The sequence below is a fragment of the Artibeus jamaicensis genome, unplaced genomic scaffold (genome assembly GCF_021234435.1).
Source record: "Artibeus jamaicensis isolate MK-2021 breed Jamaican fruit bat unplaced genomic scaffold, CSHL_Jam_final contig_391, whole genome shotgun sequence".
NCBI lineage: Eukaryota > Metazoa > Chordata > Mammalia > Chiroptera > Phyllostomidae > Artibeus > Artibeus jamaicensis.
The window spans coordinates 4,903,360-5,036,902 of NW_026521814.1; the positions used below are offsets into that span (position 1 = coordinate 4,903,360).

General features: G+C 35.9%; 1 protein-coding gene across 1 annotated transcript; it reads right to left on the reverse strand.

Moving 5' to 3' along the window:
* Positions 1 to 8,252: 8,252 nt before the first annotated feature.
* LOC119047640 (sodium channel protein type 1 subunit alpha) lies at positions 8,253 to 115,497 on the reverse strand. The gene is made up of 27 exons (XM_037143082.2): positions 115,283 to 115,497; positions 75,436 to 75,748; positions 62,226 to 62,344; positions 60,072 to 60,161; positions 58,303 to 58,431; positions 55,757 to 55,848; positions 54,360 to 54,629; positions 51,348 to 51,411; positions 50,440 to 50,581; positions 49,596 to 49,802; positions 47,837 to 48,121; positions 46,551 to 46,931; positions 44,896 to 45,028; positions 43,515 to 43,753; positions 42,035 to 42,208; positions 40,726 to 41,082; positions 38,466 to 38,948; positions 35,231 to 35,351; positions 33,174 to 33,328; positions 31,148 to 31,321; positions 28,867 to 28,989; positions 20,842 to 21,123; positions 18,335 to 18,388; positions 16,659 to 16,796; positions 14,362 to 14,466; positions 12,575 to 12,845; positions 8,253 to 10,072 (listed from the first exon to the last, which is right to left on the reverse strand). The coding sequence occupies exons 2-27, from the start codon at positions 75,697 to 75,699 to the stop codon at positions 8,895 to 8,897; spliced, it is 6,030 nt and encodes a 2,009-aa protein (XP_036998977.2). The 5' UTR covers positions 75,700 to 75,748; positions 115,283 to 115,497; the 3' UTR covers positions 8,253 to 8,894.
* Between the last annotated feature and the right edge of the window lie 18,046 nt (positions 115,498 to 133,543).

Consider the following 133,543-nt stretch of genomic DNA (forward strand, 5'->3'; position numbering starts at 1 on the left):
CCGAATTTGGGTGGCAGGGGGGCTGAGTGACCTGGGTGATGTGATGTTTTGCCAAAAACACTCTGCATGAACATGATGCATGAGCAGGTGCTTTGTTGTGATAAAGCTGACAGTCCCCAATTGCCCATAGCTGTCGCCTTCTGAATCATCTGGATAGTTTCTGTGGAGGAATGTTCAAGCTTAACACAAAATTGAATGCAGATTCCTTGCTTTCCTCACTCAATCATTTTGAATGTGACAGCCACACAGTACATGTGCTCACTCAATGGCCTATACTAGCCCCTCTGACTGGGAAGTCATCATCCTTCGTGCATGTGCATTCCAGTCCTCTCCCCTTGGCTGCCAGGTTACATCAGTGTTACACAAACCATTCTTCTCATAGTAATAATGGCTAGATTTTTTTCTGGACAGATCTAGTGCATGCCTATATGCATATATCACTATAGTATAGTAAGGCCAAATTTTATCTGTAACTTTTGTGATATGTTACTACTTTATACATTTTACATATAATGACAGCCCTGCGATATAGTATACAAGAAGAAAAAATGTTAGGGGAGTACATAACTTTAAAAAAATAACAATTTAAAGCAATGCTAAAAATTAATTAACTAATCGCTCATTTACTAACTACCTACCCAGCACCTTCCGTGCACAAAGCACTGTAAAAGATACAAAGTATTCAAGGCTAGTTTCTGCTTATCAGACATTATCTGGTGTGTGTGTTCTTGTGGCAGAATTGGAGGAGAAGTGTGGTAAGAGGAAGAAACACATATTCCAAACACTGCATCAAGGCAGTTTGAGTGCCCTACACATGGCATATGTGAGGTCCTGGTTTTCCTAGAAGAATCCTTGCTTATGCCCACTGTTTTAGAGTAGTTAGTAATAGTCCCCCTCTTTCACTCCCAAAAGTGTCCAAGTGTGCTTGTGAACATCAAAGTCCCATGGGGTTCATAGGAGATGAAATTCTCTTCCAGTGATAAGAAACAAGGAAGCTGTCACTGAATCCAAAGGGTGGGTTTGGTTTTCAGAAGGTAGAAAAGGAGATGAGGAAGGTAGTCAAAGCTTATGTCTCATCTTTGCTTGCTTGTTCTCCCCAGTAGCTTCCTAAATTATGTCCTTACTTTCTGTTTTCTTTTTTTAAAGTCAAAATATGCTCTAACTAGCACCTTCCTTCTACCTTTGCTTTTTTACAAATGCCTTAATGATTCTTCATCATTGTACATTAAGGTTTAATCCCTGACATGCATTTAAGATTCTTCAGTGTCTGGCCCCAGCTTGCCTCTTGCTCATTGTCAATGCTCACTTTTCACTTCAGCAATATTGAAGTTCTGTGATGTTCTGAACATTGCCATCCTGTTTCTCCTCTTATGTATGTCTTTGGTCATCACCATCAGGGCAAATACATATAGTAATTACTGTATGCTTGGAACTGTTGATCTGAAAGCTTTGCTTGTATGAACTCATTTAATCCTCACATGAATTATTACCATTTACAGATGAAAATGGAGGCAAAGAGGGGTTAAGAAAATTTCAAAGTTATTTAGCTGGTAATTTAGTTGCTATTTGAACCCAGATAAATCTGGCTTAAGAGTCCATACTTTGTACCATAATTCTGTAATATTTCTGGTGTTGGCACTGCCCTTGCCCTCTGATTCTTTCACCCCACATCAGAATTTACCATTATAATCATCCCCACTTTCTCCCATAGAGTAAATGTGTACTTGCTTCTTTTGCTGATCTAGAAGTATAACCAAACAATACCACACTGGGGAAATAGATTAGTGCTATTGGTGGCTGAGAGGAATAGAATGCAGTCAGTTCAGTTATGGACATATTTAGTTGATGGTGATAGCTGAATAGTCAAGTATAAGTGACCAACAGCTGGAATTGTAGCACAAGCTCAGCAACAAAGTCAGTGCAACCATATAAATCTAAAAGGAGAGGAAAATTAAGAAACAGTAAAGGCAAAGAATCTAAAATGCAAGAGGCCCAGAACAGTTATTTAGTTTTATGGAAGGCAAATGAAGATATGATTTAATGAAGGAGGTAATGGTAATGAAGGAGCATCACCATCAAATTCTAAAAATCCATGAAATATGATGATGACTGAGAAAAGAACATTGGATTTGGCTAATTATAGGCTGATGGTAGTTAAGAGCCTGACTTGAAAGCATTAAAGAGAGAAAGAAGGTGCTTTGAAAGAATTAAATCCGGCATTGATTTGATATTTGAACCTGTCAGTTGACATTTATTTCACACAGCTTGAAAAAAGAAAGAAAAACCTGTATCTTGATACTGTCCCATGAAATACACACATACTGTGGCAAGTTTAACACAGAGTAAGGAAGTCATTAATAGATTAGTGGGCAAATTAAATTTCCTATGAGGATACATTTTTTTCACAAAAAATTACACAACATGTAATTTCCTACAAGTTTATTTTAGTAAATTTCTGGTCTTCATGCCCTCATAAATAAGGGTTACATTCCTGGTAAACAAACAGACAAACAAAAAATGATGCAGTTGATATTGAATAACTCTATGAACATCCTGCTTTTCTAAATAAACATTAAACAGAGGAGAGGTAACTCATGATAACCAGGAAGAGAGTAGGTACAGCCTTGTTCCAGATGGGTAACATTCTTTGTTCTTGTATCCACCTTATGTATTTTCCAGTCATTTCCTCCTTAATGGTATTGAGAATGATAAGAGCCAGCATAGCATTCTGCTGAAAACTCAACGTGCTATGTCAACAAGATTATTCACAGCCCAATTTTCTCATAAATATCATTGGGACCCATATTTACTTAGATTTCAAGTAACAGGTGATGGTAAGTATAGAACCCTGATTTTAGAAGATAATTTTTTTAAAGGAGTGAGATAATTGGCCAATTTTTTTTAAAGGAGTAAGATAATTGGCCAGTGGGTAAAAATCCATCAGGGTTGAGCAAAGTTATTTTTTGAGATTCCAAAAAATTTTGAAAGTGCAAATTTAGGCAGAAAGGACCGATCAAGAGACAGGGAATAGGTACAATAGAGGAGAATATCTCGTGGAGCAAGCTATCAGTGTTTGTAGGAACAAATGGGAAAAAATGATCTCTGGGATTATATGAGGGAAAGGAAAGAGGGAGGGGGAAGGAGAGAAGGAAAGGAAGGAATGGTGGGGGAAAAGGAAGACAGGACAGCAAATAGAGGAGCAAGGAAGGGAAGAGAAGGAAGACATATTCCACTGGAGAGGAAGGAAGTTGAAGTTCATGACAATGTCCTCATGTTTCTTGATGAAGTAAAAGCCAGAGTCATCTGCTAATTTGGGTGTTCCGAGGTGATGATGTGGAACTTGAGCAACATTGATTTGATGTTGCAGATTATCCACTTGTGATGTTAAGAATTTCTTAGTGATGCCACTTCCCCAGCAATATTTAGTCGCCTGGAATATTTTCTTCCTCTAGTGCCTTCTCTGCCACAACTGATTGGATCAATGTTAATTGACAGCTCCATAGACTACTCCTATATGCCAGGAAGAAATGTACTCTCAGCTGCACCTGACTGAACTCATATTTTTTATTATGAACATTTTAATAAATTCACAGTGATTCAGAAACATTAATTTTCTTATATAATAACTTGAAATTTCAGTGCATATGTGAGAGAATATACAATTATAGGACATGTTTTCTGTCTTTAATACAGTTTGTGGTACACACACACAATCATATGAACCTAAGAGGTTCAGTAGATGTCTAACCCAGCAGTTTCTAGACCCTTGACTGTGTGCATCAGTAAAATACAAATAGGAGGACCAACACAAAATTGCCAGTTTTTAATTTGGCCAAATAAAATATTAAAACAACCTGCTATAACATATAAATAATTTTAATCTTTAACAAATAATTTAAAAGATGCACTTTTACAATATACATCTTTAAATCAAAATATTCAGCTTTATAAATATTTATAACATTATTCTTAATATCCTGGATCAACCGTAGGCTTATAAAAATCTTCACATGGGGTGCTGGTCTATGGAACTATGTTTGGGGTGATTAGTCTACACCCAAACAATGTCTGGGGCCCAGCTCTGACAGCTAGTAAGCCCCCTCCCTTCATTAGAACATGGGCGGAAACACCAGAATTCAGATGATATGGCTCCTACTTACATCTCTCCAGATTTAAATACTGAGGTGTTAACCACAGATTTCTCCTAAAATGGTCTTATTTTGGGCAATATAAAAATTATCAGGAAGGGTTGAGAATGCAAACATTTGAGTGATCTTCAGAAGGATGACTTCTAGGAAACAAGAATAATAGTTAAAATAGTGTTCTTTAAGGTAATTGGAAAATTATATCTAATTCTGAGGGTAGAAATCATGAATCCTAGGACACCAAAACACACATGTTGTATAGAGTGAACACAAATACATACACTACTTCAATGACACAACAGCAACAAAAAATCATTCCTTCCCTAAAGATACACATATTTATATCTATATCTATGTATCTGTATTTACACACACACAGGCAGTAATTTCCTTTGAGCCCATGCAAGAATGAGTTGCAGACATCATCCCATTCACCCCTAAATACTTTAGTGTGCATTTTCCAAGAGCAAGGATATTACCTACAGTGATGTAATAGCCAATCTACATTTAATAAAGTTAGGAAAATTAACTCTTTTAGAAGGTTAATAATTAATCAGTAGGCTATACTCACACTTAGTCAGTTTTCTCAGTGATGTCCATAATCACTGTTATGTTTCCCTGTAGTATCCAATCCAAAATCAAACATTGTGCTTACTTTTCATGGTTCTTTAACTTCAAGCAGTTCCTTACCCTTTTTTAAATTTGTTTTTTTATGACATTACATTTTTAAAGAGCTCAGTCATTATTTTATAGAATGTCCTCAATTTAATTTTCCTCATGGTTAAATTCTGTTTATGCAATTTTGACTGGATACCAAGAAATTATATGTCTTTTTCAGTACAGTTAGTCCCATAATTGATGGTATTACCTATAAAGGTAGTGTCTGCTAGATTTCTCCATTGTACACTTTCTTCTTTTTAAGAAATTTTAAATTAGTTCAGAAGAGGTACTTTGAGACAATGTACATTTCTTATTCTTCACTGAAATCACTCATGAGTTTTAGTATTCATTGATTATTGTTCCATGAATAGATTGTCATGATGATGGCCAAATAGTGACTTTCTAACTCCATTAATTTTACTACGTTTGTTAGCTAACGTTCAACTGTGAGGGAGAGAGATTTTCTTTTCTCCATTTATTTATGTCAGTACGTACTGGTGGATTCTTATTTTATGCAACTGGTTACAACCTATTACCATTGCTACTTATTTTGATGTCAAATTACCCATTTTGGTCAGTCAGATTCCCCTTCAAGCTGTTTACTATGTCTCACTAACATCACTCCTTTCCATGAGCATTAAACTACTTTTTAGCACAAAAAATATTATGCAAAATAATACCAAAAAAGAATGTAGTGATTTATGCAATTATGTTTTATCAGTTCTCTTTGTATTTCATGAGTACTGGTATGAAGATGGAATATAAAAAGTCTGTAGAAATTATTCTATAATCCTTACTTATGTTGGTTGAAAACAGGAAATTCTTTTCAGTGATTGATAAATCAGAAGTGAGTGTCACGTTGTTTTAGGGCCACGAGGTTATGAGGAGACAATGTCGGGAGGTTGTAGAAGGATGACAAGTGCTCTGCAGAGCAGCCTGGTTTCTCATCAAGGCCGTGTTCTCCTGTCCGGCTTGGTGACTGAGACTGTGCTGCTGTGATAACTCATAACTCCGGAATCTAGATTATGACTCCAACTTAGATAAGCTTCTTTAGACTGTCATTTTATTGTTCGGACCACTCCAGCAACCTGCCATGATCTCTGTGAATTCTGCATTCCACTCCATTGTAGTTTCCCAGTCACTGTTCCGCTGTACAAAGCCAGTTAGATTAGGCCTCCAAGTTGACTGAAGGCAAATCTTTGCCTCTTGCTCGCTTTCAAACACTATTTCATTGCCATATTGTCAGGAGACAGATGGGATCTCAAATGAGGCAACAGAGAAAATATTCATTTTATAAGGTGATGGCAAAGTTAGGGAAAAGTTACAAGAAACAAGGAAGTCCTGCCACAGGTCTCAGAGAGCAAGGGAGGGATGAACAACCAGATCCCCAAGGAAGTAGCTCTCATCATAAGGCAGTGCTCTCCAACCCAAAGTACGACTGCTGTTGATCAAATGCAGCCACTGCCAGCCAAGAGTAACCCAGGAAAGAAGAATCTGGGGAGTAAGTACCCAATTATCTCTTCTCTCATGGGTGCTTTCCTGTGGGAGCTTATTATTGACCAAAGCAGTTGGGAGCTAGAGAGAAAGAGATTGATTGATGAGACTGATATAATGCATCTAATTACCTTCACCCAGAGCAGGGTGGAGAAGCATATGGAAGCATAGCTCCAGAGGTGCGAACACAAGAGCCAACTCACACACAGTAACTTTTACTTTTGGAATACAGATTTAAGGTCTTCTTATTGTGCCTCAGGTGGCCATCCACCATGACTTGGGTTTCCATGCTTTTTCTTTGGAGCTACCAGCTTATGCTCTGACATTAGTTCCTTCTTCTAACAGAGACACACCTTACTGTCAGCCCGGGTGGACCCATTTGTGCATATACGTATGTGTGTTAGTGTACGTTCAGCACCCCTTTTCCCCTGTTTGTAGACTAAAAGTATCTGCATCTTGTGATAAAACACTAACAAAAAGTAACTGGGCAAACAATAAAATAAAAAGTGTAATCTTTATTAGTTTTGCACATTTTTCATGTTGGTTAGCATTTTTAGGGTAATAATAGCATTTTCCAGCATGCAGTTCACGAATACAGTTTATCTAAGTAGTTTTAAGAAAAAGAGGAGCCTATGATTTGCTTCTTCTGCTAGAAACACAAAATGTCCTGATGTAATTGACTATATAAGTTCACTACTCTCTGTTTTCATGGGGAAAATGTGAAACCCACATCATATTTAGAGCAATCTAAAGCAGCATGACTCCAAAGAAATGGAAAAATAAACAGAAGTTAAAAAAAAAGAACAAAAATGAAAAAAAAACCCACTACTTTAGTGCAGGCACTGCCAAAACTATAAATAAAATTTTATACCCTTTTCTAATCTCAAAGCATAATTGGAATGTGAGTTATGAAGCTTTTATGCCCTTTAAAATTATGAAATAATTTAAATTTAGCAAATGTAATAAAAAAGCCAAAATACACAACTACCCATTCTTGTTTTCATTTCTTTTTTAGTAAATTTCTCCCTTTAAAAAGTACTATTATGGACGGAAAGTAAGAAAAGTGATTGTGATATCAACCTGAAGATAATTTCCTCTTCACATTTATGTACATAATGCTGAAAAATAAAATAAAATGACTTTTTTTACAGTATTTATATTTGCTTATAAAATTCTAAACACATTTTTAACAGCTTAAGCAGTGATTTTTTTTTAAACATGTCTGTACAGTTGGGCTATACACTGTAGGTTACCCGCTTAAAATTTAAAAAGAACCAAAAGGCTATTTAACTGCTGCAAACTATTGCTTAATGACTTGAACAAATGAAGTCTGTTGAAAAATTTCCTTGACTTTACCACTGACTTATAGTTTCTCATAAATGAGATTCTGAGCAGTGGGAGAAAACAGATACAGCAGCATGGTAATATAAACATGCATTGATAGCATCCGAACTATCTATAATGGTACAGAATACATTATATTACCTGTGTAAAGCTTGCACTCTACATTTCTTGTGGTACATATTTGATGCAATAAATACTGTGCTTCGGTCATTATTTGTTTGCTCAAACGTGCACCACAGGGTAAAATGACTATTTACATAATAAATAGCATTTCATTAACATATACAGTGTTGACCTTGCTGAGCTGAAGATGGATAAACAAAGTGCAGGATTAAGCAGAAATTTATAAAGGGTTCTTTTGGTCAATTCAATCTTCAGGGGAGAAGCAATGCTCATCATTCAGTTTTTTAATACAACAAACAGAAACATAATATCTATGATTCCAGACATTTGAATGAAGTTTGCACCTGCTAAGATTTAATGGCCAACCCCCAACCCCCAAAATGATCTACTTGGTCTAGGGGCTGGATTTGAAAAAAAAAAGAAGAGGAAGAAAAAAAACAAGATGAGCAAAGCACCTCCAATGATCAACTAATTACCCCTCCCAGAAACATGGATGGAATTTACGAACTCATTGTTTTCCTTGTGACTTATTTTCCATGCGTGATCTCTAGGTGTAGCATGCCCTCATGCAAACCATGTCTTTGTTCAGATGGGAGGGCCACATGATTGCCATTAGTCCCAGTGGCATACCTGTTAAAGAGGTCCTTTGATCTGTTTCCCAACAGAAACCCCATTTACAAAAATAGTCACATTAATAAACAACATATGGATTAAAAAAAAGATGAATCCACTAACAGATTTTGTAAAAATGTGACAAATGTGGCAGTTGAAATGCAAAGAGTGGATACAATTACTACACTAACGTGTCTCGTGTTAAACAACCCAAACCCTAGGTTTGCACCCCTTAGAACTGGTCCCTACGGTCTGAGTAGCCATTTTGTCCCTTGTCTTCAGCAGTGTCAGCTGGTAATGAGAACAGTAACCTCCTGTCAAGGTTGTCTCCCCTTTATACCAAATCACAGTTTCTGACAAGGGGTCACTGTCTTATTGTAGGCACTGACCTTAAGTAGATTTGTGTAAAAACAGTCAGTTTGGCATTGACCTCCTAAAGGAGTCCTGTTGACAAAGACACATCACCTTCACAGGCTGTAAACAAATAGTACCCCAATTATTTGTATTTGTTTTTGTTTATTTCCCTTTGGCTTTTTCATCTTTGCCTTCTTGCTCATGTTTTTCCACAATTGGCTTTGTTACCCGGTCATAGGAGGGTGGACAAACTGCAGTGGACATGGTCAGATCAGTTTTTTCTGTAATAGAATTTTCATTTATTCGGTCAATTATCATGTCTTCTTTTACAAGAAGATTAGCCCCACCTTTGATTTTATTTTTATTATATGTAAAGGAAGCTTGTTTTAAAGTTCGCTTTAAAAGGTGGCGCCTGTAAGCACGCTGAATAATAACAGCGGACACCTCCTCTTGTTTTCGTTTTAAAGTCGTGGTAATTGGCTGGTAGGAGGCCTTTGATGGATTGGAAGCCATGAATCTCTCTTCCATCTGTATTCGGAGAGCATCCATCTCTCCACTCTCCCCCAGTACCCGCTTAGTAAAAGCAAACAGGATGTCAAGACAGTGGATCCGGTCACCACTCACCATGGGCAAATCCATGGCAATGAGCTGGAGTTTGTTTGGTTGTGGCAAATGGAGAGGGGGTTCAAGAGCAGCTGCAAACTGAGATAGTTTTTCAAATTCCATGAACTGGGTGGCATCAGGATCAAACTTCTCCCAAACCTCATAGAACATCTCAAAGTCATCCTCACTCAGGGGCTCTGCACTCTCTTCAGTAGCAACACTGAAGTTCTCCAGGATGACAGCGATGTACATGTTCACCACGACCAGAAATGAGATGATGATGTAACTGACAAAAAAGAAAATCCCAACAGACGGGTTCCCACAGTCTCCTTTAACTGAGCTTCCAGGGTGATCTTTTTCAGGGTCACAGTCCGGAGGGCCACTGTTAAGGATAGGCGCTAACAGTCCGTCCCAGCCGGCAGAGGTGGTAATCTGGAACAGGCAAATCATGCTGTTGCCAAAGGTTTCAAAGTTGAACATGTCATCAATCCCAACTTCCCTCTTAACGTAGGCAAAGTTGGACATTCCGAAGATGGCGTAGATGAACATGACCAGGAAGAGCAGGAGGCCGATGTTAAACAAGGCCGGAAGGGACATCATCAGAGCAAAGAGCAGCGTGCGGATGCCCTTTGCCCCTTTGATCAGCCGTAGGATTCGGCCAATCCTGGCAAGACGGATCACTCGGAACAGGGTAGGGGACACGAAATATTTTTCTATCAGCTCAGCCAGAAACATGCCTATGGATACAAAGAAAATGAGAATGCCAATCAGGGAAGAAGTTACAATGAAAAGAATTAATTTTTTGTCAAGGCTCCAAGGTAATGTTCAGAGCACTGAAATTCAGTTACATAATCTCAGAATTGCTGTACATATAACATACACTATATGTTATGAATAAACCATAATTTTGACATTCAACATTAAATTAACTCAATATTTGCTAGACACAATTTTTTTCAATCTTAAATTCATATGTTAGAGCCCTAACCCCCCTTGTGATAGTATTTGGAGATAAGCCCTTTGGGAAATAATTAGGTATAGATGAGGTCATGAGGGCAGGGCCATCAAGGTATATTAGTGCCTTAATTAGAGGAGACACCACAGAGCTGCTGTCTCTTTCCAAGCCCCGCCCTCTCCCCAGCCCTGAGTGGACATAGTGAGAAGGTGGTCATCTACAAGCCAGGAAGAGAAAAGCCCACCATGCTGGCGCCTTGATCTTGGACTTTTAACCTCAGAACTTTGAAAAAATACATTTCTGTTGTTCAGGCCACCTATTCTGTGGTAACTGGTAATTGCAGTCTGAGCTAAGACTATATTCAGTTCAACAAACATTTTTACAGTACTTTGTGCCTTTGAGGGGTATTTATAAACTATTTTTAGCTTATTTCAATCCCAAAACCGAATCTAAAAAAAAAATAAAAAGTTAAAAATGTTCAATTCTGGCCGAATCAGCATTAGTTAAAAATGTAAGAACAAGTTTATATGTAGACAATTATTTTTCTGAAAATGCCAAATCACATGTCCTCTTTTCAGTCCTTAACCATCTAAAAGTATCTGCAGTTTTTGATGCTATTTTTGTCCCTCCATGAACTTAATACTTTCCTAGATTTCATCTATAATATTCTTATATATTTATTTATATATGCTCTGGTGATTCTCTAAAAGAATCCAAGGCTCATGCTCTCTCTGATCTCTTGTATCTGAAATTAGTCTCCTGGTCCTCTTCTTTTAAATTTCTTTCTCCATTTGCTTTTTAAAATATTTTTATTGTTCTTCAGGTATAGTTGTCCTGCCTTTTTCCCCATTGCTCTCCCCTGCCCTGTCTCCCGCACCTCCCAGAGTCAATCCTCCCCACATTGTCCATGCCCTTGAGTCCTATACTCACATTTCTTGACTTGCCCCTTCTTCTTCTTTCCCTTGTTAACCCCCTCCCCCTGCCATTCTGGTCACTGTTACTTTGTACTTTATTCCCATGTCTTTGGTTCTCTTTTGCTCATTTCTTTGTTTTGTTGATTAGGTTCTACTTATAAGCAGGATCATATGGTATTTATCTTTTACCACCTGACTTATTTCACTTAGCATAATGTTCTTCAGTTCCATCCATGCTGTTGCAAAGGGTAGGAGCTCCTTCTTTCATGGGCATATGAAAAAACACTCCATTTGCCTTTTAAACCATGAAATAATAGTTGTACTGAAGGGAAGCTCAAGAAACCAAGTGCCTTTGAGTTAGAGTGTCTTAGTCTGTAAAGAATAAGTAATCCTACATAAGTATATGTATTGTGTATGTATTGTGTGTGTGAGAGAGAGAGAAAGAGAAATTGAGAAAAGAGGTGCATACAACCTTATTACCCCATTCAAAACTGATCATACCATGGATTAGTGTAGAAATCAAAAGCTACATACAACCTAAGAATTGGATATAGGGCCAACATCTTCAGAGAGGGGAATGACATAAATATTTGCCCCCAAAAGAATGGATAAATGTTAACCCACTCATATCATCTGCTTTAGGAAAGAATGAACACATCATGCCCACAGACAAAGTTCATTTCACTGGAGCTAGAATTGTACCTGCAATGAGGTTAGCTCTTGCTCATGTGACCTGTTGCACATTCTGGGCTTTGAAATATATGACTGATGAAACACTATTCTATGCCACCTCACCTCTCTTGTGCATCATCACTATAAGCACATTTCAGGGGAATCTAGAAAATCTCTACCCGACACCCTTAAATAACCTACTATATGCATTTGCTAACATTTTATTCTCTTCTTACTCTATGCTTTTCCTTATCTTGCCATCAGCTTCCACTTCTATCTACATGTTGATAATTCTATGCCCATTATCTCTGATGCAATGTATTTCCTAAATATCAGACTAAATTTCTACTCCCCCTCTAAACAGAGCTATCTGGAATCTAGGTACTGTACAGCCTGTTTGATTTCAACATGTCAAAACATTTTAATCTTAGTGAATAGTATATTTCTAATTCAGATTAATGAATCTTTAGTATATTGACAAATAATACACATAGTGTCTAAAATGGATAGAATAGGATACAATACTGCATATACAGCAGGAACTTCATTTTCTAAGAAAAACAAACACACCTGGATGAAATACATTAAGATACTCACAGTGGTTATCTGTGAGTACTGGGATGACCTCTAATTTAAACTTGAGTATTCCCACTTTTACTTTTATTGAGCTGACTTAAGAAACTTTAAATACTTCTTACCTACAATGGAGAGAATGACAACCACAAAATCAAAAATATTCCAGCCTATGGTAAAATAATAATGGCGGAGGGAGATTAGCTTCAGAACACACTCTCCAGTGAACAGCACAATGAACACCAGGTTGATGCGTGACAAAATGCTAGTGACATATTCACTTTGATCATCTGTTTCTACCATCATGGTGACCATGTTGAGACAGATGAGAATCATGATGCTGATGTCAAAAACTTGTCTGGTTACAAAGTCAAAGACCATTCCTTGAAATTTGTTCTGTAGAGAAACAGAAATGCTTTTAGCAACAGAAGGATTTTTTTCTGTATGCATTAACATCTATATAAGTACTTTTCTCCATTGACTCTAATATTGTACTGAGTAACCACTGGTCCTGAATTTTTAAGAGATAGTCTGACTTCAGTTATCTAAATTGCTATTTACCATGTGTGCTACATAGAATAACAATCCCTGTCAAAAGCAGACTTCTCATAAGGAACATTGCATACTAATACACTTCTCTCAGAGACACAAAATGCATATTAACATAGTGAGATTATGAGAAGTTAAGAAACCTGCTTTATTTTGTTCTACCAATATGTTCCATGATCAGCTGCACCATGCATCTATTTCAAAATGCAGTATCTATTAACATTTCAGTTGTCTTATTCTCAAAGAACTGTTTAAGAGAACTTGGAAATTTCAGGACACCTATACCATTATCATTCAAAGCGCCTATATGACCGTACAGATGTTCTTCCCCCACATGGTCTTTGCTGACATTGTCAGACACAGAATTCTGATGGAGCCTACACAGTGATAGACCAGAAGAGTGCTCCTTATGCTTTGATGTCAAAAATTCAGATCTCTTGTCACTGATCTGTGGTTCTGCTCCCCAGTTCTGCCACTGTCAGTCATGCGGGCTATTGTCTGGTCATTTCCCTAGGCCACCAAGGAACTCTGAGGATATCTTCTATCTTATATTTTTCCTATACACAGTTGACTCATGTCTACTTCCACTGTTAAGGCCTAACTAAGGAAAGTATATATTATTCATCATTCTAAGGAGGTAACTGTTGGCTAGCATATTATGAATGTCCTAATATTTTGTTCCCCAGTACATCCCAGGAATTACTTTAACCTCACAGATCATCATCATAAAAATCAATACAGTGTGGGAGAAGGCACATTTCACAACAGTTATTTGGTTGGTTTGCCATGGAAACATATGAATGTCATTGGTGAGTATGAATTGTATTTATTGACTGACTTGTATAGACATCAGTAATTTCTAACTTTATAGCCATATATTTGAATGATAGATACTAAAATTCTTTCTTTCTCTAAAACACTCAGTACCTCTAATGAAAAATAAAATGGAAATAACATGCTATTTCACTCAACACATCATCACCTTGATGATCTAGCAGAGACCTGCATTTACTGTATCCACATCCGAAATTTACTCCTCTCCTTCACATTATTTGGCAAATACTCTTGAATTTTATGAGCAACTCTATCATGTGTCCACCACATTGTTTTGTGTCCTTTGTCATTTAGTTTGGATTCTAGTGTGTAATTCTAAATCCCTTGAAATTAAGGCTACATTTTCTGTTTCTTCTTTTATTTTTTTGTGTCTCTCTTTTTAAACAATTTTTACCATTGCCATAAAAGATATGAATTAAGGATGCTCTAAAAATTGGAGAAATCTTTGCAACTAGAAACATTAGCTGCTCTCTGTAAAAACCCATGCAAGTTTTTGTATATTTTTCCCATATCATTTGATATTTCTTACTCCAGGTCGAGGTATAGGCTTCTGTGGCTTTTTTGATCCTAATTTTTTCATTGCATTATAGTATTTCTTCTGTTCTTCTGTCATAAAGATGTCTTGACCTCCAAAGTATAGAAAAGAAAAATCAAAACTGGTTAAAACTATGTCCCTTTGCACATAATTTTTCAATGTTATTGAAAATAACACTATTAAGTGTTAAACTTAAAATAGGAAAAGGGCAGTTAAAAAAGTAATGAATAATTATACCTGGAATTTTAAATTTGAAAAATTAAAAGTATTTTAGGGTCTATAATCTTATGTAATTCTCACAATTGTCCAAAATTTACTTAATTATTATTTTCATTATTATTTTATGGAGCAAAAATATCCCAGAAACTGAGAGATTAACTATTTATTCCAGACCATATACTACATGAATGGAAAAATTTGGTTTTGAGAAAGTAAATACTTGGCTCATTACACTATACATACTGCTTTCTGAAGTTAAAGATAATGATTTAAATTCAAATGTAGTAACGAGTTGGAGTCTGTATATTGTAAGATGATTTAGAGCACTCATAAAAAGGCACTTCACTCTTCCAAGAATTGGTACAAAAAGATAGAAGGAAAATTGGACAAGTTGGTAGAAGAGTTATAGGTAAGTCAGAGATCTTAAGTATGGCAGGTATGTGATAGACCAGTAGGAAAAGAGGACTTGGAACTCAGCCTAATAAGTGAATTAAAGTAGCCTGATATTGACTACTGAATAATATTAGTAATAGTAAGAGGGAATGGGCAGAGATTTTTGAATAGGGAAAGAGTCTAATAACATGAAAGCATTCATTATATAGTAAGAAAACATACTGAGCAAATGAGATGAGAAAGCAATACACAAAGAAAGAAAAAGGGCAAAAAAGCTCTTGATACAAATTTAACTTATCAAATATCAAGAATTAAAAACAAAGAGAATGTTGGATGCCAGAGAATGAGCACTGACCTGGGCACATCCATACACTGTTATTGGAAGTATCAGTGGGAATATTATTTTGGAAAGCAAACTACTTTCCTGTGGGAATTTATCTTAACAAATAATTAAAAATTCATTTTCTGGCACAAAGTCTTTTGATAAGGCAATATTTAAATCACTTAAGATTAGAAACAACCTAAATCATCAATATATTGGGAAATGGTTATGTAAGTTATGATAATATATATATGAATACTTAACAAAATATGTACAGTCAAAAATAAAATGTATAATTATAGATAAAATAATCTCAGTAACAAGAATATGTGTAGAGAAAGTTTGAATGGAAAACACACGATGTGAATAGTGGTTTCTCATGAGTAATGATATTTCTTTACTTTCCATATTTTCTTTTTTTAAAAATATTTATTTATTTATTTTTAGAGGGGAAGGGAAGAAGAGAGGGAGAGAAATATCAATGTATGGTTGCCTCTCGTGCATCCCCTGCTGGGAACTGGCCTGCAACCCAGGAATGTGCCCTGACTGAAAATGGAACCATGATCCTCTGGTTCTCAGGCCCGTGCTCAATCCACTGAGCTACACAGCCAGGGCTTCCATGTTTTCTCTAATATACATTTATATTTGGAATGATGATACTTCATAATATAAAGAGCTGTTTAATTCAAGACTGGAACTGGTAGTTTATAAGTGAGTATCAGGAAGAATGAAGTGGAATTATATAAAAGGAACCAATGAAGGTATATATATCTTTAGCTGGACGACATATTTTCAGTAGAGGAGTTGTGGGGATAAAACAAGTGGACTTTGGCAAAGGGGCATACTCCTGGGTTCTTTTCTAGTTCTTTTCTAATTATTCTCTCTCAAAAGATAGAAAATATAGTCTCTGACTAAAAAAAAAAAGAACAGAAGTGAGAGAGGTTTGCAAGCCTATATCCAGGAATACGGGACACATTCTTGGCTTTCTATAACCTAAAAGAGATGGGCAGTGGATGGCAGAGGGGTAGAGCACAAAAAGGGATTTTAATATACAGGATCTGGCACAAAAATGCCCTTTTTATTGTAAAATATTTTATTACAAAATCACAAACATGTAGTACTGTAACATAACAATAGCACACTCAAGCACATCATAAGACATTTTAGGTGAAATGTTCAAATTGTGTCCATCTTGTGTGAGACATTCATGCACCCTACCAACCATGCTCAAGCAGGCCTTACTTCAACCAGACTCTGTATACACCCATTGGCTTCTGAATTAAAGTGCCAATTGTTGGTGAGAACACTTCAAATACTTTTACTATCTTTAGTGGGAGAGAGAATTAGAAATACTTATCTTCTTTTTTTGCTGGTTGAAATTATCTATGATGACACCAATAAACAGGTTCAAGGTAAAGAAGGACCCAAAGATGATGAAAATAACAAAGTAAAGATACATGTACAAACTTTCCTCATACTTAGGCTGGAGTTCCACCTACCAAAGGAAAATATTTTGTAAAATATCACAATACATTTTGATGCCAGAAGTTACTGGTTCTTTTTCATGATAATAGAAAAGAAAATTCCTAGTAATACTTAAGCATACTTTCCCTTCAACTCCCCAAATACACTACCTCTAAAAAAAACACCTGAAAATAGCCTTTAAGGATGTCTTCATGTAAAAACTATGGTTATGAGGAAACTTAAGAATCCATATCTATTTTTATGACCATAAAGATAACTAACATCTTGATATTTGAAAAGTGGTATGCGAAATTTGGGAAAAACTTTAATGTACTAAATTTTAATAATTTAAAAATTAGTGAAAAGTTTTTACCTGAGTAAATATGCATAGACTATCTAAAAACAACCATTTGTACACACATGAATTTATTCAATGAACATGAATTGAATCATTCATTTAGGTTTTCAGCATTATATTTTTAACATTATAACATTCATTGAAATTTTCAGATTGAGTAGATATAACTAGCATTACATCTTGTAAATCATCAGTTGATAATTTAGTATCTAAATTGTATTTATTGTAAATTAGCATTGAACTATCATCTATCACTTGGAAAAGGTATGAAGGAGTCATTATGGGCAGTTGACTAATAGGTTTATGTCCTTCTAAAGATAATAGTTTTAAAAGCCAACCAAACACATGAAATGAAATAAGTAACCAAAATAACCCACTCGGCAGGATATCAGGAAAGTAATTAATATAAAGCTAAAGCCACTTATGGGAAGTGCATATCAAGAAATAGAAAAGTGAGCTTTATCGGTAGTTTAAAGATTACAGGGACAGTCTAGGATCATAGCTTGAAAGAATTGAGCTTCAGAATGGGAAGATCAAGACTAATAGTAAATAATTTTTAAAAATTTGAGGAGAACAGTTGAAATGAGCATGGATATAAGTTATTTTCTTGAAGCCTGAAAGAAGCTGTTATAGGAGAAATCAAATAAAGTGGGTCTTTACTATGGTGATATGCTCAGAAATTTAAAAGAATCTGTTGGCCATAGAAGTGACAGCAGCATTAGTAAAGGCTTCAATAAATTTTTGGATACTAAAAGTATATAAAAGAATGAATTCGAAATAAACTGTTATAGAAATTGAAGGCTGCCTGGCTAACATCCCTAAGTTTCATACTGTTCAATATGGGGAGTAACTCTATATTTCAACTACAAATGGCAATCACATATATTTTCACGCTTGCTCCTGCACATCAAAAATATTATTGATTATAATTAGTAGATAAGGCCAAACAAAACAGTAGACATTTAATAGAAGGATATTTGTTAGTTATTAAATATATGAGTGTGTTACTTTGGTTTGACTTGCAAAATAGTTTTGATTTATCTTTGTAAGATGTTTTTTATAAACATTGATATACTTGAATACTAATTTGAGTCATATTTTTTCTTTATTTTTAATATTATAGAATCATTCCCCTTGGCTACTAGGCTCTGCTGAATTAAATTTAGCACCCAACCAATATCATAAAAAGACAGGATACATGAAATACTTACATTTCTGGAATCAACTGCTGCATACATTATATCCATCCATCCCTTGAATGTGGCCTATTAAGAAAAACATGCATGCTTTACTTTGGCATAAAAATAATTGATACCTAACTTTTAAGAAATATTCTTCCTTATTTATTTTTTAAAAAGGAACATAAGACTTTCAAAACAACTTTTGTAGGGATTTTGGACCAACACAATATCTCTTAACAAGTCTTTTAATTTCTAGAACACACAGTGAACAGAATGGTCATTTCATATATTTTCCTGCTTGATAACAAGTCACAAATACTTCTCAGTTCTTTAGAGTAAATGAAATCATGCAATTTAAAGTGCTATAAAAATCTGGTAGAATACTTTTAGAAAGATTTACAAATACCAACATATTTAGCAATATCTATAGCACCCAAAGAATCACAATGATCTGATCATCTGCTGAACTCTATCTGCAGGGTGGTCAAAGTGCTTGAAAGTTTAAGATTTCTCTTGCTTTGTAGCACTATAAAGATCACACAGAGATAAAGGGGTGGGCAAAAGTAGGTTTACAGTTGTGAGTACATGAAAGTTTATTCTTGTATTACTTATTACTTATTGCATCATTTATTTGTATTACAACTGTCAACCTACTTTTGGACTCCCCTTCATATAAAGTGACACTTGCAACTATCCTTTTAAGAATTTCAAAATATAACATCCAGAAATAATTCTATATTCCATTCTTTATGGTTTCTTATCAGAGTGAGTTAATATGGGTAAGAAAGGTAGACACTTGGCATTCACAAATTCAAGAAGGGTCCAAAGACTAATCACTCACAGTAATTTATTTGTCCTGGGACACGAATTTTAAGCCCTATGAGCCTGAGAGGATTGTTCCTTAGCTGGTAAGCAAGTCTAACAAAGCTTTCAGCATCTGTATTGTAACACACACACACATTTTCATAACACTAACACTTGCGAGGTGGAGGATATTGAGGGTAAAAAGCCACGTAAGGGTGCACATGATAGCAGAGAAGAGAAAGTAATGATTGTTAGCTAGAAAATATAAGTTATTTGTATATCAAAGAAAAATTTTGAATGTGTCAATGGCTGGGGTTAATGATAGAACAAGTCCCTAAAAACATTAGGTACAGAAACAAATAAAGGTGATTCAAAGAACCATTTCAGTGAATAATTCTGAATAAAGCCAAAGATGAAGCTTAGCATTTCCTTAGTAGCAGAATTTATTTAATGGCTTTGTGCTGGATCACTACTCTAAATTTTCAGAATTGTTTAGTAATTGAAGTAATTCCTTGACATTTTCAAATTTTATTTTCTCAATTTTATGAAGTGGGACACTTTGGTGATATTTATAAGTGTAATTATTAGTTAAACCTTAGGATAAGCGCTCAAGAAAATACCATGTGTCTACTATAATATTTAAAGATGTTATACTCGCCAGATTGTTTAAATCCCCATTTTAATTGCATGAGCATGCAGAGTAAGTCAGTAATATCCATAAGAGAAATAAGAATTTCAAACAAGAAGCTGGTAAGAATGTGTAAAAATAGTACAGGCGTCTCAGAAAGAGAGGCAAGAGGGTTTGACCAGTGCAGGCTTGTTTGCTTGGCTAGTCTCCTGGTGGGACAACTGAAATCATAACCTTAGTGAAAAGAAACAAAATTTGTGCCCTAAGAACTCTGTAGAACCACAAGGGAGGCACTCATTCAGCTTTTAAAGTTGTTAAGTGAAGTTTCAATGGCCAAAACAGAGCAGCTTTGTTTACAGTGCTTTTCCCACACTCCAGGTTCTGTCTTCATCCACTGCTTTGCTGTGATGCGGCTGGAGCTAAAAGCAGCATCATATGAAAATGTTTAAAGGGCCACCATCTTTTGCATTTTTATAAGTTGCGAATTATTTTTCTTTTGTATTAATCAGTTTTAGAGACTCAGGAGTGAAAACATTGCTATTAAGATAAAACAGGCTTAAGTCGTTATATTGAAAGTTCATTTGAGGTGAAACAACAACCGCTGCTTATGTTTCATCTCTGTATCCAGAATTACTTCCATTTCACTGTGAGAATCTGATCCTGAAACCTAAATATCATTTCCCAATCTTCAGTCTAAATAAAACAACTCAGCAGCAGTTAATTCTCACCATTTAGGAATAATTCAAACAGTTACGTTAAGTCCATGTGCTTTGGGGATGGGGGGGTGTGATCCCTCAGTGAAACAAACTTATCAATTGCAATAGAAAAAATAATAAACTTATTGATGTATTAGTCAACTTTTTCATGTAGGAAGAGAAAGCAATATGAAAAGAAAGAACAAAAACCTTTGGAAAGAGCTGGCCATTACCTACTATATCTCTGTTAGACCCATCTGGGCTCAGAAACTGGTACTGGTAATAAATCAAAGGTCAGAAGATATATGTTATAAACTTTATTTTCAGTAACTAAGTAATGGACGTATGTCATTACTTTGTTATTATTCTAAACAATAAACAAATTTCAGAGAAAAAGAGTTTTCACTTACAACTTGAAGCAAAGAGAGATACCCAAATCCTACATTATCAAAGTTTACTTTCACATTTTTCCATCGGGCAGTTTCATTTCTTTCTATTAGTTTTAGGCAATCAGTATGATTATTCACTTCTTCGATTTCAAACATATCACCAGTTGTGGTGTTAACACAGTGGTAGAATTTGCCAGCAAACAAATTTACGCCCATGATGCTGAAAATTAGCCAGAATATAAGACAAACCAGAAGCACATTCATGATGGATGGAATTGCTCCTAAAAGGGCATTCACAACCACCTAGTACACAAATGGAAAAAAAGAAAAGTCAGAATTCTTTTTGGTTAAGAAATATAAGACATTCCCCTACTAATCCTTAGTTTCTCTGAATTTTTTCATTATTGAGACTATACTAGGACATGTAAATACAGAGTAAAAAGAATGTTACAGTGAGATCCATTCTTTCTTAAGCAACACATTTAGGAAAACAAATATAGACAATATGACAAAGAAAGAAAAAAATTTAAAAATCGAGAAATGGAAGTAGGAGAACAAAATTAGAGGCATTTGCTGCCAGAAGAAATCAGAATATGTGTTGTTTATTAGAAAAAGAGAAGAAGAAAATCCTAATTACAGGCTAACTCATTTAAAAAAAGGCAATATATTAAAGAACAAAACTAAAATATCTGGACTAGTTAATTTGATTAATATACTTTAATAAATTAAAAATTAAGATGTATAAATATAAAAATATTAAATACCTAATATAATTTGTCCTTAATTATTCATGCATTGCTATGACTAATAATTTTTGCATAAGAAGCAAGACAATTTAGCATTATGTATTTCATTAGATCATCACATCTTTATTTCAAGCTCCAGTCATGTCAGTTGTTTCATTTACTGAGTTTAATTCAATAAACTTATTTTAAATGAAACAGAATAGTAATTGGTTTCTTAGGAAAATAAGAAAAGGAGGGATGCCATATAAAGTTCCCAAATCTGATGTGATTGCATCAAATTCTGTATTAAATAATGATCTACTCTTAGTTTCTTAGAAGTATTTTCCCACTTTTGCCTTTATTGCTGAATCATAAATTAAAAATGTGAGGTTCCATATTTGGCAACATTGTAGGGATGACTGTCCTTTCTTCCTCCTCCACAGTTCCCACTGGAGCTGCATGTGAGTATGTAAAAGGGAAGATAAAACAGGCCCCAAAATGCTCCTAAGTGGGAGATGATGCCTCAGACTTGAAAATTGACAGCTGACGTAGTTCTACCTAGGTATCTTTATTATTCTTGTCAATCTGATTCAAAGGAAACAACAGGCATCAAAATATCTTCTTTATGTCATTCGATGTCAGTACAGTTTTAGAACAAAGTCTTGTGACTGCCTGTCTGAAAAATCAAATACACGAGTGAATTCCATTTGTTTCTTGAGTCCTGATTAATGTCTGTAAAAAACTGTAGGCTTTCTGGGGTTACAAAACAGCATGTAAGTGGGCCAAGAGAAATAATAAAACCACTAATGACAAAGGTGGAGAAATGAGCATGAAAAAATTAAGTCAGTTGAGTTAACCAGGAGGATCCAAATGATGTGGCCTGTGTAGCTGACCACACTGACACATGGCACCTTGCCTTACCTCTCTTATCTGTCTGCGTTAATGCAACTGATTGGAGAAACATTTATTTATACTTAATTTTAAATGTGCAGATACACTTAGATATTCCTGGAATTCAAAATTTGAAAGCTGAAGTCAAGTTTTTATTTATTTGCCTCCTTTTCTAGATATTTTGCCTACCATCTGGATAAAAAAGCTATTTCTATTGTGTATACATAAGAGTACACGTTGAAAAATGTGTATTTTTTTACCCCAAACAGCCAATTTAGAGCATGAGCAAAGTACTGGTTACCTTACCTATTTCGTGAATTTTTTCACATCAATTTGTAGGTCTCACACTTCTTTCTTCAAAGCCCTTCTCATCTCTGTCACTTCTCTTCCATTTTCACCTTCGCCATTCTAGTTTTGGTTTCTGATTGCTCATACTTGCACTATCGTTGGAGCCTTCTAACTTTCTCCTTCCTTTGATCCACATTAGATGAATTAATCTTCTCCAAGTCTCACTTTAAAATAATTTAATGGCTCCCCAGTCATTATCAAATGTTTTCCTTACCTTGGTATTCAAAACACACTACAATTTACATTTCTAGTTTTAACTTCCCTTACCACCTACTCTTCTTTCCAATCCAACTAATATAATTACCTTAGAATTGAGATGCCATTTCCTTTGAAGTGGCTTGTTCAAAATCACCTTTTCTGACATACTTTTTCTTCTCACAAGCTTTATTGCAAGCAGCACTTTCTTTTATGGAACCTAACTTTACCCCCCCCCCCCACCGCAGTTTAGCTTCCCAGATAAAAACGAATGTATCTTTTTTTGAATTCAAGAATCAGAATTCCAGTTCTAGTCAGAACCATGGAGATAATTTAGTATTGTGTTCTCATTTGGCAAATGAGAAGAATGAGGCTAATAGAGGTCAAGTTCAGAAAGCAGACAAAAGTAGCATCTAGTGCTCTTTGCACTCAATTTCTCTAATATTCCTTAGAGTTATTTGTACTTATTTGGTATCCATAGATCTCTGTATTAGAGTTAATTGCATTCCTGTAATCCTTAAAGATGATAGGCTTTGGTTTTTGAAATTTAAGGTGCAAAAATGTATTTGTGAATTCTCTAAGAGGTTGAGTGCCTTGAATATAGAAGTACAACACAGTGCTTTGAACAGAAGAATACAAAAAAATGGTTCATTGAATGAATGAATGAAGTTTAGCTTAGCATTTATTGATTGAAGAATAATTGTTAAATGTTAATTCTGGGTATGGAATGAGAATAAAGAGCTGGGCACAACGAAAAATTGGAGGTTAGTCTATATGTCTGAGGTTTACTTTGAAATGGGGGATTTGTTTGGCATTAAAATTAACCCTATGAAATCCATGATGCAAGTCCTCGGCAGCAGTACCTTTTAGGTAGGATTGAAATGTTGGCATCCATTTGACTCACAGAAAGGTTTATTTTTATGAAGGTAAAATAATTATATTTTGGAAAAACTTTGACATGGTATTAGGGAATTTACTATATAAAGGCCCATTCATATTTAAAATTTTATTAAATTAGGCAATGGTGGGTCAAGGAAAGAACTGTCTTTTCCCACGAGCCCAAGACTGTTCTTAGTTCAGCACAGAGGAAGGTGTATTAACTCTTTTTTTTCTCTAGGGAACTGTGGTAATTGGTTCCCGTGTGGTGAAGGCGCCAGGCAGAACTAGCCTGACTATATTGGAAAGAACAATTTGAAGTGTCAGGCTACATAAAATGAGATATCTAAGATAGGCATTATTTTAATGACTAAGACTAGAGGTTCCTCCCATAAATGTTTTGTAAAACATCATCAAATAGAATGTCCCTATTCTAGCACAACACATTCTTATGAAAACTGCTTCTAGTTCATTAACTGCATTTTTTATTAAATCAATGTGGAGTGAGGAAGAGACAAATATTCAAATTAATGTGAGGGATTTTGATAGATGCAGAAATGTCTTCAGAACAATTTGTCTTTGAACTTCAAATCAATACTACCCATGGATTCTAATGTTTCTGTATTTGAAATATAAAAAAATACTTTATGAGTAAAAAGCAGAAGTAGGCAAAGTATAAATTACACATTAAGTATTAAGAAGAGTAAGAGAAACTTATAAAAATCTAATGATTACATTTGTTGTGGAGTTTATTTAAGGTAATTATTTTGGAAAGATATGACACATCAATTATCCATATAAATATTTTAAACTTTTTCTGCCTCAAAAATAAAAACTCTCCTTCTTGTACATCATTCCTAAACTTCAAGAATACATAAAATATAGAGTTACTTTCATTTATGTTTTCACTGTGATATCTTCTAAGATCTTAAGTCATAAGTTGGGAGTGATTTACTCTAAGAGTGAGTTTATGCATTAAGTTCATTTAATTAATGAATTTATATTAAATTTAATGAATCATTGATTTAAGAAATTTAATTTAAATTCATTAGCTAAAACATCTTATTAATACATATGATAAAATGCTTTTCTTTTATATCTAGGTCCATAATTCTAATAAATCCTTGATTTAAAAAATTTAATTTAAATTCATTAGCTAAATCATCTTATTAATACATATGATAAAATGTTTTTGTTTTATATCTAGGTCCATAATTCTAATAAATCCTTGGATATCAATGTACTTTTATGAAAATACAAACCACATGTGCTTACTCAACCTCTCTTAATATACTTTGTCTTGTTACACTTTGAAAATAACCCTTATAAATTTATACTTAATAAAAAATAGAATAGTCACATAGTCAATACTAATCTTATGAAACCAGAAATATTGTACCCTACCATTTGCTCACCTATGTCAACAAAGCAAAAAATTGACTGCTGGTATCTTTTTGGCAATTTTCAGACTCAGACCAATGCAGAAATGGCAAAGTTTTTATGCCTCAAAGAGCATCATCAACTTGACAAGCTAACAGTTTCACCCAACCATTCTAAACCAAAGTTTCCCATTATCACCATCAGTCAATCTCCCCGTCAATCAATAACTCAACATACACATAACTAAATCAGAATGAGTGAAACTTAATAAAGATATCAACAGCTGGGGTTCAAATCCACAGAGGGTAAATACTCAAAGGTATTTTTCTCAAAAGAAAATTCAAGACAGTTGAAAATAGGGGAATAGTATATAAATACTGTATTTTCCCTACAGTGGTACATTAGTACCCTTCCCAATCCCTCCCTCATCCCACTACACAAAGTCACAGTGAAAGGATGAAAGGTAGCAAAAGGGGTAATACAGTACCCATAATAAAGGGCTGAGGGGAGGAACCAGCGCTCCACCCCATCCAAGTTGGAGCAAGATTATCCTATATAAAATAGAAATATATAGTTTGTTATTAGTTAGAAATCTGATATGACAGAACATTTGGTGTTACTTTTTGTATATGTTGCTCTCTGTCTGTTTCCCTATCAATCAAAACTTGAGTTCTTTTGAAAAAAGAAGGTCTTTACGATTTCCTAGATTAGGAAATTAAAAACACAAATTTAAGTACTTTTTTTTTACTCTAGATAGTCAATGACATCAATTCATTCAGTTCAATTTTACAAGTTGAAAAATTTGGACTGGAAATTTGAAATACAATACATGTTTAAAAGCTCTCAGCCAGAATGTGCATGAAACATGCAAAACATAAAGGGCAACATGATGATAATTTGTTTATCACTTTCTAACTTCTTATCAAGCATTGTACAACATGCTTTATTTGGAAATGTTCCATAAAAGCACATGCTTTGAAAATGTGACAAACAGCAAAACTAAAATGAATGCCTGATTTATGTTTTTACACAGCTATTGTGATTTTATGCTGCCAGGGAAAAGAATAAAATGAGAGTTCCTGAATATATTTAAATCTCACTTCCCAATTATAACCATTATTATTATCTTCACCCTCACAATCAACCATGATTACATTTTTTTTTGCAAAGTCAAAAAATTAAAACACTTAAAACGTGAAAAATAGAACCCATAATCAGGTTATTTTGTCTCTACAATGCCAAATATGCATTGGATGATCAACATCTTAGGGTTGTGTATGTGCTGCATTATGAGGTAAGGAGCCATATCCATAAATCTATTCATTTAAACAATTAGCCCATCTCTTACCAGCATTTAGAAGGAGGTTCCACTTTTAAAACTCCAAGTTTCAAAAATTAATCTCTCCTTACAATATAAAAAGAGCATTACTGATCGGTAATTATAGATAAGGTTGTTTTGTAAAAACTGCAGGTAAACCCATGGGACCAGCATTGTGATGAAATTATGTGTTCACTATGGTCGTATCTGGCCATTTGATTCATGGCCAACTTTGAAATGTGGGTAACAGCTTCAAATGCTTAGGAGTGTTCAGATTTCAGGAGACTTTGAAAATGTGTAACAGTAGTCCCTTCTTATCTGAGGAGGGTATATTCCAAGACCCCTAGTGGATTCCTGAAATCATGGATAGTACCGAACCCTATATTTACTGTATTTTTTCTATACAGACAAACCTATGATAAAGATTAATTTATCAACCAGGCACAATAGGAGATTAATAACAATAATTAATAATAAAACGGAACAATTATAACAATACATTATAATAAAAGTTATGTGAATGTGGTCTCTTTCTTTCCAAATATTTTACTGTACTGTACTCCTCTTTGCACTTAAAGGAAGCCCTCGCTGTAAGGCACTCTTTGGCATATCCCAGCATCACTATTCTTGCACTTAATAATGATTGAGTAAAATCAGGGTCATTGAACAGAAGCACTGTGGTACTATGACAGAGACAGTCTGATATCCAAGATGCTACCGAGTGCCTATCTCACTGTTCAAAGAGATGGTTCAGGTCTTGCCTGAGACAGAGCAGAACGGTGTGAGATTTTCGTACCCTACTCAGAATGGCACACAATTTAAAAGTTATGAACTGTTTATTTCTGGAATTTTCCATTAATATTTTTGGATCATGGTTGACTGTGGATAACTGAACAATGGAGTGAAAACTTGAAGAAGGGGGAACCGCTATACTTTGATTCAGGTGACAAGTTTTCAATAGAATGCATTAAAATGATATTTTTCTCCAGAACTGAAACTGGAAATCTGAAATAACAAAAGGTGACATTTTAATCACAAAATAATCTTAATTTCACATACCCTGGAGAAAATGTAGTTTAATATTTTTGTAAAAATATAAGAATGTGAGAAATAAAATAAGACTATGTTATATTATGTTAAATTATTTCTAATGACAAAATTCTTTATATATGTTAGGGAAACTGAAGACAAGTCAGATATTCTTAAAAAGTGACATTTAAAATAATTTTTATTTTAGAAGAATACATAATATAGCTATTCAACAACTTAGAAAATGCAAATGGAACTCTATAATATAGTTTAGTTTCTATAAACATAACTACATCTTGGGCAGCAAAAGAGCAATATTTTCTTTTTGAATCACAATTTGGCATCTTTGTTTTGGTAAAAAAAAATTGATTTTTAAAAAACAATTACTTTTTATGTTGTACATCTCATCTATAAATGTTTTGTGCTTTTAAAACAGGCATGGAAAATAAGTAAGTAATGACAAAATTTCTAATCGGTTATGAATCATAGGGAATGGTTTAATATTTTCTTGGAAGAAGTAATATAAAATGTGGTGTAATTTTGATAAATGAAATTTAAGTTATGGTTAATTTATGAACCATCTATATATTAAGTCAAAATTACATCTTGTGTTATTATATTATGGATGTTTTACTTCATTGTCATGAAATATTGTGTGGACTTATATATAAAAAATCTTGAGTTACTATTTGTATAAATTAAAAATAATACAAAAATCCAATTGCAAATTGAGGCTATTTAAATATAACTTTTAAAATGTTTAAATTTAGTCATTGTTTAATATCTACCTTGAATATATTAAATTATGCAAATTTTGGCATTATACAAACAAAATTCTGACAAGTTAAAAATTTTTTTCTTTACACTTATCCTCAGGTACATGTGTGATTCCTGTCATTTTCAATAAAATTTGTAAAGTACAGTTTAGATCATCACAATTGAAAAGCACATGTCAAATTCACTTTAGTTCATTATTATCATATATTATTACATATAGTACTTTAATAGTGCACTTGCTTTTTTTTGTATACAGGTTTGTAAGGAAACTCCCAAGATAGATTAGGAATAAAGTCATTTTAATAAGCACAGCAGATAAATGATATTGTATCATTTCAAGGGAGGCCTAAATTCTCTTGCATATCACCTAGAAGTAAATATGCAAAAGATAAAGTAGCAATTTTGCAAGGATTTGCCATTCCTGTGCATGCATGTTTTTTTTTTCTTTTTAAAACTTAATTTAATTTAGGCTATAGGCAATACTTCCAGTTCTTTCAGTTTTCTTACCCTCATCCCTTCAAATCGTGATAAAGCTCTTAGAGGTCTCAGAGCCCTTAGTGTCCTGAGAGATTTGATGGCACCAAGTTCTGAGTAACCCAAGGCATTCGCTGTTAAACTGACCAATGAAACCTGCACCAATAAATAAATAACGAATAAACAGAATTGTCATTCAATTTGTAGTTACTATGACATACAACAAATATGATTTTTGCTTATACTACTCAGAAGGTAAATGGTTGTATATTTTCAGGAAACCTTTTAAAATTTGAAGAAAATATTTTCAGTTTAAAGCAAATAACTTTTAAAATATTAATTAAAATTACTTGAATAAAAACCTCAAATGTCACGTAATTTCTTAGTTGTGCAATTAATTTATTAAGACCAATTAGTTTTTTAAAAAACTAAATAAAATTTAAATTAAAAAGAAAAAATCCAACTGTACAAAAATGTCATTATTCTTTCTTTATTTTATTAGGTTGCTGCTGAATGTAGGGCTTTGCCTGTGGCTAAATAAAATACAAAAACTGCTACTGTATTGGAAAAAACAAGAAATCTCTATCCTGCAATGGTATGTTCAACTAATTATAAGTGACACTCTTAGAAATTAATGTGCTATATCACATTAATTTTGCAGTTGAATTTCCAGAGGGATTCATTGTCTTGTTAATCCCTGGTGTTTTCACTTGTCTAACATGTATGACTATGTAAGTAAATAAAAGTTAAAACATTATTTCATCATAAAACTCTCATTTTTTCTATACTAATTTACAGCTTTTGTCATAGTACCTGGTCCAAAATTGTCAATCAGTAGTTACAAATAAATAAGTTTATTTCATTTGTATGAAATATGCATTGACTAAGAAATGAAAATCTCAGATATTTAATTCTCTAAACAAATAATTTACGAAAACTTCTTATATAAACAGTTACAACTTCATTCATTTGAAAGTGGCTACTATTGGCAAGTTCCAAATACTTGATATAATTTTTGCAAAATATCCTATTTTAAGTGTATGTCACCTTATATTTATTATTATTTTGCTTTACTTTAGATGTGCTATAACTCCTTTTGTCTTTTTTAGAGTGATTTACTAATCCTTATGAAATAATTAAAATAAAACATTAAAAACTAAAAAATATTACTATTGAAAAACTACAAAATACTATATAGAATTACTTTCATAAAATATTTCAGAGATGATTATTAAACACTAACTTGTTAATAATAATGAAGTATTAAAATATAACTTCTAATTTTTGCAACCTCAATAGTAGAAACTATTTCTCTTAATGATATGATGAAACAATTCTTTTGAGGTTTTCTCTAAATTCACTTCCATCATTGTAACATCATTAAGCTTTTCAAATAGCTCTGGCTTTGTCTTTGTTTAGAATTACAAAGATATAATGTATGCAGGACTCTTAGCTCCAGAAATACATTCCACAAGAAGCCTGCATAGACCCACTAGATTATTATCTTTGGGAGGATAAAACTGTTGCCTATGAAATCTGTGATAATTTGGATACACTCTTCTGAAGCTGAAATTATGCCAAATTCATAACATGAAACATGATGTTGAACTTTAACAAATTTCAGGGCAATCACTTGTTTTAGTGCAAATGAAGTATTAATCATTTGGTATACAAATCTGTGAAGGTATGGTATATTACTAGTCACCATTCTGGGAAAACTCTCACCACTTCATAAAATAGTTTTCCCTTACACTCTGTATACCTTACCTCCTATAATGAAGTTATAATCTATACTATATGCCCTTTAAACTTATCCTTTAAAAACTTTGAGTAGGTCAAAGGGAATTTCAAAAATTGACAGGAGCTCCCACCGTCATGACCGTTTATTGAGTGCCTTTAAAAACTGATGTACTAATATCTCCATTTATAAGGGTCAGGAGCCAAGTAACCTGCTCAGTGGCAGAGAACCAATCAGTGGTGGGGCTGGGATTCAAACTCATCTGTCTGATTCACAATACGTAAAAGGAATTTAAGCAAAATACCCAATTTTGCCACTTTACCTACACACTGTTGGTTTTTGTTTTCATTCAGCTTTTGCCTAGATAATGACCATAAATCTCATCCCTCCAATGCTAAATCATTACTAAATTAGTCTGTTCTTACAAAAACTCCAGTTCATTCAGTGAATCAGTTTAGGTATTATTAGCATATCCTGTCAACACAACACAGTGGTCAGAGTTTCCGTAGTTGAGAATTAGCATATAGATAAGACAAACCACCTTGAATGGAAGAGAAAGATACGGAGGATACATACATCAACAATTAAGAAGTCCAGCCAACACCAAGCATTGGTGAAATATGTTTGATAGCCATATGCCACCCATTTTAGAAGCATTTCCAAAATGAAAATGTAAGTGAAAACCTTGTCAGCATATTCCAACATTGTCTTAATTGTCTTTCGCTGGTCAATATATATATCTTCAAAGGCCTATAAAGAAAAGTTATACATTTTAGATTTCTAAAACCATTATATTCTGTAGGCTATTTTTTTCTGATTATATATGTATGTAAATATATGATAATCAATTAGAATAGGAGGACAGAGGAAGAGTAGTGATTGCTACTTTTTTTTTCTCTTAGAGACCTTTTAATAGGCCCTGGCTGGTGTAGGTCAGTGGATTGAGTACCAGCCTGCAAACCAAAGAGTTGCTGGTTTGATTCCCACTCAGGGCACATGCCTGGGTTGCAGGCCAGTTCCCCAGTAGAGAGTGCATGAAAGGCAACCACACATTGATGTCTCCTTCCCTTCTCCTCTCTCTAAAAATAAATAAATAAAGCCTTAAAAAAAAGATCTTTTAGTGAAACAAGGGGAAAGTTCAATGCTCCATTTATATTATAGCTGAAAGAAAAAAGTAACAGCATAATTTTAATGTATTCATTTGATCTATTAGGAAATAGTTATTGATGTCATATTGTGATGGTGCTACCCCAAGTTGAAGTTATTTATTTCTTCTGTTTAATTTATTTTGCTTCCTCTCGTTGGCTTTTTGCCAGACAAAGGAGGTTGAAAAAATTAAAAGTGAAGCTTATATTTTTCATAAAGCAGAAACTGATCATCACACTTTCCAAATTTAAGGGGTTCATTCATCCCCTTTCCCTTTCATTTTGTTGATAGTTTACATTTCTCAGCAGAGACAGTGATGGTAAGATAGAATTACTTCTCATTTAGACCACAATAAGTATTCTTCTAATATGAACCTTTCTTGATACTTGATATCTAAGTCCCACATTCATTTCAAAGGTAAAGGGTTATTTTTTGTCTTAAGTAGCATGGAGAGAAATTTATTTCATCAGAGAAATAGCCAGGAAAATATAAGCCTATATTCTAATTATGAATTTAAATTAAAGAAACTAGTTTTGTTTCAATCAGGGATGATCTATCTATCTATCTATCTATCTATCTATTATCTGCATCTATATTGCAGCTCAAGTATTCCATTTGTGTCAATGTTTTCTGAAATGCTATCTATATGTTGCAGTTTATATTTTTATAAATGATTTTTATGTAAACATAAATTGATTCTGATGTAAAGAAAACCTTCATATAAAAAGAAACCAATCCTTAAATAAGTCACTTAGGCACACTGCCCAATATTTGTTACCAATGTTCACTGTTTATTGAGTAGCATAAAATTAGTTACACAATTCAAAAAGGGCAGAGAAGTGGTTCCTAAGGACTTAATGACTGTCTGTAAAGAGATAATAATAATACCATTTAGAAACAAAACTCATCAGAGTTTAGAAGTTACAGAGTCCCAATCACAGGACTACCATTAATGTCACTGTATTTGCCATGCTTACTTTATTGTTAAAATACAAATAATTGAATATTCATATTTGGGTTATAATGAATAAACTGAAAGGAGAAATTTTGTGGGTTACTGAATAAGCAAAAATTAATAAATATCTTGCTGGAAATGCATGCATACATAGTAAGTTCAGAAATGAATAGTTATACATTATGTGTATAGTCTGAAAGGTATGAAGTGGGGTAATTAACCTGTACTGGAAATGGGAAGAAGGGTGGGATGGTGGGTAGATGGGTGGTGGATGGAAATGAAGACATATGTATGTGTGAGGAAGAAGTCATGAGTAGAGATAACGGTTTGGGATTTATCAAACAGGGGTGATGGCTGATGTTGTGGAAATGGATGCACAATGAGCATTCAGAGGGAAAAGTGCATTTCCTAAAGCAATGCAACAGAAAGGATTAATAAGTCATCAATACTAGATTATTCTAAAACTTAATATTTTACCACTTTTGCTTCACATTCACTCACCAGAGCACCACTACTAAGGAGAATCATAAAAACAATGAAGGTTTCAAACCAGTTATGTTCAACTATGCGGAAACACGTTCGTCTCAGGTTCCACCACTGCTTTCCTCTCCCTTCTTCCACACTGATTTGGCAGCATTTGAATCTTTGTACACAGCCTGAAAGTATAATGTGTAAATAGATCAAATAACTTCTACAGCTTCAACAGCAACTTCTGGCATGTCCCTGATCCATCTTCTCTTTCCTATTGTCATCTCTCTCTTGCTAGGATAAATCTCTAGTCCTGGAGTAGCAAGAGCACATTTGTTAGCTGTGTGAAGTTGCAAAAATTATTCAGGATCTTTAAATGGTTCCCTGGCTAATAACACCTGCTTTTTCTGAGTAAACTGTTACTTTCCAAGTACTTGGAAAGTACTTTACAACTTCGTAAAGTACAACTTCGTAAAGTACAAATCAATATGAAGTAGTTTGCCTTGTCCTCCATCATCCCATTGCACTCAAAGTCACTATAGAAAAGGACTTCAAACTACAAATTAATAATAAACAGAAAACATCTCTTTTAAACAGGATATAGAGTAAAAACATAGATCTCTCCCAACAATACTGGTGTGTTACTTTAAGGTTTTCTTGTAGTGCTCCTAGAAGAGCTTACTTAATTTCCAAAATTAACTTTGTCTACCAAAATTTGATTAGCAGGATCCTGCTTTGATTTGTCATTCCCTTTCTACACTGTTTTTCCTCACTTCGACATAACAATTAAATCAAAGGTATCTGTGAATACCTTAGTAAGCACCATGAACAACTGAAAGGAAGAAAGAAAGAAGAGAAAGGAAGGAAAGGGAAGGAAAAGGAAGGAAGGAAGGAAGGAAGGAAGGAAGGAAGGAAGGAAGGAAGGAAGGAAGGAAGGAAGGAAGGAAGGAAGGAAGGAAGGAAGGAAGGAGGAAAGGGGGAAAGAAAAAGTAATAAAGAAAGAGATGGAAAGAAAGAAGGAAGGAAGGAAGAAAAGAAGGAAAAGGGGAAAGAAAGGAAAGGAAGAAAGGAAGGAAGAAATGATGAAACAGGGGAAGAAAAAGAAAAAAGGAAGGAAGGAAAGAAAGAAGGGAAGGAAGGGAGGGAGGGAAAGAATATGGACCTTGCCTCTAAGAACATTGCATCCTGGTTTTCAAGAAAAGATAAAAGCACAGGAACTCTGCCTCAAAGGGAGGAAAACGCAAGTATTCTGTAGAGGAAAGGGAAGGGAAGGAAGAGAGAAAGGGAGGAAGAGAGGAAGAAAAACTGGGATGATATATATAACATTTCAAAAGAGAGAAGAGGTCCCATGAAAGAATATAGGGCTAGTTTTCAGGAGAATTAAATGGATATATTATAGCTGTTGAGCTCTTTTTCACTATGGTCAGATAGAGGTAGTTTGAGAAGGACTTTGACTGTTGTGTACAATTTATATAGAAAATAGAGGGAGACATTATATATCAAGCCTTTGAAGAAGAGATCATTAAGTAAAGAATATGCAAATATATTCATCTCTTCAAACCTTAAATTCCTCAGAAAATCTGACCATGGGAAATACTACTCATGGGTAAAACAAAGCTTTTAGGCCTATTTTCCATATTGTAGCAGGTTCACCTAGATACTGTTCAGTTACCAGGTATTGGGCAAAGCTTATTTTCTGCTTCATCTAACAGCATTGTAAAATGATTTCACGAAAAATTCCAGGTTAGTCTTTGCAACTCATTTAATTAAAGTTATTTTAAAGATAAATTCTGCATATGAAAAATTTGACGAGTCTTTAAGATGCTAACTTGTGAAATCATTTTAGTTATTAAAATGATAAATTAGTCACTATTTTTGTTTATATTAAAATATTTTCCTCCATGTTTATGGTCCCTTCCACAGAATGGGTAGAGATAATCAAAACCTAACAATAGATCACAAATCTCTTAGCATATTGGAGGTAATTGAATTAGATCTACAACAAAGTTGTATTCTGTTATATGTGATCCAAAACTAAAAATAACTTCACTCCATAAATGGAAGATTATCAGGAGGGTCATTTTCTTTACCTTCAGTGAAACAGGCTTCAGGTTCAAGGGTTTCCTCGGGTTCCACTACAGGCTGTTCTTCTGCAGGTGCCCCGATGTCTACAGTGCTGCCTTCAGATGAGCTACTGCTTTCATTAAGTTTCTGTGCGTAAGATGGAATTAAAGAGTAAATAATTTTAATTTGGGTAACTAATAAGTACCCTAGCAAGAAAGGATTAGTTTTCTCAACTGATTTTGAATTCTCTTTGAAATAGATTTTAAGTTTAGAGCCGAAGTGAAATTGAGTAAGAAAAGGAAAAAGGAAATCATCTATATTAACTCTTTCACCATAATTCACAATGGATATGAAGTTGGATTGCTAATGAAGTTACAAATGGCCATCAGAAAAATGTACTAAGCCAACTACTGTTCTATAAATTAGAAAAGTTCCAATATTTGCTTAGGAGGAAATCTCTTAATTTTCAAATATGTAAAATTTTTTCCATTATTCCACTATTAATTTTTGTTACTGTATTGTGATTAGATAATGAGCTACATGATCTCTTCTCTTTCAAATTTATGAAGATAATAACCTTATACAGTGTCTGCTGTTCCAAATTTATTGAGGTTTACTTTGAGATCCAATGTATTATTAATGTATATAAATGTATCATGCATACTTGAAAATAATAATTCTCTATAAACATAATTTTGAAATAATATATAGTTATAGCATATTTACTTCTATTATTTATATCATTTGAATTATCAGAGTCCTTTTTGAATTTTTCTTCATTTTATCACAGGCTAACTGAATGTTATTAAGGCCCATATAACTCATATGTTTTATTAATGTATTGTTATATTTCTCATTGTTGAAATCACAGATAATTTGGCCCTGAGTAGGTTGTCTAATTGGAGAATAACACTATTATTCAAAAATGGAAGGGAAAGAATTTTACATGTGTGGAGTCTGTTTCTACATTAGTACATTAGATATAAATTCAGATAAAATACTAAAGTAATTGGATAACAGCAAAACTAAAACACTTTCAAATAAGTATTTTATTACTTTAAAAATCAACATGGTCACTTAACTTTTCCTTTTTTTGTTCTTAAATTAAAATTCAATTTTATTTTGTAATTCACTTATAAACTCAATGCTTTTCATAATTTTTGAAATTAATAGGCTATTTTAAAATCTATTTTAATTTTTACTAAACCATTAATCAACCTTTAATTTACTAACTTCCAAAATGAGTTAGTTCATTTGAAAATATGCATATTTTCATACATGACTCTCAACAACTAACTCTACACTGACTTGTATTATCCACGTACTTTTGGCAGGATGACTTAACCAGTGAGCCTAGAGTGTGCAGGGACCACATTGCACCTGAGGCATCTAATTTGCCTCATGCATAACTACTTACTAACTACAACCCCAATGGCTTTATGCAACATCTTTTCTTTTTAAAAATGTTCTTTACTAAAGCAAATGACTTTGACCCTGAGTGTGAAAACAAAGCAAAGCACATAAAATACTCCATGCTATTTTTTTAAGGGTAAGAAATTAAATGGTATTTTCTTGTTCTCTAACTTGATTTCATGATGTTTCTGCTTTTATTTTAGACTGGGTTTGTTACAGAGACCATAGTTTATAGGGTAATAAGAGTTCAAAATATACTAAAAGCTACAATATATTAAAAATAACTTGGAATGCAAGGGTCAAAAGGGAACAAAATATGAATGTGTGCATATACTATGTATGTCCAGAAAGTATCCAGCCATGTAATATGAAAAATAAAGACATTTGTTGAAGAAGATACAAGATACAAGAAACATCGTGCATAGGACAATGGTGCCTCAATCCCCTTTAAAGTAGGCACCTTAGCACCTCACACAGTTCTCCCAATGACCATCAGCTGCCCAGCTGTATTTTCCTGAATCTCATCAGCAGTCTGAAATATCTTCCTTTTCAAAGTTGATTTTAGTTTTGGGAAAAGTCAGAAGTGGCAGGGTGCCAAGTCTGGGCTGTAGTGGGACTGAGTCACCTGGGTGATTTGATGTTTCACCAAAAAACTCTGCATGAAATGTGATGCATGAGCAGGTGTATTGTGATGATGAAGCTGCCAGTCACCAGTTGCCCATAGCTGTGGCCTTCTGAATCATCTGAATGGTTTCCATGGAGAAATCATGGAATCATTTCATGCTTAATGCAAAATCTGATGCAGATTTGTTGCTCTAGTTGCTCAGTCATTTTGAATGCAACAGCCACTCAGTGTACATGCTCACTCTGTGCCATCTACTGCCCCCACTAACTAGTACAGTGAAGTTGTCATAGTTTATGCATGCACATTTCGGTCCACTCTCCTTAACTTCCAGATTACAACGATGTCGTACATACCATTACTCATTAAATAACAATGGCTGGACTTTTTCCAGACAGACCTTGTATATTATTTTTGAAAACAATTCTTATCTTTAAAGCTACGTATGTACAATTTTAAAATTGAACTACTATTGTTATATATGTAAGATATATTTATGTGTTAAGTCATACATAAATGAAATGCTCTATAATCTTAAAATATTAATACTTAATCATGCACATTGTACATTAGTAAATATTTCTAATGTACACTAAGCATATTAAAAAATTAAATGACCTTGATTAAAGACTTGCAACAAAACACTCTCATAATATCAAAGAAAAAGACATTGTACTGAGATTTAGCATTTTCACAAAGCACTGGAAGAGTTAAATATTAACTCAATTCCTACATCATCCCTAAACCCAGATGATTCCTTCATCAGTCTGCATGTTAGAATGACACTCTATAGTGAATTACTCATAGTTACTAAATATTAAATTGTTCTTATTAATTGTGATATTCAGTGCTAGTCAAGGTATATAGAACTGTAAACAATGGCTCTCAGTTCAATCAGGCTCTTAGCTATACCCTTCATTGGTTATATGATTTTAAGCTCCCTAAGCAAATGTTTTTATCTAAAAAGTTATATACATTCCTCTTAAGATTATTATAATTATTAAACCAGATGATGTTTATTCATTTCTTGGATTATTCATTCATTCACCACAGGAATGAATGAAGTCATATCTTCCTGTGCCTAAATGTTTGATTTTTCAGTGAAATAAAACTTTATATAATGGCAAAAAAATTCTAAATTAAATAATATATAATAATAAATACAAGCAATATAATGTATGTATATACATACAAATCCATACCTACCAACAACTATAAAATCTTACCTCCTTGCTTTCTTCCAGATCCGATTCACTACTGAAGTCCTCTGTGTTTAAATTTTCAAAGTCAGACTCTCCTACAGCAATTGGTACAGTCACAGTAAGACTGGGGTTGTTTATGAATGACATGTAATCACTTTCATCAATAATGTATTTCTCAACACTGCTGCCAGTTCCTATTCCACTTGTGGTTCCATTTACATCTTTAAGATAGTCAAGATCTTTCCCCATTTCTGTTATATGATTGGACATACAACTGTCTTTCTTATTGTTTAGATCATCAAGTGGTTTAATTTCATCTAAAATCTTTTTTTTTCTAACGAAGGCTTGTTGAATGAATTCATACATCTTTCTCTTCACATAAGCAATTCCCTTATGCATCCTGTCCACTGCAATTTGGAGATTGTTCATTTCATTATCATCATCAGTGGCTGCAAGGTTGTCTGCACTGAATGAACTCAGAAGCAAGGCCAGGAAGAGGTTCAGGACCTTAAAAATAATGCAAACATGATTATAATTTCACCCCAATGTAAAGAAGAGCAGATTGAGTTCACTTATTCCTCTCAGTGTATAGGGAACTATAACTTCTAGCAACTAGATAAGAAAGGAACACCATACCATAGTGAGTAGAAATTGGCAATCTGAATTTGTGATCTTGCTCAATAGCTACTTCACTATACATATGTCCTTGTGCAGAGAGGATTTCTGTTGATCACAAGTTCTCTCACAAAATGAGGAAGTTGAATGAAATGCCCTAAGGTTTAGCTAAGTTTAAAATTGCATGATTATAAGAAAACAGATTGAGTATGTATGTATATTAATCCTAAATTTAAAAAATTTTAGTATTTAAAATTATGAATTTAAATGTATCCTATAGTTTCTTTTTTGTATATTATTTATTTATTTATTTATTCTTTTTTTAAATTTAATTATTGTTCAAGTACAGTTTTCTGTCTTTTACTCCCATCCAAGCCCACCCCCAGTGCTCCCCACCTCCCTCCCCTTTCCACCCCCCTTAGTTGTTGTCCATGTGTCCTTTATACTAGTTCCTGTAATCCTTCCCCTTTTTCCCCTGAAATTCCCTCCCCTCTCCTCTCTGGTCACTGTCCCCCTATTCTCCATTTCTGTGTCTTTGGTTACATTTTGCTTGTATGTTTGTTGTTGTTGTTTAGCTTCCTGTTAAAGGTGAGATCATATGGTATTTGTCTTTCACTGCCTGGCTTATTTCACTCAGCATAATACTTTTCACTTCCATCCATGCTGTTGCAAAGGGTAGGAGCTCCTTCTTTCTTTCTGCTGCATAGAATTCCATTGTGTATATGTACCATAATTTTTTGATCCATTCATTTACTGATGGGTACCTAGGTTGTTTCCTGCTCTTGGCTATTGTAAATTGTGCTGCTATGAACATTGGGGTGCATAGGTTCTTTTGGATTGGTTTCATTTTGATAAAGAGCAATACTGAACTGAACATTAATTGAAAAATGACCATATGTCCCAAGATACAAATTAGGGGTTTAACATAGGCATTGCCACTTGTTTTCTTAATTTATTGTATTTTTCATACTCCACTAATTGGATTAATTGACTAATTAGGAGAACTACTTATAAAAATCCCTAATATTTCCATAATACTGGCATATTACTATATATGTATATATATACATTTTATATATTATATATTTCTATACTATAAAAATTAATTAATTTTCCAAACTTAAGAGAGAGAGAGAAGAATTGATCAGTTATTTCATTTACATAATCTCAGGTTTGATTAGCTAACCCTTGTTTTGACTGAGAGTCATTAGAGAAATGGCCAACCCAGGTTGGCTAATGCATCTGCCATATGGCAGAGAGCAACTGAACACTACTGCTACAAAGGGACAAGGAAATAGCAAAATCACTATGAACACTTAAAGGCACCACATTTTAGTCCTAAACTAGCACGTTAGATTGGGCTATTCTAAATTGATTTTAGATTTCTTCTCTTGTCTCTGAATGTACCCAAGCATATCCTATTAGGACTGTATGATACTATATTGGAATTCACATAGTAAATGTGATGAAATAGTTGATAAAGTGGTGCTGAGTATAATTACTATAGGGTCCCTGCTATATTGCTATATTGTCAAAATGAGCCAATAACACATCAAAAGTAAGAGACTTTTGAAATTATTAATCATACTTTTTGTTTTGGGTAAAGTGGTCACCATTCTCTTCTGCTCTTAATCTATTTCTGAAATACATATCTTAAATGGACACATACCACCAGGTTTCCAATGACCATGACCATCATGAAGACAGTAAGGCACATGGCTTGACCAGCGACCTCCATGCAGTCCCACATGGTCTCTATCCACTCTCCACACAGCACGCGGAACACAATCAGGAAGGAGTGGAAGAAGTCGTGCATGTGCCAACGTGGGAGCTCACAGTCACTGGCAATCTTGCAGACACAATCCTTGTAGCTTTTACCAAAAAGCTGCATGCCGACCACAGCAAAAATGAAGACGATGATGGCCAACACCAAGGTGAGGTTTCCCAGGGCCCCCACTGAATTGCCGATGATCTTTATTAACATATTTAATGTTGGCCAAGATTTTGCCAATTTAAAAACTCGGAGCTGGTAAATAAGAAATATATATAATCATGATCATTAAAAGTATTGCATATATTATTATCTACCAAAAATGATGATTAATATTGAATCTGCTATATCTACCCTGCCTTTGAACCCTAGCAAGCTCATGAATAATTTTGGACTACATAATAAGAATCTTGTTCTTCCATATTTTAACCATGTAGATTATTTTCCCTGAGAGTAAATGTTTAATGATAACTTGGGGCCCAACTGTCCTTAATTTGTTTTGTGAAAGTGGTTATAAGGCATACCAAACCTGACACTAATATTAACACCTGAATTGCAATGACCTCTACTAATATTTATTTGTTAACAGCATACGAAGTAATATATTGGACCCCAAGTGGGGAAAAGTGTTTAATATTTATTAATACTCTTTTTGAGCATTGACATAGCTACATGTGCTTGCATTTTAAAAGTTAGAATGTTTATCATGGTTACGATTTTTTCTCTGATGTGCAAGAACATACACATGAATCAATGGGCAGGTTAAGTAATCCTACAGATTTTTCTCTTGTGAGATTTTTGGCAAGGAATGTATTTTTCAGAGGTAGAATTAGGAAAAATTTTTGCAGGCACATCTAGTATCTGATGATAATCCATTACAACAAAGGGCTGTTTATATTTTCAAGTTACTACTAAAATGTGATATATTTTCATTAAAAATACTTCTTAGATCCAGAAATATTAACTGTAGTCATCTCTAGAAAAAATAATTAGTCAAAATAGTAACTTTTCATCACTATGTTTTTTGCAATAAAGTTTTTTTAATAAATGGGGACATTTCATCTATTTAGGAACAGTTTTTGACAATGCAAATATTACAAAAAACTTAAAATGTTAATTGTATGTTCAAACCTATGACAATATTATGCCCAAACCCTTATTATTGGACAGATTTTTTGTTGTTGTTACTGTTCTGTTTGTTTTTTACCAATCGAAATGAACGGAGAACTGATAATCCTTCCACATTGGCAAGGCCAAGTTCTACCAGGCTAAGTGTCACAATAAAACCATCAAAGATATTCCAGCCTTCTTGAAAATAATAGTACGGATCCATGGCAATGATTTTCAGAAACATTTCTGCTGTAAAGATTCCAGTGAAAACCTAAAATCAAAAAGAAAATTACTGTACTTCCATCACATAATCATAAAGTAGAATAACACATTATTTGCTGTTAGAACAAAATATTTATACTGCTTTTCCCATATTTACCTTATTGATTATATCTTACCTGTATTATAATTACCTTACTGGTATTATAATTACCTTACTGATGAGGAAAGAGGACTTCCAGTGGGTTCAATCACTTGCCTGATATTATATAACTGGAAAATGGCAAAACTAGGATTTAAGTGCAATTCTATTTTTAACCAGTGTTCTACCCATTACATCAAACTGTTTTTCCTCCAAATTTTTTATAGCACAGGTACTGGAAAGACTTTGCCCATGAAAAATTTTATTAATCCATAAGTTTATCCTCATTTCCTTTAAATCAGGTAGTTATTATATATGCATAGCTATTATTATAATATGTATATTTCTATTATCAATTTGTTATATACATGAAAAAATAAATTTACTTCTACAGTATAAATACTAGGGCTTTTATATATATATATATATATATATATACACACACACACACACACACAATACGGGATGTCTTACTTGTTTTGCTTTTTACCATTAAATATGTTAAACCACAAAACAAATATTATGGAAAATGCATATATTACTTCAGAACCCTCTTTCTTTCAGCAAATGAAAGCTAACATTCCTAACTTGAGTCAACTGACAAACGCTTTAAGAATTTATGTTTTTTAAGCACAGAAAAGAATTAAGTGGCAACCTGCACCAAAAATGGCCTCGTTAATGATATAATATAATCATAAAATCATATAATCATAAATATATACATCATAATATATACAATATAGAGGTTTTAATATTTTATAGTTTTGATATGGAATAGATGGGTAAAGCAACACATGTCCTACCTAGATACTGGAAGTAAAAAAGCTGGAGACATTTTTTGAGTATTTGCATTATTGCCTATACTGCTGACTAAGCAATTTTATTTTAGCCTTCTACTTCAATACAAGTAGGGGAACTGTGGTAATGTCATTTCAAAAACTGTGTCCTTAAACTGCTTCTGCATCTTGAAAAAGTTATAACTATCAATATTTTCTTTTTAATAGCCCTATGTCTATTACTCTCTTGGTTTTTCTCCAATATTAAGGGCTATTGTTGTTGACAAAATGTATAGTGTAGATAGCTAGGTATAATTCCCACCTTTTGGGGAGCCAAGAGTCAGTGGTATGGTGAAAGACTGCTGTAAGCTATTAAATGTAAATAGTTACTTAAATAAAACAATTGAAGACTGAACACATTTACCTTCCAATATGCTTACCAAGTTTCCTACTGTAAGCACATTATTGAAATGATCTGTCATGGGATAGTGCTCCATGGCCATGAAGAGAGTATTTAAGACAATGCAGATGGTGATGGCCAGGTCAACAAATGGGTCCATCACAACCAGGTTGACCAGATGTTTCACTTTTAGCCAATATGGTGAACAGTCCCAGATTAAGAATATGTTGGAAAATTTGTACCAACAGGGTGGGCATTTCTGCCTGGATTCTTCAAGTTCTAGATTAAAAAAATAACAATCACAAAAATTTATATTTTACACACACATATACTTATTTATTTCAGATCTACTAGACTTTTTTTCAGTAATCAATACATTTCCCTTTGCTACGGAGTCAACTACTTTTGTACTTAAAAAAAAACTTATTTATTCTTTAGACTCCCAAAGATACTTCTTCAGACATATACATAGAAGTAGCAAAGAATAGTATTTTTTTAAAGATTTTACTTATTTATTTTTAGAGAGGAGAAGGGAAGGAAAGAGGGAGAGAAACATCAATGTGTAGTTGCCTTTCATCTGTACCCCCACTGGGGACCTGGCCTGCAACCCAGGCATGTGACCTAGACTGGGAATTGAATCGGCAACCCTTTGGTTCGCAGGCTGGAATTCAATCCACTGAGCCACACCAGCCAGGGCAGAATAGCTTTTTTTCTTGTGTGCATTGATAATGTGGCTCAACACTTGGCCTAAAGTTAAGTGAATGATCTTTTAAATGAAGTCTCAATAGAAACATGGTTGGGGGAGTGTAGATATTATATGTAATTCTCTGTTAGTATCTGGCTATCATCCTCAGGGTGTAAGAGGTAGGGTAGGGATGAATTGAGCCAAGAGTCATCTTATTGTTTTTATTTTGTGAAAATGACCTACTTCTGTCCTCCAATCTTGAGAGTATTTAGGTTCATGTTGGAAGTCTTAAGCAAAGTAGAACAGAAGAGAGGATCACTATGGCTAATGGGATTAGAAACCCCTAATAGAAATGCTTATTCTTAATTTTCAAGGAGTTTCTACACACAGGAAAACATTTGTTAGATGTCCAATATCATTGAATTTAAATAGTTTTTAAAGCTCCTAGAATTTATAAGTAGGTATAACAAATAACAACTCTTGAATAAGACCTATTATAATTTAGAATACAGGGGTGGGCCAAAGTAGATTTATAATTGTGAGTATGTGAAATGCAGTTAATAAAGCTATTGTAATAATCATAGTCTGCATGTGTTTTTCCATATGAAAAACTGTGAAACTACTTCTGGCCACCCCTGCGTACAGTTTCCAATGCACAAATAGAGATATTTGTTTCCAAAGAGAAAATATAAGTTTAGTAAAGTTAATTGAAATTGAAGTGGACTTTGTTACAAACCTTCTACTGTATTTGTTAAAATGCTGGCTATACTCATTGCTCTTTGCCTTTGGGAAGGATCTTCTAGAAAGTCCATGGACACATGGAAAGAACTTGACCGTCTTTTTCTCATTTCAGTTTCAGTGGTTGTTCCCTGCAAAGAAAATGCTAAACTATTAAATAATTAACTTGAGCAATATGATAAGTAGACAAGCAATGTGACACGTACATTTCACGAAACACATGCATCATGCACTTTCATATTTAAGTGGTAATGGCAGCTATTGCCGACTTATTGTATTAGTAGCCTGGAATGTCCAAACTGTCAACCACTTAGTCACACAGCAAAAACTGAGTTTTTTAACTTTCTGATTTTATAATTTTATGAAATGTGACATAATTTAGATATAGTTGATAATCTCTTGTGAAACCTAGTTAACAATTACCCTTTTGGAACTGTCAAAAAACTAATAGTATAAAACTAACACCATGCAAAAAGTCGTATAAATTTTCAAGGCATATTATTTTGAACAACGTAGCTATTTATTTTTAAAGAAATACAAATGATTGAGACACATCTCATTTTCTGGGCACAGGAAATAGATGGTCACTGACAACACAAAATGTATATTTATTATTAATTAATTAATTTATCTTCACCTGAGGACATTTTCTAATTGCCATTTTGGAGAGAGAGGAAGAGAGAGAGAAACATCCATACAAAAGAGAAACATCGATGCGTTGCCTCCTGCAGGTGCCTGGACCGAAGACTGTACGTGCCTGTGCCCAGACCTGAGATGGATCCCACAACCTACGTATGTGCCCTGACCAGGAATCAAACCCACAACCTTTCAGTTATGGGACAATGCTCCAACCAATTAAGCCATACTGGCTAGTACTAAAATGTGTATTTAAACACACACATACACATGCTGCATAGATAACAGTTTTATCCAGGGTACCAAACAATATGTCATCTAATTCTGACTTATTCATGCCTTATCATGCTGATATATTTCCAAGTGAGTTAACAGTCTAATAAGAGGCACGATCTATTTAAAAATTCCTCATCTGGGTATATATCATAAACATACAACATATCTTTGAACACAGGCAATTTTTTACTTGTCTATATTAATAATTTATTGTTTCTTTTGATTTAGATTAGTTTGGAGAAGGCCTATATCAGCATTTTTTAAGTAAGACTAGAAATTTTAAGATAAAAATGAAGCTATCTATTTAGGCACAGTGTTCTCAAAAATCTTCTAAACTAAAGCAGGGCTATATTGAAGAACCTGTTGGAAAGATTTATTATACACCCTTTACACTTAAACATAGACATCATTCACTCATTTTTATACCAGGGCTTTAGGAGATGTCATGCTCTCAAAGTTCTGCATGGGTATATAGCAAATCCTCCAACCGGAGGCAGTAATGTATTACCGTGCCTAATTTATTCTTAGCATATTTAATAAGTAAATGCATTCAGGTGTTATGCAAGAGAGGGTTGAGGCTTTAAGATTTAGTCGGTTAGTCTATAAAGGTATTAGAAGATGCAGGTGCATTCACAGCTTGACCAACCAGGAATCATTCTCAAGGGGTTCCATTCTGTAGAAACACTGGCTGGTGCAGTAATAATGGGCCAGCCATGCCTGAACTATTTAAAACTTCCTTACATTGTCATCAGTAGCTGGCTTATCTATTATCACCTCTGGCAGAAGCTGTCCAACGGGCGATGTAGGAACTGAAGGTCCACCAACCAAGGAAACCACACCATTGCAATCCACAGTGCTGTGCATCTTCCCATTGGCTGGAAACAGTGCCAGCATCCGGGACGACCTACTGGTCTGGCTTAGGTTACTATTACGTCGCTCTCCATGTCTTCGTGGCACAAACAAGGAGTCTCTCCGGCTCTCATTATCCTCAAAGGTGCTGTGCTCATCATCAGCAAAGTCATTTTCTGACCCCACATCCTTTGCTCGCCCTCTAAAGCTGAAAAGGCTTGCTCTGCTATTTCGCCTTGGAGAAAATAGGGAGCCACGGATGCTCAACAAGGACTAAAAGTTTGAAACCAAATGAAAAAATAAATAAAATCATATTAATATAGCCATTTGAAATGTGCTTTAATTTTTCATGATTAAGTTGAAGGAGCTTTCAGCATTCATAACAGAACGTGATTCATGCCTTTTGGTTAACAATATTTTTATTTTCTGTACAATCAGATTAAGTTAAATTATTTTAACTTAAGGAGAAGGTTTCTAGTCCTTGAGATTAATGAATGGGGAGATACATTGAAACTTAAAACAAAACCCTGAGCTACCATTTTTCAAGTTCAAAATGAAACATCCTCAGAACATTACTATGGACATCGTAAGCACTTGTTCAGCATCAACATCCTGACCGTAATAAGGCTACATTTGTCTTCGCTGCTCTTTCCTTTCAAGGAAATTTGTCACTTTTCACAAATTGCTTTTGTCTCTTTTCCTAAAATCACTTTAAATTAATTATAATTTATTTTTCATCTGTAAGGTCAGTGTTCTTAGAACTTGAGGTTAAAATTTCTAAAACCAGAGTGATGAACCTTTTGATAAAGTATACAAGGACTAATACGTTTAGAAGCACACTGGGTGGTTTATAAGGAAGTTGGGGGGAGGACACAAAGACATTACTGATCAGCTGAGGACCAGAAAGATAAAATGTCATTAGTTACAAATACCAGCAGACAGTATGAGAAACCAGGTCACCTGGCTTTCAACTCAGTGTTGTCTCAACTACACCAAGCTGTAAACTTACATATGTGGAGTGAAAATTTTCACATAGTGATATGCAGAAAGGATGGGTTTAAATAGGATAAACACAGCAGTCAATTCTGCTGATGAAAATTCATCAATCTGATTTAATTCACCCCGTCTTCAGCATTCCGATTCTCCCCTCATGAGTCAGGGAACTCAGCGGTGCATACCTGATGTGGAGAAGAGTACCTCTTTTCATATGTCAAGCGATTCCCTTCAATGGAGAAGCGAAACCCTTTCCTCCTGATGCTGTCTTCAGATTCAGATTTGTGGAATTCATCCTCGTCTTTCTCTTCCCCACCAGATTGCTCTTTCTGTTTTCTTTTCTTTCTCCGATTTCTCCTTTCCTTCGCGCTCTTGGAACTCAACTTGGAGGCTTCAGATGAGCTGTCGGAGAGGCCGCCTGCCGCACTAGGTTCTCTGGAGTGCTCTGAGGCAGTCACAGCGGCCGCCTGCTATGTTGGGGAGAAACGGCCTCAGCAGGGCACTAGAGAAGACTTTATCCTTTTAACACATGGCCCAAGTATTTGCATAGCATTTCAAAAATACATTTAGCTGACTGGAGCTGATCTCAGATGGAAGAAGCTCTGCAATTATTAGGGGGAATTACTTTTTCTTTCCACCTCATGAAGACTCTCAGAGTTAACCTGGTGTTGTCTGTGCTAACATTTATTGTATTTGTATTATTCTTTACAGACTGCATATTCTAAACGATCAATCAGGCATCAACAAGCACAGAAATTCATTGTACTTTGGAGCACTTGATTTACTCTAGAAAATGGTATTTACTTGGCATTGCCTTCTCTTCTTTGAAAAAGAAACTGGAGCTTGGAAAAAAAGCTGATGAATTACTTGAGGTCACATCTAAAAGTAGGAGGAATGAGATAAAGAGCTGATGTCCTCTCTTTAGTTATTGAAAGAGAATTGTACAATATCCTCAAAATATCCGCAACAAAATTTATGGAAGGTGATAAAAATTCTTTCCTTAGCCCTAAAAAATACTCTATCAGAAAACTAGAGCAGGGAGTGCCAAAGTTTCTGCTAAGCAAGACAAGACACTCAGTCCCCCAATACTGTCCCTACCTTCTTAAACTCAGCACTGGTGTGTGCTGGCCACATGAGTGGGGGATGGAAGAGCCTTGTGATTGCAGCTTGTATGAGCACCAAGGAGGCAATTTATTATTATTATTATTGTCCCCAGAGTAACCTCAATGCAAAGATTCATCCAAAAATTTAATATTACCCAATCAACTTGAGTAAAGACAATGAGTTTGTATGCTAAATTAGAGAGTGAGGAAAAATGGAAGTGATAGGAAAGTCACTTTATTGAACTAGGAGTACTGACGCCTCACTATAAGAACAAGTAATCCTTGGTTACCTGACCTTTACAAAATTGATAACTTTCATATGCTTATTGCATATTGCTATATCAGACAATATTATACTGATTTGATGAATTCCTTATTTATGTAAGAAAGGCAATTAAGAACCACATTAAAAACCAATATAATTTTGGTTACAGAAAAGAATGGACTATTTTCTAATAATCAGGTAAAAAATTTAATATAATAATCAATACATTTTTAAGAAAATACGATTTCTTAGGATTTTCTTCTAATGCCAGTATACTTATTCAGTAAGTGTCTCTCACTTAAGAAACCCAAAACTCACATTTTTCCTTTTATTCTAAGAATCTTCAGATGATTAAAATAGCATGAGTGGGTTTTACTGTGGTCAATATTTTAAACATCTTAGAAGAATTAAACTATCTGTGCTGATGCTCAAAATGCAGACATCTTTTCTAATCTCTTATACTCAGTTTCTCCTGAGTACAACCAAATTACCTCTCTCTCCAATATTTTTATAATAACCATACAATAAAAAAATATAGTACCATGGGACAGGATATACTTCATTTGGTGAATTTACCTGAGCTGCCTCCTGCTGCTTTTTAAGTTGTTCAAGCATCTGCTGAAATTCAGCCTCTTTCTGTTCTGCCTCTTCCAAGGTGGCCTGATTCTGTTCCTCATAGGCCATGGCCACCACAGCCAGGATCAAGTTTATCAGGTAGAATGAGCCCAGGAAAATGACCAGCACAAAAAATATCATGTATGTTTTTCCAGCAGCACGCAATGTCTGGAAACAACAATGTCGGCATTATTTTTTCTTTATTATTTCATTAAATGGTGGCTTCAACTTTCAACTTACTTGTGTGTTTTGCGGGACTCTGACGCAAACAATGATTATGATGTTCATACCCCTCCTACATCTTTGTCAGTTTTTAAGCCTCATGTTCTTCTCCCCTAACTCATACATTTACAAGGAAATTCTTAGAATTACTAAGAATAAAATGGAGTTAAGTAAAATACCATGTAGACCTTCATCAAAGAGCTAGTCTTAAGTAAACATCAGGGAAGAAACCAAAGTCATCCTTTTACATCTGATTATTATTTTTATCACCTGCCACCTGAGGAATAATACTTGAGGGGACAGTGGGACTGAGGGGAGGGTGTGCCATCTGTTTGGGAAGATCTCTGTCTGGGAAGGGTGGTTAGTAAGTTTTGAGATGAAGGGAATTGACAGAGAATCACTGTCTCCAGCTTAATCACTATGCTTAATACATGTTATAATCAATAGGATGAAGAAACTCAAATCTCCCGATTTCAAGTTGTGCTCTTTGAACGACATCACGCCGGAGTTTGAATTTCATCTCCAACTTGGTTTTCTCACATACATCTGCTTAAATGCAGTAGGTGTGTCCTCAGGTTCTCACCAGTTGGTAAAGATTTTCCCAGAAGTCCTGAGTCATCAGTCGAAACAAGGACAAAAAAGCCCAACTGAAAGTATCAAAGCTTGTGTAGCCATAATTGGGATTTCTACCAGCTTTCACACATACATATCCTTCTGGACATTGGCTGTAAATGGGAAAAAAGGAAGTTTACAAGAAATTCTGCTTTTTAGTCTGGTAGCATGCTATCCTTATACCATTCTCTATTTCAAGGAATACAAGTATGAGAAGTAAGTAACTGCTATTTTTCTCAACTTTTGATGTAACTTTACTAGCCACTTGATGTTATTATTAAAATATTGCATAGAATTTCTAATAACATTTTGCAAAATTATTTTCTGCTGATAATTAACATTTTAATACATATCTTGTCCATTACCCCTACTATAGAGGCTCCAGAGTTGGCTCCTAGCTCACATAAACTCATCTAAGAAGAAAAGCATCTGAGCTAAACGTTATTTATCATTTATTTATTTGTTTGTTTGTTTATTTATTTATTTATTAGAGAGGGGAAAGGAAGAAAGAGAAGAAGAGAAATAATGTGTGGTTGCCTCTCACATGCCCCCAACTAGGGACCTGGTCTACAGCCCAAGCATGTGCCCTAGCCTAGACTGGGAATCAAACCAGTGACCCTTTGCTTCACAGGTCGGTGTTCAATCCACTGAGCCACACCAGCCAGGGATACTTCTTGTTTTACAAAACATAAATGCTTGCCTAATATTTAAATAATCCCTTGCCTTTTAAGTAAACATAACTACAGCGAATTAGTATAAATAAAGTTAGTTGGCTATTATCTGTTTCTATAAAAACACGAAACAATTTTTCACATTTTATATATACGCATTTTATATTTATTCAATTTATACACATACACACACAAATTATTGGCTTACCCTGCATCAGAGCTATTTCCACATAGTAATGCATCTAAAAAACCCTCCAGAAAATAATGATATCCTGTTAGAAAAAAGAAAGTCATATGATGAATATTTGTATTACATTGCAAAATAGAAAAAGAAGATCAGGCGATAATTTTTAGAGTTCGATGAGTAATTTCAAGTACGTTATATAATGCAAAGTTACAGGTATTTGCCCCTTTTTCCTCCAAACAGTAGATTTTATATTAAGGGGATTGAATACTTCATAGAACAAAGCATTTTTTCTTTGAAAATGTAAATGTAGTGATAACTACAGGTATTAACATAATATTTAAAAGGTATCTGTTTTTCCACCACTCTCATTAAAAATTAGAACTATATTCTATAAAAATAAATAAGAATACCTTTGCTTTCTCTAAATAGTCACATACTTTAAAATAAAGGGATCATATCTTTTCTGGTCTTCTATATTTTTAAACACACTTTATAAGTGTATAATAACTTATTCTTCTACCAACTTCCAGAATGTACCATAGGTGGCTTTTAGTAATGGACGCATAAGTCATGTCAACTACTAAAACGAATGAAATTAAAAAATAATCTTATTTACTAAAGCTTAAATAATTACTATAAGTGAATACTACATTATCTCAAAGCTTTCTGTTTCTGGCAAATTCTTTAGGTTCTTTCAATATCCAGTTGAAGTGTCACTTCTGTGAATTACTTCTGGACATTCTCTCCTTCCTTCTCACTAACGACTGGAAAAATTAGGAACACCCACTGGGCTACCACTAACATGTATGTGCTTCTGTTATCATTATGCTCATTGTGCTATAGTGCAACTACTTCTTTACAAATACTGCTTCTCCTCAAAAGAAAGTCAAATGGTTAATTATTGCCATATTATAATGTTTAAAACATAGTCATCTTTCAATAGAGTTTATTGAATTAATAAGAAAAGGGATAACGAGAAGAGAAACATGTGAAATTAGATAATCATTTTGGAAAAAAAATTTTAAGAAGAAAAGTTTTAGATTTACTAAGAAGAAATATTTTCTAGATGCTAAACTTTCAGAGAAGTTTATCTTATGCATAATTCTGTAAGGGATACAAAACATAATGGAAAATATAATTTCCATTTTCAACATCATTACTTCTTTGAACATAAACGGAAAAACTCAGAAAGAACTTAACTTTTAATTAAAATTAAACAAAGTGGAAGCAACATGTCATTTCTGGAATTTTGGTATCAAAATTTGATATCAAATTTTTTTTTATTTATTTATCTTTAGAGGGGAAGGAAAGGAGAGAGGGAGAGAAACATCAATGTATGGCTGCCTTTTGTGCGTCCTCTGCTGGGAACTGGCCTGCAGGGAACCAGCCTGCAACCCCGGTACGTGCCCTGACTGGGAATCGAACTGCGATTGTCTGGTTCACAGGCCTGTGCTCAATCCACTTGATATCAAATTTTTGATATCATGTATTTATAAGTAAAAATTTATACATTAAATTCAATGACCTGTAAGATTATTCTGAAGAAAATATAACTTTCAGTCCTGTTTATCTTTAATAAATTTGATATTCTAGTACTTTCAAAGACAAACTACTTTGTTTATATTTGCATTTGGTGTAAAATGAACTTTTCAACAATGAAATATTATTAGGGAGTACATTTTTACAGCTGAAAATGGCCTCAGTTATTTTTGATTTTGAATATAAGGAAAATGGCATGCATTAAATTTTCACTAGAGAAAATAAAACCTAAATGACATCTGCACAGTCAGTTCCTTGATATCAGATTCATGAACAGATTTCAGAGAGTTGATGATGGCAGTGGACTTGTTGACATATAAAGTGAACAAAGGATGCTCCATGTTCTGGTCTGACATGTATTTTTCTTAATGAAAGTATTTTTCTTAATCTAGAGATTTACAACTGTTTGCAAGTTATTTGTTGGCATATCACTAATACTGTGGAAGAGTTAATGTGTAGCAACCAATGCATTTTCTAGGTCTGTAACTATAAAAATGCTGATAGTTTTTTTTTATTATATTACCATTACTTTAAGAATTATCGAACCATTAATAACCTTTTATGATTAATCCTATTTAGCCCATACAACCAGTCACTAAGGTTTTCATTCTTCTTTGACTTTTTCCCCCTAAATATTAGCCATAACCTTAACATAATAAAGATATAGCTAAATTTAAGTACATCTAGAGTCTAAGTTTTATATACTTAATGTTTTCCTCTAAAAGTATATCCCTGTTCCCCATGAATCATGTTCTAACCCTCTCTGCTTTTGAAATACTGCTACTGGCATATACTAAAATTAAATAAAAGAGAAAATTTCACTTACTTTTCTTGTCACTTTCAAAAGAAAATGAATATTAGACCAATTATTTTTCCTCCTTTTTCAGTAGATTATTTAAACATTTGACTATTTTGTCTATACTCTTGAAAAAAAAAACAAACTGATTCCCATAACTTCTACCTGATGTAGTACTATTTTTATTCTACAAATATAAGAATAAAGTTTACCTTTACATATCACTTGGTTTCCATAGAATGACAGTAAAATAACCTACTAAAGTATGAGCACCCTGAAGCCATGTGTCATTACTATTGTTTTCCCAGCAGCCTGTACAGTTTCTAGTATATAAAAGGCATTCTGTAATTAATGTTTAATGGATTACATTTGCATAGTCCTTTAGAGTCAAAAAAGAGTTTTAGAAATTTTTATGTTATTCCATTGTCTCCATCAGCAACCAAAGACCCTGGGAAAACTTTTTTCTAGCTGAAGTCTTCAGCCTCCCATATAATGACACAACAGAAAATGTCACTTAGGTAGCAAAATTAGAATAGTTATTAATTAAATAATTAAATGTATGTGCAAATCATTGCACATACATTGATATGGTGATTAAGAAATGAAAAACTATTATGAAATCATTGAAAAAATATTCATGCCTAAATGGAGGGCAGACCAACAATGAAAAAATATATCTACATAACAGTAACTCTTACTTGTATCTTGAATATATGATTTCCAGTCAAACTCAGTGACAGTTTCATTTACAAGTGTGCCATTGTAATCCACAGTTATATTCTTCTCTATACTATGCTCCTCCAGGGAAGCATTGGTGGGAGGCCATTGTATACATTTGTTCCGCAGGTTGCCCATGAACAGCTGCAGCCCAATGAGCGCGAACACACTCAGACAGAACACAGTCAGGATCATGACATCAGAGAGCTTCTTCACCGACTGGATCAGGGCCCCCACGATGGTCTTCAGGCCTGAAAGAAAGAAAGAAAGAAAGAAGGCCATTACTATAAAAAATTAGAAGGTCCGAAAAAACAAAAGCCTCACACAATTTGCTTGAAAACATAGATTCCATGCACAAGTTGGAAAATGAACCAATGTCAGTGAAAGACCAGCACTTTCACTGTAGGCTGAAGTGCTTATGGTGGTGACCTCCGGAAATGTAATGATCTACACAGTGAAATGAAGATCCATATCCCAGTATGTTGGAGGGAAAATAATGGGAGATTCATGGTCTTCATGAAGCTTATATTAAAAGAGGCTCTTGTAGTTCTCTTTTTGCTAATGAAACCTGGCCCATTATTCATTAGAGTCAGTGTTATAATAGATTAACTGAGTAAATAGTTTTGAATTCCTACTTATAAGTAAAAAAGATTTTTATATACTGGGGGGTGGTTTAGAGTATAATTATACTTTACATAATAAAACTTCCATGCAGAGTCATGCTAGTCTTTATTACCTTATGCCCTTGTATTTCAGAGCAATATTAAGATTACATTGCATAGGCATAGTCATCAATGACTACAATAAATTAGAAATTACAGATTGGTGCATTCAATAAGGACCAGTCCTTGACTGGGTAGCTCAGTTGACTGGAGGTAATCCTGATATGCCAAGGTTGTAGGTTTGATCCCAGGTCAGGGTACATACAAGAAGTAACCAATGAATGTATCAAAAGTGGGGCAACAGATCAATCTCTCTCTCTCTCTCTCTCTCTCCCCTGTCCCCTTGTCCCTTCCTCTTTCTTTTTCTCTAAAATAAAGATAAATAAATAAATAAATAAATAAATAAATAAATAAATAAATAAAATTAAGGACCAAATCCTTACAATTGATATAGAACAAAAATGGCATCTCTAAGTGGAAATCACACAGACTCTACTATTACAGTGTCTCATTCAAGAAATTGTTGAACTCCAAGGCTCATGAAAATGTGAGGCCATAAAAACTTATGTCCCAATAATAAGAATTGTTTTCTTTGAAACACCTGATGCTTATTGTTATGATTTTGATTGTTATGGTTCCAATATTCTGTGATGCTAAATATCAAGCAAAGAAACTGTTGCTGAACAACACATGATGGTTTTTAACCCAGCTCTCACCTGGAATGACTGAAATTGTTTTCAGGGCTCGGAGAACTCTGAATGTTCTCAACGCTGAGACATTGCCCAGGTCCACAAACTCTGTCACATATCTGCAATGGGGAGTTCACACACAAACACAATACAAAGATACAAAGAAAGAAAGAATACAAAGAAAGAGCTGTAGGTGCAGGGAGCCTTATATTTTACACTAATCACTTCTTACCTGGAATTACAGAAATAGTTTTCAAAGCTCTCAACACTCTGAAAGTTCGAAGAGCTGAAAAATTGCCTAGGCTTACAAATTCTGTTACATACCTGTAGAATTAAATCAGAGTTATTCAAGATTTAAACAGGATTTTATATATTTGCTTTGGTCTTTTATAAAGACCTTCTTGGTGGTTTTAAATGATAGTTTTGTAAGTAGCAATTTAAAAATTAGAGTCTATTGTTATGGTTTTCCTTACTTGCATAATTTAATGCCATTAACTAGATGTAAACTTCAGAAAGTACATAATCCTGTTGCCATTATGAAAAGCTGTACAATCAGCATCATGTGTAATTTAGGAGAATTAAGTAAAAAAGAAAAGAAACCTTGGCTATATTTTCAAACTTTCAGTTAGAAAAAAATGCATAAAATCATCCAAGAGAAATTTGGTGTGAAAACTCAGATTGATGGACTACGTATGAGCACATGACAGTTTTCCCAACATAGCTCTGAAGTCAAAGTCAGTAGGAAAATTAAGGACAATATTTTTATGGGGGCTCGATGATGCCCCTGAATTTTCTGCTATTTTATTCTCAGAAAACAGTGTTGGGAACTGCTCTGCCTGGTTTCAGGAGTTGTAACTGCCTCCCATGGCTAAGGATGAGTGAGCGATCTCGGGAATGTGAGCCACAAGGAGACAAAGCTTGCCTCTGGTAGCAAACGCTGCCTCTGCTTCATCCCCCAGCCCCCAAAGCATGGTTGGATATCAGAGACGGGCAAGTCCCCTCAGTGGAGGGGCAACCTAAGCCAGACTCGATCACTTGGGAGGCCATCATGGAAGGACTTGGGGGGCTACAACAAAGAATGAGGGATGGACCCTTGACCCCCCAGCTATTCTGACATAGCCTGAGTCCCCATATCCTCTGGGAGAAGCACTTTCTGCCTCTAATCCACTTAAGCCTGAAAATCTGTGGTGGGGAAGGTGGTGCAGCCCCTTGCCTGGCTGGAGCGCGATCTAGGGTGATCGGGCATAAGAAAGAATCCCTAAAAGTCCTGTGAAGCCTGCTTTTTTAAGAGTGTTTTTATTCATATGTTAAGGGTCTGAGCAGGAAATGAGTACGTCTCCCAAAGTTTCTGTAACCCCCTTTCCTGACAGGCACTGACTCAGACTAAGCTCTCAGATTTCCTTGAGATATTATCTACTGTTTGATCCTTACTGCCTGTATTCCTATGTATTACAACCCAATAAAAGCCTTGAGGAAGGGGTTCTTGGCTTTTCTCCTCTGAGAAACTGGCCACCTCTCCTCCCCAAGCAGATCATGTCTTGGTAGTGTTACTTTCATCTGTGGTGGACGGGGGGAATTGCGGGCAAAGTTTCCCCCGCAAAACAGTAGTCTCAATATGCCTTCTTGAAACCGTGGTCAGAGGGAATGGTGAAGAACTGGCTTGCATGACTAGATGAGGAATTAAGATGAGACAAGCAGCATTGGGAGCCCCGAGTACACCAGCCCCACTGCTCCTCCTGTCCACCTCGTCACACCTCTTACAGGCTAAAGAAGTTAGCTCCTGAAAGTATGATGAGTGGTGTGCCTTTCTATCACTTTCCTGACTTTCTTCTTCCTTGGGGGAGGTCACCACTGGAAAAACGGAGGGGGGGCAGGGATGCAGCTGTTGCACACATCCTGAGTGTACCTGGAAGGGAGGTAAGAATAAGAAGGTTTGTGTTTATGTTGAGGGTGAAGAAAGAGAAGATGACAATTATACAGGGAAAGAAGAGAGAAAAGGAATCATTTTAGAAATAGGAAGTGGCAGAGAGAGTATGTCTGTTTATAAGTCTTAAAATTATCTGCTGATGAAATAAAAGTTTAATATATTAAATATCTTATTTTTATTAATATGATTTGTCAAAACCAAATGCTAGTAGATGTTTACTTTTTATTGTTCTGTCAAACAAATGAAAGGAGATGGGAAGGGTGCGCACTTCGGGTAAGGCCAATGAGAATTTCTGCAGCAGCAGAGCTGTTTGTGCCTGTATTTTTCAAAATCCATTTTCATAGATGCATTAGGAATACACATTTGATTTCATATTATGTGTGTGTGTGTGTTGAAAAAACAGCATGTGTGAAATTTGCCAACAGATATTTGCTACACGTGAAAATTATCATTTCAACCACTACAAAGACTTTATGCCAAAGTGAAATGCCACTTTGACCTCTGTTGTACTAAATTAAGATCTGAAGCTTAAATGTAGAAAGCACACTACAATATCCTACAGTTCAAACAAGATGATTCTTTCAAAGCATAAGCATACACAGAACGCCAGAACAAACTCGTCTAAAGTCTCAAAAAGGGCACTCACGCAAATGTGATGACAGTGAAGTCGAGCCAGTTCCATGGGTCCCGAAGGAAAGTGAAGTCTTCTATGCAGAAGCCCCTTGCAATAATTTTTATAAGTGACTCAAATGTATATATTCCTGTGAAGGTGTACCTAGAGACGGTATCCAACAAGAATTGATAAAAGAATAATTTTATTTCATAACATATTAATTTCTCATGACTCTGTTGGTGAATATATGAATATTGTAAAATGAATCTACATGGGCTGATGTTATTTTCATGGAAATAAAATATAGCCCTAAATCTCAATTCAACTCTCTACCACGCAAGGAGTGTCCTGATTGCAGAGTGAGAAATAAATGCTGTATAAAATCTAGGCAGCTCCTGTCTGACATGTCTTAGCATTGACATAAATGAAAAACATCTCCTGAGAATTATCTAGCATTTTCAAGAGATGGAGTGGCCAATCTATAATATTGCAGAGGCATAAAACAATTTTCTTTTAGAAAGTAAAAAACTCAATTTCAACCATGTTTTATGAATGAGAAAACATTGACAAATTAGCCAGTCTTTATTTTTCTCTTTTCACAAGACAGGTTAATTTACTTAGAAAAATAGTTTTGTTAATGGATGGATGTGGAGACCATTATGTTAAATGAAATAAGCCAGATGGTGAAAGACAAATACCATATAATCTCACCTATTAGTGGAGCCTAATCAACAACGACAACAACAAAAAAAAGCAAGCAAAATATAACTAAGACGTTGAAATAAAGAACAAACTGACAGTAACCAGAGGGGAAGGAAAGAAGGGGAAGGGTCATCAAGGAACATGTATAAAGGACACATGGACAAAGCCAAAGCAGGTTAGGATTGAGGGTGGGAGGTGGGGATGGCTGGGGTGGGGGAGTGGTGGTGGTGGGGAAATGGAAACAATTGTACTTAAACAACAATAAAAAAAGAAAAAAACATCGGAGTGGACAATTCTGGAGTCATAAAACAAGAAAATTTAATTTAGAATAAAATAGAAGGCTAATGTGGGTGTTTCCAAAGTTTATATCTTTTACTCAGAAGTTGAAAAACAACTACAAAAACCAGGCTGACTAAATACCCTGGGGCCTCCATGTTAACTTCCATACTTCAGGCATTCTTTGTATATAATTTTCTTTCCTTCATGATCTTCGTCCCTTTTCTGATTGGTTCCAATCTGGAACAGTCTATGACGAAGCTCTCAGGAGTAGCTCCGGGTCGTTGTTTTACAGGACGACAACCCGGGATTGGGATATTTTTTCTGCAAATGTTGTTGGTGACTACTATGCTTGAAATGGATACAGGTGTGACCCAAATAGGCTGTGGCTGGTGGGGGGACAAACTTTGTGACATTCAACATTGTCTTCTTATGGCATATGTAAACTGCCCGTGTAAATTCTTAACTTACTGAGTTCACCTGAAATTTATTGGGAACCAAGGTCTACTACATTGGCCCTTTGTTGCAATGGCTTTCATCACATTTGCTTCAGCCACTGTGTACCCTAAAGGAAAAGTGTAAGTGTCCAAGCACAGTGGGCTTCTGATAACCGCCAAGTACAGGAAAACAAAAGGAGATGTTAGACTCAACACCAACAGGCCTGAGGGCCAATGGGTATCATCTTCCTGTTTGTAATTGTGTCTGGAAATGGACTTAATCTATATCTGTTTGGTTTTACTTATATCTCTATATTTATATCTATCACACACATATGTATATATATAGTCACATAGTAGGTAGTTTAAAATATAAGTTGAACTTACTCTACATTCTTTGTCCAGTCTGGAGGGTTACTCATTGTCATAAACACACAGTTGGTCAAAATAGTGCACATAATGAGCATGCTGAATAATGTGGGTTATTGTTAAGGAACACACACAAACCAATCCAAGTCCATGTATTATATATAAAACTAACATTGAAAAGCTTGAAATGCAGTCTAGCTGGGGCTCAGTGACAAAAACGCCGTGGGCAAGTCATCTAATCTCTTTACATTTTGGTTTTGTCATTGGTAAGATGTGATAATAATATCAGCCTCACAGGGTAGTGATACAGATTAAATGAGATCATGTACAAGAAAGCTTTACATAAGTACAAAGTGTTGCTTTTGCTACTATTATTAAATCAATATATTTACCGCCCCCCAAGAACTTGAGTGGGAAGATTGTGTACAATCTGGAGTCACACTGTTTTTGAGCAGAGGTTGACTGAAGCCAATTCAAGTGATTAAAATAGAAAATTGTTGAAGAGGGCACATACCTGCAATATTGTAATTTCTTAAATATATGTTATATAATATAGTTTTTGGTACATTAAAAATTTATGTACAAAGAGCAGCATGATGCTAAGTGTTGTGTTGCTCTATTTTGACTGATTTTTTTTAAGTTTAGCAGGATTGGATATGATTGAAAATGAATACTCATGAAGACCAGGACTTAATATGATGTGGCCATAATTAAAACACAGCCTAAAAGTGGTCTTGGGCAAATCACTCAGGCTCTCTATGACACATAATCTTCTTATGCCTCCACTGACTTTTACACAATGGAGCTAATTTTTTATCTACCTAATGAGCTAGAGACCTCATTAGTTTGAGGTATAAATTAAATAATGTAATATTAAGTACTTGGAACAGGCCTGTATATTGGTAGATCTGATCTATGTGTAGCTAAAGCAAATAAGATATTTTAAAAATTATAGAGCTAAAACTACACCTTGAAAAACAAACAGTGTGATCACTATATTTTAGAAATAAGAAAAATAAGGCCTAAACTCCAGAGAACTTAGGTAACTTGGCCAAGGACTGGAACACAGGTTTCCTATGTTCATATTCAGTATACTTTCTACTATAGCTTATTACCAAAACAAAAATTTTCCCCAAGTAAAAAAGGGACGTTTTCATCAAATGACCACATGATGGCACTAGAAACAAAAACTAGGATAAGGAAACCGCCATACAGGTAAAAATGCTGAACACACGATTTTTATGCTTCAAATCTTTTAATAATAACATATTTATACCGCTACTAAATTTCCTGTAATCAGTTTAAACATAGAGTGGCCTTTTAAGTTTTATAATCCTGTTTTTAAAAATCATGTAGTATGAGTTTTTTATCATTATACAAGTATTTCTACATTTATTATTGCCAAAGCCATCAAATGAGATCATCAGAAATGAAGTTTTCACAAATGAACAGGAACAGATGAAGTTCAGTGCAAAGTCTTTTTTTTCTTTAACAGCATGAGAATCATGACACTATATCCCTACAGACCATTTGGAAATACCATCTAAACTTCATTCATTCATTTCCATAGTCTTTACTAAAAAGCAATTAGTTTTGCATGGCAGAGTTACAATTCCATAACTTAAATTAGAAACTCAGCCAATATCCCAGTATTTTCTTCAAGATTTTATTAAGAAAGCTCAAGAATTATCTAAGCATGGGTCAAGCCCTCTGACTGTGTCTTTCATGGAAAATATGCTTAAAGGTTTATTCTAAGGTAAACTAAAATGTTCTTTATTATAAAGATATCTAAACTTGGCCCTGGAAGTAGATTTCTTTGTTATGTCATTCTTTGCTGCAAATTTCTGATAATAGCAAACTGTGTACACAGATGGTAAAGATATAGTTATCTTATACTAGATTTGTAGAACTCAATACATACAAGTATATAGTATTAGATATATGTAGATATATAACGTTAAGGCTTTGTAAGTTTCAGTAACATCTACTGACTAATAAACTTTAAGAATATGGCTTATAAAAAAAGCAAGGCTTATAAGACAAAAGTAGATACAAAATTAGAGTGACAAAAGTCATAAAATATGTATATGTCCCAACTTAATTTTATATTTAGCTACAAAGCACTTATAGATTATGTACAAATAGTTAATATTGATCACTTGAAAAGGATATGAATGTACCAAAATCTTAATAGCTATTTTCCTAAGAGGGTTGAAGGGAGTTAAAATGTACAGGGCAGAGGTGGCACTGAATCGGAAGATGGCCTTCCCTTTATTCAATACTATAAAAGTCTGTAAGATAGGAACACAACATAGAAGTGTAAAAGCATAAACCATTTGAACTCTATTGCCTACTTTCTGTTATTTGTCACAATGAATTTTCCCAGTGTTACGACTTCTGACGTGCACCATGAAGACAAACCACCATGCCTCCTCTTCCTAACCCAAGGAGGCATCCGAAGGCGTCACTTACCTTCTCTCCAGTGCTGACCTGTGGTTTCCTCACACATAAGACATTTGGCCAAGAGAATTTACTTCCTGACTATTTTAAATAGCTAGGCTAACTGAATGTCTTTGATGGGTGAATATTTCATTTCATTCTAAAAATCCCGACACTACCTTCCTTTTATAGTGATTTCAGCTTTTCCAATGGAAATATCTTGAAAATTAATCCTGTGGAATGCAAAAGTCATTCAACAAAACTAATACTTTAAAGAAATACCTGTTCTTTTATCATTTATGCTTTTAAAATAAACATCATCACTCTATTTGTAATAGGAAATAGAAACAGCCACCATCAAACCTACACTTGGGTTAGGTGGATGTAATCCAATCATTGATTTTTGGAGTCCAAGTTCCCCGGGGAGTATCTGTTGACCAAGAGTGCTAAATTCTGTATTGGGATTTCTGAGTTAGCTGACACATTGAATTCTGATCCCAACTGCCTGCCTATTTCCTCCAGTGCTTTTTTAGCACAGAGGAAAAGCTCAAAGCCCTGTAGAACCTAGGATTCATGACTGTGAATGAAACTGCATTCTACAAATTAGGTATATTTAAGAGTGATTAGCGGTATGCAGACAAAAAGCAAAGAAGCAACCTATAACAGCATATGAAGAATTCCAACTCAGTGTTTCTTAAGATGTTTACTTATAACCACTCAGAATTGGGGGTGGGGAAAGCCATTTTCTCTGTGAAGGATGCTTCATAGGAAGAGAGAACTTCACACTTTATAACTGATATTCATCCATTCTTCAAAAGTTTCATGTTTCTGCCTTAGGATGCACACCTGCAGATCCCATCATATCATGGCATGGCAAGCATGAACTTTATATTTACTTTCCACTCAGTATATTTGATAAGGGTTTCTTCTCTACACATTGTCTTCAGGCCATTAATAAAGTACTCAGCTCTTTTCCCTCTACCCTGAATGTTTTCTAAACTCAAGTAATCACTGCAAAACGTTGACCGAGTTGCTGTTTGAAAACAGTACTTCTTGGCTGGTGTGTGTAGAGTGCCCAGAACCAGGGCTGTGAGAGTCTGCTCACCCCGCTGGGGCTGGTGTCCAAGGTACTGCTGGTCTGTGACGAGACAGTGAAAGTGTTTAGAAAGTTGTAAGTCAATTTAACAAACTAATTTTGCATCTGCCAAATGCAATAATAAAAAGGTGGTGCATTTTATAGGTCTGTTTTTCAATTTTTCTAGCAATTAATTTTATTGTGTTTTAGAAGGACGGTGACCTCCTGGGCATAAGAATGTCTCTGGTTTAGAATGTTAAAAATCAAACCAAACCAAATCAAACCAAAACCATGTATACCAAGTTCATTGTAGGAGGGGAGAACAATCACCTCTATCTACCATACCTGCCCCCTTTTTTCCTGATTCATTTAATGCTCCTGTCCCTAAGTGACATTATGAGATTATCATAAAACATGAACAGACTTGTGCAGTGCAAATGCCTCTGCCTCGGGAGTACATGCGTACAAGGACACCAAAAGGTCCCAAGTGAGCTAATTCAGGACTGAGCATGGTCTGCCTTGCAAACCTACAGCATACGCTTCCTTTCTCAGAAAGTATGCCAAGCAAAACCTGATAGAAATATTGGAGGCTAAGAATGGAAGAGCCAAAAGAAATATAACCTAGCATATACATTTAAAAAATAAGAATCTCCTTATATCAAATAACATTACTAGTTAATTTAAAAATAGATACTAGCAATTCAAAAAGATATTGAGAGAGAAGTTACAATTCATAGGTGGCCTAAATCATGGGCTTAGGGTAAAGGAAATGGTGAAGGTACTGATTGTAGCTCAGTGGACAAGGACAAATCACCTGGCTCATCCTAAGGACACGGGACCATGTGCAGAAGAGATTGCCTGCGACTCTGGCTATGTGCACCTTCCAGCCCAATGGAAGAAGGAAGTGAGTGGTGAGAGGGGTGGCGAAGCTTTAGGCGAGGCTGTGGAGGCCATAAGAGGGGGTAAAAAAGGGAGAGGAAAACGCTGCCCTAAGGACTAAAATAGAAAAGAAGCAAGACTCAGAAACTGAATAGAGAGGAGCCCAAAACAGCAGTACAAAGGTCTGGAACCATTAAGGTGAATCGAATGAAATCCACTGCACCCCTGAAGCTGCTAATGCTCAAAGTCGTTTCACATAGAGGATTTAATACGTGGACACAACAGTTAAAGGCAAATAGACATAATTTTCAATTGTTCCACTGTTGGAAACTCTCACTGACTTTAGGTTTTATTCCCTTTATTTATTTATAAAATTCAAAAATGTATGAAAGATATTTATTTTTAATAATGTTTACAAGAAATATGTCCATGTTATATAGGTGCTTGTAATTTGAATTCATAATGGAATTAATAAGGTTTTACCATACACCAATGTTCATTATGTTTTAATTTTTCACAAGATATACAAACGGCCAAGGCATCCTAGCTAGAGCTCCCCAGGGAGTTGAGAATAAAAACATTACGTGAGCATTTCAGAGAATTTTCTCTGTGAGGTCTCCTCCACTTTTCACAGGTTAAAACATATATACTCTGTTTTGCTGAGTATAATGCACACTTTTTGCCCAGAGTTTTGAGGAAAAAATAAGGATGCACATTATACACGGGTAGTATGCAAAATAACTTGTATTTCTTCTTGTGTTTTGTAATTATTTGTTACATAAAATTTCTTGTACCATGATATGTTCAAAAATAAATCCTAGAATTCCTTTATAATACAAAAACCAAATATCTAAATATAAATAAAAATTAATTAAAAATTAAAACAAAAGAGTTTTTCCCTGAAAATTTGGGCCAGAAACATGGGTGTGCTTTTATATATGGCAAAATATGGCACTTATCAAAAAACTTCATAAATGTTGCTTTAAAGTACTTATGGGTTTATTTTAAACAGACTTCAAATAAAGAAGATTTATTGAGCAATTTAATACACAGAATCTTGAGTGTTACCACTTTTATTTAAGCTCCATTTAGAACTTCAAAGTTACTATTTGCAGCTCATTTGACTTCTATTTCCTCATCTCTGTATCTATCCTTAAAGTTGATTACATGTTCAAGAAGACAAATATTTCATTTATAAGTGTTAAAAATTAAGGAAAGGTACTTGACCCCGAGGACTTAGATACATGTTTCTCCAATAATGGTATTAATGGTATTGAAAAGAAAAAACAGAAGGGAACACTGTTCACTTACAAGCAGTCAAGTGATGCTAGAATTTTCAAACATATAAATAGATACTTGCCTTTGCCATTTAACAAATGAGAAAATGCTCAATGTAGGGAGAATTCAAAGATGAGCAAAGATGTTATGTACCTCAAGCTGTATAAACAAATACAGAGTGGAGGAAAAGTAGGTTTACAGTTGTGAGTGTATGAAACAGAGTTGATTCTTGTGTTATTATTTACTCATTATTAAACTATTTTCCATACAAGCAACTGTAAACTTACTTTTGCCCCACCCTGTATTATATAATGTTAATCAAAGCAAGATTTATGTCCAACTGAGTGCAATTTTTTACTTTTTCTGCTCATTTTTTTTATTGTGGTAAAGTACATAACATAAAATTTGCTGTCTTAACCATTTCTAAACATAGAGCTCAGTAGTTGTTTTTTTGTGGTGGTTGTTGTTGTTTTGCAGAATATATTGAAGGGCTTATTACAATGAAGTGTCTTGACATCCTTTAAATCTAAATTAGTTCTACAAAAATTTCATGAATACAACTCAGGATAACCTTTATTGCCTGAAGTCACTTCAGGATGAAAGAAAAAGCTCAAAATGGGTGGTGGAGGACAAAAGTCATCTAGTTGGAAACTGGCTTCTCTATACGCCAAGGCTATAGGAAATTCATGAAATAATTTCAACATGTGAATAACTTTGTGCCTGAGAACAAATTTCAAAACATATTATTGAGAATCAATTAGAAAAATAATATTCTATAAATAAAATATCACTTTAAAATGTATTTTTCAGGAACACATTCTTTCTATAGAGGGTCCGTCTTGCAGAAGTAACAAGTGTGGTTGGTAGGGCACGTGAATGGCTCCCATGAGGTGGGCAGCAATCTGAACATTTCACCCAAAATGTCACATGGTGTGCTTGAGTTTGATATCATTATGTTACAGAATTATATGCTCATGATTATGTAATAAAATATTCTTATGCAATAAAATAGGGGCATTATTTATGCGGACCCTGTATATTAGATATTGGTCAAATTTGTCATTTATCTCTTCATATATAGTCACCAAATGAAAGTAAATGTGTCGAGCCCTATATTATTATAATAATAATAATCAGCTGTTAAAATGTATGAGCATTGCAGATACTTGGGAATTAGTAGGAAACGAGTTGTAGGTCCAATTTCAATTTAATGATTTCAACATAAAGATGTGTTTTGTTTAGCACAAGATTCACACAGCTCAGTGCTACGGCTTATAGGGGAAACAAAGATAGGCAAGTCATTACTCCAAGAAGCTTTTAAGCTAGTGAATGTTCCACTATCTCTACTAATAGAATGAAGTCTAGAAGGATAAATGAAGGTTTACATAGATCAAAGCCATTTAAAACAAACATGTGACCTAAAAATCTGAACCATGTATGTGATTTTAAATATTTTAATAGCCATGCTTTAAAAAAGTAAAAACAAGCAGGTGAAATTAGTTTTGATAATCTTTTTTTAATCCAAAATTTCCTAAATGTTACCATTTAGGGATGAAATCAATGTTAAAAACATTGAAACATTTTCCATCCTTTTTATACAATCCTAAGCCTTCAGGTGTGCACTTGCCACATTTTCTGTACAAGAGCCACACCTGGCTGTGTCTGCTCTGCTGGGCAGCACAGGCCCAGACGCAAACCATTCATTGTGCCCTGAGGTCTGACTGCCTTCAGCAAGACTGCCAGGTAAAATATCATTTTTCACTTTAAGGCCAAATCAAGAAAAATAGGTAAACACCTCCAGTAGTCAACAGCTTAATAACCTGTAAAGAAACATTGGGAAAATATAAATAGGATTTGTTTTACTTATGGAGTTATTAAGAGTGCAGACTTTGGAATTGGATGCCTGGTTCAAAATCTGGCTCTGGTGCCTTCCAGCAGTGAAATTCTAGACAAGTTGCCTGACTTCCCTGTGACTCATTTGCCTGTTTTGAAAAAATATGAATAGGTGTACGTAGTTCTCAATGGTGTGATCTCAGTCCAGTAGAGATTCTTGTGCCTAGCATTCTGTACCTTTAAAAAATAGCTCAGGTGATTCTGCAATAGCAGGGCTGTGATCCTGTTTGGGTTAACTAGTGATTTTTTTAGCTGCCCAAATTATCAATAATTATGCCGTACACACGGATTAAATGGCAAAGGCTGTAAGTTACAGAGAAAGGTTCACACTGATCATGAGCAATAGAAAAATGCAGAACACACTTTTGGTATTAAAATTATGTGTTCACTTCAAAATTTAAAACAAACAATTTTCAACCTGTGTACACACTGTGTTCTAAAAATGTTATTGGACGTCAATTGTTTAGAATTTTGAACATTTTCCCATAACAGAGTACTAGGTTGGGATGCAAGGTATACCTCTACTCCCTTGATGGTGCCCTGGCTTTGGAACTAGGAGAATTCCCTGGCTCTGTCTCCTGCCAGAAGTGGAATCAGACCTTTTCCAGCTCCAGGCTGCTGGCTTAAGAAGAGGTTCCAGCAGGAAGGGGTAGAGTAAGACTCGTATGGCAGGAGGAGATGCTTCAGAGCTTTGGGTGTAAAGAACTGCATAGAAAGTCAAGAGATTCCTATTATTACATATCTCTGGGGACATTTCTCATACTGAGGAAATTCCATGGTATCCAATTCTATTTTTTCCTGTGGGCTCTTGAAATGGTCTCACCTACTTCCCTGCCTGTTTGTCGTAACCTGTGGATTCAAAGCCAAGATTTCCCTCCTTTTCTGGTTCACTAAGGGATGGAAAGTTTTCTCCCATGTGCTTTACCTGACTCTGAAGTGAGCATGCAATGTGAAAAAGACTTTTTTTTAACTCTCTTAGACTCATTCTGCTTTTCATTTTAGACTAGGGATAATCAACCTGAAAAACAACCAGTGGCATCTGTCTGCCTGGGGCCCACCGAGCTTTAATCCACAGTCTTCACCTCATTACACTTGTGGTCTTTAAGCCAGCAGTCAGAAATCAAAATGCTCCCAGAGGCTAGGTACCTGCCAATTTTTGGTATGCAAATTAGAAATCCCAAACAGGCATGGCTATGTATGTATCTGTGCGTGAGTATGTGTGTACAATCTCCAGATTTATAAATCTGAGACACTGATTCAAAGTTTTAAGCAATATTGTGTGGGTCAATGAAGTGTTGCCTGGGGGCTGTATGCCCTCCAGTCAGTTGTTTTCTTTGCTCTAAGCTCCTGCAAAGGGGAAGAGTTGGTGCCCAGAGAAGAAGCTGTAAAACTGCTGTCCCTGGCCTATAGCTGGGTTGAAGCAGTGTGGGTGTGGCCAGTGCAGGAGATAACCTCATAAGAGAGGCCAGCGGGGCTCTCACCAGCCAGGGGTGCTGATGCCTCTGCCTCTGTCTACCTCAGACAGAGGAAAAACCAAATCACAGGTGAAATGATCAAGTCTGGGGATTGAAGACTTCTCAGCTCTGCATCTTGCCCCATACTATGGCGTGGCATTACAGGCTCGGTTAACTTTCTATTGACTGGAAAAACTACTTGGAGTCCCAGTTTCAGTGCAGACTTGTGTGAGAAATTTGAGCTAATTATTTCATGTCAATTTCTGCAGCTGAAGGGAGAATAAATATAATAGTACTAACATCAGGATGGTTAGAGGATGAAGTGAAATAAAACATGTGATGCTCATAATAAATTCTAAAATGCCATGTAAATACAAGGATTAAATGATTAAAAATGTGTGTTTGTCTGGTTTTCAAATATACACACATATGAACATTTCTGTATCTGACAGCAGTGCCAGTTTGCACATTGGAACTTTCCTGTTCAACACATTTCCTCCCAAATTCCCTATTTCGAAAACAAGGCCATTGGCTTGTTCCCTCTGATACTTAAATGTCACACCTCCAAAATAGATTCTGATCCCATCCATTATTCTCCCTCTTCATTGTCAAACAACTAGACCAAGTGTCAGAAAGACTACCAATTTGATCTTTTAAAATGTAAAGTAGACCATGACGCTCCTTCACCCAAAGCCTCCTGACAATTCAGTTTGCCCTTAAGCTTCAAACTCTTTAAGACACACTAAAGGGGGCCTTCTACCTAGCCCTGGGCCAACCTCCCAACTTCACCCTGTGCCCTTCTTCCTTAGTACAGTCCAGCTACATTACATATCATCTGATAGCCTGCTTGTTCTCATTCCCTGGGAGATTCTTCTTTCTCTTCTCCTTTCTGTCCTTCAGATTCCCATGTGAATAGCATTTTTTTTAACAGAGGTGCACAACTAAAGTTTTCTGAATCTATCCTCTTTGGTAAAAAAAAAAAGGTGCTTATCATACTAGAATCCAGTAGCCAATGTAATTTTCTAATTATTTTAGAAGCTGATCCAGATCCACTGAGTCTCTAAGATTTTAATTTGAACAATATCAGGTGATGTTCCTGATGGATCAGAAATGGTGAACTGACAAGTCAGCTTTGGGTGACACTGTCCGCCTGAGAGAAAAGGAGTACAACTAGCAAAGTGACTTGAACAGAGGTTGGCGAAAGCAGTAACAGGCTGATTTAGATTCTGTCACTGGCTTTCTTTTCCACTGGTATCATTAGCCCGACTGCAGACTCAAAGTAGCAGCATGGCAATGGGCCATGGAAGCTGACAGATCAGATTTTCAATCTAGCCTCTGCTACTTAATAGCTCTGTGATCTTAGGGAAATTACTTCACCTCAGTTTCATTATTTTTAAATATAGACAAACGCTATCTGGGAAGGACATATGGGTTAAATAAGAACTGTAAATACCCTGATGCATGGTGTATAGAATACCAGCTATGGTCTTTGCCTGCCTAGCATACCTTCTTCAACAGTCCCCATCTCTTCCTTTTACAAAAACCACTGCCCCAGTGTCTGCCCTTGTGGAGCTGATGCACCGCTTCAAAACACAGGTCGATGTGTGACACTGCTCTGGCCAATGAGACCATCACAGAACCCTTGGCCATGATTGGTTCAGAGGAGGCCATGTGACCTAATTAGAACAAATTCCAGGGTGTTATTAGAGCTTTGGAGGAAAAGTGGAGTTACCGGGCTGTAGGATGTTAGTTTGGCGCTGCTGGCGGCTATTTTTGCCGTCCTGTGGGAAGTGCCAGCCTACGAATGCAGCTAGCATAGGGGAAAGGACTGTGTCCTGATCATGCTGTTTTAGGCACTAAATCCTTGAATGTTAAAACCAGATTCAGCCTACACATTTTTTTTCTTTCTTTTTTTAACTGGTTTCTGTTGCATTTTGGTCAGTTGAACTTGAACAGTTTCTTACTAATATAGCAGGTACTCAATACATACTAACCAATATTTTATCACTGATATCATAATTTTGGGATTGTTTCTAAGACAGAGGGTTAGAGGTGACCAAAAAAAAAAGGCTTAAGGAAAAAAATGATGGCTGGTGAACAGAAAGATCTGGAAGTCAACTATACTGTTTTGAATGTCAGGAAGAAAAAGGGTGACTATTAAATCTAGAGGAGTTAATATGAAAAGAAAAATTGTAAATCGGGGACTGTCCACATGTAAATTCCTTTTAATTACTATCTACTTTCTTGATTTTTTATAAATTACTTTTGCAAGAAAAATTCTCTAAACCCAATTTAAAACAAAGCAAATTACTCTCCCCTCGATATATCAGTAAAAATTTATCTAGCAATGACAGACCAGGCACAAATTTAGGAAGGGGTATGCATATTTAAAAAAAAAACAACTGATAAAGCCCTGACCAGTGTGGCTCAGTTGGTTGGAGTACTGTCCTATACACCAAAAGTTTGTAGGTTTTATCCCTTGTCAGGGTGCAAACAGGAGGCAAGACAACCAATCTGTGTTTCTCCTTCACATTTCTCTCTCTCTCTCCCTCCCTCCTTCCTTTCTCACTACAATCAATAAACATTTTAACAATGGTAAAAAGAGCAAATAAATTGTTTTTGAATGGTCCCTGAGACGATCAAGGAAAAGGTACATTTTGAAATGATACATTTCTACATTCCATAATTAACAAGCATCCATTCTCACTACAGATCTAAAATACCTCATTCTATGTCCAGCACACTGTCACACTGTCAAAAGGATATTTCCTTCCATGGTACTAGTGAATCATCTGTAATTTTAAGGAGAACATGAGAAGGGAGAAGTTTTCTGTAATAAAGAATGAGTGAAGAACTTGAATGCATAGCCAAATGGCGCAAAATAACCCTAAGCTGTGAAAGGTAACTGAAAAAAAAAGTGCATTCACAAGTTAAATGCGCCTTGCCACACAACTAAAGTAAATGACCGAGCAAAAGGAACCCCACCTAGAATGGTGTTCCGAAGTCCACTGGACCAGAGCTCATGTGGTATGTAAAATTCTGTGACAGTATTCCAGTAGTGCTATTTTATTCCTTAGTTCTCACCTTGGACTTCTAAAGACTTCAAGCATCTGAGGGTCTGGAAAGTTTCTAAAGCTTCCATGCACAAGGAATGCTCAGGAGAAGGTTGCTACTATTGCTTCAGTTAGTACTACAGTGCCACTGATCATGGATTAAACTACTTTAACAATTTTAGTAGAGTTTTTAACATTATATAATTTGCACATTTTAAACTGGGGCAAAGAAGATAAAAATATGTGGGCATATGCCATCTGGTAATACAACATTGCAGTGACATTTGCATAAGTGCACTGCCATTGTCTTTGTAGAAGATCACAGAGAACTTAGTGTCGTTTCTATTCCTTATACACAAATGCCACATATATCTGTTTGATATATATATATACACATTCCTTACATATATACTTTAATCTGAAGTATAACAAAAAGAACAGATTCTGCAACCATTTTTATAGCAGTCTTGCTGTGTTTATTCTATATATTATTAAGAAAGAAACTTGAGGCTTTTTATGTAGGTAAAAATAACTAATTAATAATTATACTTGATTAAAGCCTTAGGGAAGTCGCTAGCCTAACTGATGTTGGCATATTCCAGCTCACTCAGGCAATACAACCCACATCCTCAATATCAGTAATAGTGGGGTATCTCATTCTAAGAAGTGTTTTCTCCAGTGACATTGCCACCATTAGGCCCTACAGCTATGCTGGAGTGCGGTACATGTGTACTGCCCTGTTTTAACGAAGATCGCCCTGCCAATCTCACATACTTGAGTCACTAAAATAAAATTAGCCATCAATTATGAAAAGAAAAATTTATTATTTTTAGGTTATTTTTTTCTAAGAATTTCAACTTTAATCAGAGCAAACTGATTCAGAATTTAAGACTATTCCTTCAAAATGAGATACTCTAATTACAAAAGAAAATTTAAGACTAGAAAACTGTATACAGACAACTCCAGAAAGTTTTAAAACATGATAATGCAAAAGAATGAAATTTTAAGCACATAGTTCACTCAGGTGTCTTAAGCATGCCGTATTAGTTCTGAAGGACTTCAATCCTGCAAAAAGTTCCATTTGCATTGCTGTTGAATGACTTACGTTTGAAGACTCCTTTGATGTCAGCTGAATGTGAAAGCAATGGATGTGCCTTACCTTGGGGAAAACTTCCTGATAACAATATTTTTTCTTATCGGGTTGTTCTACTTGCACACTATGATTTGCTCCAAAATCCCAACGTGTTTTTCCTTTCTCACACAATGTGCATTTGAAGATAAGGATAGAAGATGTTAATAGCAAGTTTGAATGTGAACCTAACAAAGTTTATAAAGCTTGTGTCAGCACAAGAATCTGGCTGACTAGTCACTCTATCAGAGTTGGTCTCCAGCACTGTATTAAGGACTGTCTTTTAAATATTAAAAGGGTCTCCATAAGTCTGCTTTCCATCTGCCTTTACATCCCTTGTTATCATTCATTATGAACCAATCGTTTTGTTTTGGTAAATTTTCTCAAGATAACAACTTTTATTAGTCTTCAGACTCTTTAAAGGAAAAGATTGATTAGATAATCTGATTTTCACATGAAGAATCATTGTTCTTATCAACATGCATTAGTTTGGTCTTCCTCAAAGCATTCATTTACTGTTTCACAAATAAGGGCATAGCAAATAAGGGATGCTAAATTCCAGTTGTTTGATGAAGACTCTAGTGGCTTTGACAATCTTTAGAAGGTGATTACTACTGGAGAGACGGAGACTGGGTGCTTGGGAGTAGCAAAAGGCCTCGTGAGGATGGAGCCTCTACTCCATTATAAGAGCAGTCTTTGAACAGACTGATTATGCCCAATATGTACCAATAAACTAACATACCCCATGGGGTGAATGAGTTTCTGTCTAGAACACAGCAGAGTCATTACTTCAGTACTGAAGTAATTTTAAATAAATTGCAATATTTAAATGACTTGACTGTCTGCATTTTTGCTTTCCTTATACAAATCAACCCCTGACAGTTTGCCTCATTTGACCTTTAGCATTTCAAACAGTATATTCAATTGTATTCCAAAGGACAATTTAATGATAAGTGCAACTTTTTTCATTACTTGAAAGGCAGTTATGAAATGGAGAATCTCTTATCTACTAAGATTTGGCAATATTATGTTACAAGTAATGTTCAATAAAGAAAAATGAAATCTTTGCAAAATGATATTTTTTTTTACTGTAAAGTGGGCAAAACAGTTTTTAAAAAGGGAAAGTGTGTTATACTTAAACTAGCTGTATCTTGAAAGTTAAAAGAAAAAAGAAAAACTAAACATAGCACTAGTCATCCTACTGTGAGGTTTTTCTCTCTGAAACTATAGTAAAACTGCCTCAAATGCACATATCAAAATTGCCAGACTTAGGCATTTGACAAGGACTCACTTCATGCTGTCAAGAACTGTGCCAGCAACAGAAGAGTCTAGGGTATTTTAAGGCTTACATCCAACTACACTACTTCATTTTCTTAGTTAAAACCTTTGTGTTGTATCCTTTCACCAAGAGTTCAAAAATGTACTGTCAGATGAAAGGATAATAAAATGTTTCACCTTAACTAAAATTCGATCTAAAATTAATACAGTAATATTTTTTTATTTTAACTTTTCTGTAGGCTTTTCTTCTTGTTTTTGTGAAATCGATTTTGTGAAATCGTGGTTTAATGAAAAGTTGGGTGCTTAATACAAGGTATTCATTTCGAGCACACACAGAGAAGATGCAGGCATTAAAATTTCATTTATATGTTCTTCTGAATACTATAGTTTCATTAATTCTTACCAATATAAATATATTCTTACCAAAAAATTGAATATTTTTTTCAAATTGGGGTTTATATAGAAACATTCCAGAAATTAACTGATTCATTTATATTATGTAATATAAAATTGAAAACCCTCGTGGCATCAAATTTTGTTACATAATAAATTAATAATGATATTTTTGAAGTCTTCATAAACTGTAATTTTCAAGTGCAGAAAGCATACAAAATTTTATAGTAAACACATTCTCTGGGGAAAATGTTTTAATTCATTAAATTAACTGCCTATAACTTAAATTTGTTATTAGGTATCTGTCATGGTGTACTTGGGACAGCCCCACCTGTTATAATATAATCAATTCACTTTTCATGTATTTGAATAAACACATGTGAATATGTTTTATTTCTTAAACAGAAGGATACTTAAGACTGTGCTAATTCAACCTGTGTTGGTGCTATAAGTGTCCAAGGTATGCAGTAGGAAATTATCAGCAAAGTATGCCTGGTAAAAAAACACTCACTTTTTTATTGATATAGTACGGGTCCAGGTCCTCCAGCGGCTCCGACACCATCCCTGGGGGGATGTCTCCATAAATAAATGGAAGGTTCTTTCCAGCTTCCAAGTCACTATTTGGCTTTGGGCCATTTTCGTCATCATCTTTCTTGTCTGGTTTGGGATTCTTAGCCTTTTCTTCTGCAATGCGCCTTTCAATAGCCGCAAGAGATTCTCTGGTAAAGAAGTTGAAGCTGTCAGGTCCTGGTGGTACAAGCACTGTTTGCTCCATCTTGTCATCCTGCACATTTTAATCACCATTTACTCTTCATATGAAAGTCCTGAAAAACAAAGAATGCTGACATTTTAAGGTGATTAAGAGTATTTCAATATTAGAGTATTGAAATTTTTGTGTCTAATTAAATTGAAATGTAGTAAGAACATTTAGTATTGGATATACCCTTTTAACAAAAATTTTAAGTGCCTAAGACAGTACTGTTAACTATAGGACAAAATTATACAGCAGATCTTTAGCACTTATTCCAGTTACTTCATGAATTAAAAAAGCCCACCAATTTGTTTTAAGCGACAACTTTTCTTCAGCAAACCCTGACTGCGTGAGAGTCCTTGATATAACACGGGAACAGACGCAGATCTGAAAAGCAGTGGCTCCCTGCTTCTCCCTCCCCCAGGCCCTGGCAACTACCTCTCTACTTTCTGCTTCTGTGAGTTTGGCTTGACAGACGTGCTATCCATCTAGGATTTTGTTAAGTGTACCAGCCATGTTTAATCATTCTTGTGCTTTGCAGATACAGGAACTGTGCCATAAGTTAAGAAAGTGGTTCAAGTCTTGTCTTAATTAAAGTACATTAGGCTAAATACCACCATGTCCCTAATGGGCTGTTCACTCTGTGAGACAAGCAGATGAGGATGGAGCCCCATGGAGACAAGGATTAGCTCATCAAGAGGATGGAATGAAATGGGATTCATCTCTAAAGGATACAAAATCCAACCCTCTAGACCCCACTAGTGGCTCCTGGCCCAGGGGGTCAGGAGAGTTTGCTGCAGCCAGATTTAATGATCAGTCAAATAGCCATTGCTGTCGTGATTGGGTCTTCATCTATTCTGAGTTTGAGACAACCAGAACTGTGCTCATGTCATTACCCATACTGAGGCTGGCTTACTTGAACACATACAGAAAGAGACAACTCAACACTGAACAAATGTCATTGATATAACTGAGAATGAAAGACTAGACCAGAAAGAAATGACCAGATTGAGTCATGGTAGAAGAAGGCAGCCAAAGATTCAGGAGATGGCAGGATTCTCCTATTTCAGGAAAAAATAACTAGAAAGAAGACAGGATACCACAAGCTCAATAGGAACTACACTGTTTTTTTTTTTTTAACTAAAGCAATAATAATATTCTTGCTGATACTATAGTCCTATAGTGCTAAACATATTATGAGAACCTGAGGTGAAACTCTCAACTCCAGATAGCAGAGTCAGACCTGATGTGATGCCAGAGGCCAAATCCCAAATGTATTGTTTTCAGGCATATTTAATATGAGCTCAAATTTCATAGATATTACTGAGCCAAAACTTCCCAGAGCCTAAGCTACTGCTTGGACACAAGATTTTTTTTTTGGACACTGCATTAACTCATTAAGGTCAGCAAGCTACGATCCAGTTAATTGCATCTTTGGTATATATGAATTGCAATAATAAAATTGCAGCTATAATTATTCTGTGAAGAGTCCTTTAGGGACCTCAAATTTCACTGAAGGAGGCTTCCATTGTTGTGAGGTTTGTGACCATATTTTTCAGTGGGTGACAAGAAAGAAGAGGGAATCAACATTTTTATGTTCAGTTTATTGAGTTACCTAACAAACCTTTCAGAGCTTCTTACAATCTACCTGTAATCAGTGAAAGAATACAAATAATTACATTAGTAAATTTAAATCAAAGGAAACTCTTCTTCTCCAATAAGACATAAAGAAAATAAGGCATTTACTTATTTGGAAATAAAACTTTATGGATAACAAACTGGTGCATTTTTCTCACAAGGAAGGTATTATGGCAGAGATGTATGTATGATTTTTATTTTTAACTAATTAATTTTTGATAGAAAAAATGTATAAATGATATAACTTCAAACCATTTAACAAAAATACAGTGTAAATTCTCCCCCCTATCTTGTTGTCCAGAACTCAATTCCGGTTCTCATTTTTTTTTTTTCTAAAATTGTAATAGGTGTACACATCACATGAGTACACACACACATATTCTATTTAAAAACGCACACACAGTATCTTACTATAGAAACTGGATTGCACTCTGCATTTTTCACTTAAATGTATTAGAGTTCATTCCTTTTCAGTTTTTATAGTTTCAACTCTTCCTCTTTATTGGCTACATACTTTTTCATTGTTTGTATGTACCAGAATTTATTGAATCAATCCCCCATCATGGGTATTCAGGTTGTTTCCAATCTTTTGCTATTCAAACTAAAACTACAATGAATATATTTTATACACACTTTAACATATATGTAGATTTATTTGTGGTATTAATTTCTAAAGGTTAACTTAGGTGTACAAAAGGTGAATCTTTAATTTTGATGTACTTTCATAATTACTGTCTGTGAAGCTGGCACATTGATTCTCTTGACAGCAAAGTAACATGGTGCCTGTTCATCTCCATCCACACCATCTAATGTTAACACAGTTTCAACACTGCCAATCTGATTGGGACAAAAATGAACTTTTATCATGGTCTTAATTTGCACTTGTTTTATTGTGAGAAAAGCTGAACTGTTTTTCTCATCTGCTTAAGAGCTACATTTTCTTTCTGTGACTGCCCATTTGAGGAACAACCCATGTTTTCTTTTTCTTTTTTAATCTGTAGACCTTTTTAGATATGACATGAACCGCACAATTTTGTGATATGGGACATTTTTAAAGTCTATATATTCTTTAGCTTTATGATGTTTTTGATTTTAATTTTTTAAAGATTTTATTTGTTTATCTGTAGAGGAGAAGGGAAGGAGAGAGGGAGAGAAATATCAATGTATGGTTGCCTCTTGTGCATCCCCTGCTGGGAACTGGCCTGTAACCCAGGCATGTGCCCCAACTGGGAATTGAACTGTGATCTTTTGGTTCACAGACCCGCACTCCATCCACTGAGCTACACCAGCCAGGGCAGATTTAAAATTTTTAATAAAAAATTTCAGAATGCTAGTGTGATGATGATCTTACCCTAATTCTTTTGCTTCTAGATTTTGTGTCATGCTTAGAAAAGCACCCACATCCCTGGAGATGCTAGAGGATCATATCATATATAGAGTTTTCTTAAACTTTTAACACTGTTATGGCTTAATTTTAGAAAATTAATTGTGTAATCTATTTGGAATTTGTTTTCTCTACTGAGGTAGAGATCCGTTTTTTCCAGTAGTTTCAGTATTTTTTATTGAATAAATAACTTTTCTCCACCAATACATAATGCTACCTTTATAGTACGTTACAAATGTGAATATATTGATTTATATGAACCCTAAAGTCATTAACACACTTTACAAAGTAATCCCAGATGTATTTTCATTAAAGATAAGAATCAACACTATTCTTAAAATTTTTCTAGAGGTACAAATCAATACAATTAGATATGAGCAATAATTGCTTTTTAAATGTAAGAATAAAGGAAGTAAATTGATAATTACTTGCATATATAGAATTATATGACAATAAAATTCAATAGAAACATTGGAAAAATACCTACAAGCAGTAAGGCAATCAAGTTGTATAAGTTGAAAAGTAACATAAAAAACTGAATAGTACTTTATAGGAACAAGACATATTTAAAAATACAGTCGAAGAAAAATAGAAACTTTCTCACTAAGATTGGAAACAAAGAAAGGATGTACCTCTCACCACTCCTTTCCAACATCATCCAGGCAGTCCTGGCTAATATAATGAGGCAAGAAAAGGTATACATATTGAGAAGGATAAAATAAAAGTGTGTTTATAGCTGATGACATAATTGTCTATGTAGAAAATCCAAAAGAATGAGCAAAAAAATTCATAGACTAATATTCATTTATAGCAAGATTGCATGATACAATGTTAATAGACAAAAGTCAACCACTTTCCTATATACAAACAATGAACATGGAATTTGAAATTTAAAAAATCATTTATATTACCCTACAAAATGAAAAAGGCATAAATATAACCAATTATGTGCAAGGTCAATATGAGGAAAACTATAAAACTAATTTAAAAAATCAAAGAAGAACTATACAAATGGAGAAATACTTCTTGCTTAATATTATTGACATGTGAGATCTTTCCAACTTGGTATCTATTGGTCTACTGACCTATAGATCAATGCAATCTCAATGAACATTCCTGCAAGTTATTTTGTGAACATCAACAAACTGATTCTAAAGTTTATGTGGAAAGATGAATAACCAAGAAAGAAAGCTTTATGACCTACACTACCCCACTTCAAGACTTACTATAAAACTGCAGTAATGCCATGGCTGGTGTGCTTCAGCTGGTTGGAGTGGTAAACCAAAAGGCCTGGGTTTGATGCCCTGGGTCAGGGCACATGTCTAGATTGTGGGTTCCATTCTCAGTCAGGGCACAGACAAGAAGCAACTGATTGATGTTTTTCTCCCACATTAATCTTTCTCTTCCTGTCTCTCTCCTCCCTTCCCCACTCTCTAAAATCTATAAACATGACCTCAGGTAAGGATTAAAAAATACATGTATATACACAAATAATTTTTTTAAAAACCACAATAATTAAGACAGTGCAGTATTAGCAAATTAATATACAAACAGAGCAACAGAACAGACTAAAGAGACCAGAAATAGACCCACATAAATATAGTCAACTGATCTTTGACAAAGGAACAGAGTCAACACAATAGAGCAAACAGTCTTTTCCAACAAGTAGCTGAACAAACTGGACCTCCACACACACACACAAATCTAGACACAGAACCTACTCCCTTCACAAAAATTACCTCAGAATTGATCACAGACCTAAACGTAAAGTGTAAAACTATAGAATTCCCAAGAACACAAATTAGGATAACATTTAGATGATCTTTGGCAAGAACACAAATTAGGATAACATTTAGATGATCTTTGGCAATGACTGTTAAATAAACACTGAGAGCACAATCCATTAAAGGAATACTCGGTAAGCAAGATTTAATGAAAATTAAAAACACCTGCTCAGTGAAAGACACTATCAAGTAAGTAAAAAGACAATCCACAGAAAATATTTGCAAAAGCAAAGCTGATAAAGGACTCTTGCCTGGCTAGTATCGTTGGTTAGAGTATCGTCCTGATATGCCAAGGTTGGGGCTTCCATCTCTAGCCAGGGCACATACAAGAAACAATGAATGTGCATAAATAAGTGAAACAATAACTCAATGTTTATCTCTTCTTCTCTAAAATAATTTTTTAAAAAAGAATTATTAAACTCAACAATAAGAAAACAAGTATCTTGATTTAAAAATGAGCCAAAGCCCTTAAGAGATACCTCATTAAAGAAGACATACAGATGGTAAATAAGTATATGAAAAGATGTTCCACATCATATGTCATCAAGGAAATGCAAATTAAAACAACAATGAGAGACCACTACACACCAAATAGAATGGCCAAAATCCAGAACAGTGACAACATCACTTGCTGGCAAGGATGTGGCAGAACAGGGACTCTGATTCATTGCTACTGGGAATGCAATACAGTCACTGAATGGTACAGCCAATTTGGAAGACAGTTTGGCAATTTCTCACAAAATAAAATTTACTCTTACCAACAATCCAGCAATTGCCACCCTTGGTATTTACCAAAGTGAGTTGAAAACTTATGTCCACACAGAAACCTGCACATGGATGTTTGTAAGTTTTATTCCTAATTGCGAAAATTGTAAGCAACCAAGGTGTGCTCTGAGATAAATGGATCAGCAAACTGAGTACATACAGGCAATGGAATATTATTTAGTGCTAAAAAGAAATGAGTAATCAAGCCATGAGAAGACACGGAGGGACCTTAAATGAACATTACTAAGTGAAAGAAGCCAATCAAACTGAAAGCCTACTTACTGTCTGATTCCAACTATATGACATTCTGAAAAAGGCAGAACTATGGAGACAGTAAAAAGATCCGTAAAAAAAAACATGAACAGTGAAAGGACAACAAACTTACAGTTATTAACGACTACACCTAAAACAAAAGCAAACTAAAAGGACAGCTAGATCAGGAGTGGAAACATAGAAATGAAGATCTCAAGGAGGGTTAGCAACAGGGAAGTGGGAGGAGGAGAAGGGGGGAGAAAGGTACAGAAAATAAGTAGCATAGACAGTAGATAGAAAATAGATGGGGGGGGGCAAGAATAGTATGGGAAATGTAGAATCTAAAGAACTTGAGACACATGGTCATAAACTAAAGGGGGGTAATGGTGGGGACTGAAGGGGGGGAATGAAGGGGGGTAATAGAACAACTGTAACAGCATAATCAATAAAAAATAAATTAAAAGAAAAAAAAAGATCCATGATTGCCAGAGATTGGGGTGAGGGAAGGAAGAATAGGTAAAGCACAGAGGATTTTTAGCGCAGTGAAAGTTTTCTGTGTGATACTATAGTGGTGGGTATGTGTCATTATACATTCGCCCAAACCTAACAAATGCTCAATACCAGGAGTGGACTTTGAGTGATGATGTATTAGCATAGTTTCATCAGTCTAACAAATGTACCATTCTGGCATGCACTGTTGATGGTGGACTGTGCTTTTGTAGGGGCTGGGCATACATAGAAACTGTGTAATTCCTACTTAGTTTGCTGGGAACCTAAAAAAAGTCGATTTTTTAAAATGCTTGCCTGAGGATACATTTATTGATTTTGGAGGGGAAGATGGCACATGGGAGAGGGAACTATCAGGCAGTCACCTCCCATATGTACCCCAACCTGGGACCAAAGCTGCAACCTAGGTATGTACCCTGGCCAGTATTGAACCCACAACCTTACAGTGTCCAACCAACCCAGCCACACTGGCCTGGGCTAAAAATATCTATTTAAAAGGGGAAAATGCAATTGATGAAAATTTCATGAATAAAATGTAAGATGTTTTTAAAGTTTTGAGTAAACTGAAAAAAAAAACATAAATGGATGAAAAGGCATATACTGTTTTAAGATAGAAATACAATCTAATAAAGATAAGAAATTCCCCTGAATTAGTGAACAGTTTAGATGCAGCCCCCACAAAAATAAGAAAATTTTAGAGCTATACAAACATATTTGAAACTACTTTATGTGGAAAATTAAACAAACAAAAATAACCAGAAAATTCTTAAAATCTGGTTTCAAATTCCTTTTTATTATAGAAGCTGTGTAAGTCAAAGTGTTTAAAATTTCCAAATGATAGATTTCTCCCCACTAATTTGTTTATTTATATTTAGTTTCATTGCATTATAATCCAATAATGTAGTTTATACCATTTTTGTTTCTTGGAATTTATTGATGTTTCTCTTTTGTCCTGATTGAAATTGTTTTTTTAAATGACTTTTTCAGAACACAGAAAAAGAAGCTTCTTCTTTGTTTTAAAGATACAGAATTCAATATATCTCAACTCAACTTACCTTCTCTCTTATCTTACTCAGACCTCCTATATCTGTACCTATTTTTGTTCTACTTAATCTATTATGAGTTAAAAGAGGTAAATTAAAGTCTATATTTAATGTGTTTCTATTTATTTTTATAGGTCCTATAATTTGTGTCCTGTGAATTTTAATAATATGTTATTTAGAGTTATTTTAGATATTGCTTACGGTCAGGTCTTTGGCAAGAACTAAACCCTTTACTGCTGCATGTAGCTCTCTTAGTGCTTTAATTTCTTTCCTCCAAAGACAACTTGCTACCATAAAATGACTCCTACCTTCTCATTTGCATTTATCTCGTATGTTTTTGTCCATCCATTTGGCTTCATCCTTTCTATTTTACTGCTTTAGTGCATTCCTATATATGTACATATACCCATATATATTCAGAATTTATATACAGCCATATTTAAAATATATATAACAATTGTGGCCAATCTGTGCCTTTCAAAGGGAGTGCACATTGGAGATCACTGTCCATGAAGTTGTGCAGATGGAACTGAAATACTTTACTAAAAGCCTTCCTATTCTCCAGAAATAGTTCATTTGAGAAAGCCTTCTATGCACATCTTCCTAATCACTGGCTATCTAAGCCAACTGGTAGAGTGAATAAGATAAAGTAAAAAATAAATATGATAAATAAGATATGTAGAAGAATTTTACACTGGCAGACATGCTCATTTCAAATACAAGTATATAAAATGGTAAGTTAATTCAGACACTGGAATTACATTTATATGTGAGCAATTTAATCCATATTATAATGATACCATACTAATGTTAATGAAAGTGTTTCTTCAACTCTGAGTACACCTTATATTCAAATAGTTTTAAAAATAAATCTTATATTATATTACATATAGGAATAAAAAATTAAAAATAATAACTGTTTCACAAGTTTACTTATGGAATACCTAAAAACTGTCAAATAATTATTTTTCAGTAACATTATAGAAAAATTCTAAATTATATTTGAAATCTGTACATATTTTGCTGAAAACTACAGAAATAAATCACAAATTTTCCATCTACACCTAAAAGGGAATCCCACTCTTTAGTGTAAAAATTTATAATTGAATGCATTGAATGGTCCTAATTTATGAAACTATATCTCATTCGATGTGGGAGAGAGGAATCTGACAGAATCTGCAGTTTTGGCATACACCTTTCTCTTTACATAAGAACTAGCTTTTAAATATGTATTTTGGTTGACAGAGGAGCCCTGGTCTCTTTCAAAAGAGATAAGATAACACAACTTGCTTGGTGAGAGAAGACTTCAGAGATGACATATTTTAATGATGAATAATAACAAGCATAGATAAAATATAAAAGAAAACAGAGAAAAAGACACACACACACACACACACACACACACACAAACACAAAGTAACCATGGCTAGAAACAAAAAAAATAACAGGAAGTATATGTTAACAGTTAGGACAGCAAATCTGAAAGATTAGAAAAAACACTGGGTGTAGTGTACTAGACAGTAGATAAATGGAAGAAAAAAATTTTTAGGAAGACAAACAAAACTAAAGTTGAAGTGAATTATATAAGAACTCCTAAAGAAAAAAAGCCAAAAGAAAATAAACAGAAGCCAAAGGCTGTGGGAAAATAGGCTATAAAAAAGCAAAATAGAATTTGTGAGTGGAAAGAAATAACAATAGTGTGGCCAATGCTAATTAGTGTGGGTGAAAGAAAAGAATAAGTGTGGAAAATTAACTGGAATGTACAAATAGTAACTGAAAGAATCAATACAATCTGTTGATATCAAACTGATATAAGAAAGGAGTAGCTAAATCAGTAGAGTTAGAATGATGTTTTAGTTATACTATACATCCTTGGAAGGGCTCTGTAAGATCAAAAAGTTACTAATGATAATATTCTGACTATTTCTAACATTTCCCAATTCCTTATATATATTATTATAATAAATGTAATACTCTGGATGTGTTTTTTTTTTGCTTCTGGATATTTCATAGCCCCCTTTTTCAGAGATTATACATGTATTGCATGTTGGACTTGAGAAAGCATCTAGCACAGCCAGAGGACTTTGTTCTCGGGTGGCCAGGAAAACAATACGTTTTCAGTTATCTTCGTAGTGCAGATGGAGATGCTTCATTTAACCTACATTTAACTCAGAGGTCTCACAGTTCAGGCTGCTTTGGGCATCTGTCATTTTCCACCCAAACAGAAATATCTGTAATAGCTTAGAATGGAGCATCTCATTTTCACTGTAGCATTTTGCGCAAAAGTCTTAATCTTATAATGTTTCTGTACTTGAAGAAATTCTACCTTTTATGTTAATTACTATGCTATGTCTTTGAGGAGCATATCGGCCATGACCACTCAGGCCTGGGTAGGTTGGTCTGCCTAACTCTGGAGTTTGGTTAACAGCCCCTGTGGGTTTTCACACAAGCCACGCTCCCCAAACCTACTTCTGTGAAGTTATAAGATGTTACTTATCTGTCTTAGTCCTCTGTTTTATTTTGGTCTGTGTTCAGAATCCATGTGAGAAGGCAGGAGGGATTCTCTCCTTCTTAAGAGACTTGCAACATCCTAAACTTTGCATTCTGATGCTTTGTGGATTTAGGAGGCCAATAACATTTCTTAGTTACTTTTCATGTTTTTTTTGGCTTTGTTTTGTTTAACAATGTCTTCAAATTCCATGTTGTTTTGAAAGTCTAAAAATAATTCCATTTTCTATCCCCCTCCTCCAACAATGCTGAGACAATTCTCTTATCTTTTCTTTCTTTTAAATTTGTTATTGTTGTTCAATTACAGTTGTTCCCATTCCCCCCATTACTCTCCCCTGCCCTGCCCAAACCCCTTCTCCCACATTCAGTCCTCCCCTCACCCTCTTGTCCTTGTCCATGGGTCCTTTATACACGTTCCTTGATTTGCCCCTTCCCCTCTTTTCCCCTGTTATCCCCTCTCACTTCCCCTCTGGTCACTGTCAGTTTGTTCTTTATTTCCATGTCTCTGGTTCTATTTTGATCATTTGTTTGCAATTCTCTTGTCTTTTCATTCAAGCTTCAACTGTTGTCATTACGACCCATTAAGATAATTGTTCTTATTTTTGGCCTTATTGACCCTGCAAGAAATTTATAAGGAAAAAAAATAATTGACTAGTTCATAAGTAAACTAAATATACTGTCTTAGGTTGTCACAGATTGTGACTTTTAAGTGTGTCCTTACTGACAAGAGTATGTAATGTAAGAGTATTCTGATACAGATGTGAGACCGGCCATGAGAGTTTTCAACACAGGCTTTCAGCAACAGAAGACTTAGTCTGCCTCAGCCTCTGAACTTCTGAAATGTTAAGTGGATTACTTCAAGAAAATCAAAGTAAATCATAAAATCAAAAAGGCAAACACTGAAAGAAAAGTAATATATCATCTAATCCATTACACTTGTTTAATAGAAAACAAAGCGAACCAAACAAAGTAAATTTGACATTTCTTTGTTTAGAATCTGTGCACTTCCTACTTCCCGAATAAATATGTGATTTGTCTAGTGCCACACAGCTCATTAACGGTCAAAGTGGAATCAGAACTTTTATTTCCTAATTCCCAAACCAGTACTTTCCAGTTTCTAATAATTCTGAAAGATTTTTTAAATTGTTAAATGATTTTAAATAAAATGTACACAAATATAACACAAATAACCATATTAAATTAGTATTCACTCAATGAATTATATTCCTGGGAGAAACACAAAGCAAATCTAGTAAATGAAATATTTTGGCAGAAATAGAGACTATCTTTAAACATCCGAATAAAGAATCCCTAGTTACTAGTTCCAAAGAACCTATGCACCCCTATGTTCATAGCAGCACCGTATACAATAGCCAAGTGATGGAAACAGCCTGAGGGCCCATCAGTAAATGAGTGGATCAAAAAACTGTGGTACCTTTACATAAAGGAATACTATGCAGCAGAAAGAAAGAAGGAATTCCTACCCTTTGCAACAGCACAGATGGTACTAGAGAGTATTATGTTAAGTGAAATAAGCCAGTTGGTGAAAGACAAATAGCATATGATCTCACCTATAAGAGGAACCTCATGAACAAAATAAACTAACAAACTAGCACCACATGGGACAGGCTGAAAGTGACCAGAGGGGAGGTGCGTGGGGAATAATGGTGGAACACAGGGGAAGGGACTAGTCAAATGTAGGGGACTGGTTTGTTTCAGTCTGGCAAATGTGACTCAGCTCTGTATGGAAAACTTACAGAAGCGAAGTGGTGGGCAGGAGCCAGACCTTCAAACCGACTTTTCCTGTGGGAATCAGGCCTAGAAAATGCATACAGACTGCTATGGCTTGCTCTTGCTAAAACTCCATCACCCTGGTCTAAAACAACAAATGTGTATTGTCTATTTTCAAGGTAACTTCCAAAGCCTGTATGAGTTCTCCCAAAGACAGAGCTAATGAGCTCATCGCCATTCCCCTCTGCATGTTATTTTCATTCCCTTCATTGTACCTAAAATGTAGACAATAATACTCTGCGTAAGAGATAATAAATCTTTCTCTGATGTAAGACCCGAGAAAAACAATAAAAGCCTATCTAGGCAAGGGTCAGGGCTCCCTCTTGAGGGAGTGACCGAGGCATCCATAGGCCCTCTCCCCTTGAGAGAGTAGCCATGCTGTTCCCTTTTTCTTCACAGGATTGTTGTAGCCTGTGCATTCATTCTTGTCGTGCAGTCACAACAGGCAAACTCTGTTGGCTAGAGTCTGCCATAGTTAAAGAATGTGTATGAATGACCCATGCACATGAACAGCATTGTGTGAACTGACTGTGAGATGGGTGGGGGAGGGCAAAGGAGGGAAAAGTTGGACAACTGTACTGGAATAACAATTTAAAAAATAAAAAAATTAAATAATACCAACAGTTGCACTCTGATAAGAAATAACACCTGAATAACAGGAGACAAAAAATGCTCATAATATTTAAATTTAGAAATTGTGCTGGTTTGAAACCTGATAAACTATATTCCCACAGTTTATAGTTCACTTCTAAAACTTTTAAAAGTTTTGCTAAACCTGGTTATTTCTAGTTAACAACTGAGCAGCTCACTTTACCTAATACAGCCACCCCAATTTAATCTTCCCCAAATTTCCTACAAATTTCCCTTAATCTCTCCCCCAAATTTCCAACACTAAAGTTGTAACATGATCATACAATATTCATGTATCTTCACCACTTTATATCATATAATTTGAGGTGGGGAAAATTCATATATCTGACATTCTATCTTTAAAAGGGTTTGATTTTCATGCTGAGGAGAAAAAAGACTCCTGCCAGAATGGATGCCAGCTCCTTGTAAAGTCCCTTTACTATCCTGGGGACATAAACCATCTGGGGACAGCAATTCGTGGAGAAGCGTTTGAGTTGATTTTGTGGTTTTTCTGCCACCCACTTTACAAAAGACTGTGACTGCCAATAATAATAAAAATAACTAGGTACAATGCTATTCTTACAGTAGTGATCTCACATAACTCTTTTTTAATACCCAAGAAAAGAATTGCTTTACATAGATTTTCACAAGCTTGAGAAATATTGTTTTATAAATTTCTTTCTAGAAATAATTTAGTTTGGTATGTTTATGTTAAAGTTTTTTATTTCATTTAGTTTTTAATACTATCCATATTTAGTATAATAATTAGGGATTAACTAAACAACATACTTCACAAGCGTATTTAAAACATTTACATTATTAACTGCATTACCCAACTCTAAATTTCCATACTATATGCAGATTACACTTAAAATAGGACCACATATCTAACATATATCTATATCTACATTTCTGTATTTTAAAGGCATTTTCAGGACATCCTAATAATAAACTATGAACTACAACATTCATTCAATTCGCTACTGCCTTTGCCAATCTAATATCAATAAACTACTTTGTTCTAATTGAATACACAATTAATTACTCTGCTGAATAGATGGTCTATGCTTCAGATACTAATGCAAAATTAACACAAAGAATATGATAAAATGAACTGTATGGTAAAATAAAACACTGCCTTCTAGGCATGTTTGGAATCAAGAAATAAGTAACACATCACTTTTTTTACTAATAAAATTGTGCAATTTAGGGCATGATTTTGCCTCACTGTATAAGTATTGAATTAAATGTTTAGAAAAACAAAATAGAATCTAATGTTCCAGTCATATCAGTTGAAGTTAACTTTGAATATGATACTAGTTTGGAAAAATATTTCAGGTAGTATTTGATGAATTTAAAAAATAAATAGAGTACGCAGTCAGTTCCATAATGTGCCTGACCATGCATCTGGTGTTGCAGCCCACGGGCTTATACTCTTGCTTCATGCAGAACTTTCCTACACAAATGTAGTCATTTTTCAAAACAATTAATTTATTGATTTCTTCTTTAGGCAGAGAAGTGGGTGAGGGGAGAGAGAGAGAGAGACTTAAGTTTGTTCTTCAACTTATTCATGCATTCATTGGTTGATTCATGTGTGGGCCCCGACTGGGGATCAAACCAGTGACCTGGGCATATTGGGACTATACCCAACTACCTGGGGCCACAAACTTAGTTATCATAGATATTATCATGTCTTTAACCCTATTTGTTTTTTGATCTATGGTAAATTTTGTTTGGCAAAGTAATTCATTGGGTCCAATCTTATGCGCAATTCCAATTTTCAGATTATGCCTTTATTACAACATCGGTTTGTATCTCAAACTCCAAAAACCAGTCAGCCCAGTAAGACATCTTAAACCTAACATATTTAGAAGTAAAAATGATGCTTTGACAGTATGAAGTACTAAGATGTACATGCCTTCACTTAAACTGAGAGCCATAGCCATTAGAAAGTCATTATGCCGCTGCATAGTTTACTGCAATATAAATTTGTGCATGCTCTTTTTATATTTTTTCCTTTATCAGTTGAAGCAATTTGAATTCTTGGGTCTTTAATATCTCAGGAATTTTAGTAGAGCAGTAAAGGGAAGCTGGTTACAGTCTATGCTTCTCTCTTAGTAAAATCTTAAATGTAGTAGAGATATGATGGTAGAGTTTCCGGAGAAGGGGAGACTGGGGATAGAGCTGCAATGGCTAAGTAGTGAGGGTCTGTAGATGGGGAGGGAGATGGCAGTGTCCTGGACAGGCAATAAAATCTCAGAGCAGAGGCTGGGAGGCTAGATCCTTGACAGTGAGGATATTAGTCTTACTCAAAACTCCTATACACCAAGCACCACGCAGAGGTCTTAAGGACTTGTGAAGCAGTTAAAGGGGAACCTTGGTATTCGAGTAGGATACATGAGGTCTGTCCAGAAGGCATCCAGCCATGTAATGTGAAAAATAGAGACATTTATTGAAGAAGATACAAGATACAAGAAACCTTGCACATAGGACAATGATGCCTTACTCCCCTTCAAAGTACACACCTTGGGACTTCACACAGTTCTCCCAACAGCCATCAGCTGCCCCATTGTATTTTCCTGAATCTCTCTGATGGTCTAAAATCTCTTCCCTTTCAAAGGTGAGTTTTATTTTGGTAAAAGCCTGAAGTTTCAGGGCACCAAAACTGGGCTGGAGGGAGACTGAGTCACCTGGGTGATTTGATATTTGGCAAAAAAACTCTGCACGAAACATGCTACATGAGCAGGCGCATTGTTGTGAAGAAGCTGCCAATCACCAGTTGCCCAAAGCTGTGGCCTTCTGAGTTATCTGAATAGTTTGTGCAAAGTAATGTTAAAGTTTAACACAAAATCTGATGGAGATTTGTTGCTCTCCTCACCCAGTTGAGTGTGATGGCCACACAGTACACATGCTCACTGAATGGTGTCTACCACCCCCCCTGACTAGTACAGTGAGGTTGTCATTATTCATGCATGCACATTCCAGTCCACTCTCCTTGGCTGCCAGGTTACATCGATGTCACACAAACCATTTTCACTATATTAACAATGGCTGGACTTTTCCCAGACAGACCTTGTATGCTCAATATTTGCTCCCAGGAAGAGATTTGCACATCTCCAGCAACTGCCATCTGACTCTCATCTGGCTCTCCTGGTAGGTGGGTTCTTGCAATGTACATCCTTGGCCCGGTGTTGTTTGACTATGTGACATGCTTTGTCCACTGGGAGAACACAGTCTTCAGTCCAACAGAAACTTTCAAGGCAATGTTGTAGTGCCACCCAGTCTCTTGCTCTTTTCCCTCTGCCCTGAGAATGGCAATGTGTCAAAAGAGGCTGCTCCTTCAGCCTGGGTCCTGGAACAAGAAGACACGTGGAACAGAGCCACCAGAGCCAAAAGGCAGCCACTAACAAGTTTGTAAATCACTGAGACTTTGGGGTTGACACAGTGAAGCTAACTAACCCGTCAGTGAAAGCCACTAATCAATGACCAGATAAGAAAATTGATTAAACAAATAATAAGAAAACACACTTTCTCTTAAACATGTAACTGAAATTTAGTTGTGCTGTACTTTATTAAGCTCTGCCTTTAGTCCTGCCATGAAGAACATGGTATTGTTAGGATTTTTTTTCTTACAGGGAAGACTAAAATACAAAGTAGAAGGATCATGGATAGCCCACACTATAAACCTTGGGAAAATCAGGATCTCTTCTTGGTAATTATACTCAGAATAATTTAAAGGGATTGCTTTGACAACCATGATTGGTTTGTATCATTACTGTGTATCATTGGTTTCATACACATTACTGTGTATCAAGAACACAATAATGGCCTTAATTATAAACAAGATATTGCTCTGGCTGGTGTAGCTCAGTAGATTGAGTGCTGGCTTGTGAACCGAAAGGTCACTTGTTCAATTTACCAGTCAGGACACACATGCCTGGGTTGCAAGCCAGATACCCAGTTGGGTGCATGTAAGTGCCAACTGATGGATGTTTCTTTCCCTTACCCCCTCTCTAAAAATAGATAAATAAAACATTTAAAAGGAGATTAAAAACACGAGTTATTTATGTCAAATTCTTTAGTAAAGAACTCTTCCATGTTAGATACTAATCTTATTTTGGTGGGTCTCAGAGATTTGAGAGGATATAAAGAAGCATGAGTCTAATCGCTCATAGCCGTGTCTGTGGTTGCAGATTTTGAGAACCTGAGTGGAAGTGAAAGGCACTAAAGCCTCAAGTAGGCCTCCCAGGCCTGTTCAGCTAGGAATGAGGAAGGCACTGCCTAAATCCAGGGTATATTTGTCAGGTTTTGAGCAAGAGGGGTTATTTGGAGAGCAGAATGTGTGGTGGCTGGTCTTGTTTATCTGCTCACTCTTCCCTTCCTCATTGCTCACCTTTTCTCTCCCAATGTTCCTGAGTCACCATTTCTTTCCTTTTCCTCAGCCCCTAACTCACTGCCATTGCTCATCTTCCCCACAACCCCTACCATCCCATTGCATCTGTAGAAATGTCAGGAGTGCACTCGATTATATTTTTATAAACCATTGTGTAAAAGTAATTTAATATAGACCCCACAAAGACACGGCCAGAATGAACGCCATTGCTCCTTCTGCCTTCTCTCAGCAACGTGAGTCACTTATGCCGGCAGGGCTGGTGAAGTGGGAGCCGTGTGGCTATAAGTAGCAGCCAGCGGAAATAGTGCTAGAGTCAGCATTTGTCCTTTTAGCACTGTGGGAATAATGGGAGGGAAAAAAACAGGCTTACTTGTTACAATTCCCCTTGAAGGAAAAAGGAGCCAGCAGTTGCATTAGTGTGTGATGATCTAACTGCCACCCTGAACGCCTGAAACTAATACAAAATAATACTGAATGTAAACTGTAATTGAAAAATAAAATTGAGAAAAAGAACATAGGCTAGGAAAAAATATGAGATACTGAGAGAAAATTGGTAATGTTCCCCTTTTGGAACTACCTACCTTGATAACAATTTTGGTGAAATAATGCAGTCAGAGTGTAAACCCCTTCAGGACTGGCACGTATGATTAGACTTCGTTCCTGAGAACAATATGGTACCTCTTCCATAGCATCTTTACTGGATGTCTAAGCATTAGTGTTCTTAAAGTCTCAGTTATTTTTAAAATTATTTTTATGATTTTCACCCTTCACTTTTGTGAGTGTTGCCTGGACAATTCAGGCTGCAAACTTTAACCAGTGTCATACACAGGTCTTGGTTAAAGTCACCCACTATCTGGACCGAGTGCCCACCAACTGATGGTTATCACAGGTTTGTATGGAGTAGGCACCGCCAGATGTCCAGCAGCGTGTCTGTCACAGCAGATCCTTCGTCAGGCCTCTTTCTGTCCGGGAAGTATACAGGTCCTTCACACATCAGTGTTAATTACTTTAAAGAGACTGCTGCTTACTTTAACTTATTGCTCAGTATCAAAGTAGGTCAAGTGCGTTAGACTGAGGGTCTCCGATTTCTTTTTTTGTGGAAAGAGGAAGAGTGTGGCGTTGGGTAAGGACGGTTCATTTCAGTGGAAGGACACCTGTGGATGAATTTTTTTAGTGGGCATTTTCTGACAAAGTTATACAAACACCACGGAGCGACTGACTAAAAGGCTGGAATGAGGATCAAGGGTAAGGTAGTAGTGCCAGAGAAAACTCATGGACTCCAGAATTATTCTTGAAGACATGCTTAAATAATGAGGGGAAATCAGTGGTGGGATTTATTTTTTGAAAATACATAATGGTAAATGTTATAACAGTGGCAAGCAGATTTTGACAAATGGTGAAGATATCATAATAAACTAATGAAACTATCCAACTTCACATTTTAAAAGAGAATCATTTTCTTTGAGGAGTAGGTAATTATGGTTATTTGAGCCAATTAAAAATTAGTCTGCATAAAACTTAGAGGAAGAACACCATTTACAAAGGTTAGGCGAGTACTGTGCTTGCATGTCCTACGACTGGGTCATGGAGCCCGTAGTGGGGGCTGTCTTTCCAGGTAGAAAAGCTTCCTTTCTAAGTAGTGGAAATTCCATTGTCATCTATACACACAGTGTCCAGATGAATGCTTGTGGTTAGAAACTCAATGTTACCATGAAACAAACCAAACTCCTACCTTTGACTTCTTTGGCTCTATGTCTGATGGATTAAGGGAACAATATATGAAAAAAATATTTAATATAACAAGAACCTACTGATAATAATGTTTTCTATGAACTTCAGTGTGTAACTAAAGCAGTGTTCTTAGATAAAATATGGAAGTTTTTGTTGTTGTTGTTTCAGCATCAAAAGCTCTGTCTTTGTGCTACCTCCGAAGTACACTGAACTTGTTAAAACTCAATCAACCCACCTCTGAAGTCAAAAAGGAAGCTGTGTTATCCTAGTTCCATTTCAAAAGACTCAGAGCAGTTCCTGGCCCATCAGAAACAATAAATGTCTCTTGACAGGAGAGTGGTAGAGGGATGGCTAGACAGAGCTCTTTAGGAACACTAGGTTTGTCTGGAAAAAGTCCAGGCATCGTTACTATAATGAGAACAATTTAGAATCACTGATGTAAACTGGCATCCGAGGAGAGTGGACTGGAATGCACCTGGATGAATGATGACGATGTCACTGTACTAGTCGGTGGGGACAGTAGATGCCATTGAGTGAGCACCTGTACTATGTGGCTATTGCATTCAAAATGACTGAGTGAGTAGAACTACTCTGCATCAAATTTTGAGTTAATCTTAACATTCCTCCCCAGAAACTATTTGGATGATTTGGAAGGCTGCAGCTGTGGGCAAGAGGTGATTGGCAGCTTCATCACGACAATGTGCCCTCTCATGCATCACGTCTTATGCAGAGTTTTTTGGCAAAACCCCCAGACAGCCCGGATTTGGTGCCCAGTGACTTCTGGCTTTTTCCAAAATTAAAATCACCTTTGAAAGGGAAGAGATTTCAGATTGCTCAATTCAGGAAAATAAGATGGGGTAGCTGGTGGCAACTGGAAGAACTGTGCAAGGTCCCAAGGTGCCTGCTATGAAGTGGACTGAGGTGTCATTGTCCTATATACAATGTTTCTTGTATCTTTTATCTTCTTCAATAAATGTCTCTATTTTTCATATTACATGGCTGGAAACTTTCTGGGCAGACCTCATATATGTTTAGGTTGCCTGAATCTTAATCTACCAATTGATTGGTTGCTAAAGTCACTGAAGCCACAGTTTATTTTTTTGGAAGGCATATCTGGAGGAAAGGAGAAATGAAATGACAGGGCAAATTAAGTTAACTAATTTTGTTATGGCTTCAATATGTGTAAATAATCATGTTTTTATTCATAACATTGGCTTTCCCTTTATAACAGAAATTTCATATAGACAGTTTTGGAAACCCAGTTCTTGGCATGGATGATATCTGTTTGCTCACATGTTAATTGGTCAGGTTTATTTTATTATAAAAATTATCAATGTAAGACTATCTTCTAAGGATTGGATGTGCATCTTTCCACATCCATGACTTTTTTCTTTTTTTCATTTTTTCACTTCACTCTTGACTCAGTAGGTCCATCTATACATGCAAGTTTCACAAGGAAAGAGAAACAGCTAAACCTGGACAGTCATATAATAAAAAGAAAAACACTCTTAAACACTGGTGTACATCATAAACCTACATACTCTTGAGAGATAAAGCCATTATATTTCCCCTTCAGTCTCAGAGGTGATGCAATAAATTCCTAGCGAAAGCCAGAAGTTAAATGGGGACTGGCTATATTTAGCTTTCCTTAAACACAGGCCGGCCATGAACTCTTCCTTAGTTACCACAGTCGACAGGTTCCGCAGTCGACCCTTGGACAACACAGGTTTGAACTGCTCAGATCCACTTACACACTGATTCTTTAGTCAATGCAATACAGTATTTAATACATGTAGCATATAAGATACGTATTAATCAAGTGTTTATTAGTAAGGCTTCCTATCAACAGCAGACTATTAGTAGTTTAAGTTTTAAGTAGTTAATCCAAAAGTTACATGTGGATTTTTTAAAATCTATTTATCTTTAGAGGGGAAGGGAAGGAGAGAGGGAGAGAAATATCAATGTATGGTTGCCTCTCATGCATCCCCTGCTGGGAATTGGACTGCAACCCAGGCATGTGTCCTGACTGGGAATTGAACCTCGATCCTCTAGTTTGCAGGCCTGTGCTCAATCCACTGAGCTACACCAGCCAGGGCTACACATGGATTTTTGATTGCAGGGGGTGTTTGGTACACCCAACCCCACATTATTCAAGAGTCAGCTGTATTGTCTTGACTACTCACTGGGCAGGAGACAGACTTTTTTGTATAAAATGTACCTATGTTGTACATATGTTCCATCTGACATAGTTACAAATCTTTTTTTTTTTTTTTACCTCCAATAACACCCAAAAGAGTAGTATGTACTTGACGGGCCCTCCAAATATTTTGGACAATTGTTCATTAAAATTCATATTTTAAGCAAAATCTCCTAAACATATTATAAATTCTAAAATATAATATTTTATATTATCTATTAGTTAATTCACCTTGATATTTGTTACTCTTAATCAAATAATCCAAGTTTAAGATTTCATTTTTCTAAGATTTGTGCTTAAGATAACATAATTTACCCAAGTCACTCAAACTACAATTACCTTTTACTTCAGATACTAGCATTTTATTGCACCACAGGCTACATGAACCATGTCAGACCATAATGAGCTAACCTGCCTTGTATCTTTATTTTTTTGTCCACTTTTGAACAATGATTTTTATGGGAAAGCACTAACCGGATCACCTCGTGGGGGAAGGTACACGGTGCACAGTTTTGCAGCCACACACTGATGCCGTAGAGATACTGCAGGGAGCTGGAGAGGAAGCATTTCTTTCCGGAGTGGCACTGCTTGCTTTCAGCTAAGACAAAAATGGGGTTTTCTTTTCCTTTCATTTTTTTAAAGCCCATACAACTAATCTAACATTAATTCCTTTAAACAGTGGCTACAAGAATTTATTTACCTTGGGAAATTGTCTAGCAAGTTTTAGAAATGAGAGACATAGCACTTTAAAATATTTTAACCTACCTAGTAACCAAAGCAGAAGGGCCTTACAAGAGGAGCTTTGATGCTACTGATTTGAAGAATGAAATGAGTGCTAAATTTATTGTATGCCTTATTTAGTCTGAGGTTCGTTTTGAGTTTAGAAACAGGGCTATGAAAGCATTAGGGACAAAATAGCCCTGGTAGAAGACATTGACTGAGCTACAGAGAAGGGGCTGACTGTCCTGTTACATTTTCAGCCATTACTCAGCACTCTGGGCATTTTCATAAACTGACAAATCTTGCCAGCTGCATAAGCAAGTCAAGACCCTTTTTACTGCTGCTCCATTATTTGTTTTTCCGCCAAAGAGGACGGAGAAAAGACAACTTCAGCATTAAGGAAAAGGCAAATCGTGCAAATATTCAATAAGAACTAAATCAACTCCATCTTTTGAGTCCTATATTTTCCTCCAACCCCCCCCTAAAAATATATGCATAATTACATTTGAGAACCAAAATGTGTGCCACATTGTGTCTGATAAATGTTTCTTTAAATGAATGAATGAATTAATTCATAATCAGTGGCTTATCCTAGGCCATCTGCTCAGTGCACAGGTCATAAGATAGCAACATCATTTCTCTCCCATCTTATTCTAGCACGCATTTTATCACCAAACAAAGAGAACAAAAACATACAGCCACAATAAAATTTTCAGAATTCATTTAGATTAAAATTCTCCTTTCTCTGAAATCCAAGAGTGTGCCCTGACTAATGTGGCTCAGTTGGCTGGATGTTGTCCACAAAGTGAAAAGGTCACCAGTTTGATTCTTGGTCAGGGTACATACCTGGGTTGCAGGTTTGATCCCCAGTTGGGGTGCATATGAAAGGCAACCAATTGATATTTCTCTCTCACATCCATATTTCTTTTCTTCTCTTTCTCCATCCCTTCTACTCTCTCTAAACATAAATAAATAAAATCTTTTAAAAAGATCTTTTTTAAAAGATTTTATTTATTTGTCTTTAGAGGGGGAGGGAAGGCAGGAGGGAGAGAAATATCAATGTATGGTTGTGTCTCGTGCATCCCCTACTGGGAACTGGCCCTCAACCCAGGCATGTGCCCTGACCGGAAATTGAACCCTGGTTGTTTGTTCTGCAGGTCGGTGCTCAATCCACTGAGCTACACCAGCCAGGGCTAAATAAATAAAATCTTGAAGAAATCCTAGAATAATAAATAAATAAATAAATAAATAAATAAATAAATAAATAAAATCTAAAGAAAAGAAATCCTAGAATGTGACATAAAATTGCAATTCAGTGTAGATTTTTATACTTGTGAACTAAAATTATATGTCATATTGCTGGTCATTTTTCTAATAAACACTGAACTTTGAGGCGATAAACCACTACATCCATGAAAATCATCTGGGAAGCTTTTTGAAAATGCATAGTCTAAGATCCCACCCCAAGAGTTGGTGTTAGAGCTCTGAAGTGGGGCCCACAGTCCGTCCAGGTGGTTAGGACACAGGGCCTGTACTTTACCAATGGGCCAATATTGAGAAACAATGGTACAGAAGAATGGTCTGAGCGAAGTATCCTTAACAAATATCAAAGACAAGCTTTTGGTACCTAAGGAATTTAGTTAATTCATGCAAGTATTGGTTTGAATTTATCTTTAGTCATAAAGATAAATTGATGATTCAATTCATTTAAATTTCAGAAGAGATTGTTTTTGACCCAGAGATTTATTTTCTTACGGATGAAAGTTTGGTGGTACAATCACTACATTTCAATGAGACCATCCCAGATCAAATTTTGTTCTAATTCTTAATAAAATTGTGACAGTAAAATAACTTCTTGATCTCTCTCACCTTCAACTCCATCATTTATAAAATGTGAATGATTGAACACACTTTAGGCACTTCCCAGCCTTCATACATTTGTGGAAATTGTGCCCCATTTGTAACTCATACTGAAAAATGAACCTAGACAACAGTGTGTATATCCCTCACATTCCCATCCCATTTCCATGACCAGAGCCTGACAGGTTAAATGAGGACACGCCACAGGGGAACCAATCCCTAAGCTTAACTGAGCCAAGACCATTCTCTTCCTGGAGAATATTTACACTGGAGTAAGACTGAGTGAGTCAGAATGTTGTGGGAATCTGAACTGAGTGATCTAAAGTTGAGGCTGGGAAAGTGATACCTAGCCATGAGCAAGCAGAGGACACCAGCCAAAACAGAAAAAGAGAGATAAGCAGAAACAGAAAGCAATATGCAGCCACTGAGAAAAAATGGGCTATTCTGATCTGGTTTTTGACTTCCCAGTTCCTGTTCAGGCTCTTCATGGCTTAGCTGTGCTTTGGTCAATGGGATTTCTGATTGTATTCATACAGTACATAACCGATTTTACTTATACTGGCTTGAGTGTCTTTTTAGTTCTTGAAATTCCATCAGTGTTCCCTGGCCAAAATTTTTTAAAATGTAAAAAGGCTATATTCATAAAGGTCCTTAGATTTTAACTGACTAATTTACAGAGGAAAAAATGGAGGTTCAACATAGTTAAGCATCACAGATGAGCACACTATTCTCACTCAGAGAGTTTGTGGGAAGTTTGACATTTGCATTTGGGTTTATTGTTCCACAGTTCAGTGCTCTCATTTTAAAACCAGAAATTCAGGCAGTGAGGCTGATATTTTATTTTAATCATTTATTGTTCATAGATGCTTTCTCACTGAGAAATAGAGTGATCTATTTTTTCATAATAGTAGTCTAAAAGAATCCTTCCAGGACAAATCTTCCTCAAAAATAGTTGTTAATATAATTTCAAGCACTTGGACAAATATTTAGTTGAAATCTCAGAGCTCTCTCTACATTAGAAAGGATGGGAAAAAAGTGTTACGAGGAAAAAAGGCAGCCATTATATTGCACCTTAAACATTAAAAAGAATGTCATTTGGAGAGTGACTGATTTTGAGGAGAATGGTATACTGGTAGGTCTGTCAGATGCGCAACCTACACCTGGAAGTTCTGACCCACTTAATGAGTTGAGTGGTTGAAAGTGTTCTTTTAAATGATCAATTCAGATCTTGTATAATATCTGCCAGAGAGAACCACTTTTAGTGCAGCTGACACTAAGTTGTGCTCATAATATTAAATTGTGCCAAATTTATTTTCCACATAAAGTCACAGCTTTACATGTTATATAATCTTTTGGCAGAAATAAGGACAAACATTCAGAATATGGCACTTCAAAATTCAAAGAATCTTGGTATAAAAATATCTAGTGTTTTAGATGTTTCAAAGTGGGGCCAGAAAATAAGTTGGACATGGTAAGAATACCAGAAATTTCTATTCAGTTGGCATGGGCCTACAGTTGCTAGGCATATGTATAGTAGAATAGAATTTAACAAAAAATAAAAAAAGATCATTAAATACCAATTGGCCAATCAGTCAATCACCAAAGAAACTATTAAACTGCAACTATGCTAAGTTACACACTAGAGGATGGATGGCCAACAGAGACTTGCATATGCTCCCTTTAATCTCCAGCTTTCCTGTGCAAACAATGGTCTATGTAACCCACTATGTTCCCCAACCCTGTCTGTCCCTTTAGGGGTTAGAAGTGCAAAGCTAAATTCAAGGTCCAACAAAATTTACTATTATACCTGAGCACCTGGCAACAACTTCGCCATGCTTATTATTCTTTATTATTTTAATTTATACTGCATTTGATGTTGTAATTCAGATCAAATTATGTTTGAAAGTAGAAAAGAAACAAATCAAATGAAGCTTTCCTTTGCTACAATATATGCCCATTGCCAGTGACTTATCTTTCCAGTGATAAAAGATGCAATCTCGTATTCTCCTTGAGACAAACCTGCATACACTTAAAGGTAGGGTTGTCTCCCATTGTTCTCTCTTTACCAATCCAGTATCGTGAATACTATATAATCATTTGCACTGTTCATCTACTCCTTTCTGATTTCTTCCCAACGTCACTAATCTGCTTAGACACTCCAATAGAAAAATGGCAATAAAATAGCATAGAAAGGATGCTGGAATTTTGCATACATTTTCCTTAGTACAAATGACTGCCATCTTCTAGTAATAGGATACCTTTTTTAATTTAGCCTGTGTCTTTATACAAATTAATTTGACATTAAAAAAGATTGAAATGATAAAATTGATCTTTGCATGTAAAAAAATCCATGATTCTTCCATTCTTCCTGCAATAAATCAGAAACAATGTTGTTATTGACTTCCTGTTAAACACAAGGGCCTTGTTGATTCCACAAACTTGTGACTAGGTTTTCCATTATCTTGTTATTTGTATAATGTTGTTTATTTACAATACACCACACTTTGTCTTAACTTTACACACTAGAGTCTCTTTTGGCTTAATGAACCAGTTTCTAACGGTTTCAAAGTGATTCTGCTTCCTATATCCCTCAGATCTATTACTATCATTTCCTTCATACCACTTAAACTTTTATTGTCTATTTTGACATCTAGATCAGTAAAAAATTATTCAACAGTAATATTCTCTGGATTGATTTCAATGAAGTGTAATTGCTATGTTTCTCCAGGATATCATGAAATCATTGTTAACCATTCTGAATCACTCGCACATCACCTAACAGCAATGCGACTCAGACCAATGTTTGCAGGAAGTCAAGTTCAGAGCTAGTCTAAAGATCACAAGAATCTATAATGCCCACTCCTGCTTTTGTTTCATACTGAATACACGCCTTATGTACATTCATACCATAATCTTTTTTAAAAGTATATATATGGTAGTATTTATAATACAAATTCTTTCACAGAAAACTTTTTGACAGTCAATGTGTATTGTTACCATCAATGGATGCTGAAGTTTAACTTTTCGTGTGTGGTGATCTTTCATAATTCTGGTGTAAAAGTTCAGAATCAATGATGAAAGACCATGTACAGATATGCAAAAGCTTCCCTGAAGCACAGATAAGTGATATCTATTATTTTAATTTATATATTGTTTGATTGATTGACTTGAGAAAGAGAGAGAGACAGAGATGCAGAGAGAGAGGAACTGATTTGTTCTTCCCTTTACTTATGTATTTATTGGTTGATTCTTTTTTTCTCATTCAGTTGTTTATTTAACTCTCAACTTTATCCATAAAATATAAACTTGATGGAATCAAGGAAGAATTCTATGATATCAAAATTGCACTACTAGACATACAACTCACATACTGCCTAGAACACAGTAGGTGTTTGATAAATGCACAAATTAAAACCATAAGTGAAATAAATAAGAAACATTTGATGCATGGAAAATCTATAGTTTCACTGATTATTTTGCACTCCTTTTCTCTTTTTTTCTTCATGCCATTCATTGAAATTCTCCACTGTGATTGTAAATTTGTCTTTTTCTATCCATTCTTTTTCTGTTTAAATAGTAAAGGTATTTTTATATGCATAAAAATTAAAAATTATTATAGCTTCTTTATTAAACTCATGCTTTTTGTCCCAGATTCTTCTATTTTTAAATATTGTGTACAAAAATAGCAGCTTTATTTTCTTTTGGGTTACATGGGTTCTTAGTTTTTGCTTTCAACAGTTCTCTTTTATGTGTGTTTCTTGTCAGTTTTATTTTCTTTTGGTATTTCTGTTACAACATTTTTGTAATTTATTGGAATTTTTATTACATTATGTTTAGTGTAATCACTGAATTATTTGGGCTTAAATCAACTGTCTCCATATATGTTGTATATTTTTGTACTTTTTCTATGTTTTTATTATCACATTGCTTTCTTTTGATCAATGGTTGATTCTTGTATGTGCTCTGACTGAGGATTGAACCTGCATCCTTAGTGTATGGGGACGATGCTCTAACCAGCTGAGCTGTCCAGCCAAGACACATAGGGATTTTTATCTGTACTATTTTTGGTGACTATCAATTTCAATGTAAGTATGATTTTTGTAATTTTTCTTTGCTTTCTTATTTTTTATGATATTTAAGGATATTCAGTTAAGACAATGTTCCTAAAGCTCTTTTAATCACTTTTCTCAAAGACAACCCCCCAAAGTTGCCTTTTCATAAAGTTTATCACTAGAACAAAACATTATATTTTTACAATTACTGACAGAAGTTTCCTAAAAATACTATATACTTTTTCTGTCTTGTTGTTTAATAACTTACAAGTGTACACTAATGATATTTTGCTTCAACTTTTAGCTGTTTTCTTCTCTTCTTGCCTAGAAGGGAATGCCTAATTCTAGAAATCTTCATCCATCTCTGCCTCAACTTCTACTCCCTACTACTTTGCTCTTTCCAAATGCCAGGGCTTGAAAGACCTGCTTCTAATGGGAATCCATTGAAAAATAATTATACGTGAGGTCACCTAGACTTCATTTTGAACCAAGGAATATGAAAAAATATTTGGATGTTCAAAAACTTTTGTATTCAATTCTTGATTTTAGGTTATGTTCCAGAGACTTTGAGAATGAGAACACTTATACAATGAATATTGTTGTTCATAATTATTTTTATCACAGACCATACTACTTAACAGCTACATATATTTCATTTAATTTCATCAATCAGATACTTAGTGCTTATTCTTTGTGAACCCCTTAACTACTTTTACAGCCCAATATGGATCCAAATTTGCTGTCATATAGACTGTTAATCCCTTCATCTACTGGCATTTTTCCAAAACAAAGAGCACATCATCTTTAAATATGAATAAACATTCACCTGCAACTCTCACATTACCTAACTTTTACCTCCCATTATATTTACCTTTGAATGTTTTATTTTCTGTTTTAATCCATGAGCACTTCAAGAGCAGCATACATCTTTATTCTCCCTTATGAAGAGTGCTTTATTCAAGAAAGGCATGCAATAAATAGTTGCTAAATTAATCAATAAAGTTCAAAAAAACAATAGTTTAAACTCCAACAGCTATGACAAAATCAAAAGCTAAAATACAGAACATTTTAGAGTAAAAGATATTGTATAGTGAAATGGATAATTTATTGGAGGGTCTCAATTTTATAGTGACCAAATAGTTTTTTTTTTATATTTAGACATCTGATACGCACACACATATGGAAGTAGCAATGGTTCTTATTCTGATTTATTTTTTAATAGATAAGAAAATACAACTGTGATAAGAATTATTATCATCTGAGGTTTTGATTAGCAACTAATAGAACATTAGTCAACAGTTTTCAAAAAAGATACCAAGACAATTCAATGGGAAAATAATTTTTCAAAAATTGGTGCTGGAAAAACTAGATATTTTCATGCAAAAGGAAGAATTTGGAACCATGCATAACACCATACAAAATTAGTTCAAAATACACCATTGTTATAAATATGAAAGCTAAACCTATAACATTATTTGAAAAATATGAGCAATACCCTGGTTGGGTAGATCAGTTGGTTGGAGCGCCCTCCAAATACTCCAGGGTTGCATGTTGGATCACCAATCAGGGCACATGCAAGAGTCAGCCAATGAATGCATAGATAAGTAAAACAAAAATCAATGTTTCTGTTTTTCTCTGTCTCTGTCTCTCCCCCTTCCTCTATGTTCATAGCAGTGTTATTTATAATAACCAAGATCTGGAAACAGCCTAAGTGCCCATCGGTAGATGAGTGGATAAAAATGGTGTGGTACATTTACACAGTGGATTTCTACGCAGCAGAAAAAAGGATCTCCTACCCTTTGTGACAGCACGGATGGATCTAGAGAATATTATGCTAAGCATAATAAGCCAGCCAGAGAAAGACAAATACCATAAGATCTCACTCATATGTAGAATCTGATGAACAAAATAAAACCAGAGGCATAGATACATGAGACAGACTGACAGATCTCAGAAGGGAGGGAAGGAGAGGGTACTAGAGGAGATTAGCCAAAGAACATATATGCATATACGCACAGCCAATAGGCAAAGCCAACAGTGTGGTGAAGGCTTGGTGGGGCAGGGGCTTGGTGGAGGAAGTAAAAGGGGAAAAGTGGGGGATATCTGTAAATTTCAACAGTAAGAAAAAATAAAAAGTAAATACAAGCAACAAACATATCCTTGGATGAGGACTAAAACAATCCACAGTGAGATACCACACTGCACCCACCAGAATTACAATCATCAAAAAGACAGATAATAACAAATGCTGTTGGGAATGTGGAGAAACTGGAACCCTCATACATTGCTGGTGGGAATGTAAAGTGGTACAACCATTTTGGAAAACACTTTAGCAGTTTCTCACAATCTTACATAAGTATATTCTATGACTTGGTAATTTCACTCCTGAAATTACCAAGGGAAAGGAAAATATACATACATATAAAAACTCATATGGGAATATTCATACAGCCTTATTCATAATGGGCAAAAAGTAGAAACCTCCCAAATATCCATTCATTGGTGAATGGATAAACAAAATATTCATTATGCCCACCTAATGAATTATTGCTGGGCAACTAAAAATGATGAAGTACTGACACATGCTGCAGCACAGAGGAGCCTCAAAGATATGTTAATAAGTGAAAGAAGCAAGATGCAAGCGACGAAGTATTGCATGATTCCATTCATATGAAATATCAAAAGGCAAATGTATAGAGACAAATTAAATGATGGTGCCCCTGGCTGAGAATGGGAGTGAGAAGCGACTACAAATGGGCATTATGTTGTTTTTCAGCTCGATGGACATGTTCTGAAATCAAGTTGTAGTGATGGCTGTACAGCTCTGTAAATACACTAAAAAGCACTGAACTATAAAACAAGCTAACACCACAATGATAATCATGTCAGCAGTGATAATTATTTGATTCCCTTACTTTTTTTTATGAGAGTATCTTGATCTTTATCCATTACTTTTCTTAAGGTTTCAAGAAGTTGAGAATTTTGTAAAAATAATGATGACAACATCTGAATGAAGTCAAGAATGATTATTCTTTTTTAAAAATTTATCTCCAGAGGGGAGGAGAAGGAGAGAAGGAGAGAAATATCAATGTATGGCTGCCTCTCTCCTCTGGGGACCTGGCCTGCAACCCAGGCATGTGCTCCAACTGGGAATTGAACCACAATCCTCTGGTTCACAGGCCTGTACTCATTCCACGGAGCTACACCAGCTAGGGCTGATTATTCTTTATAAAATTACTATTACCTTAAATCTGTTTCTGCATTCATTCTATTATGATTAACATTTGTTGAGGAAAATCTGGCATCACGTAGATATGTAGGTGAGAAATTTTAATAGCCTTTTCACATAATTGAGAATAGTCATTTCTGATGGTCTACCAAAACTAGTCAAGTGGAATTTGTAAAACAATCAATAAACTCATCTCTACTACACTAATATTTATTAATTTATGTTGCCATTTGAATGGATCTATTATCCATGCATGATTTTGTATCATTATCCATTGCTCATTTGTAAAATATCAGTTGACTAAATTATGCAGATCTATGAAATGTTGAAATATTTCATTATTTCATTATCCATCTGCTAACATCACTCTTAATGGCGTCAGAATATCCTTTGAGTTTTGAGAAGCTGTTGAGCTCATGGTGACAGATACAAGTTTTCCAAAACTCTCATTTTTCTCTTAAGAGTTCAAACATTCTCATTGGTAACAAATACTGTCCATTATTTTTCTTAACTACAGGCTCACTTCATTCATTTTCACAAAAATCATCTGCCAAATAACCAAGTCTGAATAACCACAATTTGTCTGTCAGTCGTTCTTTCAAGTAAAAACATGCCTCGTAGAAAAGCAGCTAGCTCAGCATGCACCTCAAACAATTGCACATATTTTTCTGTTTTGGTTTTTTTTTGAGTCAACTATCATCCTTTGGCATGTGACAGGTATTTTTTTATGTGTACTTTCCATTTCAGCACACAAAATACTTAAAATGTGTACTCGCATGTCTAAATGAAATAGTATTAATATGTTTTACTGATTCATCAAGACATTTCTTTAGTAAAACTGGCTTTTAATTTAATGACTTATTTGTACAGGGAGTGAATGACAGTGAAGACTACCATGGCTATTACTAGGTTTGGTTTCACTATCTTGACAAGTGTTAAGGTATTAAGGCTGGAAGTTTTAAGCGTTCTTGCACCATAAGTGCAAATGCCAACATAGTGAAAAGGGCAAAACAATGTGTTTGTATAATTATGAAGATTGTTTTGATGTGATGAACTCCCTAAAAGGTTTCAAGGGAATTCAAGGTGGTCTGTGGACCATGCTTTGAAAAATAGCTGTGGAAATCATGCTAATAATTTTTTATTTCTTGGGTTATATATTTTATGCATCAAAGACTATGAATATAGGGAGAATACAACTGTAGAAAATTTGTACATAACCAACTGAGCAGAAGAAGAGTTAGAAATGAAATGAAAAAAAAAAAACAAAACAAAACAGAGAATAAAACAAAATGCCCCAGAATGAAAAAACAATAAGAGTAAAAGAGGGCAGTAAGATAAGGTTTGGCCCCAGAGAAGACAGAATTGTGATTCAATTCTTTCTTATTCATAGAGAGTTTTAGGAGATTCCCCCTCTTATTTGTTTTTCTTCCCTTACTTTTATTTAACTTACTCACTGTGTTTACACTTCCTTTTTTGGGGAATTTCTTCAAAAGGTACTCTTGGCTTCATTCATACAGGCTGATCTACAATCCTCCAAATGCTTTTTAAAAATGGAGTGCAATCTTTCAGACTCCTCAAATCACCCAATGCCTGAAATACCAAGGCTCAGATACCACTAAAATTATGGTACTCAAGACCTGAAACCAGCTGTTGCCTCTCTGGTTTTGTCCCAAAAAACTGACATATGTAGTCCAAAATACCACTGGCCTTTTAAAGGGCATATCACATTCCAGGGTAATATCAAAACTGCTGCCTGGTAGCATTTGTCAAGCCTCAAAGGAACCCTTTCCAGGGTTTTCAAATTCACTGACTTTCTTAGATTGGAATTTTTTTGTGTAACAGAATTCTCTTAGTTTTCCCTTCTCTCTGAATAAGTAATGAAAAACCCTGGATTCTGGTTTCTTTTGTGTATTCAACATTTTTAAAAATTTCTTAAATTATTAATAACTGCTTAAAAATAAGCCAGATATTGTTATCTAAGCCTTGTCGTTAACCATTTACTTCCCTTCACACAGATTCCTCCCACCACACCCTAGGCACAGATAATTCACATCTCCAAATGCAACTCCATACACTGACTACCCTCACTGCCCCACACTACCTCCTCTGGCTCAACACTGTTGATTCATTCTTGTCATTCCATTTGCTAACATTGGTGAGTTTATAACTTGATGTTGTCAATTTGATTAGTTTTATTTTATATAGTTAAAAAATTTATGTGCATCCTGTTAGTATTTACAGGTATGTTTGTTTTTGTTTTTTAGTGCTTTCAACTGGAGGCTGATTTTTACTAACATTGTGTATTTAGACTATTTTCAATTTTGTTTGGGTGGAATTACTCTTCCTGCGTGGGGAACTAGTTTGGTGGGACTATCAGTGAAGGGGCCCCGTTCAAGTTCATAATCCAAACTTGACTACCAGATACTCACTTCCTAGCATTCTAATTTTCAACCTTACTGTCAAAAAAGTCCCGAAAGCAACAGAAATGATTCATCTCAGGAGATGACAGCACCTTGCAGAAACTGCCAAAACGTCCAAAATCTAGGCTACCTGACTATCTCAGCACTCTTTACTCTTACCATATCCAGTGTCTAGATTTTAAGGCCCTCAAGTCTGAGCTGCAATAACATTCTAAACATTGCTCTTATGTTTAAATTAACCTGTTTCAGTTGCTTATTAAAATACTTTGAAATTAATTATTTTATTTACACATTCCTCGCAACTACCCAATATTTTATATGGTTTTGTCACTTTTCTCATTGAAACAAATATGAGCCTTAGGTCAGTAAATTTATCATAGATTATAAATATAAACATGACATTAGAGGTGTATAAGCGATCTCAATGTCACTACCATTTCAATTCTGCTCACTGTTATTCATCATGCCTCTTTAATACAAACCTAATTAACTGCCTTCAGTGGACTATTAACAAATACACAGACAACTCTATATTATCCAGTGGGAGGGAGTAATAAAATAATAAAGAAACACTATAGTATAACAACAGTTCTACTAGCAACAAAAAATGACTTATCAGTTTCAATCTTCATGCTCATTATTTTAGCAATCATAAGTATAGCCAAAGACAACTGCTATGGACTGAATTGTAATCCCTTCAAAATTCATATGACGAAGTCCTAACCCATAATATCTCAGAATGTGACTATATTTGGAGATAGAGCCTTTAAAGTGGTGATTAATGTAGAATGAGGCCATTAGAGTGGGTCCTATTACAATCTGACTGTTGTCCTTATACGAAGAGGAAATTTGGATACAAAAAGACACTAGGAATGCACACACACACACAAATATGTGAGGGCACATTGAGGATGCTGCCTGCCATCAGTAGTACAGAAGAGAGGCCTCTGAAGAAAGCAAACCTGCAAACACCTTGATCTTGGATTTTTTCTATTTCTTAAGTTATCCATTCTATGATATTTTGTTATGTCAGCCCCAGAAAGCTAATGAAACAATCAGATCTACTTGAATGGAATTTCTCTATGTTAAGTCCTATGGTTTCCCCCAATGGTGTTTATGAAACAAAGCAGACTAGCAATGTATACCAAAAAGAATGTGGATAATGTGTATAAGTTTTGGAAAGCGGGTATAATACAGTAGAGATATTTCTTAGAAATGACTAGTACTCTTTCTCTAAAAAAAATTAGCTCATTACTGAATAGCACATCATTATCATCTTAAACTTCCAGTACAGTAAAAAATGAATATAATTTCAATCAAAAATTTTTGACATGAAGTTAGGTCAAAAAAAGTGTTTAACAGTTAAGGGCATTTAGGTCAATATTCTCTTACTGTAAAGCTACGCAGATTCTCAAAAAAAAAAAAAAGGAGGCTATCACAGCTCTTTTCCTAGATAATACAGTTGTCCCTAGCACCTGGCATATAAATGTATTACTGAAGTAACTTGCTAAAACATAGATGCACATAAATATGGCACAGTCAACAACGCGAACAAGGCAATTCAATGGGGAAAGGACAGCCTTTAAAACAAACAGTACTACGACAACTGGACACCAATACGGAAAAGAATGAAGTTAGACCTTTTCCTCACATTACACACAAAAAAATTGGCTCAGAATGGATCACAGACCTAAATGTAAGAGGAAAAGCTACAAAACTTGAAGGAAAAAATATAAAAGTAAATTTTCATGTCTTTGGATTGGGCAGTGGTTTCTTATACATAATATCAAAAACACAAGTGACAAAGGAAAATAAATAAAGCCGAAGATGATAGAGACTTCATCAAAATTAAAGCTAAAATTGTAGATGAAGTACCAAAGGAGGAACAGGCCCTATGAAAGGTCAAGGACTTTTGACCACTTGTAGGGATAAAACAAGACCCAAGGTCTAAATTAGAATAGTAACTCACATTTGCTGGATAAGAGCTAGCAGGTTGGTAGATAACTGAGAAGGAGTGGGAGCAAATAGCCAGAAAAGATTAAAAAAATAATTACAATGTAAATTTTGAATGAACAGAAATATAACAAGAAAAGGTTTAATATAGACAAAAACGAAAGCTAATGTTTTTACTTTACCATGTTACTTTGAGGTCAAATTAATATTAATAATATGAACAAACATGTTAGGTCAGGCCTAGTAACATATTAAATAGACATAAAGGTCAGGCCTGCGGGGCCCCAGCCACTCCAGGGGACATAACAAACTGGTTTCCACCCTCAGCATCTGCTGTGCTCTAAGCCTTCTCCGTTCAGTCATTTCAGGCTGAGTCCCCCAGCGCAAATAAGACCAACTGGGTCACGGGGGTTGTTTTTATTTCGACTGATTAATTGCAGCCATCTAATCAATAATTTCATTCAGGCAGACTTTTCTCATCAACAGTGTCTTTTAAATACTTTTCAGTTTGTTTCACTGTATTCCAGGAATCGTAGCACTTTTTAAAGAACTTTACAAAAACTGTTAAAACTTTGTGTGTGAAAATGACTGGTTTTTTTTAAACCTAGGAACTTGTCACCATTAAATATAAGGCTTAAATTGCTCCTGGATTTGTTTTTTGTAAAAGCCGGGATTAGTTAGAGCACACAGACCAACTCCACGGGTCGGGCCAGTCACCTGTTCGCCTGCTCTCGTGACTGCTCACAAAACAGGTGCCATTCCGTATACCCGTGAGACGCGGTGCCCCTCGGGGCCTTGCTGTTTCCTCCTTTTTCTCTGCCCAGAATGCTCTTCTCTCACCTCATTCAGCTAAAAAATGACTTTCTGCGCCTCCTAAATAGCATTTTTTGTAACAGCATAGAAAATTCATTTCTGACCTTTTCTCCTTCCTTTCCCTGTGATTCAAACTGGCCTCATCTGGCACACTCACTCACCTGCCTCCCTCTCCCTTGTATGTCCCCTTCTTTAAATATTGATCCCTCAGGACAATGAAGTTCTGACCCACATCAAACAATCTCAGGAACACAGCCTGAGGTCTGTTCACCCTAGGGACAGAGCTTCAGTCAACCTGGAGATGGCTTCAGTTGTGTTTCGGCTCCAGGCCCAGAGAAGCGGCAAAACCAGAAGTCATGGCTGACATCAGGGCCAGATGCACCTATCAACTACCCCCCACGCTAGTGCCCACCAGGCAGTAGTGCCCACCAGGCATGACCTGAGCATGACCCTAAGTCCCTTAGTCACCAGGATAAATGATTTAACTCATCCCAGGGAAGGGGAAGGGGAACCCCCTCGGGAGTCAGGTCATTAGCATGAGCTCACCTGTCTTCTGGCCTGGACCACTTCTGAAAAGCAAACCCTTACTTTCTGTGCTGCAAACTCTGTTCTTGTCTTACTGAGCTTTGAGGTGAGTAGACAAATGGACCTCTTTAGTCCAGTAACATTGTCTTCCTTCCTGCCCTCACTATTGCCTTACCCCTGCTACATTTTTCTTCAAAGAACATATATTCACTATTATTTCATTACACATCGATTTGTCTGTTGCCTACCTCTATCACTATACTGAAATCACCCTGTGGGCAGGAATTTTGTTTACCATATTCCAGTAGCTAGGGACTGTCCTTTACTCTAGGAGGGCACTTATTATTTCTTTTTAATGAATGAATATAGTAGATTTAGGGAAATCATTCTAAACCAAAGTATTTTGCAATTTGCAGCATGTAAGAAAACAGATGAAATTACAGCCGCCAGGTACAGAGTACACCAAGCTGAGTCCTGAGAGTCAGGGCTAAGCCAGCGGTGTCTCTACCATCACTCTGGTGACAGGACCGGCAGGAGCTCAGACGTGGCAGCCAGACGCTAATAAACTGTCTGACCAAGGGCAAGTTAACTTAACCTCCCTGTGCCTTGGTTTCCTCATCTATAAACTAATGAGCAAATATTTGTAAGTGCTGCTTGGAATAGTGGCTGGTACCAAATAAATGCTATATATATTTTTGTTATATAAAATAATGAATAATGTGAACTTCAAAACATGGCCCCCAAAAGTTGGAAAAGCAGTGCGGGGGGAATATGGCTTCACTATTTTTCTGGCCACAGTTACTCTCATAATAACTCTTCCCCACCTCTACCCTATGCCAATGTAATCTAAACTGAGCTGTGAAATGTCCTTAATTGACTAATCAGAATTTCAAAGGGCAGTGATCACTTCACAATCACAGCCCCATTGAACCTGAGTTGAAGATTGCAAGAGCTTCATTGCTGATTCCCATTCTCCCTCACTCCTCTCCTTTCTCAGCCTCTCCCCTTCCCTGGTAGCTGGAAGATCATGTCTTGGTACTTACAGGGAGGAAGTGACAGGATTGGCCTCTTCAACTACACAGAGGAAGATACCTGGTATGGGCCCCAGAGGCTAAATTTTGGAGGGATGCCATTATGTGTCAAGCATATACCAGTATACACTGGTGAGGACTGTCTGGTCTGTAAAGTGTTAGGGATAACTCCAAACAAGCCCCAGGTTTCCCCTCAATCCCCAGAGGATGTGCTTTTTCTCTCCCTGAATCTCTGGATTCCTTGACAGTGCCCTCTACACAAGGAGACAGAGTTTGTTACTGGGCTCCTCTGCGAAATTCCAGAGTTTTCCTCTGTTGGTGGCCAAAGAGTTTACTTCTGGGGCTCTAGTCTGTTCCTTCACTCTGGTATCTCTGCTTGGTAAGGCAGAATCCTGCCCCCAATGCCTTCCTGGATACTGTATAATTAGCTAGGCCTCCAATTGTGCCTTCCTCTCCCCTCCCATAATGGAGAAACCCTCTCAACCATGTCTTAAAGGGAAACTGTCCTAATAAATGAGTCTCCAGATAGAAAATATCACAGCAAGTGGGGCCAAGTAAATGGAGACTATTAGTATCGGCTGCAAAATCACCAGTATGAACATTCTGGATGCACTGGCTGCTTAAAGAGATATTTGGAAAAACAGGACAATGTCAAGTGGGAAGAAAAAAAGTCCTGAAATGAGTTGCAGTGAGTTTAATGAAACTAATTCCTTTGCTGGGTTGGTGTAATACATAACCAGCCACTCGGCTCCGTTCTAGCGGTGTATAATGTTACTTCACCCTCTCCACTAAATTGTTTTCCGTAAATCTCTGTGGCCATCCATTCCTGTCTACACATTATGTTCCTAAAATAGACACCATCTAAAAATCTCTTCAAGGAGCTTTGTGGAAGGCCTGAATTGCAACACTGCTCCTAGAGAGGAGTGTGTGCGATGGCTTGATAGGAATTTCAGAAGCAACCACCATGAAAGGAAGGTTTGCAGGAGTTTTTCCCCACAGTTATCCTGTTTCCCAAATGCCCAGATGAGGGGAGAGAAAGCGTCAGACACCCGGGGAACGTGCAGAAGCTCCAGTTGCATCACCCTGGCATGCCAGGTATTGCAGCAAATAGGAAAGGTAAGCTACCCACTGCTCCTAAAGCAGGAATCACCAACCTCAGCACGGAATTTTCCTATTTCTGTTTGGCAACATCCTCTTGGGAGGATTTAAAGTGTTTTATAGAGAAATGTGTTCTGTTACTACACTAGCGCATCGGAAACACCACGTGAACCTGTAAATCCATAGAAAAAGCAGCCACATTTTGTAAGTGTAATAACAACAGTGGCTGGCAATTTGCAAGTTTGCTACTGCATCCCAGAAATATTTAGTCACCTGCACATATGAACAGAACGGTACCCTGCCTTGGCTTTAGGTGTTTCCTCAGACACGTAAAAAGCCCTAACCACCCTCTTTGGACGGATTTGTTACAGAGGAGTGATGCCCGTCAGTGAGGAGCTGAAGGGAACAATAAGAAATATGAGAAGCGAATGTGGTACAGGGTGGCGTTAACCACACGCCTCAAACAGGTAGGAGGGAGGGAATCCATGATAATGAAGCCCTTTAAAAAAGCCTCCTGTCCACCCAGAGGCATTTCTTGTGCCAGTCTGAAAACCAAGACGGTTCACACTGGGAACGGAACAGCATCTGCAGTATCATTGCTGACAGTGACCTCTGTCTAATTAAAAGTAACTCAATATCTCCCATTTAGCATTCTACAAAAGAAAGATTCTTGCCCACTTCCCTCAAACTCTCTCTTTTTTTAAGCATGGTCAGTTGGAGTTAGGGGGAATAAATCATTGGCTCTGTCTTGCCCAAGCCATGAGGCATTTCTCCTCAAAAGCCCAGCCTCTGCCTGAGGAGGCTAAACACCCCTGCAATGCTAGGATCCAGCAGCAACCCCACTGCCGTCTCTTCCTGGGCTGAACACAGAGATCTAATTTTTGCTCCCTACCTAAGAACACTATGACCTCTATTCACAGCTAGTCCAGTTCTAAAGCACCAGTGAAGGAGGGGGCTTCAAAAGGAGACCTTGAATAAGGTTCAAAGCAAGCAAAGGCATGATCTGGCCAGGTTCCAAGCTATTTCAAGCCAAAGAATTGCATCTGGTATCAAAATGCTGAACTGCAAAACAAACCTGATTTCAGATAGTAGAAGGTTGGGAGAGGAGGGGGAGGGGAAAAGGAGGAGAAAGGGGAGAGGGAGGAGGGGGATAGATGGTTACAATTCGCAGACAAAAATGGACTTCCTGCTTTGCCCAAAATGTATTTTCATGGGCCCCTTTTCCAAGGGAATAACTGGAATGAATATGTCTAACATCGCAAAGAAACAACCAGATAGCTTACCTGATAAAAAGGAAAATTACCCATCTGCAGTGAGGAACTGCATCTTCCAGAGACCAGATGATAATAATGTGCCTTCAGTTGCAATTGTTCAGATTCCTTCTTGCAAAAGGTGACCAAGTAGTTACAAGGGCTGCAGTCTCACCGGGACAGAACACACGTACAGAAATACACACAGGCACACGGATACACATGCACCAGAGACCTCTGCAGTCTCCTCTCGGCTTCATCCTGGCCTCACTCTCTGGTACCTAATACAAATCAGCAAATAGCTTGTTTAAAAAAAAAAAAAAAGAGGAAGAAGTCGAGGTAGCACCTTGCATTATATCACCATCTAGTGGCCCAACGTTAAATATGTTCTCCTCGGCCGCAGCGTTTATCTGTTCTTTCTCTTTTCTCTTAGGCCCCCCTTTCCCTTTCGCTCTCTCATTCCTCCCTCTTGGTTTCTCCTTCAGTCCTAACTGGACTATCATATCAAACACCTAGTGACTCAAAGATTAAAAAGTTGAAAACTAAATTTTGATATCTTCAAATATAGCAAATAATTTGTGTTGTTTTTCCATGTTATTTTTGTTTAAAAGTATTACTTTATTCCTATTATGAATCTTTATAATTTATAGAATTTGTGAATAAAATTTTATTTGTGTTTCTTTTCCACCAGAAAAACTCAGGTGGCCCTTTATTACAAATTTATGGTTCGCCATTGGAAACCTTAAAATTTTTCTCATTTTTAATATTGTGTTTAAATATCAGGCTCTGTGCTGTAGTGAACAGCTCAGAGTGAGAAGATGGGAGCTTTACTTCAAGTTCAACAGCAATTACCATCTGCCTTTGGGCCAGTCAATGAACTCTTCTGTGAAAACTTACATTTTCTCCATTATCTTCATCTCCAATTAGAAGTTAAACAAGACTACCTCCCCACTATCTATGGTTTTATTAACTTTTACCAAAATATATCTCCCTATCTTGTGGACATGACCTCAAGCTTAATTACAATAACATGTTTTAGTAAGCACATTTTGAATACAATTAGGTATTAACTCTTGATAGAATTATGGAAGCGATATATATCATGGAGACAATGGAGAATCCATGTGAAACTATATATAATTCCAGAAACTGAAAGTCATTTTCTATGTTATATAATTTTATATGCTGTACTTTAAAACAGAAAGAGTTTTTAACATTTGGTCCTGCATAAATGCAACATTAAACATAGGTGGATAGTCATTTGAAATAATTTGTAGTAAATATTTTATCCTGGTTGTTTTCTACCTAACATACTTATTGTTAACCATTGTTCCATGTGTTTGACCTTTTTTTTTCCCTCAGCACAGGCATATGCCCTGACTGGGAACTGAACTGGCCACCTTTTGTTTTGCAGGCTGGTGCTCAATCCACTGAGCCACATCAGCCAGGACTATTAACTGTGTTTTTTTTTTAATTGTTGTTCAAGAATGGCTGTCTCCATTTTCACCCCACCACACCCTTGCTCCACCCATCTCCACTTCCAACCTCTAACCTACCCACTTTGGCTTTGTCTGTGTGTCTTTTACACATGTTCCTGGAGACCCTTCCTCTGTTACCCCCTATTATCCCTCTCCCCCATCCCCTTTGGTTACGGCCAGTTTACCATTTATTAAATGACATCATTTTCAATATTTTCTTTTTTTACTATAGGATTGTATGATAATTACTATTAATAGTATTACAGCTATTTCCATTGTAAAATTGAGAATTCTTAGGTTTTTTCAGCCTTATCAGTAAGACCCAAGGCAACTCATAGAGTTTGTAAAGTAGTAAAACTACGGTTCTTGGTCCCCAAATCAATAGTTCTTTGCAACATATTCAAAAATCTACCTTTTTTTTGTTCTAGAATTGCAGGAATGTAATTTTTATTACTATGTTTGTAAAACATTTACTAACTCTTGTTTATAATTACTCATGGCCCAACTTCTTATATATAAAAGAAATTAAGCAATCATTTTCTGTTCCAGATAAAAAAATTCCACACTTTCACAAAGGCCAATTAAGGTAGCGTGAACACAGTAATTAAAGTTATTCAGTGTCTGGGAAGTGGTGTTGCTCAATCTTTGGTGCAGTCAGAGCAGTTTCGAAAGCAACTAGAGAGACAGGTGACCAATATTTGGTAAATTATTATCAGGATGTAGAGATGAAGAAATGGGAAATACGTGAACATGCATCTTCTAAAAATTTTAGACTAACACATTTCATGGAAATAGTACTCAGGGTTTGAACATATGAGATAAAAAGTAAGAATACCCTGCACCACATGCTTTAATGCCTTCCAATCGCTTAGTACAGGCCTGTTTTTTTAGCGTCTGCTCCTTAACAGTCTTCTCTACAGCTCTCCATCTCTGATCCCCAGAGATGAACCTGTGCTCCAGGTTAGAGAGGACCTGAGCAGGAGGGGTGTCCGACCACCCAACCTAATCAGAGAGGACTGCTGCATGTGATTCTAGTAGCCATAGGGTCCAGCTTTCCTTCTCAGTGCAGACTCAGGATTAGGTGGGCGAGGGCACTGAGAGAAAGGAATCTTGGAGGTATGGAAGAAGTAGTGACAAAAAGAGCCAGGAAACTCGGTGACTTCCTATTTCTGGCTCCTGTCCTTCTCAAGATCCAGATGCTTTCCTGATTTGGGGTGCCATGGTAGTCAAAAATAAACCTCATTTTTGCTTCATTGAACTTGGTGTCTGTTACCCACTTGAGTCCTCACCATTTCATTCGTGGCAGGAATCCAAAAGCCCTCACCCTTGAACACTATCAAATGCCACTCATTTGGGGGGCATCCGGCACCTCATTTATTTACTTCCTCAAGTTCCTGCTATATGTCAGCCACCTTTCCAGATACTGAGGGTGCCTCAGTGAAGAACCCAGATTGACATCCCTCCACTGTAGAGTTTACTCTGACACTTCAGACCAATCAAAAGGCGAGCTGCTTTCAATGCCACACCCCCTTCCACCTCTGTGTCTTTGTTCACAGTCTTCACTTCTCCTGACAGACCTTCCCCCTATCTGTACATAGAAAATTCGACAATGTTTTAGGTAGTGTATTCTTTTTCTCTAATGCCTTTCTTGTTTTCTCTGTAGGTAGAATCCATTTTATTTTGTGAAATATGGTTATTTGTTAAGTTGAAATCATTAGGCATCAGAGAATAAATGGCTGTTCTGATCCAGATTCAGAACAAAAAAAGGCCAATATCCCAGCCATTGCACAAACAGCATGTTTACCAGCTGGATAGCTCACCACACTGACATGTCATTCGTCACATCGAAGCAGTCTGGCAATACTTCTAACTTTAAATTGTCCTCACACAAGGCCTGGCATAAAAGCACAATGTGAGATTGTTACAAAATTAGTGTAGTGTACACTTCAAATCACTTATTCATAAAGGTTGGCAAAAGTTAAATTTACATGAAACTTTATTACGTGCTCCTTTGTCATACTGTTGCACTTGTCTCCTCTGTCCTTGTGCTGGGAGTTTTGTGTGCATATTTGCCTCCCCAGTTATAAACTCTGTGGAACAAGCTCTTCATTTTACTTATCTTTGCGTATCATTAATTTATCAAGATATAATCTTTCCTTTCTGTTATTTTTCCAGTGTCAAAGAATAAAAATGTTGGCTATTGTAAATTGTGCTGCTATGAACATTGTGGTGCATAGGTTCTTTGATATTGATATTTTAGGATTCTTAGGATATACTCCCAGCAGAGGAATTGTTGGGTCAAAAGGTAGGTCAATTTTTATTTTTCTGAGAAAATTCCATACTGTTTTCCATAATGGTTGTACCAGTCTGCAATCCCACCAACAGTGAACTAAGGACCCCTTTTCCCCACAACCTCTCCAACATTTGTTGTTTGTTGCTTTGAGTTGGAAGCAACCTAGGTGCCCATCTGTAAATGAATGGATCGAAAAATTGTGTTACATATACACAATGGAATTCTATGCAGCAGAGAGAAAGAAGGAGCTACTACCTTTTGCAACAACATGGATGGAACTGGAAAGCATTATGCTGAGTGAAATAGGCCAGGTGCTGAAAGACAAATACCATATGATCTCACCTTTAACAGGAAGCTAAACAACAAAACAAACAAGCAAGCAGGAAAAAAAAGAAAAACCAAAGACACTGAAATAGAGAACAAGGGGACAGTGACCAGAGGGGAGAGGGAAGGGAAGTTAAGGGGAAAAAGGGGGAGGGATTTGGAGGAACAAATAGGAAGGACACAGGAACGAGAACTAAGGGGGGTGGAAATGGGAGGGAGGTGGGGAGTAAGGGGTGGGGGAGGCTGGGATGGGAGAAATAGACAAAAAAAACTGTACTTGAAAAATAACTAAATAAAATTTTTTAAAAAAGAATAAAAATGTAACTTTCCCCCCTTTTCTCTCACTCTTAATGTTAGCCATTGCAGAAGATTCTCTGTAACCTTGACTCAGAAGGTGGAAAGAATATACAATGGATGTGATGGTACTTCTTCAACCTGTGACTGTTGGGGTGGCTAAGCTGGCTAAGAGGCTTGGGTTGTGCCTTTCCTGTGACAGAATGTCTAACAAGGCAAAGAGGATGAAAGCATAAGGAGTCCTTTGGTCTTTGCATAGTTCTCCCCAGCGTGAGAACTGGATCTTTACTTTGGTACAGCTCTTTTGGGGACCAGCAGCAGCAGCGCACCATTCAGTGTGCAAAAGAGTAAGGGATTATGGCAATGGGACATCATCACTGCTGTAAATTTGGGGTATGAAAAAGGAAGAGAGGTAGCTCAGATGAAAAAAGCTGCACCAGGTCTCTTAGTCTGTCAGTTCTGAGACAGGAGAATCATCTGTTGTGATTCAAAATTTGAAAAAAGAGCTCAATATCCAAGGGCTGAAGAATCTCTGTGACTAATAGAATATTATTGAATATTTTATTGCATTGGAAATAAAGGAAATTTGTCAAAAGATTTTTCTTGATTTCCATATCTTGGAGTTCTGAATATTTTACCTAGCTGCCTTATAAAAAAGAGTTAACTCAATTAATTTGGGGCCTGGCTGGTGGATGGGGGTCATATTTAATCTTTGACCAAAAATTCCCCAAAGTAATGGTCAAATCACTGTGTTTCAAATTTTCGATTCCTTAGCTCAGAATTATAAGTTACATTTGAGTGTTAAGGCAGAAAGTGTTTATACATTTCTCAGTAATTTGTTTGGAAATTTGGCTTAGCAAGTGACATGAAGCTGGGTCTTCCCTGTGGTATATGGATAGAGATGTTGGTGTCCAGAGTTGAACCTGGGCAGTGGGCTGACCTTGGGATGCTGTGCCAGAGGATAAAATGGGGATGTGGGTGGTGGCAGGTCTTCTGTTAGAGTGGTGAGTGATTCCAGCCTGGATAGCAAATGCCAGAATTGATCCCAGACCTTATGATTCTGAATCCATAGGACCACTATATCATTACCTCACTTCAAACCTTGGCTTTGCCTTTTTGTGATCAGCAGATGGAACTCAGCTACAACACAGTATTAATATGATCCCACAGTAAACATAATTTACCCCTTCAGGACAGTGCTTTTGCAGATGCAGATCTCCCAGTACTTTTTTGTATATTCAGTGTTCTGCAAGGATAATGCCAATGCCTCACTCTCCCCAAAGCATTTACTAATACAGGGCATTCAGCAGCCACTATTTCAGAAATTAAAAACAAAACAAAATATTTCTAGAAGAAAATAGTGAACTCTTATGTTTACTTTGCAGGTTAATCTGTTATTTTGAAAATGAGCCAGAAGTGAATGTGAAATTTACCTGTTACTAAATAAATAAATGAAGAAAGTACAATTAAGACCCGTCTTTTAGGTCTAGAGCCAACTAGTTTTCTAGCAAGTTTCAGGTTACAATTTCTTAATAGCACAAAATTGGCCCAATACTTACAGAGCATCTTGTAGGTGTTAGAAAGTGGACATTTGAAACTGTGGTAAAGGCCATGTATCTCCTCCCCACAAACACACAATCAGCTATTTTACCACACATGGTATCACAATTTTCAGGCCTCCTCCCACTCGAATTTACTGAATCAAATCTATTATAGGGTTGTGATTTTTTTCACTCGTAGGTTTCCATGTTTAAAATCACCTACAATGTATTGAGCGTAAATAATTGGAATTGCTTTTCTTACTGATTTTATTTTTAAATGTTTCTTAAGTCTGCAGGATCAGTGTGTTTGTAGGCACAGAGAGAAATGTAAGGTTTAACAAAAAAGTTTCTAAAATGTCATAACATTCTCTCTCTAGCAGTAGAGGAAAAGAGTAAGGGGTTTCTCACCTCCACACAACGTCGTGTACTGTAAAGTGAGAGAGAGGGAGGGAGGCTGTGGGACCGTGACAAAGACCCGGTCCACAGCCTTCCTGTGCCTTCCCCACCATCACACCCCCAGCCCTGAGAGCCAGAACTGGATGACAAGTCCACAGGCAGTCATTTCCAGGGATGCAGCTACTGCTTGTTGAAAGTCTCACTGCTATTTCCTTTCAATCACATAGGTGGCCATGGTGTCGGAGAAGGAAATGATGGTATTCCTAATCTGAGTACATCGGTTTTATGGACAAGATGCAGTAATACACAAACCTGATTTCTCAAAGGGGAATTGAATATAAAACATCCAATTCAAAACATTGAAGGTAAAAAAAAACATCCAACGAGGTCAGCATTGCAATATTGGCTGAAAATGGGTACTCAACTACAAAACTACTTTTTATCACTGTATAACTATGATTCTTTCTCTAGTATACAACCATCCAAGCAACATTTTAAAAAATTACTTTATCATTTATATATATATATATATATATATATATATATATATATATCAAGTCATTACTTACTTATATACCTAAAACTAATTTAATGTTATCTCAATTATATCTCAACTTAAAAAAATCACTGTAGTGTTCTGTATGAGTTTTTAGTTTTAAATCCTTTCTTATCTGGAAGCCTGGTTTATTTATTTACTTACTTTTTCATCAGCTAAAGTGTAAGAGTACACTATCAATATTTACTAAGGATGACATCAATGTCATTTTTCATAACAACAAACTCTCTGCCCTTCCTGAAATAAGCAACCTTTAGCAGCTTGCTGCCTTCACTTCCTCTGCTTAGAGACCTTCTCTTTTCTGGCCACTTCCCCTCTACCCTTTATATGATTACCTCCCTACCACTTGTCTCTACCCCCAGTCTCTTTGAGAGCGAGAACGACGTCTTATTTATTTCCCACACATATGCCAGTGTCTCTGGTTGAATTAAGGCATTCTCTGAAGATGAACTGATGACATCTGCTGACTAGCAATGAATCAATAATCCCCAGAATAAAATTCCACAAAAGTTTATATGTAGGACAAATTAACTTTTTAAACCTTATAAAACTCAATGCCAACAGACACAAATGTTTATTGCTGCTTTAAAAAGAGGATAGTCATTGAGGAATTGTGGAGCTCAAAAGTTCTCAGAGCTCATCTAGACAAGGATTCTGGATTTGCTATGAGGAATGATGTCATGAGAAGCAATGTGACTTGTCCAAGGTCACACAGCTAGTTATATACCACAAAAGTCCATTCAAAATGTTTCCACCTGATGGAAATTAATATTGAGTAGGTACATCAGCACATAAGAAGCAAAATAGAAGTGAGTGGAATATTTCTAGAAATGCCACAATTGATTTTCACTCATGTTTTGACAGAGTGAGGAATGTGATGGAGTGAATGATTGCAGTTACTGTTTAAAAAGGTGATGGACTAACCAACATTGGTTTTAGCAAAGGTTAAAGAAAGTGACCGTCCTTCAGTCTAGCTCCAAGTACTGATCTTAAATATTAATTAACCACAAAGGGTTCAAGCTCAAGGGCATGAGTACCAGCCATTCAGAGTGTGACACTGACAGATTTCAGGAATGCTGACCCAAAGAGGGCACTGGGAAATTCCCAGGAAGCAAACGTCATGAAGCTCTAGAATTTCTTTGAAAAGCCAAAATATAATCTGCAAACATACTTTGTTTCTTTAGAAACATAAACTATATTTATATGGCAGTTATTTTTTATATATGAAATCAAAATTAATGTTTCACATGCTTGAGTTTTATGCCTTTCTTTAAATATATGAAAGTTTCATAAAGCTTGTTTGATCATGAAACAAGATCAAACACATCACATTAGTTAAAGTATTACTTCCAGAGCTACTGCCACAGAAGGATAAAGAGAGAAAAGAAGAATAAATGTAAATTGTTAAATACTCATGAACAATCATAAAAAACTGTTACTGTGCTGGGTTCTATTCTGTGCCGACATGTGCTCTTTCCCATCCTCTTAAGTCAATTAAATATTAGGCTTGGGTTTTTGCAAAATTTATTTCATGTAGCAATCCCCCCACCCCCTCATTTGCAAAGAAGAGTCAGTTAAAGCTGGTTTTAGGAAAAGTATGGTTGGTTACTTATTGGTACCCAAATGCCAGTCTGCTTTTTAAATATGCCTTTAAATCAACTACATCACTTGTCAAAATATAAAAGTTCACTTAGATTTTATAATGAAGAGGACTGTCTTTACACTAAAGTAAATAGCTAATACTTATGAAGACGATTCTTTACAGAGTAAAAGTGAACTTTGCTATAACTTAGCCCAAGCAAACATGTAATTCCTGTTCCCTTAGAGGAATCTTACCAACATCTTTTTCCTTTCATGTTCAAAGGCAGAAGACCATTGACTTTATCAAGAGGCAGCAGAGCTATCCACAATGAATGCACAGGCCATTAGAATTAGGTGCTCTCATGTTTCTCTGGGAGAATAACACCTTCCACACATCCTTAAGCAGTTTCAATCTTCAGAGATCTAGTCAAAAATCTACACAGATCACATATGATCACATGTCTTCTTCTCTCTTCCCTTGGGAAAAGCAAGTTTTCCACTTTGAACTAAATAATGGAAGAGGTCATTCAGGGTTTGCTTTAGGGCTTCAAAATTTTTAGAACAAATTAGCGGATAAGTGGGAAGTCATCAAGGAGAATTGAATGATGATTAGCCTAGCAGTCCCAGAATGCCTTGGGAATTTTGTGGCTCATGAACTGAGTTGCTGCTTGTGGGATTCTCTCTATTCACATTGGACAGCAGCAGAGTACCAGAATGTCTTACCCACAGTGGGGATCACTTGGGGCTTGAGGGTAGGAGAGAGATGCTGGGCAGCCATACTCCTATGCCTGTGGGCAGTCTCCTATAGCTGGTCTTCTGTAGTTGGGTGAAAGACAGACAGATTTCTCTACTCATTAGGAGATGCTGACATGACAAAGCCACTTCATCTTAATATTTTCCATGGCACTTGATACACAAAGAAGCTCAAAGACCAATATGCTTGTTTCCTTGCTTGATGCAGTGTCTATGAAAGTCTTTACATTCTGGTTGTTATCATTACATTACATTACATTACATTACATTCCTGCTTGCTGTGGGGAGGAGCAGGCTAGACAGCAGGAAAGAGATCTTTCTGCATCTTTAATCAACACATCTGCCATATGACCATTTACGTTTTTCTCCCCTTTCTCTTTCTGCAACTAAGCAAATACAGAATGGGGATCTTTCCATGACTTTGGCAAGAATACAATGCAGAAATTATTTGTCCTTCTTCACATGGTAGTTGCTTCCAAGATTTTATATATAATTTCAGCTGTTTGTTCATATCCTAACTCCCCTTTTCTGTTCCTCTCCCCCCTGTTTTCCAAGACAGCAGGATCTTAGATTGTGTTTTCACCTGCCTGGTCTCCTCGGTAAGGCCAAGGAGCTACCCATCCATGAAACATCAAGTGCTTTTAAATTGCACCTCTGATTCATTCACGGTCCTGGCAGGAAACAGATGCTACACTCATAACGAGTTCAATGAAAATAATTTAATAGAGAAACTTAAAGTAGGTGAAGATGGTTGATGGCATCCAGGATTCAGGGATGAAAAGAACCAATGCTACCCTTATAGGTCTAAACAGGCAAAAGCGGGGAACACAGGCACCAGATCCCAGTGAGCACTGGAGCCTTGGAGGAGCCAGCAGGAAGTTACCCGTGGAAGAATGTAGCCACTTCCTCAGGCTGGAAGGTGGGGTGTGGTGGGAGAGATCATCCACTTTTCTACTAATGCCTGCCTTGGGCAAAACTCCAAAGCAAGAAGAAAAGGGGCTCCCAGATTATGCCTAACCCTGAGAAGTGGCCTTTGGGCAATAAGGGTCATCCCAGCTCCTGGTCCCAGTTCTCCCTGACATTTCGCTCCCTCCACTCTCTTCCCTGGATGTGCATTCTGCAGCTCGCACTGGAGCGGCCCCTCTTCTGTGGCCACAGCTATTGCTGGGTTCTGGAATGCTGTTCTCGGCATGCACCTGTTTACTCCCCCACAGCTTTGTGTATACCTTGGTACCTCATCACCTTGTTTTGGTTCCCTGAAATCTAGTGTGGATGGTACTCAGAAATAAATATATTGATATTCCAAGATCACTATTTTCAAATCACTTCTAATAATGATTTAAGAGAAATAATAATTGATATATGTTGAAACTTCATAGCAATTTCATGAAGCAGACTCTGATATCATTATCATAATTTTACAGATAAGGAAACTGAGACTCAGAATGGTTTAGTAAACCTGGCCAGGGTCACACGTTATAGAAATGATTAAGTGTGGTTTTGAAATGAAAAATCTGTCTCCAGAGTACTTAATCATACCCCAGCTTCATCCTGTCTTGTTTTATATAAATCTCTGCAGCGTCACCTTATTATAACCATTGTGGTAAGTCTCTGAGATCCAAGTTTAAAGACAAAGAAGTGGGAGATGACAGAGAAGCTCCTCAGTGCGCTGGATTACATCACATTATACTCACACAGGATTCAGTGGAGGAAAGACAATTCTACCTGTGGCCCACCCAAGACAGTTTGCAGGGGTACAGCAGATTTAGAGCCTGATTTCTGTCAAACGTGTTGGGGGGCGCAGTCTGTGGCAGGGTGGGAGTGAGCAGATGGCAGGCTGTAAATTCACTTTTACACTTCTTTTCACTTCTTTTGGATTCTTCAATCTTCCACAGAATGTGATAGAATGGAACTATGTTGGAAATACACTCACCAAGTCAACCAATAAACTAAACACATGAGGAGTGGAGGGGAGAAACTTGCCCCAGTCTGGCAATGCTTTAGTTTCCAGAAGTCTACATTCATTACAAATGGAGAGTCTCTAAAAGCAGCACTGCTGATCATGAACATTTGACAATGAGATGGCTTTGGCAAAGCTTCCTGTTGTAAAGATCATACTCAGTGGCTGTTTTTTCTCAGCTCATTTTCTACAAACAAAAAGCAAAGTGCTTTCTGGCATTGCTTGATATTTATTAAGACAAAAAACATACAAAAACACCATACTGTCTAGGTTTTAAAGCCTTGCTTCTCAACGTATGGCAGTGGACTCTCAGTATGGCCATGTCTTGGGAGCTTGTGAAAATGCAGAATCTTGGGCTCCACTCCTCCCTATTACAGCAGTATTTTCATTTTCACAAGATCATAGTGATATCTGTGCCCATTAAAAACTAAAAAGATGTACTGTTGGCAATGACCTTCAGAGCCTGCCTCAGATCCCTATGATTACTTCCCTCCCTCTGCACCCATAATGTGTCAGTCAGCCACTCTCCTTCTCACCACTCCCTAACACTCCTACCCACCTCTGAAAAGTGTGCTTGTATGACTGAGTCGGGTACTCCCCTTCTCCCACCAAGAAAACTCCTAGCCTGTGCTGCAAGTAACATTCAAATGTCAGTCGTCCTCTGTGGACTTGAACTTTCTAGTCTGTTTTCCCCCAGCCCCATTCTGCAAAGGCAGACACTATTAACACATTTTTTGAAACTTTTCTGAAATTTCTTGTGTCAATCCAAGCATCAGAAATATATGTTTTATATCTTTTCTTTTCAGAACTGACAAAGTACTATATATATTGATGTACCCCTTGTTTAATTTACACAATTCATCTTACAGTTCCTAGGTTGTTATTAGAGTATTTCAGTATATATATATATATATATATATATATATACATTTATTTAATCAGTCCTCAAATGATTAACCCTTATTTCTAGGGTTTTTCATTTGTTTGTCTTTGCTTTTTTTCTGTTTGCTATTTCAAACAGTGGTGGTATAAAATATCACTTTACAAACTCTTTTCCCACTTGTACAAGTTTCTCTGCAGGCTCCACCTCAGGAATTGGCTCTACTGAGTGGAAGGGTATGTGCCTTTTAACTTTGGTGGACATACTAGGCTTCCCTCTGAGCTCTGGCACCATTATGCACTCCAGCAACAGTGTTAAGACACCTGTTTCCCACACCTTTTCCATGTGCACCCTGAGAAAGAAGATACCTGCTAAGAGGAGCTCCTGGTGGCTAACTGGGTTCAAATTAAAACAAAACAGACAAACTAACAAAAAGAAGCAGAGTCTAGCATCCAATTCCACACAGGGGCCTCTCGTGCAAACTGTACTTCAAGGAGAAGCCTGCACCACCTGCCTCTGCGCTGAACTTCCTGCCTGCATTGAGTTTCTGCCATCTGAGCCAGCCCTCATAAAGGGGTTCCTGGAATCCTAGTTCAACCAATAGGACTGTGGCTTCCTACCCCATCCAACTGGAGATGTGTAGATATATCCCCATCATCATCACAGAACAATCAGAGTGACTCCATTTTGACCAATCAGGATAGTTTCTTTTGGACTAATCAAACTGCAAAAATTTGGAGTCTTCATTTACATGAAGATGAAGCAGTCAGGGACCAAGAGCGGGGGCTTCTGTCTGTATAAGCCAGCTCCCCTCTGGCTGAGAGAGAGCACTTGCTTTCCACCAAAGATTGAGGAGTGCATTTCTCTTGCTAAGCTGAGACAATGAAGCTGTCTTCCTGGAGCAGAGCAAAGTGGAGCAGACCAGTGCAGGCCAGAGCAGACTGGTACAGACCAGAACAAACCAGCCTAGGGCAAAGCAGGCCACTGAGAAGCAGAGCAGAGTTGCCTGGCCAGAGAGGGGCCTGGCCCCAGGACTACCTCACAACCACAGTGTTTTCACAGCCGTGCTATAGCACAGTCGAACTTCTTTGCACTGCATGAAGTTTCCTTCACTGCACAACAAATTGGGGATAGATGTTAGTGATGAATTACTGCCAATGACCATCCATCAATGACAGCTCTATCAGTAGGAAGTATCAAGCTTTTTTTTCCTTTGTTCACTGGGAAGTGAAATCTAGGCCAAGTTATTTTCTTCATCCTCACCAGAGAATATGTTTTTATCAATTTTAGAGAGAGAGAAAGAAGAGAGAGAGACATCTATGGGTTGCCTCTCTTGTGCACCCTAATCTGGGATCAAACCCACAACCTTTTTGTTATTGGAGGATTCTCCAACCAACTGAACTACCTGGCTAGGGCGAAGCCAACTTTTGACTTTACCTAGGAGCTTCCCAGAGCAGTTTACTAGGAGAAATACGAAGATATGTGGAGGAGAAAGACAAAGCGCATTCTAAGGAGAGGAGTACTGTTTCCAGACAAATGTGAGGTTGGGTCTGTGGAAGTGGTTAGAGTTTGGATAGGTGGGCAGTTGGGCAGATCACACAGGGCCTTCCACACCTGCCACAGAAGAAAAGATGGGACTATATTCACAAGGACACCAGGAAGCAATAGTGCTGAGAAGCTAAAACCAAATATTTGGCTTTTCTCTCCACCGGTTTGAGGGAGCCACCTACTCTTGTCGGGCACTGATTGCTGCTAGGGCTGTCCTTCTAATGGGCTTACTTGTTCCTAAAACAAGGTGGGTGTGCATGTGGAAGTGTTGGCTAGTTGTCAGGGTGAAAATGTTTAGTAAATCTGGAAACCAAACATTTCTTTTCTTTCTGATGTCTTGATTGTGCTAATACACAATCAAGGTGTGCAATTTCCTATAATGCTTTTTACTAGAAACTCTACAATTGAAACCAAAATTCTCTTACTGTTATTGCCATTTTCCCATCTCCCAATATTAATAGATGGTCACAATATTTTTTAAGAAATTTCATATGGATGATTGATATCTGTTCTATTTTCCTTGTATCCTCAAATGAGACAGTCCTAACAAAACATTGACAATTCTTTCAGATTTCCTATTCCACTGCTTCAATTTTTTTGGACATAAAAATAAGTACAATGTTGCTTTATTGGAGAACTATATTTTAGTTTAAAAAAAGCAATAATTTTTCACAAATTAGCATATTTATAAAAAAGTCTAGATCATGAAACATATGTAATTAATGATTCATTTTAGGATAATAATAAAATGTCAGTGTTAAAAGTCATTTATTTATCTTTAATTATCAGTGGATATATTAAATTAAATCTGATCATCTTGGATTTGGTTGTTATTTGGATGATCCTATTCCAGAGTTAAATTTATTTATACAGAATATTAGAATTAGAAAATAATCTGAGGAATTCTTTAATTTAGGCTCTATTGTCAAAGAATTCACATTAGCTCAGTAGAAATTTGTTTGGTTTTATCTTTAGGTCCAAAATTTTTTTCCCAAAGTAAATAAAATCAGTGTAATTTAAAAATTTTTCCCCAGTAATACTTAGTTTTCTTCCCAGTAATTATTTCTTGTACTGTGAGAAAAGTTTTTACATTTTCTATGCTTTTCAAATTTCTGAAAGGATCATTTATCTTGATAATATAATTTCTTAAGAACAGGAGCTGACATTTTAGAAAAAAGCTGGACATCTGGCTGACAAATTATCTTAGGATATTGGATTTTGAAAAGCATCTTTTGTGACAGGTAGGAGAATCCAGGTGTTCATCTGGCATTGGTTAGCCTGGCCCTACCTAATCACCCCGTCTTGACCCAGTTCTTTGAACCTCAGTCCTTGAATCTAGCATCTTTTGAGTCCCAAATCCAGGCTGTGATATCAATGTTTTAATTGCTCAGAATATACTAGAAGGACTCCCTGTGACAGTCTGATATATTGGGAGTATGCGATGCCAAATATAAACTATTGTTTTCCAAACACTTTTAATGTTGTGATAGACACTGCAGTAAATCCCTCGACATACACTTATCTGACATGGAGGTAGTATGGTTCTCATTTGGCAGCTGAAGTAACTGAGATTTTCTGAGAGGTTAAATAAACCGTGGTCTCAGAAGTAACCAGTGGTAAGGAAGGGAATGTACAATAAACACCCCCGACTCTGAGGGGATCAGATGGAGGTTGAGAACTTCCATTCTAAACAGAGGACTCTGATGCTGAGCGACAACTTCAGAAAGAGTTCACATAGACTGCCAGTGCATTTGGATTCCACTCTGTTGACTATGTGCTTGAGTTAGCTTCTATTATTAATATTTTTCTGAATTAATATTCTAAAATGGAATAAAAGATTTTTCAAGTTCAAGGTATTTACTTTAAGATCAAATAAAGTTGCAAGTGACCGTGATCTGGTGTTGGGAAACTACCACTTTAAAGGAGGAATTTATTCTTAATGTGGAAAGTAAAATTTCAGATTGTAAGTCTGAGAGAGTCTCTACAGAAAACCCCAAAGATATTTTTTCTCACATTAAATAAAGAAAATAGCGTGAATGAGAGTCACAGGGAGTTTCAAATATATTGAATCCATTTCTTTCTTTCTTTCTTTCTTTCTTTCTTTCTTTCTTTCTTTCTTTCTTTCTTTCTTTCTTTCTTTCAGAATTTGTTTTGTAAGTTGCTATTTAATTGACCTGGGCAAAAAATGTTATGTAAAGTCCAAAATATAAGGACACTATACAACAATGACAATTATTCAATATTCATCCGATAAACATTTACTGAGACTCAGTATATGTGCAACACTGCACCACGCACAGGGCATAGCAGTGAAAAGAGAGGGTTTGTCACTACAGCTCTGCACTGTCTCATGAAGACTGAGCAGATGGCTGGGTCAGTGCAGTAAAAAGCTCAGTTTAGGTTAAATTAAATTTAATGTCATCCTTTAGGACAGGGAATTATAGCATCCTCATGGAGATTTTGAGAGCGTTAAGTGATATGCCATATACGATTATTAGAAATAATCAGTGATATGTTGAAAGAATTCTGTAAGTACTTTAGTAACATGTATAAAGAACAATTAATTAAGCATATTATACAAATATGTTAAGTCAAGAGAAATGTATTAAACTTAGCAACTAAAGCAAAGAAGTTCTAACATGTATTTGCCCTTGTGTTATCTGAATGACTTTAGAGCAGGAAGATTCTTTTTTTTTCTTAAAGATTTTATTTATTTATTTTTAGAGAGAGGGGAGGGAGGGATAAAGAGAGAGAAAGAAGCATCAGTGTGTGGTTGCCTCTCACATGGCCCCCACTGGGGACCTGGCCAACAACCCAGGCATGTGTTCTGACTGGGAATTGAACCAGCAACCCTTTGGTTTGCAGGCCACCACTTAATCCCCTGAGCTAAACCAGCCAGGACTTGGAAGATTCTTGAAATAGGTCTTCATCAAAAAATATTTGGAAGTATACTCACAGGAGTGTTCCAACTACCTACACTATTGAGTCTTGCCTTATAGAATAATGAAGAGAGAAGTAGATTTAGCATCTGGAAATCCCAAGCTTATATTTTCATATCTGTAAAATGATAACAGTATTGGGACCACCACATAGGGTTTTTGTGGGTCTCAGAACAAATCATGTGTATAAAATTACCTGGAAACACAGGTAAAATCATTCACATATAACTTATTATTTTTGATTAATTGAAATTGAATGTCTGTCCAGAAAGTACTCAGCCATGTAATATGAAAAATAGAGACATTTATTTTTGATTCAAGAAACAAGATACAAGAAACATTGTATATAAGACAATGATGCTTCAGGCCCCTTCAAAGTAGGTACCTTGGTTCCTCGGTACCTCACACAGTTCTCCCAATTGCCATCAGCTGCCCCCTCATATTTTCCTGAATCTCACTGATGGACTGAAATCTCTTCCCTTCCAAAGGTGATTTTAGTTTTGGGAAAAGCCAGAAGTTACAGAGCACCAAATATGGGCTATAAGGTGGCTAAGTCACCTGGATGATTTGATGTGTCACCAAAAACTCTGCATGAGACATGATGCATGAGCAAGCATGTTGTGATGGTGAAGCTGCCAATCACCAGCTGCCCATAGCTACAGCCTGCTGAATCATCTGAATAGTGTCCCCAGTGAATGTTCAGGCTTAACACAAAATTTAATGCAGGTTCATTGCTCTACTCTTTCAGTCATTGTGAATGCAATGGCCATACAATACACATTTCACTCAGTAGTGTCTATTGCCCCCAGTGACTAGTACAGTGAAGTCATCATTGTTCACACATGCACATTCCAGTCCACTCTCCTTAACTGCCAGGTTACATTGGTATTGTTCTAGGTATATTAACAATGGCTCTATTTTTCTGGACAGATCTTATATATCTATCTAATAAATTTTCATACATACTTTTTAGATGAAGTCCCTAATTCACAGATATCTTGGAACAACACAATTTGAATTTGTAGTACAATGTACAAAAGAACTTCTGAACCCTTACAAGTATGTGTATGTGTGTGCATGTGGATTTATGTATTTCTGTGATGCATCTCAACTTCAGAAAATGACAGGAACCTAATTGCTGACCTGTTTGAAGTAACAATTCATGAGCAGATATAATTTCAAATTCTATGATTACATGCAACATATGTAATTTAAGGACCAGGAACTATATCATTCAGTATGACTTCTAAATACATGAAAGTGAACTTAAACTCCGTGGTCTCAGCCCTGTGACTTTATGATGATATTATGATCCCAACTGCATTCTGGGAAGGAAGGGCCCTAAACCCAAGGCCCTTGATCTTCTGAACTCTTTGATTGATTTGGGCATTTACATCTAGAGATAACTGATATGAAAAGCTAGATTAGTCTGCATTGTAGAAGAAGAATTTGTAACTCTCAGAATATTTTGCAGGGAGAGGATAAGGAGATGAGAGATGGAGGGTAGAGGATGTCAGGGAAGAGCCCAAATCCTCAGCGAATGCTACTAAACCCAGACAGTGATTGGTATAGATAAATCTCTGGTGGAAACCAGTGACCATTGGAACCTGGGTCACTTTTTTAGAGTGTTGAGGTAGTGTACATGAAACCAGGTCTCCGAAACACAGAGGATAATGTAAGGTTTTCTGTCCCTGAGAAGTTGCAGAAGGGTTTTGGACTTCCAGACTCAGAAATTGGTAGGTATTTGAGCA

Coding starts and splice junctions, on each gene's coding strand:
- LOC119047640 (XM_037143082.2), bottom strand. CDS start 75,699: ATGGAGCAAACAGTGCTTGTACCACCAGGACCTGACAGCTTCAACTTC. Junction 50,582..51,347: donor GGAAATAGCTCTGATGCAGG/GTAAGCCAATAA, acceptor TCCCATTTACAG/CCAATGTCCAGAAGGATATG. Junction 12,846..14,361: donor AGCCTATACCTCGACCTGGA/GTAAGAAATATC, acceptor GTTTCTCTACAG/AACAAATTTCAAGGAATGGT.